Source organism: Eptesicus fuscus, chromosome 2 (genome assembly GCF_027574615.1).
Source record: "Eptesicus fuscus isolate TK198812 chromosome 2, DD_ASM_mEF_20220401, whole genome shotgun sequence".
Classification (NCBI taxonomy): Eukaryota; Metazoa; Chordata; class Mammalia; order Chiroptera; family Vespertilionidae; genus Eptesicus; species Eptesicus fuscus.
This window is the reverse complement of record NC_072474.1, coordinates 25,254,615-25,398,793: the sequence shown is the minus strand read 5'-3', so window position 1 is coordinate 25,398,793 and position 144,179 is coordinate 25,254,615. Positions and strand designations below refer to the sequence as shown.

Sequence of the window (144,179 nt, the reverse complement as noted above, 5' to 3'; positions counted from 1 at the left end):
GCCATTTCTGTTGGGGTTATAATTGAAACTTTGTTGCCTTAAGTGGGTGGGCCCGGCCAGTGTGTGCGGAAAGCTTTGCTTCCCCTGTTGCTGGCGGCAACCCTGGCCTGCTCTCTCAAGCTCCATCCTGCCGCCATTTGTTTGAATTTTTTTACTTTCTATAATTGAAACTTTGTAGCTTGAGTGGAGGCTTAGGCCTGGCAAGGGCAGGCGGAAAGTTTGGCTTCCTCTGTTACCTAGGAAACCTTGCTCTCTGTGGCTGTAGCCATCTTGGTTTGGGTTAATTTGCATACTCTCTCTGATTGGATGGTGGGTGTGGCTTGTGGGTGTGTCGGAGGTATGGTCAATTTGCATATTTGTCTATTATTAGGTAGGATACCAGAAGTGGAATTGCTGGTTCATAATTTTGAGGTATCTCCATACTGCTTTCCAAAGTGATGTACCAATGTACATTCCCACCAACAGTGCATGAGGGTTCCCTTTTCTCCACATCCTCACGAACATTTTTTGTTTGTTGATTTATTGATGGTAGCCATTCTGACAGGTGTGAGGTTGTATCGCATTGTGATTTTAATTTGCATTTCTCCGATGATTAGTGATATCAAGCATCTTTTAATATGTCTTTTGGTCATCTGTATGTCCTCTTTGGAGAAATGTCTATTCAGGCCCTTCACCCATTTTTTAATTGGATTCTTTATTTTCCTGGTGTTGAGTTGTATAAGTTCTTTATATATTTTGGTAATTAACCCCTTATCAGATATATCATTGGAGAATATATTCTCCCATTCAGTGGGTTGTATTTTCATTTTGTTGATGGTTTTGTTTGCTGTGCAAAAAGTTTTTCATTTGATGTAGTCCCATTTGTTTAGTTTTCCTTATGTTTCCCTCTCTCCAAGGAAATATATCAGAAAAAATATTGCTACAAGAAATGTACATGATTTTACTATGTTTCCTTCTAGCATTATTATGGTTTTGAGTCTAACATTTAATTCCTTCATCCATTTTGAGTTTATTCTTCTGTATGTTCTTGCCTCCTTTGTCAAACATTAATTGACCATAAAAGTGTGGAGTTTTTGTTTTTGTTTTTGTTTTTGTTTTTTAAATCCATAAGTGTGGTGGATGCTGTGGTGTCCTGTCTAGATCTTCCTTTCAGGAATGAGACCCTTATTCCCTGGCTGCAGGAAATATTGGGACTGAGTTCCCAGCTCAGTCTCTCTCCAGGAACTGTCCTTGGTCCAAGGACACATGCATTCCAGAGGGCAGCCCAGGGAGTGGTATAAAGTCTTGGCTCTGAAGACCATCTCATCTTCAGGAATTCCTGTGAAAATTACTGTTGAACCTGCACTGCACTTTGACTTCTCCATTGGTCCAATTTAGCTTCCCTTAGTCACTTACAAGTGTGGTCCCTAATAAACCTCCTGCAATCTACTCTCCAGGCGCCTGTTTACTAGGGAATGTGACCTCTGACAATAAGCATCAGATTGATCCCAAAAGTTAAAGGTTTTTCACATTCTAAGTATAAAAGAACTAATTATGAAGATATGCTTTTCAAAGATCACTTTTACCAATTTTTATTTCTCTATTTTTGGTCACATATAGTTCATCTGTATGTCCTCTTTGGAGAAATGTCTATTCAGGCCCTTCACCCATTTTTTAATTGGATTCTTTATTTTCCTGGTGTTTAACTGATTTTAGAACAAATACAGTTAATAAATTTATTTATTAACTGTATTTGTTCTAAAATCAGTTACAATCATTATTTGAGTTTAGGCTCACAGGAAATAAAATAAAACAATTGTAACAAATTGAAAGTATCAACACATTTGAGAGTATAAACATGTTTTGGGGTATTACCCATTTTAAAAAAGCATAAAAAGTGAAAGTGGTTTTCATCAGTTTTAAAATTATATAAAAAGTATAAAATGTGAATTGAATAAACATTCATTTTTAGCCGAGACCGGTTTGGCTCAGTGGATAGAGCGTCGGCCTGCGGACTCGGGGGTCCCAGGTTCGATTCCGGTCAACGGCATGTAACTTAGTTGCGGGCACATCCCCAGTGGGGGGTGTGCAAGAGGCAGCTGATCGATGTTTCTCTCTCATCGATGTTTCTAACTCTCTATCCCTCTCTCTTCCTCTCTGTAAAAAAATCAATAAAATATATTTTAAAAAAAATTTCATTTTTAAAATTTACTCAGGATACCAAAAAATAGTTTACTAGAAGTTTGGTGGAAATATAAATATATATATATAATAAAAAATCAAAATGAATTATTGAAGTGATGGTAGAAGCAGAAAATAAAAGTAGGTTTTGAAAAAAATTATGAAAAAAAAAAGAAAAAAAGAAAAAAAATATGAATGAGTTTGCAGATAACAAATCCATAAAAAAAGACTGAGAGATAATCATATAAATAAGTTCCAGAAAAGCATTTGTGAAAATTCAGTACATATTCATGACAACAAAGAAACATTTCCAAAAGTATGAATAGAAGGGACTTTTGTAACCTGATAAAGAATGTCCTCCAAAAGCCATATTCAATTGAAAAATATTGAAAGCTTTCCCAAATTGAGATAATGACAAGGATGCCTGCTTATAATTCTATTGAAAATCCTATAGGTCTAGATGGTGTAATAAGACAAGAAAAAAAAAAAAAAGCCTAAGAGTTAGAAAGCAAGCCCTAGCCAGTTTGGCTCAGTAGATTGAGCGTCAGCTTGCAGATTGAAGAGTCCTGGGTTCGATTCTGATCAAGGGCACATGCCTGGGTTGCAGGCTCGATCCCTGGCAGAGGCATGCAAGAGGCAGCCAATCAATAATTCTCTCTCATCATTGATGTTTCTATCCCCCTCTCTGAAATCAATAAAGATATTTTTTTTAAAAAGAATTAGAAAGCAAGAAATAAAAGTGTTCATTATTTGCAGTTAATATGATTTTCACACATGGAAAATAAAAAATAAAATAAAACTATTAAAATTATAAAGTAAATTTATTAAGGTTTCCAGTTCCAAAGTCAATATTTAAAAAAAGTCAATTGTGTTTCAAAAGGCAAGTAACAAAAATGGAATTTAAAAAATTCATTTACAATAGCATCAGTAAACATAAAATAAGTTGGAGATAAATCTAAGAAAGGGTATGCAAGATGTCTACTCTGAAGACTACAAGACATTATAGGGATAAATTATATAAGATTTAAATAGATAGATAAATATGTCATATTTATAAGATCAATATTATAAAGATGTCATTTAACAACGCTATATATATACTTGCCCTGTGATCCAGCAATTTCTCTCTCAGATATTTACTTAAAAGAAATAAAAACAAATACCCAAAAGAAAACACACAACAAAACAAATATCCACAAAAAAATCCAATAATGTTCATACCAGCTTTATTCATAACAGACAAAAAATGAAAATAACTTAAAAAGTTTGTTAATAACAGAATTTATAAACAAATTGTAGTATGCTTATATATTGGAATACTGCTTAGCAATAAAAGAACAGGTCACTGACAGACACAACACTGTGGGTACATCTTGTTAACTTAAAAAATCATTCAAACCCGTAAAGAATTTTTGTGAGTTTATTTAAGCCAAACTGTCGATAATTGCCAGGAAGCAATATCTCAACGGATTGGAATCATGCTCCAGAGAATGGTGGTTTCTCATCTATTTTTATACATTGCAATCAAAGGAGGGGATGTGGGTGGGTTACTTGAAATCCACTCGTGATAGATGAGAGAGACGGGAGAAAGCAAAGCTGGGAAACCTCTGGGATTGGATAAGAAGTAAAATGAGAGACACATACTTAGGTGGGTACAGGAACAATTAACATGATAATGAAGGAATTTGTGGTATCTGTCCTGGTGCCCAGGCAGATTAGGTTGTGCCTCAAGGGTCCAGAAAAAGGGAAGTTACAAGTTACCCAGACATTTCAAGGATATGTTATCGTAGTTGCAAAAAGACATATAGGCTCAGTTAATGTAAAGGTTGACCTTGTCAGTGAAGATACCGGCCTAGGCGGTGACTACCCAACATAACTGCTTTTAGTTAAAGTTTAATTTCAGACCATCCTTTGTGGTTACTTTAGGTCTTTGAGTTTGCAAGACTGCCATGCAGGCCTTCCCTGAGCTTGTCAGGTTAGCTTGTGGCCCCTTTCGTCCACAATCTCAAAAACATCATGATGAGTGAGAAAACAGACACAAGAAAGTACATACTATACATTTCCACTTATATAAAACTAGAGGTCCGGTCACGAAATTAGTGCACTCCTGGGGGTGGGAGGTGTCGCTCAGCCCCGCATGCACCCTCTCGCAGTCGGGGAGCCCTCAGAGGATGTGTGACTGACAGCTTAGGCCCGCTCCCTGGGGTGAGTGGGCCTAAGCCGGCAGTCGGACATCCTTAGAGCTGTTGCAGAAGCAGGAGAGGCTCCCCTCACTGCTGCTGCGCTGGCCAGCCATGAGCCAGCTTCTGGCTGAGCGGTGCCCCCCCTGTAGAAGCGCACTGACCACCAGGGGGCAGCTACTGCGCATGGTCAGTGCGCATCACAGCGACCTGTCATTCTGCTGTTAGGGTCAATTTGCATATTACCCTTTTATTATATAGGATTCTAGGAGAGGCAAAACTAACGCGCAATGACAGAAAGCACATCTGTTTTTGCAAGGGGTTGGGACAGAGAAGAGATAGACTGGAAACCAGAGAACCTTTTGGTATGATTGAAATGTTAAATTGATTATTGGGGTGATTGCACAGGTATAAACATTTTTCAAAACTCAAACTATACACTTAAAGGGCTGCAATACATTTTATTTCAAAAGTCAAAATTGTAAAAAATCACGAGCTACAAGCATATACAGAATGAGAACTTATCTAAATATACTCAATGTGTTCATAAGGTATAAAGCCACATAGCATCTCCAGAAATAATGAGATCCTAAAAGTTTTAGATGAATACTTTAAACTCCACATCAGGATAATAGCAAACAAACAACAAAAAAACATGACATACTCAAATTAGATAATTTAATACAGGATTTTAATTTTTAGTAAATAAAATTATTAAAGAGACATGGGCAAATTATTTTTTTTAAAAACACACATTAGAGACAGTGGAATCAGAGGATTATCACCTTAAAACCAAAGGAACAAGAAGGGAGTGGTTATCAGGACATAGAAGAGAATCACATGGACAGGTTTGCCTTGATAGGACCTTCAAGAGAGATGTCACTAGCTAGAAACAACCTGCAGAGGGGGGTGAGGGTAAGGAGAATGAAGACCCCATCTCATCCTCCTCCTTCCCTAAATCTTCTGCTAGGGTTCTCCTTTGCTGAACACAGCTGGAAGCTAGAAGACAAAGATGCTCAGTAGTATTATTTGTACAGATCAGCCTTTTGGATACAAAGCAGTGTGAAGAAGACTGAAGTATGGATGTGGACTGGCAAGTGGAAGGTATGTAGCATAACTTCCAACTCTCCCAAATCCTTCCCACTGACCCCCCAATATTTATTTGGTAGATCAACAGTAAGCCAGGGAATTAAACTTTTTAAAGCTATAGTACAAGTGACTTTGATGACCAGTAAGTGCTTAGATCACTGCACAAAACTACCTCTCTGCATTGATCACACAGATGCATAAGAGATTCCACTCCTTATTATACTTACTTCTTAATACTTATTTGTAGGTTCCATTTACCCTAGGATGTAAAAAGGCATTGAGTATTTGCACTACATGCTTTCTGGGAGTCTGGAACACCTGGAAGGTGGAATTAGGCTCCTTCCTCTCTGGGAGTTAAGGAGCTTAGGTCTTTATCCTTGAAAGTTCCTGGAGAACAGCCCTAAAGGTCACAAGGAACATGAGCAATCTTCAATGTCAAGCTACTCAACTGTTCAAGAGATAAAATCAAGTCATCAGATAGTCAGGGGCAGGGACATCTTCCCATAAAGGCAGCAACTGGTGGGTTTAAAGGATTCGTTTTGCTCAGAGTCATCCTTTATCTTTCTTTGGCAAGGGGAAGAGAGAGGACCCAGTAATAACTAAGAGGGGTCAAGTTACTTCCCAGAGCTTTTCAATGGCTCCCTTCTTCACTCTGAGCACTTCCATAGAATGAGGAAAGCAAAGGCGAAAAGGGCACTGGCTCTCGGGTGCTAGGCAGAAAAGTTCAAGACTTGTCCCTAAGGGCAAGTCACATGACCTGCCTTCAGGACTCGCCAGATTAATTTCACTGACAACCTACAGTAGTAAAATGAGGAAAATTCAGCATATTTCAACATCAGCACAGACCCAGTCACATTTTCACAAATGTATTTTTTCTGTAGTACAAAAAGCCCTGCTTTTACTTTCCAAGTACTTAAAAGGAAGAAATAGAACTGAAATTATAATACAATTTTTGTAAAAAAAAAAAAGCACTTTGAATGTATTTTTATCTTGAATTCACATAATAACATTATGATGCATACCTCATATGAGAAGACAGTTACTAAGGCATCTACAATGCTTCCTTTTTGCATTTAAATACCGCAGTAAATGCATCACATTTTTGTAGAGGAATAGTATATAAATATGTCCATTTCCAAAATGACACAAAATGTAAGCACAGTTTTAGGTAAAATGACATGTTTTAAATGTGCTGAACTTTTTCCACACTATGACATCAATTCCATTTTTTTTTTTTAGAATAGTGGGTATTAATTATACCCTCTAATTCCTTTTTGTTTTCTAGATCAGTATGTGACACAGTCTACTAGCAAAGGATCTATTTCTATAGACAAGAGCTGTAAGATTAAAGAAGGCAGCTCCAGATATTTCTGAGATCAAAGAATCTGAATATGGAACCACAATTAACTAATAGAGAGAGATACATGGGTCAGCTTCTATGAGGTCAGTATAGAGGAAGCAATTTCTGTCCTGTGGCTATAAGGAACTTTTCTATCAAGTCATCTCTAGACCTCAGGAAGGGAATGAAACTAATTGTTTTCCTGGGGATGCGTGACTCTGCTTCAGTCTAGACCTGCCCTTAACCTCTGAGATGTAAGGGGTTTAAGATGACAAATTCAGACATGAAGTATTATAACTGTCTAATCACTTACACATTAACAATCAGGCTAAAACGATGAAATATGTTCTCCCACTTTAACAAATATACCTCCACAATAACAAAGTGAAAAAATGTATGTAAAGCTATGGCTTCTGTAACACTGAAAATCAGTAAAACAGCAAATGACAAAATTTAATTATTTTTGTATATGTCAGGATATTTTGATGATGCACCAGTGAATAATAAGATAAAGACATATAATTCAAAATGAAGTAATTCCATAAAGTTAGTTTTCTTATTTTCTTTTCTACAAAGTGAATAATTATGTTGTTATAATGAAGATATGTATATAATTTGTGCTCAAATATCAGTAATCACTTAAAGATTTATTTACTGCATTGATTTTAAATGACAACACTTGAATATATTTTCATCCAAAATGTAAATTAATGTAAATGTAAAAAATCTAATACCATTTTCATTTGCTTTTTAAAAGATTTTCATCTATGATATTAACTAAAGAGAAAATACTAATTTTATTTAATGTATAGCAACATTTTTAATTTGTCCAATTTAACTAAAGTTTTTAAGCAAAATTACTTAAACATTTTTTGATAATTCAATTAAATATCATCTACCAGGTATAATAATAAAAGTGTAATATGCTAATTAGACTGGACGTCCTTCTGTCGACCTTCTGACGACCTTCCAGACAAAGCCAAGGCTGCAAGGGCCAAGGCAAGCCACCAGGGTTGTGAGAGCCGATCCCCTTGCACGAATTTCGTGCATTGGGCCTCTAGTTAAATATATTTAAAAATAAAACTATTAATAATCCAGAGTTCAATGTTTATTTAATTGCCATTGTAAAGAATTTATATCATGCCTCACACATCTAGACCTACATATATCCAAATTTAAGAGTGGGAAGAACTAGTGTTGAAAAAATATTCCTCTGCCAACACCTGCAACTATTGTGAATAGCACAACACTTTGTGAGTAGCTCTAAAACCATGGATTGGAAAAGGAAGGGAAACTGAAAACTGGAATGTAGGTTCTACTGGAAATTACACTTGTTATTCAAGAATCTATTGTACTTATAGCATTTTAGAGAAAAGATTTGGTAACTTAATTAGTCTTTTCCTCAATTAATATAGATCAATTAAGAGCTTCAACTATTCACAGCCCACCCCCACCCCAACCTTTTCTCCAGTCCAGCACTCCTAAATCAGCAAAACCACAAACTTCCAGGGCATTCAATGCCATGGCTTTTGTTTCAAGGTGAGAAAGCAGGAAATGGGCATAACATTTCCCTGGGGCATGAAGGGTGTTAGATACCATTGTAGGTGTTTAGGATTTTATGGATTCAGCCTTGTAGAGGTTGAACTCAAGCATTTATCTGTGGTAGGTATTTGCAGTAATATGGGGCACCCTAAAGTTCAGGGATCTGATTTAGACTAAAGGACCCCCCCCCACCCCGTCCCCTCTAACCCACCTGACGCCACCACCCTACAACAAAAGTTTAAATTGATGTATTTCACTAAATTCACAACTTTTTTTTTTGTATGAGTAGATCAGAGATTGGAGAAACATGAAAACTGGGGGAAGGGTAACACAGTAGGATAGTGGGACTTGTGACAAACTAGAAAGGTCATGTCTTCCTAAAGGCTTTTAAATTGAAAACTGATTTGTCAACACTTTAGGATCAACCTTAAGTGTTTTACCACACACATGTGAATGTAACTATGTGAGGTGATGGATGTGGAATGAACTTGATTGTAGTATACATTTATTAAATCAACACATTTCACACCTTTTTCAAAAGTCACATTGTACAACCTAAATATATACAATTTTATTTGTTAATCACATCTCAATTTAGCTAGAAATATAAATTTCCTGGCCAAATTGTGCTGTTGCCACTGCAAGGCCCATCTTATGAGACTATTACCAAATTATACAAAATTATTTATTCTACTATAACAAATATAAATGCTACAGATGTAATGCTTATAGAATCTACTCAACTTTGAGTCCCCAGTTCCAACTGAAAAACACTATTCAACTAAGCCCCAAAGCTTGCATTATGAGAGCAATGTTTTCTTTTCCAATTCATCAGGTCTCTTGTTTAAAAAAAAAATACACATATACTTCAATATCAATTTCTCCTTATATTGACCCTGCTTTTATTTCCAGACATGGGGAAAAATTCCTAACCTGAATTACTCTAAAATGTCTTTATTCAAGGCCAATGCAGATGGAGCTTAGGTTAAATTTTACTTAGAGTGGATGAAAATGGTGCTTCCTGTATAACTCAGTCCTGAGTAGTATCTATTACTCTTTCTTGACTCCTAATGAGCTTTCTAAACAAATCAAGAGACTTTTATCTAAACATAAACAAAGCAAAGGGTGAATAACAACCCCCCTAAAATGACATATTTTGTAATGTTATGTGCCAAGCATACTACCAAACACTCTATTCATTTATTCCTCAGAAGCACCTATAGAACTATGAAGTATTATCATCACCTCCATTGCACAAGTGAGAAGGAGAAACAGAGTGTTAGCTTACCTGCCAAGGTCACAGAGCTAGTGTCACTTAACCAAGACTCCCATGTTTGCTAGATTTCAGAGCTCATTCTCACCTTTCCCTTTTTGTCTGCTGGACTACCTGGTGCCTCCAATTTTCTACTCAAATAGCTCTCCTCCATTAACTTCATTTCTATTTCAACTCTACCCATTCAAGTTATTCTTTTTGTAAATTTTAATCTAAATACAATATTTAACCCTATTTATTAAAATTAATATGGCCTTATCTCTGATACAGATTACTTGAAAAGAAGGATGATAAACTTTTCTACATCCTAACATTTTAAGCATATTTCATTAGAAATTGTCAAGAAATTTAAACAGAGATATAAACATATTTCTCTACAGAGAGGAGCTGGAATGACTAGGAAAATTAATGAAATTAACTTTTAAAAGTTATGAAGTTTTCATAAAGTGGAGATTCTAATAAGGTATAAAACAAACCTAAGTGTTATTTAATGAATTTTTAGAAGTAAAACTTTAGGGCTATCTGAAACTACTCTTAGTCAAAACAGTCATTTGACAAAGAAAAAGAAAGGTATGTTAAAACAACAACAACAAATCCTTGCTGAGGAGCACAAAGATCCAAGACTACTTGTAAACTATTTTTCCTACATTGCTGACCCATTTTTTGATCTGCCCATGAGTTTCTGCAACTTGACTCAACCAAAGGTTTAACCCAGACCAAATGGTTGACCTTAACTTGAAATATAAATAATCATCTACAGAAGTTCGTGATTCAGAGATGACTCATTGGTGACTGCTGTCCATGAGCACAGTCTGGTATGGATGGACATCTGCTTCATGATTAACCTCTGCTATGGGCTCAGTTGACTTGGAAACTGAGCAAATGATTAATGAGTGAAGAATTGTCTGGGTGTTTTCTTTTCTTGGATATTTATAGTGTCTGCACCAAGAGAGAACACTATGGCAACCAGTATATAAAGAAGTAATAGAAGGATGTTGCTGGGTGCTGACAAAAGCATTTTGCAAGAAGTACTGAAACTATAGAAAATAAATATGAAACATAATTAAGTCTTAGGAAGGAAAAAATTAACAAAATGAAAGATTAAAAACTCAAGAAAGTTGAACCTTTAGTAGAAAGAATAAAATTTTACAGACATTAAACCAAATGAGAGAAATTTCTAGATAACACAGAATAAGTAATAGCAACAGAATCCACAATTTAAAGCATGTTAAATGTTAAGACCATCAAATAAAATTAGGTAATTTTTCAATTACATTTGAACAGGTGTGATCTGCTAACCAAATGTCATAAACCATCACCATCATCTTCTAGAAACATCTAGTAAATGTCAGTTGTACATGACTGGGGAGATCCTATTTGCTCTTTTTTTTTTGCAAGAAAAAAAATTCATATTCATAGATTTTACCTAGCACATCACTTTGGTACATTAAGTGCACAATAGCTTGCTAGTTGTTTTGTTAGGCTGACAAACATTATCATGTATAAAAATATGGCATAAGAAAAAATGATCAGACATGGTCTAGAATATGTCACTGAGTAGCCATTCAAATGAATACATCAAGATGGCATCCAGGAAAGTAGCCACTGAGAGGAGAAATGGTGAATTCTATTATCATCTCAGGGATGAGAGGAGGAGGAAATTGAAAAGCATGTCTAGTGATGGATGAGAGAGAAACAGCTCAGTGTCCAGGCGGGAGAAGAGGGCTCTAGGCAGGGTCTGAACTGCCAGCTTATGTGGGTGTAAATGCCTGACACTAGGCAAGTGCCTAGAATAAGTGGAAGTCTGGCTGAGGTGCAGGAAGATATCAGGAAAGATGGGGGGAAGATGACTACAAGTTACTGATGACATTTCCCAGGGCCTATAGATAAAGCATAGAATAGCACACACCAAATGCTAGAGAAAGTAATCAATTCATCAAGCATATGAACCCACCTTTTCTCTTTACAGCTTAAGTTTCACCCTGAAATCAGTTTGTTTGAGACTGCAGTAGGAGCGCACAGAGGACTGGGGTGCTCAAACCCACAGTGGACTTTCTGGTAGCAGAACAGGGCTGATTAGGTCATGTCTGCAAAGATGGAAGTGGGGTTCCTCAGGTCCAGAATGGTGCTCATGAATGGTGGGCTCTCCATGGCAGGAGCGCAGCCAAAACTGAGCAGGGAGGCAATGTGGTCTCCAGCCAGACTGATGTCTGGTAATTGGTCTTGAAAAAGTAACAATTTCTTTTCACATGTCCTGTCAATAAAGGCCTAAATACATGCTGTACTTGAAAAATGTCCCAACTATTTGTTATCTGCAAATCCATTACTTGCAAGTAGCCTATATTTTTTGGCCCTAAAACACTGAGATTCACCTTTTTTCTTAAAAAAGAACAATGGAGCAGAATATGACTAATCCATCAGTAAGGTCCCTTCTGTGACTATTTCCAAAGACCCTTTGTCCCTCTCAGTCAGCATTAACTATACAGTCCAATTAAATAGTGCTGGCCATCCGCAGGGATTCCTTTCATACAAAAATGCAATTCTCTCCAAGATTCTCCACATTACCTAATGGCCTGCATAGAATCAGTTTGATGGTCTCCAGCTGGTTCCCAGGGGCCAAATTGATCACCATGGCAATAATCAGAGCCTCTCACCCTATAGGTAAAACTCACAGCACCATGGAGGAAGCTTATCTGATTATCTCCAAAGGGCTGCTCCTTGGAGCAGGCTGCTATTGCCATTAGGCAGTACACACACACACACACACACACACACACACACACACACACACACACACTGAAATACAACTGGATTAAAATCAGTAAACCACTTCACTAGCAATACAATAGGAGGAAAATCCAAGAAATGTCTGTGATCTTCTGAAATTATTACAGAAAGTAAAGTGAGCCTACTATAATTATAAATTGTTATATTTTGCTATATTTTACAATACTTCTGCATAGACTATAACCATACTTATGGAAATATTTTTCTGCCCCCAAATAGATTTTTGACTTTTGTTTGAAACACCCTCAAAGAAAATAATAATTAAAATATGGATGAGGGAGAAATAAAGAAGGAAATACACACCTGTGTTGTATAACCTCTATAGTATAACTAAATTGCCCAGTGGGCCAAGAAAATACAAAAATCTAGTTTCCTAGTCTTGTGTGAATTTTGCCTGTTTGCAATGCACAAAGCTGGTATCAAGTTGTTACAGGCAGAAGTTAATGTTTGCACTCTCAGTATAACCTATTGTAAGGGACACACATATTTTTCTCTATTATTCTGAGCCTTCAAAGACCTTCTGCTTTCACAGCCATTATTCCCCGTTAGTGTTGAGAACAATGTAGAGAGAGTTCTCTACATAATCAAGGGAGAGAAATATTTCCCAAGGCCTCATGGGAAGTTCCTACCCTTGTAAAGTGGGAGGCTGACATGCAGCCCCATATGACAGCAGTCTGATAGTTTTTGGGGCTGTATGCAATGGGTTCTGGGTAGAGAGATGGTGCCTCACAAGACTTCAGTGAGCATGCTGAAAATCACGCTGAACCCAAATACAGAATGATTTCACAATTAGAAGTTGGACTGTCTGTTCTGTCACATTTTTTAAATTTTTTTTTTTTGCACTGGGTGTTAAGAGGTCCTTCAGATTCTTTTAAACTATCCCCTTAAATAGACTGTAGCTAAAGTATGTCAATGGTGTGATACCATACAGGATAAATCATATTTCATGTCTGTGAAAATAAAACACATCTTGATTTTCTTGCTCTTTCATAAAACCACTATCTTGTATTAATTTGTGTTAAAATAAATGTGGATTTGAAATGGCGTTTTGCAGAAATTCACTTTATTTTAAATTGCTGCCGTTAAAAATAAATAGCAGCCTCTCCTTTGCTGTGATACTAGTATAGATTGGTCCTATTTACTTAATCTCTGAATCTCACTTTCCTCAATCATTGAAGAAGCTGAGATTTGTGCCTCTATCCATGTGTTCACTGAGAGGATTACATGCTTGGCATGTCATAGTTTCTCAAAAAATATGAGTTACTTATCTCTTCCATTCACTAACAACCTTTTTGTGAAGATTTTGTGTTAAATATTCTTAAATATTAAGATTCTATTTTAGGCCTATTTGCCATTTAATGAAAATAAAATGCCAAAAAATAAAGTCGTTTTTAAATCCTTGGCACCATCATTTTGTGAATCTTTTTTAAATTGATTAGCAGGACGGAGGCAGAAAACAACCATCTATGAACCTCATCAGCACTATCGCTCTCTTCCAAGTCAACTAAATGTCCTTTCTCACTTTAAATTTCTTCATTATGTCTTATCCTCAATTCAGGATGTATGGGGACATCCTAAAACACAATGCCACCAAAACCAACCAAGAGCAGTGGGGAGCCATGGGTACATTTTATTTAAAGAGGTCCATTGTAAAATACCAATGGCATACTTCAAAGATCTAGAACAAACTCTCCAAAAATTCATCTGGAATAAAACAAAGACCCCGAACAGCCACAGCAATCCTGAAAAAGAAGAACAAAACTGGAGGGATCACGATACCAGATATCAAGCTATATTACCAAGCCACTGTTCTCAAAACTGCCTGGTACTGGCACAAGAACAGACATATAGTTCAATGGAACAGAACAGAGAACCCAGAAATCAACCCAAGCCATTATGCTCAATTAATGTTTGACAAAGGAGGCAAGAGCATACAATAGAGTCAAGACAGTCTCTTCAATAAATTGTGCTGGGAAATTTGGTCAGATACATGCCAAAAAAATGATACTAGATCACCAACTTACACCATATACAAAAACAAACTCAAAATGGCTAAAGGACTTAAATGTAAGATGGAAAACCATAAAAATCCTACTAGACTCCATAGGCAGCAAAATAGCAGACATATGTCGTAACAATATCTTTACCAACATAGCTCCTAGGGCAATGGAAACTAAGGAGAAAATAAACAAATGGGACTACATCAAAATAAAAAGCTTCTACACAGCAAAACAAACCATCGACAAAACAACAAGAAAGCCCACTACATGGGAGAATATATTTGCCAATGATATTTCAGAAAAGGGTTTAATCTCCAAAATTTACAGAGAACTCATACAACTTAACAAAAGGAAGATAAACGATCCAATCAAAAAATAGGCAAAGGACTTAAATAGACACTTTTCGAAAGAGGATATACAGAAGGCTGAGAGACATATGAAAACATGCTCAGAGTCACTAATCATCTAAGAAATGCAAATCAAAACAACAATAAGATACCATCTCACACCTGTCATAATGGCTATCATCAACAAATCAACAAATGATAAGTGCTGGTGAGGATGTGGAAAAAAAGGAACCCTCCTGCACTGTTGGTGGGAATGCAGACTGGTGCAGCCACTGTGGAGAACAGCATGGAGTTTCCTCAAAAAGTTAAAAAGGGAACTCCCACTTGACCCAGTAATCCCACTTCTAGGACTATATCCCAAGAAACCTGAAACACCAATCAGAAAGGATATATGCACCCCTATCTTCATAGCAGCATAATTTGCAATAGCTAAGATTTGGAAACAACCTAAGTGCCCATCCGCAGATGACTGGATTAAAACCTGTGGTACATCTACACTATGGAATACTATGCCACTATAAAAAAGAAGAAACTTTTACCATTTGCGACAGCATGGTTGGAACTGGAGAGCATTGTGCTAAGCGAAATAAGCCAGTCGGAGAAAGATAAATATCACATGATCTCACTCATACGTGGGATATAATGATCAACATAATTTGATGAACAAGAATAGATCCAGAGACAAATGGCAGGGGAGGGGGTTTAGAGAGCAACCAAAGGACTTGCATGCATGCATATTAGCATAACCAATGGACACAGACACTGGGGCGGTGCGGGCTTGCCAGGGTGGGAATGGCTTGGGGGGGGGGGGGGTCAAGCAGGGAAAAAAGAGACATATGTAAAACTTTAGACAATAAATAACTTTTTTAAAAATTTAAGAACAGTTATCATAAAAAAAAAAAGAGGGCTGTGAAGACAACACTTTTTCCTGTCTTCTGTCAGTGCACAGTGTCTTTGCAATATCAAGATTTCAGCCAATGTGAAATAACAAAATTACCCACTCAAAACTCTTGGCTAAGGTCCATTGTGAGCTGGAGTGAGGCAAATCTGGGTTCAAACTTCCACCATATTTGGCTGTGAGATCCCCAGCAAGGTGTACAAACATGCTAAGTCTCAGTCTTGGCACTTGTGCCACAGGTTATGCAAACCTATCTCTTAGCATCGTTGAAGACCCAGGTGGATTTGCACTGCAGCTAATGAAGCTTAATCTCCAGGACTGCTCACTGCCTGGGTCTCTTCGAAGCCCTCTATTTGTACTGTGTATTCCTTTTCTTAAACAGAGCTTCCCAACTTACATAAAATCTAGGCCCCACAAATTGTGGATCAACTACTGCATAACAATTAAACAAGATAATACATATCAGGTAACTGGCCATGGCAATTGTCGAAGAAATGGTATTATTGTCATAGACCAGTAGTTGGCAAACTCATTAGTCAACAGAGCCAAATATCAACAGTACAACAATTGAAATTTCTTTTGAGAGCCGAAAACCAACTTCTGCGCATGGGCCACGAAGTTTCAATCGCACTGTACGTGTGTGCCCGCACGTGGTATTTTGTGGAAGAGCCACATTCAAGGGGCCAAAGAGCCGCATGTGGCTCATGAGCCGCAGTTTGCCGACCACTATCATAGAACCCCTGCTTACAGATTGAACCCAAAATAAAGAACCGATCAGATATTTTTCAGGATTCCATACAGAGCAAGGCAAAAGTAGGTTTACAGCTGCTCGTTTGGAAAATTACATAATAATTACTAAATAATAATACAAGAATAACCTCTGTGTTTCACATACTCACAACTACAAACCTACTTCTGCCCCACCCTGTATATGTTCCTGCCTGGCTCAGAAGATGACCAATTTCCCACTGACAGTATAACCCTTCTCTTCCATATTAAGAGGAGAGTGTCTGGTTTGTACATTTTCTTCCTTGAAAGATCTACTACAATTGTAGATAAAAAGCATGCCATTCAGACACGTATCTCAATTTCAGCAAGATCAGGCATCTCTTTATATGCTGCGGGTAAGATGGTTAAGTGGTAACTGACATGGGGAGCTAGTGAACAGAGAGCTACAATTACCCTGAAGAAAGTGGATTACCAGCCACAAAAACCGGAAACAAGGTTCCTAGTGCAAAGTCAAAGTGCTCGCTCTCTGGTTCTGACACGTTCAACCTTGTTGTTAATAATCTAGACAAAGACATAGAAAGCATGCTTACAAATATGCAGATGAGGCAAAATATGAAAGGAATGTGTCCAGAAAAGAATAATGATCAAGCTACAAAGTAATCCCAACAGGCTGGGATGAGAACCAAAAATAAGTAAGATCATGGAATTGGTGGAAACATGAGTGGAAAGAAAACCAGGACTGTTTCAGGAGGGTATTACGCAGACAAGTTTTGTTTGAGGCAACAGTAAAATACTGTTAATACTGTTACTGCTACTCTTACATATGCATGCTTTTTCAATTCTTGGAAGAGAATAGTTCTACTCTATTCTGTGCTGCTCAAACTACATTTTTTAAACCGATTTATTTCTGAGCATGACATTTTAAGAGGAGACATCCTCAAATTACCATGCAGCCAAAAGGGGATTGCTAAGGTGGTGAGGAGTCTAGAAGCTAATGTAGATTCCATATGATAACAAGGGGGAAAGAAAGACTTGTCTTTCTTCAAAGAATAGATTGTCTGTAGATATACTGGTGCTAGACAAAACCATGAGAATGTGATAGTTGTAAGAAGGCATATAAAGTTAAAAGAAAAACCCACAAAAACAATGAAACCGTTCATTGTCTTCAAAAATGCAATGGAAAAATCCACAATGGAAGTGAGCTCCCCACTGTTCAGATAATCAAGCACAGACTATGATGACCCAGCCAGAACTGTTACAAAACAAATTTTCTCTCTGATATTATTTGGAGAGGGGAGTGGATAAAACTGAGATGCTTTTGAGGAAGGGTAGTGAGAAGCTAGGAAAATTCCTGGGCAAATGAAATGGAGAAACTGAGACAAGATAATTCAACAAGGTCAAACAATTTGAACAACTTACAGCCAGCCAGTGAATCACAAGCCTTATCTTCTCTAACCAAGGACACTTGAGAACAAATGGTTTATACCTACCCCCTTGCCCCACAACCAGAGAATACATAGCTTAAATCACCCTTATCGGGGAGATAGAGGACAGAGACACAATTAATGCCATTTGTGCCAACTACCACCCAAGGATAGATGAAGTCAGGGAACAAATAACTAAAGACCCCACTTAGAGTCAGACAAATCCAAGATAAAAGTAAAAAAATAAAGCAGACCAATAATACCAAACTCCCCTATACACTCATTTTGATGCATCAGTATATGAGAAAGGCACCTGGAAAACTGATGAATATTCTGCTAAAACCCTCCCCTAAGATTCTAGCCCACACAAGAGAGATAAAAACCTGCAAGATACCAGTGCAGACTCTCTCTAGAGCACACCCATGCCCCTTCTTGGGCATTAACTTTTTACTTCCTCCTAAACTCTAAGGATTTCCTTGAGACTAGCAACCAGAGGAGCAGTGGGCAACAGCAGCTCTTCCCCGGCTTATACCCTGATCCCATCTCCGAAGCCCCCTTTTTCTCTGACTTTCCAATGAGCTAAAAGCAGCCCCTCCTTGGCTCACTTCTTTCCTCCAACATTTCTAGGAAGCCAAAGCAGAGCACCACCTAGGCCCTCTCCTGCTGCCTCTCCTACCCTAAGTCCTTCCTCTGTTTCACTGTTCCAGCTCTAATAAACATGCTCTCAAAGTCACCTGGACTCCTATTGTGAAAACTTTCCTGCACAAAGTCAAGATCCCACACACACAGGCTAGCCTGAAGCAGACCTGCTTCAGACCCAGTCCTCGTCCGGTGACACTTTGAATTCCATAAAAAAGTTTCCATGATTTTTAAAAATCTTAGCTAGCTCTGTGTTTCGGCAGCAAGTTGAAGAGAGACAGTGAACAGAGAACAACTAGGAGGGGAAAGAAAAAAAAAACACAGAAGGGGAATACAGACATTCAGTAAATATTGATGGAGCATGTAGTAAGATCCCATTCTAGGCACCATAGATACAATAAGAAAGCAAATCCAAACCCAACCCCTGCCCTCATAAAACTTCTATTCTGGCCCTAACTGGTTTGGCTCAGTGGATAGAGCGTCGGCCTGTGGACTCAAGGGTCCCAGGTTCGATTCTGGTCATGGGCATGTACCTTGGTTGTGGGCACATACCCAGTAGGGAGTGTGCAAGAGGCAGCTGATTGATGTTTCTAACTCTCTATCCTTCTCCCTTCCTCTCTGTAAAAAATCAATAAAATATATTTTTATAAAAAACTTCTATTCTGTTAAGGGACAATTATGCCAGGTGTTTGGTAATTTCCTCCTGCTATGAGAATGCAGAATAAAGTAAAGAGAATGGGAAGTAAAAGGGATACATAACTATACCAAAGAGAGCTTAATTGAATGAATAGTTTTCAGTCTAAATAAATCCCAAGGTTGGATATCAATGAAATCTGGCCCACATTTAGATTTCACTTTCACCGAAGCACTGCAGTCTATCCCTTAGAGAGGGCACATTTTCTGGCCACACCCCCTTTAGAACATCTCCAAATGACACTATCAGTATTGACGTCTTTACTGGAGGTCACCAGCTATCAGATGTTACATCTATCACTGCAAACAAGTCCCCCTTGATATATAGACGATTTCATTTTTCTTGCCTTTTGGCCTGAACCTCCTCTCTAATTACCCTATTCCTTGTTCTATCAGTGTGTACATCTTTGATGTTCCTAAGACCACCATCTACCTGAATCCCATGTTCATCTGCCTGATTCTTGCAGCTGCTGTTTCCTGTCTCTGACTAAATGATCATCTTGAGCCCTGGCTCTGTTTGCCTTGCTTTAGAAGAACTTTGAAGAGCTTGCCAAATCCCAGTTCCACTATTGCTTCTGAGGTAGGCTGTCTGTTCATTGTCCACAGGCACCTTGGGCAGTGACTAGCTCTAGCTCTAAGCGTCTCACATAATCAGATAGCCCCCTTATGTTCCCTCTGCTTTTCTTTCTTATTTCTGTGCAATTCTGTTCACCTCCAGAAATCAAGTTGCTGGGCTCTGAAGGTCAACTGTGAGGGTGTCTGAGTTAATAACCCAGCAAGCAAACCACTCTATATTGATCTCTAGTCTCCTAGTGCACTCATATTTCTCTCCTGGAATTAGATGCTCAGCTATCTTCCAGAGACCTCTTCCCAGGCAGTCCCTGATTTGAACTCTCTGAGGGCTCCTCACCACACAGTTAGAGCAGACTAACCACCCACATAGCTCATGCTATGTACACCACTCTTGGTGAAGGGTGCTGCATTCTTGCCAACCAATCAAACCAATATCTCAATCATAGAAGATTAATGTCCCTTTGCTTCTATCCTTGAAAAGGAAAAATAGCTAATGTGATTCTCTCCTTCATAAAGGCTTCTATGCAGTAAGTGGCTGAGATTAAATTATACAATCATGTCATCTATCTGTTCGAAAGCCTGTCACTCTTATGCTGCATTTGCCAACTTGCCCCTTTAGCAGAGGGGCTCGATCCTGTGGGAAGTGGAAAAGGGAGCATTATGATGCAGGGTAATATAATTCTAAATACCATCAAGGCCATAAAATGGGACGTAAAGTGATAAATAATTTATATTTATCAGAATGACTGACTCTTATTACAAGTTCAGCAATATGATATCCTCCTGTGCAGCACAGACATGGATGGGGAAGGAGGTCTGAATTTCAATAGTGTGCTACGGTTGGATTGAATTCCTGCTTAAAGCGCTATGAACCTGGTGTGAACCTCATGGCATTCTTTTCAGCAGTCCCTGGAAAAGAGAGTGCTTGGATTCTAATAAGGGAGTATGCAAGTGGAAAAATAAATCCAATTCTACAAGCCAATTTGGAAAAGCTAAAATATGGAAATAAGCAACAGGGCTAAAATATTATTGTTATTTCCATTATTTTCTCCATCCCAACTCTACCAGCATAAAGCAGAAAAATCCATTCATTCCTTTATTCTTCATTCATTTGTTTACTGTCTGAAACACCTAGAGTGTGTAAGATACTGCCTTAGGAATTGTGGAAGATGCAACAATGAAGAATATATATGATTCTCACCCTCAAGTAGCTTATCCTCAAATACAGCACCCAGGACTAAACTTGAAGAAGCATAACCCCAGCTTTTTTTAAAAAAATATATATTTTATTGTTTTTTTACAGAGAGGAAGGGAGAGGGATAGAGAGTTAGAAACATTGATGAGAGAGAAACATCGATGAGAGGGAAACATCGATCAGCTGCCTCCTGCACACCCTCTACTGGGAATGTGCCCGCAATCAAGGTACATGCCCTTGACTGGAATTGAACCTGGGACCCTTCAGTCTGCAGGCCGACGCTCCATCCACTGAGCCAAACCAGTTAGGGCATAACCCAGCTTTATAAAGGAAAAGTGAGGATATATCTGAGCTAAACACAAATAATATTTTTCTTCACCCTTCTATTTTGATGGTATCTGCCTAAATCAGAGCCGGTCCCACTGAAATGTCTTCCTGGAACCAGGTTCCTGATTCGTTCAAATTCTCTTTCATTTAAGTAGCATAATCAGAGCAAAATCCTTTCTCAAATGATCAATTAGACTTTAACACACTTTTACAACAGACGCAGAAATAACCAATGGTCAGAGAGGCACATCTCTCTGAAAACAAACTTTCACTCAGCACGCATGACCAAAACTCCAGATTGCCTTTTGAGGGGGGGGGAGGGGAGGGGGAGGCGGGGGCAGGGTATATCTTACCAGGTGTACCGGTTAATAATGCAGATGTTTTTCAATAGATGGAGTTACACATATGTTGATATATATATATATATATATATATATATATATATATATATATGATTTGATATGTATGCTATTTTGTTGTATTGACAACAAGCTTCAAAACTTCTTATGTCAATTTTCTGAAGGTGTTAACATCATAAATATTTTTACACTTAAAAATGTCAAATTTCGTGCCAAAAAAAAAAAAAAAAGAGCATTTGCAGGAAGTTTTAATTCATTACTTTATTTTGAAGAAAAGTGCTGCTGAAAGTTATCATATACTTCGGGAAGCTTATGGTGAACATGCTCCATCTCAAGATACTTCTGAACACTGGTTTAAACACTTTAAAAGTGATGATTTTGATGCGAAAGACAAAGAATGTCCAGGTCAACCGAAAAAGTTTGAAGACCAACAATTACAAGCATTACTGGATGAAGATGCGTGTCAAACTAAAAAACAACTTGCAGAAAGATTAAACGTTGCTCAGCAAACAATTTCCGATTGTTTACAAGCAATGGGAAAGATTTTAGAGGAAGGAAAATGGGCACCACATTAACTGAATAAAAGACAAATAGAAAACCAAAAAGTCATCAGTAAAATGTCGCTTCAACTGCACGAAAGAAAGTATTTTTTTGCATCGAATTGTGACTGGTGATGAAAAGTGGATTTATTTTGAGAATCCCAAATGTACAAAATCATGGGTTGATCCACGTCAACCATCAACATCGACTGCAAGGCCAAATCACTTTGGAAAGAAGACAATGCTCTGCAGTTGGGGGGATCAGGAAGGTGTGGTGTATTATGAGCTTCTAAAACCAGGTGAAACCATTAATACTGATAGCTACCAACAATAAATAATCAATTTGAACCAAGCTTTGATCATAAAATGACCAGAATGGGCCAGAAGACATGGCAAAGTAATTTTGCTTCATGATAACGCACCATCACACACTTCAAAACCAGTTAAAGACACATTAAAAGATCTTGCCTGGAAAGTATTAATCCACTCGCTGTATTCACCAGACCTTGCTCCTTCAGATTACCACTTGTTCCGATCCATGGCACATGCGCTTTCTGAGCAGCACTTCAAAACATATGAAGAAGTGGAAATTGGGTCTCTGAATGGTTTGCCTCAAAACAAGAAAAGTTCTTTTGGGACGGTATCCACAAATTACCTGAAGATGGGAGAAATGTGTAGCTAGCAATGGACATTACTTTGAATAAAGAACTTTTGATGTTTCTGTTGAAATTATCGTGTTTTCTTTGATTACAAAATCCTCATTATTAACTGAAACACAGTTATTTTTAATATAGACATACCTCAAAGATATTGCTGGTTTGGTCCCAGACCTTCGCAATAAAGCCAGTTGTAATTTTTGTTGTTGTTGGGGGAAGGTCTGGCCTACAATTTGTAACACACGCAACATTTGTGAAGCGCAATAAAGCAAAGCTGAGAGGTATGCCTGTAAATGCCTGCTAATGTGCTTGCCTAACACACCAGCCCCTCTTTGCCTTTCCTGCCTAAGGGGCAGTGACCTGCTCTGAGGAAAGGCAGTGGCTCAGCTGTGTGAGCACCCTCCTGCCTCCTGACTTTCCTTTCCGCCCTGTGGGCTCCCAGAGCCTCAGGTCCCAAAGGGTTGATTCAATCAAGTCACACTAGCATCCGAATACACTTTTTGCAACATTCCCCCACCCCTGCTGCTGAAGCTGCACCTGACAGACAACCAAGATAGAAAGACTGAGGGACACAGCCACAGCCTCTAGCAACCAGATTTCAGCGAAGATGAGCAGTGGTGCTGACATGACACTGAGGGCTTTGGGGCACATGAAGCAGAAAGTAGCACTTTTCCTGCAAATGTATCCCTTTCTCCTTCATCCCCACACTACCTCCTTCTCTCTCCGTGGCCCCGGCTGGGACAAGAACCTCAATGTTAAATTAGGAAGTGAATTAGCAAATGTCTCAAAATTGCCCAAACACACCAAACTGTTCTGCACCTCGGAGTCTGTCCTCACACTTCGGAACGGCCTTTCCTGCCCCAACTCTCTCCTGCCTCCAGAACACCAACAGGTTTCAAAAAGCAGCTCAGGAGCCACTTCCCACCATCCTTCTCATCCCACTGCACCTGAGAGGAATGAACTCGCCCACAGTCAGTGTCTAGTGCAGCTGTCACAACAGGAGCTTCTCTCACAGTCCGGAGGTCAGCAGGCCTGACTGTGTTCCTCCGGAGATGGAAGAGGAGAATCCGACTCCTTGCTTTTTCTCTCTTCTTTTAGAGGAGGAGTGGGGAACCTCTTTTCCACCGAGGGCCATTTGGATATTTATAACATCATTGGCTTCATATAATCCACTTAATATAAATTTACGTTGCTATGAAAAAAGCTCCTCAATGTCTTGAATTTCGAGTCTTGCCTGCAGTTGCCTTGTCAGGGCCAGGCCAAATGGTTTCCCAGGCCTCATACCTCTGTTCTAGGGGCTGCAGGTGCTTCCTAGAGCCCGGTCCCTCCCTCAAGCCACTCCTCTCTGTGAGTCCCTTGCACCCCCTCCCCATCATAGACTCTCCTGCCTTCCTCTTTCTGGTCAGGGCCTTTCTGATTACATTGGGCCCACCTGCTATTGGAACACAGTTGTGTCCATTTGTTTACTTTTTGTGGTTTTTGTTTTGTTTTGTTTTGTTTTTTTTTTATTTCTTTATTGATTAAGGTATCACATATTTGTCCTCATCCCCCCATTCCCATCCCACACCCCTCCCCACACATGCCCCCACCCCCCTGTTGTCCTTAACCGCTGGTTAGGCTCATATGCTTGCACACAAGTCCTTTGGTTAATCTCTCCCCTTTACCCCCACTCTCCCCTACCCTCCCTGTGAGGCCTGACAGTCTGATCTGTGCCTTCTTGTTTCTGGGTCTGTTCTTGTTCATCAGTCTATGTTGTTCATTATTTCCCCTAGATGAGTGAGATCATGTGCTATTAGAAATACACTTATAAGAACCGAAAATGAGACAAGCAATAATGGTTATGGTGACAGGAAATGAATCAGTCTGTAGTGAGTTTCTTTCTGGGCCAACAGTTCTTTTGAGACCCAATTTCAATGTCCAACAGTTCCTTATGTGTACATGTCAGCACTGACATTACAGTTCTGGATGGTGGACAAATGGTGGTAATGCAGGTCCGACTCTCTCTGGTTTGGTCCTGGGCAACCTGCAGTGATGCACAGCTGCTAACTGCTAGTATGGGAAGACCACATCAGCGTCTTCCATCTCTGGACTGCTTCTCTTCTGTCTTCATGGCTGGAGTAGTCCTGTCGATTCCTCTCTGTTGCTGGAATCCACATGGTCTCAGAGTTGTTTTCTGAAAATATACAAACATATTCTCGACCAAAAGTTAATAAAGGAATATTTTCTATAAATTTGACTTGGGATCCTATTTCATTTTTTGCCCAAATGATTTTCCTCTGGCTTGTTTTGACACCTTGTGTGTTTTTCATGGGTGTCTTGCTTTTAGCCTTACAATTAATTTTCTAAAGTATTAATTTTCTAGATGTAATTTACTTACAGGTTATTTTTTCTTACATGATATTCTTCTACTATCCCCTCCTTTTTTTATTTATATGTTAGGAGGCTTTTGAAAATTTTATAATGTAGTCTTGATGGCTTTTACATTTTAATTTTTTGCACTATAATATTACTGTTTTAGGTTCATTGCATGGTGCACAATTTTATCATGAGATGAAGTACCAATAAAAATTTTAGTTAACACTTTAGGAACACCTTTTTGTCCAGTACAATTAATTTTTCTAAAATATTTGCTTGTTTCAACTAGCCAATTTAAATTTGCCTGAAAACTTGACTACTATTTTACTGTCAAATTTATTACTCTAACAACAATCTTATTTTACCCTGTAAATATTAGTGGAAGAGATTATTTGCCTTCTTGAGTAGGTCCTGAGCATTCTTGGTGGTAGGCTGGATTTAGATATTGTAAACCCACTTCCCCACACCATGGGTACAAGACAACTCAAACAATTCTTGTTGGAGTGAGAGGGCAGCTGCTGTCGGCCAAGTCTCTGTCGGTCACCTGGGTCCTGATCTGAGCTGGGCATGGGAAGCACGAAGCAGCCATGGGGGCAGGAGACCTCCCTCAGAAGGGGCTAGGGTTCAGGCCCCTGCAATGTTGGGGGGGGTGAGGGTCTGTGCCCCACCTCTGTTGATCCCCAAATTCTCTCCTGATGGCCCCTCTGCGACTGTGCCTGTCTTAGGTTGTTCCTTCCTTGAGGAATCTTACCCGTCTCTGGCTAACCAGCCTTCCTCCGGGGCCAAGCAGGGTGACGTGAGGTTCAGTTTTGTCTCCTTGGTAGCCTATGCCCCCGTGGCCTCCATGCCCAGCACCTGCCTTGGGATCCCCTCGCCTGCTGGCAGGGTCCCAGCACTGATCACATATCTTGTGGAACCCGGGTTTCTTCTCCAGGGAGGGCTCAGTTCGCCCCACTGGTTGAGAGACAGATCCATGGCACCAGTCATCACGAGACTTGAACCTCGACATGAACAGAGAGCTCATGCAACAGCTGTGAGCAATTGAATTGTGAGAAGAGGGTCTCTCTTGGCCTAAAGGGTAAGAGGGACCAATACAGAATGCTCAGGTGCCTTCCCAGGAGGCCCTCTACACAATGAAAAGGATTAAATCCTTACATGTCCTTTTTAACTTGCTGCCAGACATTCAAAGAATTAGTAAGTTTGCTTGGGATAATTGTATATTATGCTGTTGTAATTCTAAAGTATCAAGAGATGTGTTAAGTTTGTCTCTAAGCACCAAACAGATGATTTTTTTTTTTATCCCCAAGGGTGCAAGGAACTATTATAAGTACTGAGGGTGCTCCAAATCTGGGAAAAATTTTAATGACAGTGCATTTGTTTACTTTTGGGATGTCAGTGACAAAGTTGACTTGTTGCAACAGAGACACTATGCCCTGAAAGCCTAAAATATTTACTTTTATTTATTTACAAAATATTTGGTTCTTTACATAAAACGTTGGCTGATTCCTGGTCTAGAAAATGAGAAAGATCAAATCAGAATTCTGTTCCAAGCAGGCGGGATTAAATCATACTGAATACTAAATTCACATATTCAACCATCATGACAGTTGACCCCCTACCTACCTATATAGCTGGGCATTTTCAGACCTATTACATTAGTAGGCTGATATTCTAACCCAGCCATGAAATTATCAACCTGGCCAGTAGATTTATTTTGAATATCTTAATGAAACCTGAGATAAGATAGGGCTGTATCCAGTTTCTTAAGAAATGATCAAACATCGAAGTTCCTATCGCCTTCCTTATGAATGTGGACTGAATCATCTCATCAGTGCTCAAAGGTGGAGCCCTTAAAAAGTTACTCCAGCATTCAAGATACATCATCCTTACTTCCTTCTGAAGGCGTGCACAGACACTAGGGAGAATTCACTCAATTCCCCTTGATAGAAATTAACCTATTTGTAAGAGGAAATAAAATGAGGATAAAAACAAAAGTCAGGAAATAAAAAAAAAAATTATAAAATGCTACCTTTTAACAAAGATAGCTTTGTAGGTGTTTTTTTTTTTTTGTTGTTGTTTTTTTTTAAAGCCACTATTTTAGGTATATGAATGAAGTTAGAACTTTCAGTATGTTTGGTTTGAGAGAAAATACTTATTGGTCAAGTCATTTTTGCCATATCACCTTAAATACCCCTTTAATTAAAAAAAAAAGTAAGATTCAACATCAGAACCCACTATTATAAAACTACTAACATTTAGCCTAGTTTCTAATTCTCAGGAATTAAAATTAAGAGCCTTGGGTTATAATTCCAGTTTTGCCACTTAACTTGTGTGAACATAAGTCACATGAATTTCTGTGGCCTTAATTTCCCCATATGTAAAATTATAACAATTTTTGCTCACCTAATAGCACTGCTGTTATGATAAAATGAGGTAGTGTTTGTGGATTTGTGAAAATACTATACAAGTAAAAGATATTATTTAATTATTGCCTTAATGTTTTCCCAAATTGTCTATGGTATTAAAAATGTTACGGTCATACATCAATAGCAACCCTCCATAGTTGACTATGAAATTCTCCTTGTGAATTTGATAGCTTAGTTTCATTTTGATGGAATAAACGGGCATAATTAACTTTTACTGCATGTATTATTTGTGGGAATGTCTTAACACATTAAGCATAGCCATCTTTCTCAGCATTACACAAGGATTACCAAACTGAGAAGAGCTATCTTTAAAAATGGGATGATTTCATTTGGAGATTTGAATTTTTATTGCTGAGATTAACAAAATGTTCCTGCTTAAAATGAAACTGTTTTCTTTCCAACACTTCATATTTTTTGCTTGGTTAAAGAAACAGCAGTAACATGATTAGACGTCAGTAATTAAATATCTTTGTAGGACAGTATTTTAATAGCATATATTTAGAACACAGCCATACCAAAAACATTCAATTACATAGACACAGCTTTAATATTTAACAGCTTGTTTCTTAACTACCAGCCTTCTGGTGAGATGATGTTGACTATGTATAAAGAAAAGCCAGCAGCTTAGTGTCAAATTAAGAGAAGTGGAATATATTATAATGGTACATTTTATGTTTTGCTATTCTCACATTCAGACAAGTATAATTTTTTTATTTAATAAATTTAAATATCGATTCACCTCTCTTACTTTTAGCAACAGAAGCCTTCAATTTTCTCTAAGCAAATGAAGGTTTAACAGAAACAAAGAAGAAAAAAAAGTCTCACTTCGCTTAAGCATCATGGGAAAACAAACACATCTAAAAAGCAGTAGACAGTAACCCAAGACCCACCCCCACCTCCAAATTCCCAGGAAATCAAGTGTTGATACCACTGGAAAGGCATCTCAGGAAGTGGAGAAGAAAGCTGCCTTACCCCTCTCTCTTAGAGATAAGACAGCAAGGAAGCCAGGCAGCCAGGAGCCTCTGGATCTCTCACTTAAAGCTAAGCATGAGGCTGGAAATAAATAAAATGACCCCTAACTTATTCACGATACACTTTGTTTTAGAAAAAGTGAAACATTTCCCCCCAATTTTAATTTTGATTCCAGTTTCTCAACTCTTTACTATGTCAGGGCTCAGTTCTTTCTACTAAAAAATAAAGAAGTACCTATTCATATAGTAAGTAGGGTAATCTTCAATAATCATGAGGGTAGGGACGTGGCTCATATTATTTCTTGGTGCACATAGTAACAATGACCAGGTGGTTCAGAAAGCAAGGCGCCCATCAAGCACTACTTCAGTCTCTGGTTGGGTGGAATAAGCCAGTCTGTCAGATGGTGCAGACATAACTGAGTATGAAGTTACACCATGGAGGCTCAAAATTTAATGCCACCACGTACTCCCTCTGTGTAACCCTGGGAAAGCTGCTAACCACCCAAATCACGATCTCTTACCTCTGAAATGAGAGCTAATAATAGTACCTACTTCCTGGAAATGTCAGAGTGCCTAAGCCTAGTATGAAATTAATGCCCAATAAATACTAGAAGAACAAAGGTGAAACATTGCAATAGAAAAGTTGAGCAAAAGGGAAATGTTCAATGGAGAGAGAGTGCCTGTTTGCATTAGAGCATATCTTTGGGGGAAAGTGGGTAGGAGGAAAGTGCTGACAGAGGTGACTTTTATAGAAGAGCAAATGAGACAATCCCTCACCAACAGGCCCTGACTCTCTCATATAGTTTCAGCTCATGGGGTTACCTGGAAATGAGAAGATTTGACCTTCAGTGCAGCGTACTTCCGCTTGACCTTTGATCCTTAAAATACTGTTCCCCGCTTCTGGCCTTTTGCCCTTAATAAAGACAGCAACCGTGGCTGTGGGTCAGATCACATCCTCTGCCTGGGCACAGCGGATGCAGTCCTCATTGCTTTGGTTATAAGTGAGCGCTCTGTAAGTTAAGGTGACCAGACGTCCCGCTTTGGGCGGGACAGTCCCGATTTTTAACAATTTGTCCCGCGTCCCGCGACGTTTTAAAAAAGTCCCGATTTTTGGAAAGAATGCACGACAAGCTAGGGAACGGTGGGAGAACGGGAAGGGAATATACGGTTTTCGGCGGCCATGTGGCTATTTAGCCAGGATATGAGTTTTATATTATTTTTGTTAATTTTATAATGTTAAACTTTAATAATAACAAATAATTGTTGAGAACTGATTATCGAGAACTGCTTATCAAAGTTCGCATTGTTGATCAGTTGTTAGAATTCGACCACCATTGTTTGGACTTAATGAACAATGGCATTTTTTGGGATTGGCAACAACGAAAACATTTTGTAACTGTCTCTCAGACGATACACATCGTACTGTGTGCTAGTAAGCTAGTTAAACAAGTGATGTCATTACAAATCAGCTATTCAGATAATTTAGGTAAGTATTTATTTATTTATTTCATAAATACATAAATTTTCTTGAATTTAGCAGACAGTACTCGTATTATTTATATTTTATAGTGGCGGCAAAAAGTCTAGCGCCGGCCTTGAAAGTGACACTTACGACTTACATTACGGCAAATTCATGACCTTTTAAACAACGACAGCAATCTACTAAAAAAAATTCACTCACATGAGAAATATGCCAAAGAATAAAATGATACTATACATAATTTTTTATTTATTATATTTGTAAATTGTACTTATGTTGAAATTAAAAAAAATATATTATAATACTATTTTTGCGTTCTATGAAAATTTTTGTTGCTCCATATAGACCAAATTTTTAATCAAGAACCCCATCCCCCACCCACCCCCGGTCAATGGTGTCCCGCTTTACCAATGTTAAAATCTGGTCACCTTACTGTAAGTACATGTTGAACAGCAGATCTTCCTGATCATTCCCCTCCATTACCTGTGGAGCATGAAGTACCTTGTCTAGGGATGGAGAAGGCCAGAGGGGCAGCTCACGTTCCCTCTAGCAATGAGGACACTGTGAGGCCCCAGGGACGTGCCTCTGAGTGACTGCTTTGTGAAGGCAGCAGCTCGTCAGAGGAAAATGAGCGTGGCAGCCAACTGCTCCCCCCTGTCCTGCTCTATTCTCCACCCAAGATGATAATCAATATCCTTTAGCATTGAGTGGCATATCAATGGCTGAAATGGGGAAAAATACTTTCTTTCTGTCTTTCAAGATCTCCAGAGGAGGGGATTTTGATAAAGAAGACGTAAACATTCTCTCTGCTGCGGAGCCAAGAGAGGACAAACACAGTGCGTTCAGTCTGTTAGGAGGGAGGCGAAAGCTGTGCTGGAGAAGCAGCATTTCTGTGAAATCCTCCCTGATCCTTTCCACCAGGGGCTGCCCAGCTGAAAAGCCACACTATTGAAAAGGGAGACGTGCGGCTTTGCTGTGAATAATGTGGACATGCACAGGGAAAAGCAGGGAGAGTCAGGCAGAGAGATAGCATTAAAATGCCTTTTCATATCACCACAGAAGAAACCTTATCTTTAAAAAGGTGTCTGATGAATATATGAGCTGCTAATACGCTCCTCTATCTTAAGATTCCATCTTGGAGGGAAAAGGGCTGATTTCATTATGTCGTTTTGAAAAGAAACCTACGGAGAATGAAGAGGAAGTGTCTCCACTTAAAGACTGGAGATCTGATACCGACCGCATCCTGAGAAGTTGTTTTCTGTCACCAGCCATAATAGCAATCCAGATAGCTATAGGATTTGACGCAAACAGAAGAGGGGGGTGCAGAACAAGCACTTTTTTTAAACCTCTGGTTTAAAAACAATGGAAAGAATGAGGATGTTCCCTTCATTGCAGACAAAGCGGAGTGCTATTTTTAAGTTAGTAGTAACTTCAAAGTCATTAGGGTCAAAGAACATTCAGAGAAGATAGATTACTAAAGACTTTGCATCCATAGTGTAACAGGGAATCAGCTATCAACCTGTCAGAAATGAACAGCTGAAAATTGCTTCATTCATTTTAAAATAATTTAAATCCAATTCATTGGAAATAATTAAGTGAAAATAGTTGGCCCCACAAAGGAAAATCAGTGGAGTGAAATGGACCATATTGAGCAATCTTCTCCCACTCTGATACCTTCAAATCATCCCAGCCCAGGGTTTCTCAATATTGACATTATGGGTCAGACAATTGTGATGGGGGCCGTCCTGTGCATTGTAGGATGTTTAGCAGCATCCTGGCCTCTAATCAGTAGATGCTAGTAGCACAACCTCCACCCCCACCCCCCCCGACAACACCCCAAGTTGTGACAGCCAAATATTTTACCAGGGAGGGAGAAGGGGGAAGCAAAATCACCCCCAGTTGAGAACCACTGCCCTAAACCCAGTCTTGCTTTTCATTGATCTGTAGCCTGCTGTACACTCAGATACCCAGTAAGACTCAGTTGACACATCACCAACTTCTCAAATATCTTAGGCCTCACCTCCAAATGTGCTAATCCATCCTATCCTTATAGACTCACCTTTATTTCTCTTTGATGATCCTTGCACAGCCCATTTTGCTTTCTTAGGTTTGACAACTCCACCCAATTGCTTTAAGGCCTCTAAAGAATATCTGTTGCAAATTTGCTGAGCCCTGGGTTCAAATCCTACCTCTGACATTTAGAAGCTGTGTGACACTTAGGGAAGTCTTTTTTTTTTTTTTTTTTTTTTTTTCTGGGTGTTGACTTTTTATATGAAAAAAAAAAAGAGAGAGAACAATTATATCTACCCTATATCAATGTTGCTAATTAAATGATATTATTATATGTAAAACCCCTACCAGAATCTAGAGGTACTTATTTCACAATCTATACTAATAATAGCCTAGGGCCATCATGACCAGAAAGACAACCAGTCACCAGGAAGTGCATGGAGCACCCCTGGGTCCCGCCCCCGTGGCCCACAGGCTCCTATCACAGCAAGGCTGGCAGCCAGGTGGGCAGGGCGAGGCAGGCACAGAGAGCAGGGCCTGCCAGCCACAGTGCACCAGCAGTCCCGCCTCTGCACATGAGCTGCAGAGGAAACACCTTTTCTGACCATTCATTGGCTAAGCTCCCCATACGCTACTCGCAGTGTTCTTAGTAATCTAGGGTTTTCCCACCTCACTCCTGGAGGAAAAAACGAAGGTCCGCTGCTGGAGGGGCTAAGAAATGTCATATCCTGCCCTAACTGGTTTGGCTCAGTGGATAGAGCCTCGGCTGGGTCCAGGTTCAATTCTGGTCAGGGGCATGTACCTAGGTTGCAGGCTCCCCCCTGGCTGGGGCCCAGGTCAGGGCTCATGCAGGAGGCAACCAATCAAAGTGCCCCTCTCACACTGATGTTTCTCTCTGTCTTTCCCTCTCTCTTCCAAGCTCTCTAAAAATCAATGGAAAAATATCCTCAGGTGAGGAAAAGAAAGAAAGAAAGAGGAAGAAAGAAAAAAAAAGAAAGAAAGAAAGAAAGAAAGAAAGAAAGAAAAGGAAGGAAGGAAGGAAGAGAAGAAGGGAGGGAAGGGAGAGGGAGGGAGAAAGAAAGGAAGGAAGGAAGGAAGGAAGGAAGGAAGGAAGGAAGGAAGGAAGGAAGGAAGGAAGGAAGAAATGTCATATCCTATGAAAGACACATCTTGAAAATGCCTAAAGAAAGTTGTCATTTTTTTATGGTGAAGGGACTAGAGTCTGTGTTGATGAAAACACCTTGGTGGCTGTGGCGGCCAGCAGTGGCAGCAGCAGCGGGGTGATGGGGGCGGTGCCTTCCCTTGATCAGCCCAGCCACCTCCTGCAGAGGGAGGCCAGACTGCAGCTTAGGCCCGCTCAGCTCCCTGATTGGACATCCCCTGAGGGCTCCCGGATTGGAGAGGGTGCAGGTTTGGCTGAGGGACCCCCCCCTCCCATGCACAAATTTCATGCTCTGGGCCTCTAGTCCTATATAATAAAAGGCTAATATGCAAATCAATTGAACAGTGGAACGACCAGTCGCTATGACATGCACTGACAACCAGGGGGCAGACACTCAACACAGAAGCTACCCCATGGTGGTCAGTGCACTCCCACAAGGGGAACGCCGCTCAGCCAGAAGCCAGGCTCACGGCTGGTGAGCACAGTGGTGGTGGCGGAAGCCTCTCCTGCCTCTGCAGCAGCGCTAAGCCATCAGTTGGACATCCCTGAGGACTCCCGGACCATGAGAAGGCACAGGTCAGGCTAAGGGAACCCGCCCACCCCCCCGTCCCAGTGCACGAATTTCATGCACCAGGCCTATAGTAGCTTATAAAATTGGAAACATATTACTTAGATATAAAGAAATAATTTGAAGGTAATAACAGGAGACCAGTGGAGCTGAAGTAATATTTGATCAGCTAGGATAAGAATCAAAATCAGCAGTGCTGGGAATGAAGGCATGGTCAGGAAAGATAGCCAAGAGCATAGGTGGGTACAGATCACCTGGGCTTTTGCAGGCAGCATAATGTTTATGATGATCAGGGCCAGGAAATGTCAAATATGTTGAACAAAAATGGAAATAAAAATAACTAGTGTTGAGCGAAAACATTATGTGTGACTAAAATAGACACAAATGAATCAAGGGGTAGAATTGTAATCAATCCTTTTTTTGTTTGTTTGTTTTCTTGTGTTTCACTAGCCAACTATTTTCTCTCATTGATTTTTCTAGCTAATTTGGAAGTGGTTACCTCCTTTTAAAAGAGCTCTCTATTCCCTAAGATTACTTTTTACCTGCCCAGTGTTTCTCTGATTGGCTCATCACTTCAATAACAAAAGAAAATCTTAATGAAATGTACCATTTCTATAGCACCTATTTTTGTAACCATGAAAAAAAGGTTGCCTGAAAATGTCTTAGTCACATATAAATTTATTCTAGTATATATATATATATATATATATATATATATATATATATATATAGTTATATAGTTATATAGTTATATAGTTATATAGTTATATAGTTATATAGTTATATAGTTATTCTAGTATATTTATATATATGTATATACTAGAGGTCCGGTGCACGAAATTTGTGCACGGGGGGTGGGGGGGGATTTGGGGTTGGTGTCCCTCAGCCCAGCCTGCACCCTCTCCAATATGGGACCCCTCGAGAAATGTCCGACTGCCCTCTCACAATCCAGGACTGCTGGCTCCCAACTGCTCGCCTGCCTGCCTTCCTGATTGCCCCTAACCGCTTCTGCCTGCCAGCCTGATCACCCCCTAACCACTCCCATGCCAGCCTGATTGATGTCTAACTGCTCCGCTGCCAGCCTGTTTGCCCCCAACTTCCCTCCTCTGCCAGCCTGGTCACCCCTAACTGCCCTCCCCTGCAGGGTTGATCGCCCCCAACTGCCCTCCCTTGCAGGCCTGGTCCCTCCCAACTGCCCTCCCCTGCTGGCCATCTTGTGGTGGCCATCTTGTGTCCACATGGGGGCAGGATCTTTGACCACATGGGGACAGCCATCTTGTGTGTTGGAATGATGGTCAATCTGTATGTAACTCTTTTATTAGATAGGATAGAGGTCTGGTGCATGGGTGGGGGCCAGCTGGTTTGCCCTGAAGGGTGTCCCGGATCAGGGTGGGGGTTCCCTTGGGGCATGGGGCAGCCTGGGCGAGGGGCCTGTGGTGGTTTGCAGGCCAGCCATGCCCCTGGGCGACCCAAGCGGAGGCCCTGGTATCTGGAATTTATTTATCTTCTACAATTGAAACTTTGCAGCCTGGAGCGGAGCCAAGACTCCTGCTCGCTCCGTGGCGGCAGCCATTTCTGTTGGAATGTATGTATCTTCTATAATTGAAACTTTGTAGCCTGGAGTGAAGGCCTGAGCCGGCCAGGGCTGCAGAAGCTTGGCTTCCTCCATCGCCCGGGGAAACCCTAGCCTCCTGCTCTTCCAGTTCCATGGCTGCTGCCATTTCTGTTGGAATTTATTTACCTTCTATAATTGAAACTTTGTACCCTTGAATGGAGGCCTGGGCCCACCAGGGTGTGTGGAAAGCTTGGCTTCCTCCATTGCGGGGGAAACCCAAGCCTCCCTCCTGCTCTCTGTGGCCGCAGCCATCTTGGTTGGGGTTAATTTGCATACTTTCTCTGATTGGCTGGTGGGTGTGGCTCGTGGGTGTAGTGGAGTGGTGGTTAATTTGCATATTACTCTTTTATTAGATAAGATATATACACACTGAGTGGCCAGATTATTATGATCTCTGAATGCATAATAATCTGGCCACTCAGTGTAATATATAGCATGTTTATGCTAGGTTTATATATGTATTATATATGTCACATATATATTACCTCTAATACTATTTGCATTAAGGTCTACTTTATTGGCTGATATATTGATATACTAACATACAAGCTTTATCAGTTTTTTTGTCCAGTGTTTGTATTATATATGTACACTGAGTGGCCAGATTATTATGTGTTTAGAGATCATAATAATCTGGCCACTCAGTGTATATTCTTATTGATTTTAGAGAGAGAGGAAGGGAAAGGGATAGAAGGATAGAAACATCAATGAGAGTGACACATTGATTGGGTACCTCCTTCACACTCTGCACTGAGGATCTAGCTGGAAACCTGGGCATCTGCCCTGACTGGGAATTGAACTGGGGAATCTCTTGGTTCATAGGTGGACACTCAACCGTTGAGCCACACTAGCCAGGCTCTAGTTTATATCCTATATAATAAAAGCCCAGCAACCAAACAGCTGAACGACTAGTTGACCAGTTGCTATGACACACACTGTCCACCAGGGGGCAGACGCTCAATGCAGGAGCTTCCCCTTGGTGGTCAGTGTGCTTCCTCAATGGGAGCACCACTTGGCTGACTGGGATGAGTGGCGCTCCCACAGCGGGCCTGTCCCTGCAGGCCATGCTCCCCACCAGTGCACGAATCCCGTGCACCAGGCCTCTAATATATTTTTTTTTTTATTTAAAAATTTTTATTGAATTTATTGGGGTGACATTGGTTAATAAAATTATACAGGTTTCAAGTGTACAACTCTATAATACATAATCTGTATATTGTATTGTGCATTCACCACCCCAAGTCAAGTCTGTTTCCATCACCATTTATCCTCCCTTTACCCTCTTTTTCCTCCTCCTCCCCACTTTCCCTCTGGCAATCACCATACTGTTGTCTGTATCTGTTGTTGTTGTTTTGTGTGTGTGTTTTTTTAATTCTTTATTGTTTAAATTATTACATATAGTATTACATATGTCTTCTTTTTCCCCCATTGACCTCTCTCTGCCCCCCACCCCCTCTAGTTTATATTTTTAAAGGGAAGGTAAATATTAAAAACCCAGCAAGTTTAGAGGATTAGGATTTCCAAAAAATACAAAATGCATTGCATTGTTAAAATCCATTTGTAAAGTAGATTTATGTCTAGACTAGTACACGAACAACAATTAGGTAAGGTTTAAACATAAATGTATCTACAATCTTCCCCTTTAATCCAATATTAGTATAAAACTTCACTGTTGCTTAATTAGGGACTTGAGCTGGTAAGACAATATATTCTTTGTTACAACAGTCATGAGAGAAGTTATTGTATAGCATCAAAATAATAGAGCAGTAGCAGGCAATTGCATTTTCCGATCAGATGCAGTTCTAATAGCTCTATACAATCACTATTAGACCAAGTCTCAGTGAGGAGTGTCCGGAAAATTAAAACAGACAGGTACCTCTTTAAAGCACTTGGTGCAATTTAAGTTTGACTTAATAGGGTCTTTCTCTGGGACTCTGAATAGAAGTATAAGCAGTTCCACCAAAATTTGCAGATCTTATTTCTGCTAGAAATGCCAGCTGCTCTTGATCATGTTGATCGTGGGGGCCTTTAATTTAACTTGTACAGAAGGTTGGGCTCCTACAAGACATCTTGTTTCTTGACACACTTAATTGTTTCTCCACTTTCATTTCAGTTGAAACAAATGTGCATCTGGTAATAACCCGCCAAATTGTGAGGTGCCTCAAGTCAGTATTCTGTGCACATCTTTTCAGCCATGTCTCTTTGCTGCTATGTATGGCTCTCTCCGTATCCATTTTTTAGGTGTCATGTATGTTATCTCTGTTATATCCTGTTTTATCTCTCTATTTTCAAACAACCAAAGAAATCTTGCCTCTGTAAAAATTACAAATAGAGACAACTTATTTCCCCTCATAATAGAAAAGAAATCCTATAAATTTTATGATCAAATGCTACCTCTGTTTTAAATGTTAAAACAACAATGAATTTCACTTTTATTGCCTTGTCTGTTTCATTTTTGAAAACAGTTTAGGGTGCATATCCAGACTGTGAAACTTTCCATAGCAACAAGATATAAGAAAGGATATGGGTTTCTTTTGCATTTTCTAGGATAAACAGCTGTGGACTACTTTGATTTTTGCCTTTTAAATGCATTCCTGAAACATTCACAGACAGGACTGGCCCCTAAATCTATTGTGCGTGCCTCAAAACCAACTGAGTAAATTATTTCTATTTTCTAGCTATATTTTTAATTATGACCAGCATTCTATACTCAATTTTAGGGAAGTAAAATTCCTATATTAGGTTTTCACATAAGATACGAAATTATTTTCTTTTTATAGACTCTGGAATCTGGGGGAGAGAGAAGTTAGGTATATGCTAAGGAAGTTGATCTCTCTCCCTCTCTCTCTCTCTCTCTCTCTACACACACACACACACACACACACACACACAGCTATATGACCTCCAGGATCTCAACTATGGCTGGAATTTGTGAAGGAGGGAATGGAGCAGGGAGTTGTTCATATGTTGTGGAACTCAGTGGCTATTGTTGATGGTTATTAGACTTGGGGTAAATTGCACAAGTTCTAGAATCTCAGACCTCACTGTTGCTTTCCCTACCTCACTAGACATTTTATCTCCTACTAGAGGCCCGGTGCACGAAATTCGTGCATGGAGGGGGGGGTGTCTCTCAGCCCAGCCTGTACCCTCTCCAATCTGGGACCCCTCGAGTGATGTCCGACTGCCCGTTTAAACAATCCAGGACTGCTGGCTCCCAACTGCTTGCCTGCCTGCCTTCCTGATTGCCCCTAACCGCTTCTTCCTGCCAGCCTGATCACCCCCTAACCACTCCGCTGCCAGCCTGTTTGCCCCCAACTTCCCTCCTCTGCTGGCCTGGTCACCCCTAACTGCCCTCTCCTGCAGGGTTGATCACCTCCAACTGCTCTCCCTTGCAGGCTTGGTCCCTCTCAACTGCCCTCCCTTGCAGGCCGAGTGCCTCCCAACTGCCCTCTCCTGCTGGCCATCTTGTGGTGGCCATCTTGTGTCCACACGGGGGCAGGATCTTTGACCACATGGGGGCAGCTATATTGTGTGTTGCAGTGATGATCAATCTGCATATTACTCTTTTATTAGATAGGATAGAGGCCTGGTACAAGGGTGGGGGCCAGCTGGTTTGCCCTGAAGGGCATCCCGGATTAGGCAGGGGTTCCCTTGGGGTGTGGGGCGGCCTGAGCGAGGGGCCTGTGGTGGTTTGCAGGCTGGCCACGTCCCCTGGCAACCCAAGCAGAGGCCCTGGTATCTGGAATTGATTTTCCTTCTACAATTGAAACTTTGTAGCCTAGAGTGGAGCCAAGCCTGGGGCTCCCTCTGAGGCTGAGGCCGGCAGCCATTTGTGTTGGGGTTATATTTGAAACTTTGTTGCCTTAAGCGGGTGGGCCCGGCCAGGGTGTGCGGAAAGCTTTGTTTCCCCTGTTGCCGGTGGCAACCCTGGCCTGCTCTCTCAAGCTCCATTCTGCCGCCATTTGTTTGGATTTGTTTACCTTCTATAATTAAAACTTTGTAGCTTGAGTGGAGGCTTAGGCAAGGGCAGGCAGAAAGCTTGGCTTCCTCTGTTACCTAGGAAACCTTGCTCTCTGTGGCTGTAGCCATCTTGGTTTGGGTTAATTTGCATGCTCGCTCTGATTGGATGGTGGGCGTGGCTTGTGGGCGTGGCTTGTGGGTGTGTTGGAGGTATGGTCAATTTGCATATTTGTCTACCTACCTAATAATAGACAAATATGCAAATTGACCATACCTTCGACACACCCACAAGCCATGCCCACAAGCCACACCCACCATCCAATCAGAGCAAGTATGCAAATTAACCCAACCAAGCTGGCTACAGCCACAGAGAGTAGGGTTTCCTAGGTAACAGAGGAAGCCAAGCTTTCCGCCTGCTCTTGCCAGGCCTAAGCCTCCACTCAAGCTACAAAGTTTCAATTATAGAAGGTAAACAAATTCAAACAGAAATGGCGGCAGAACGGAGCTTGAGAGAGCAGGCAACAGGGGAAGCAAAGCTTTCTGCACAACCTGGCCAGGCCCACCTGCTTAAGCTACAAAGTTTCAATTATAACCCCAACAGAAATGGCTGCCAGCCACGGAGGGAGCCCCAGGCTTGGCTCCACTCCAGGCTACAAAGTTTCAATTATAGAATGAAAATAAATTCCAGATACCAGGGCCTCAGCTTGGGTTGCCAGGGGGCATGGCTGGCCTGCAAACCACCACAGGCCCCTCCCTCAGGCCGCCCCATGCCCCAAGGGAACCCCACCCTGATCCGGGACGCCCTTCAGGGTAAACCATCTGGCCCCCACCCCTGTACCAGGCTTCTATCCTATCTAATAAAAGAGTAATATGCAGATTGATCATCACTGCAACACACAATATAGCTGCCCCCATGTGGTCAAAGATCCTGCCCCAATGTGGACACAGGATGGCCACCACAAGATGGCCAGCAGGAGAGGGCAGTTGGGAGGCACCCGGCTTGCAAGGGAGGGCAGTTGAGAAGGACCAGGCCTGCAAGGGAGGGCAGTTGGAGGTGATCAACCCTGCAGGAGAGGGCAGTTAGGGGTGACCAGGCCGGCAGAGGAGGGAAGTTGGGGGCAAACAGGCTGGCAGCGGAGTGGTTAGGGGGTGATCAGGCTGGCAGGCAGAAGTGGTTAGGGGCAATCAGGAAGGCAGGCAGGCAAGCAGTTGGGAGCCAGTAGTCCTGGATTGTGAGAGGGATGTCCAACTGCCTGTTTAGTCAGATAGTCGGACATCCCTCAAGGGGTCCTAGATTGGAGAGGGTACAGGCTGGGCTGAGGAACAACCCCCCTCCATGCACGAATTTCGTGCACCGGGCCTCTAGTTATTAAATAGGATGAGCGGAGAAGCGTGGCCAACTTCAGTAAGGGGGCACAATGACTTACTTAACATTTTCTAAAGCCTCAGAATCTTGGGTTCAAGAGTGTGGCCAAGAATAGCGGTGCCTGGATAATGATATTTAAAATTGCACTGTGATCCAGGAGATGGGGGAGAGCAAGCCCTCATTATTAATAGTTGTGAATAAAGGAATTTGTGTTATTCAAAGGTAAGGAGCTCATAATGGCTCTCGAGGAAGCTTTGGCAACCTGGCACCGTGCTTCTCTGTTTGCAGAGACGCGTGCCTCAGTCTGTGTTTACGCAGTCCGGGTTTACTTTAGCAAAGGTACCTGTTACATATTTGTTGATGTTCTCTTACCTTGTGTTGTTGATGCTGTTTTGTTTTAGATGAAAAACTACCAAAGTACAAGGTTCTGTTTCATGTTTCTCATAAAACGTCTATTTATGTAAACATGGAAATCTGCAGAGAAATAGAGAAAGAGTGGGAAACACACACAGTACAGGAGAAAATTTACTATATATCAAGATATGTATGCTCTCGGCTTAGTTTTTTATTACAAACTGAACGGATACAAAAAGGTAAGCATAACACATATAAGGTATGATGAATTACAATAAAATTGACAACCATGTGCTCACCACCAGGATAAGAAATGGAGTGGAGTGGCACCTCTGAGGTGCCTGTGTGCCACTCCATGATGCCATACCGCTACTTCCTGGGGGTCATACTACCCTGAATTTTGGGATATAATTTTCAAGCTTTTCCTTGTAGTTTGGTGCATATGCTGATATCTTCAATCTGTAGTTTAGTTTTTAATGTTTTTTTTTAAATTTCTTTATTGATTAAGGTGTCACATATTTGTCCTCACCCCCCATTCCCATCCCACACCCCTCCCCACACATGCCCCCACCCCCCTGTTGTCCTTAACCGCTGGTTAGGCTCATATGCTTGCACACAAGTCCTTTGGTTGATCTCTCCCCTTTAACCCCACCCTCCCCTACCCTCCCTCTGAGGCCCGACAGTCTGATCTGTGCCTCCTTGTTTCTGGGTCTGTTCTTGTTCATCTGTCTATGTTGCTCATTATTTCCCCTAGATGAGTGAGATCATGTGCTATTAGAAATACACTTATAAGAACCGAAAATGAGACAAGCAATAATGGTTATGGTGACAGGAAATGAATCAGTTTGTAGTGAGTTTCTTTCTGGGCCAACAATTCTTTTGAGACCCAATTTCAATGTCCAACAGTTCCTTATGTGTACATGTCAGCACTGACATTACAGTTCTGGATGGTGGACAAATGGTGGTAATGCAGGTCTGACTCTCTCTGGTTTGGTCCTGGGCAACCTGCAGTGATGCACAGCTGCTAACTGCTAGTATGGGAAGGCCACATTAGCGTCTTCCGTCTCTGGACTGCTTCTCTTCTGTCTTCATGGCTGGAGTAGTCCTGTCGATTCCTCTCTGTTTCTGGAATCCACATGGTCTCAGAGTTGTTTTCTGAAAATATACAAACATATTCTCGACCAAAAGTTAATAAAGGAATATTTTCTATAAATTTGACTTGGGATCCTATTTCATTTTTTGCCCAAATGATTTTCCTCTGGCTTGTTTTGACACCTTGTGTGTTTTTCATGGGTGTCTTGCTTTTAGCCTTTCAATTAATTTTTTAAAGTATAATTTTTCTAGATGTAATTTACTACAGGATATTTTTCCTTACATGATATTCTTCTACTATCCCCTCCTTTTTTGATTTAAATGTTAGGAGGCTTTTGAAAATTTTATAATGTAGTCTTGATGGCTTTTACATTTTAATTTTTTGCACTATAATGTTTTAGGTTCATTACATGGTGCACAATTTTATCATGAGATGAAGTACCAATAAAAATTTTAGTTAACACTTTAGGAACACCTTTTTGTCCAGTACAATTAATTTTTCTAGAATATTCGCTTGTTTCAACTAGCCAATTTAAATTTGCCTGAAAACTTGACTACTATTTTACTGTCAAATTTATTACTCTAACAACAATCTTATTTTACCCTGTAAATATTAGTGGAAGGGATTATTTGCCTTCTTGAGTAGGTCCTGAGCATTCCTGGTGGTAGGCTGGATTTAGATATCATAAACCCACTTCCCCACACCATGGGTACAAGACAACTCAAACAATTCTTGTTGGAGTGAGAGGGCAGCTGCTGTCGGCCAAGTCTCTGTCGGTCACCTGGGTCCTGATCTGAGCTGGGCATGGGAAGCACGAAGCAGCCATGGGGGCAGGAGACCTCCCTCAGAAGGGGCTAGGATTCAGACCCCTGCAATGTTGGGAGGGGTTGAGGGTCTGTGCCCCACCTCTGTTGATCCCCAAATTCTCTCCTGATGGCCCCTCTGCGACTGTGCCTGTCTTAGGTTGTTCCTTCCTTGAGGAATCTTACCCGTCTCTGGCTAACCAGCCATCCTCCGGGGCCAAGCAGGGTGACGTGAGGTTCAGTTTTGTCTCCTTGGTAGCCTATGCCCCCGTGGCCTCCATGCCCAGCACTTGCCTTGGGATCCCCTCGCCTGCTGGCGGGGCCCCAGCACTGATCACATATCTTGTGGAACCCGGGTTTCTTCTCCAGGGAGGGCTCAGTTCGCCCCACTGGGTGAGAGACAGATCCATGGCACCAGTCATCACGAGACTTCAACCTCGACATGAACAGAGAGCTCATGCAACAGCTGTGAGCAATTGAGTTGTGAGAAGAGGGTCTTTCTTGGCCTAAAGGGTAAGAGGGACCAATATAGAATGGTCAGTTTTTAATGTTTTGAGTTGATATAAACAAAATTACTGTCTTCTTCTGTATCTTGATTTTTTTTTTTTCTGCTCAATATTATTTTCTGAGATGCATCCAAGTTAATGTTTGTAGCTATATTTTTTCCACTGCTGTTTATATTGTTTTATTATTTTAAAAAACAGGTAAAAAGGAAACGTGCTGTAAAATGGCATACATCTTCAGTATTTGTTGTTTAAGGGAACTTCTATCTTCATTTTCATTTTAGCCTCTGACTCAACTTTATGCTTCCCTGAAGAACAATTACATATTAGTTATTAGTGCTCAAAGGGAATTTAGAGATTATTTTGCTCTGTTATCTTACTTTATGTATGAGGTACCTAAAACCCAGCTAAATGAAGGGATAAGGTTACAAAATAATCAGTTCTTGAGGCATCTAGCTATCTAGCCCTTACTTTTTATACCTCCTCAAAACAAAACAAACAATCAAACAAAAAAACAAAAAGGTACCTTTTGCCATTCTCTTGTTTCTTCTATTTTATTCAGGAATATGCAAGATACTAAAAGAGAGGCTGTGTTTAAATTCACTTGGAAGCGACCAGATGTCCTGGTTTTTAGGAAAAATGCAAGGACTTAATTGTGTAATGCATATTACACTTCTTAAAAAAAAAAAAGGTTTATTTTGTTATTTCAAAACTATTACAGTAAGCCCTTACTTAATATTGTCCACAGGTTCTTGGAAACTGTGACTTTTAACGGCACGATATATATATATAACGAAACCAATTTTACCTGGGGCTAATTGATAAACAAAAGAGTTAAGTTCCTTGGGCATATTTCTGGTCATGAAAACAACAGCAAACTTCTCAGTAAAGACCCCAAAACACTTCTAATATTAAACACTGAAATAAATGTAAGCTATTCATACATTTAAGGAAGATTAATAAAAACAAGTAGGAATGATTTTCTAACTCCCATATTCCATTTCAGGGTCATGGGTGGCTGGAGTCTGTCCCAGCAGCTCAGGGCAAAAGGCAGAACCCACCCAGGATGGGTGGCCTTTCCATTGCACACCCACCCCTCACCCAGACTGGGCAATGCAGGCTCACCACCGAGCCTCATGTGCACACCTTTGGGATGAGAGAAGAAGCCAGAGTCCCCGAGCAGGCACAGGGTGTGTGTGCCAACTCCGCACAAACAGTGGTTCAGCCAGGAATCAAATTTTTTTTCTAATTAAAGTTATAACAGAACAACTTGGAAGAAAACAACATTAGTCAGGTACTCAAAACCACACAAATTTTATTTCTGTACTTTGAGTTTATTCTTTTTTTATTTAAATTCTTTATCGTTTAAAGTATTACGTGAGTCTCCTTTTTCCCCCCATTAACCTCTCCCTGGCCGCCCCCACCTCCCCCCTCCAGCACATGCCCTCACCCCCCTACTGTCTGTGTCCATTGGTTATGCTCATATGCATGCATACAAGTCCTTTGGTTGATCCCTTATGCCCTCATCCCCCACCTTCCCTCATAAGTTGGACAGTCTGTTCAATGCTTCTCTGTCTCTGGTTCTGTTTTTGTTCATCAGTTTATGTTGTTCATTATATTGCACAAATGAGTGAGATCATGTGATATTTATCTTTCTCAGACTGGCTTATTTCACTTAGCATAATGCTCTCCTTATTAGATGGTCTTACAGTAGAAAGTAATATATCATGTGAAACGTTCCCTAGGGGGTGAATCTTGAACCCTCATCCTATCTAATAAAGAGGTAATATGCAAATTGTCACTCCAACACACAAGATAGCCACCCCCATGTGGCCAAACATGGCTGCCCCCATGTGGACACAAGATGGCCACTACAAGATGGCCAGCAGGGGAGGTCAGTTGTGGGTGATCAGGCCAGCAGGGGAGGGAAGTTAAGGGTGACCAGGCTGGCAGAGGAGGGCAGTTGGGGGGAACCAGGCCTGAAAGGGAGGGCAGTTGGGGGTGACCAGGCCAGCAGAGGAGGGCAGTTGGAGTGGACCAGGCCTGCAGGGGAGGACAGTTGGGGGGTAACAAGGCCTGCAGGGGAGGGCAGTTGGGGAGGCCTGCAGGGGAGGGCAGTTGAGAGTGACCAGGCTGGCAGGGGAGGGCAGTTGGGGGCAACCAGCCCTTCAGGGGAGGGAAGTTGGGGGTGACCAGGCTGGCAGGGGAGGGCAGTTAGGGGTGACTGGGCTGGCAGGGGAGGGCAGTTAGGGGCAATTGGGCTGGCAGGGGAGCAGTTAGGCATAGATTAGGCTGGCAGGGGAGTGGTTAGGAGGTGATCAGTCTGGCAGGCAGAAGCAATTAGGGGCAATCAGGCAGAATTGGTTAGGGGCAATCAGGCAGGCAGGCAGGCGAGCAGTTAGGAGCCAGCACATCCTGGATTGTGAGAGGGCAGTTGGACATCACAGATTGGAGAGGTTGCAGGTTGGGCTGAGGGTCACACCCCCATGCACGAATTTCATGCACCGGGCCTCTAGTCATAAGAATAAAAAGAAAGATCTCTTACCATTTGCAACAGCATGGATGGGCCTGGCTATCTTGTGTGTTGGAGTGAGTCAATTTGCATATTACCTCTTTATTAGATAGGATGAGGGTTCAAGATTCACCCCCTAGGGAACGTTTCACATGATATATTACTTTCTACTGTAAAGTGAAATTTTAGTCAAGAATCTGAACTAACATGTAAACACCATTCTAATTTTAAAGTCAAAGTTCTCAAATATTTTTAATGGTTAGGGATTCACTTGAACTTAAAGGCAACGTTTGTGCATTGCCTCTCATTGTAACTGAATACAGTGCAAAAGAAAGTGGTGCCAGAGGTTTTATTTTGGGAGAGGTCAGCACCATCATTCAAGGAAGACACGATCCTTGTGTGGACTGTCACTTTGAACTGAGTCTTTTTCCGACTGAAGGGAAAATGTGTCTTGTTGTAGTGAGGTATTTTTTCTTCTTCTTCCCACCTAAAATCATGTTTTCCACCTTAATGCTCATGTTCGATGAGCTATTTTCATGTGAAGTTTCTATGGCCTGTCAAAAAGGTGCAATCTGCCTCATATATGATGTGCTAAGATATTTGTATCCTGACTGTTAACTAGCATGACAGCCTACAACATTTTTTTATTTTTCAATCGAGAGCAGCTCTTAGTGTCTGGGCTTAGGTTAAAAGTGCAGGCTGGCAAAATCACTGTCTTTTAACACCTCCTCCACGTTCTTTGGATGCTGACAAGATTATTTCTCTGCCGATAAAACAGACTATCCTGTTACCTAAAAGAGGGAAGAAGGCAAGTGAAGACGTTTTTCCTAAATAAACATGTCCGTGACTTCTCCCAGGCCAGGAGGAAAGTAAGGATCCCATCGCTGAGAGGTCTTAAGTGATACCTTATTTCTGTGTGGTGTATTTTAAAATACTGAATTTGCCAAAAGTTTAAAAACTTATCTTGTTTTCTATTACTCTATCCATGATGTGAGTCAGAGTAGCTTTCCTTTTAAAAAGGTCCCTGATTAACTGCAAATTCTGTCTATTCCGCCTTTGTAGAAAGTCATCTTCAAATCGTGAATCTGAGCAGAACCACAGGAATCGCTCAGGTCAGGGGCATCTGCGAGATCAGGTGTGAGCAATGAGCAACAAGGCTAGGTTTTCATGCAATTGATGGGCAAGACATCATTTCCAACCAAGGCAAAGGGACTTCTCTCCAATCTCTGGGTCAGGAAGAGGAATTTTATGGCACATTCTCCATGGCACATGGCTCCTTGGAAACAAAGCGCAAAACCAACAACTGTCTCAGAACAGGCACATGTTAACCACCAGCATCTGTGTTCTGAAAGCTTTGCCTGTGTCGCCACTGAAACATCGTTTCCAGAGCACAGACCGCAGGCACACAGAGGTGTACCGGAGCTTGCTGCAAATTTAGACACAACCAACATGGCTTTTCAGACCACTGATGCCAAAACGCTGCTCCAACCAAAATAACGAAACAGGTCCTTTAACACCTTCGCCTCTTGGAAGCTGACCTCCAGGAGGTGGTGGCGGTGGAGGTGCCTGAAAGCTGGGGTGCCTCTTAGAACGGTGGCAATGAAAAAACTAATGTAAGGTTCAGGAGAGTGGCTTCCCTGCACAGGGCTGGGAGGGTTGGGTGAGTGGAGAGGTAATGAGACTGAAGGAGAGTGTGCAAGGGGCCTCTGTAATAGTGGGGATGTTGGGTGGTGGGTTCACAGAAGTTTGCTTTATTGCTAGGCTTTATATCGTCCATAATATTTATTGAATACGTTCAGCGGTGTCAATTAAAATACTGTGTGCCTCCTGCTCAAATAAAACTGTCAAAGCTTCCACACATTTATGCTCCTTTTGTTAAAAAAAAAAAAAAAAAGGATAGTTCTCTATTAAAATGGCCCCACCATCCTCACATCTTATTACCATCTAAATATCAGAATAATGAAATGGGCTATTTTAAGAAACCTTAACAAGAAGAATGCCAAAGCCTAATATAGAAGTTTACCGGTTACTGTGAACACATATTCAAGCTCACACACGTGCATGACGGTGCAGTGCTTTCTGACTCACTCTGCTTCTCTAAAGTTCAGTCCTTTCTCTGGGACTTCAGATTCTTTGCGTTAAAAGCTCTTTTGAGTTTGCTCATTTCTCAGCAGTGGGTTTGATTTAAAAAAAAAAAAAATTCCCTGTGAATATCCTTTACCTAAGAGGAGAGTGTTAGATACTACATTGTTTATCAGATCTTCTTTTGGCTGTAAAAGTCTCTGCTTCTGTGACAATCAAGGCACGTGTTAGCTTGTCTTTTCCCAGCTCCTCCATTCTCAAACCACCCAGTTTCTTCCTCAAATAATTGAAGAAAAAAAAGAAGGTGTGGAATTGGGACTTTGCTCCCTGACTCCTCCCTTCTTTACCTTACAATGCAAGTCAACTCTCCTTACCCACTAGCAGAACACCCCTCAGTCCTTCCTCCTCCCTAATGCTCTACACACACACACACACACACACACACACACACACACACACAACATATAGAAGCCTGGCCTCACTGCATCACTAGTTTAGCTATAATCTTGCTTCTGCTGATCTGTGCCAGGCACTCATTGCCTTATCCTATATAATAAAGAGGTAATATGCAAATTGACCATCATGCCCTCACTCTGTTGGAGAGTGGGAATTGTTGAGCATGCTTCCAGAGAGGCCGTGGACTATGCCCCAGATAGAGATGTCAGTGCTGACACCAGGCCAGGCCTTGAGATAGGGTCTCATGGACCCTTCCCAGCATGTAGCCTTCTTTCATAGAACACTGTCAGCTTTCTGAAGAACAGGATGACCCTGTGAATAACATGGTCGTCATTGGCATGATCCTGACGTTGCTTGGGAAAAACTGTTTTGTCTTGGGTTACTTGTTCTGCAAAAACCGGATGTGGTTAATGTGCTTAAAAGCGGTCCTACACAAAGGGTCACTGCTGCTCTCTGGTCTCCCTGTGTGGAGAATGGCAGAGCAGTCGCCGGGTCGCCCGGCCGCCCGGCTAATAAAGGCTCCCTAAATTTTAATTTGGTCTGGGCTCCAGTGGTCATTCACTTGCATCTGCTCCACAACAACTCAAGATGGCCACCCCCATATGGTCACAAGATGGCCGCCACAAGATGGCCGGCAGGGGAGGGCAGGTGTGGGTGATCAGGCCAGCAGGGGAGGGCAGTTGGGGGCAACTAGGCTGAGGGGGGGGGAGTTAGGGGACCAGGCCTGCACAGGAGGGCAGTTGGGGTGACCAGGTCTGCAGGGGTGGGCAGTTGGGGGGGACCAGGCCTGCACAGGAGGGCAGTTGGGGGCAACTGGGCCTGCAGGGGAGGGAGGGGAGTTAGGGGGACCAGGTCTGCAGGGGAGGGAAGTTGGGGGGGACCAGGTCTGCAGGGGAGGGCAGTTGGGGGCAATTGGGCTGGCAGGGGAGCAGTTAGGCATCGATCAGGCTGGCAGGGGAGTGGTTAAGGAGTGATCAGGCTGGCAGGCAGAAGTGGTTAGGGGCAATCAGGCAGGCAGGCGGGTGAGCGGTTGGGAGCCAGCAGTCCCAGATTGTGAGAGGGATATCTGATGCTGGCACATCCCCTGCAGGGTCCCAGATTGGAGAGGGTGCAGGCTGGGCTGAGGGACACCCCCCCCCCCCCCCAGTGCATGGATTTCATGCATCGGGCCTCTAGTCTAATCTAATAATAGACAAATATGCAAATTGACCATACCTCCGACACACCCACAAGCCACGCCCACAAGCCACGCCCACCATCCAATCAGAGTGAGTATGCAAATTAACCCAAACCAAGATGGCTACAGCCACAGAGAGCAAGGTTTCCTAGGTAACAGAGGAGGCCAAGCTTTCCGCCTGCCATTTCCAGGCCTAAGCCTCCACTCAAGCTACAAAGTTTCAATTATAGAAGGTAAACAAATTCAAACAAATGGCGGCAGAATGGAGCTTGAGAGAGCAGGCCAGGGTTGCTGCCAGCAGCAGGGGAAGCAAAGCTTTCCACACACCCTGGCCGGGCTCACCTGCTTAAGGCAACAAAGTTTCAATTATAACCCCAACACAATGGCTGCGGCCTCGGAGGGAGCCCCAGGCTTGGCTTGGCTCCGCTCCAGGCTACAAAGTTTCAATTGTAGAAGGAAAATACATTCCAGATACCAGGGCCTCTGCTTGGGTTACCAGGGGGCATGGCCAGCCTGCAAACCACCACAGGCCCCTCGCTCAGGCCGCCCCACACCCCAAGGGAAACCCCACCTGATCTGGGACGCCCTTCAGGGCAAACCAGCTGGCCCCCACCCCTGTACCAGGCCTCTATCCTATCTAATAAAAGAGTAATATGCAGATTGATCATCACTGCAACACACAATATAGCTGCCCCCATGTGGTCAAAGATCCTGCCCCCATGTGGACACAAGATGGCCACCACAAGATGGCCAGCAGGAGAGGGCAGTTGGGAGGCACCGGCCTGCAAGGGAGGGCAGTTGTGAGGGATCAGCCCTGAAAGGGAGGGCAGTTGAGAGGGACCAGGCCTGCAAGAAAGGGCAGTTGGAGGTGATCAACCCTCCAGGAGAGGGCAGTTAGGAGTGACCAGGCCGGCAGAGGAGGGAAGTTGGGGGCAAACAGGCTGGCAGGGGAGCTGTTAGGCATCAATCAGGCTGGCAGCGGAGTGGTTAGGGGGTGATCAGGCTGGCAGGCAGAAGTGGTTAGGGCCAATCAGGAAGGCAGACAGGCAAGCAGTTGGGAGCCAGCAGTCCTGGATTGTGAGAGGGATGTCCGACTTCCCGTTTAGGCCCGATCCCACTGGGATCGGGCCTAAACGGGCAGTCGGACATCCCTCAAGGGGTCTCATATTGGAGAAGGTACAGGCTGGGCTGAGGGACACCCCCCCCCTCCGTGCACGAATTTCATGCATCGGGCCTCTAGTCTTATATAATAAAAGGATAATATGCAAAATGACTCTAATGGCAGAACAACTGGTCACTATGACATGCACTGACCACAGGGGGCAGAAGCTTAACACAGGAGCTGCCCCCTGGTGGTCAGTGTGCTCCCACAGGGGGAGCTCTGCTCAGCCACAAGCCAGGCTGATGGCTGAGCGGCAGCGGTGGTGGCAGGAGCCTCTCTCGCCTCCGCGGCTGTGCTAAGGATGTCCGACTGCCAGCTTAGGCCTGAGGGTGCAGGCCAGGCTGAGGGTCCTTCCCCCCTTGGCTACATGAATTTTCATGCACCAGGCCTCTAGTCCATATAATAAGAGCTAACATTTATTGATCCCTTTGCTATGTACTGTGCTACATACTTGAATTGGTAGGTAGTTAGCAGTTCTCAGCATTTGGAGTCAGCTTGTAGAGGGCCCCCTGGAAAGGCACATGGGCATTTCTTTTAATTATTGTCAGCTGAACTCAGGGCGACAGGCAGAGCCACGCCCTGGGAACATGCTTCCCCAAAAAGGCTGGACATGTTATCAGTACTGACTTTTACCTTGCCCAGGTGTCGGGGATTGTGGCTTTGATATGTAAATCCAGTCAAGCACCAGGAATGCTCGGGCCTACTCAAGAATGCAAATAAGCTCCTTTGATCCTAAGTTTTGGTGATACTTCCTGGTATTTGGGGATATATAAATAAATGCGCTGCATGGGCTCAGGGTCCCTGTCTTTCCATCAGAGAGGATGGTGTCCCACCTGGCTCCCAGCTTTGCTTCTATCTTTCTATCTGGTCTCTTTCTTTCTTTTATTTCTTAATCCCCAGCTCCTCTACTCAGGAACCGGACCCATTCCTTTTCCGTGATGGACGCAGAAGAGAGAGAAAAACCCCACACAGCTAATTCAGCTTACCCCTTTATTAGTTATGAGACCTTGAGCAAAAACACTTCACATCTCTGAGCCTCAGTTTCCACATCTGTAAAGTGGGGATTATGTAAGTATAAAAATCTTTAAAATGTTTGTAAGGGGCTATTAGAATAGAGAGAGGCACACAGACTGTCACTAAATGATAGTTACTTTTGTTACTATTATTTTCATTATTGCCAGAGTGGCACTACACTGGACAATATTCCCATATCCTTACTCCAACGCTCCTCCCTGAGACTCTTATACCTCATTTCACTGTCCCAGCCTGGGTGTCAAATCCCTTTTCCTGACCCCTGGGTCCTGGGCTTTTCTGTCTGATGGTCCTCACAGGGGAGGTTTTTTAGAGTGTTGCACCCTGAGGCCCACCTACCCTCTCATCTAAAAGCACACTATTTACTCCATTCTATTTGCTGTTTCAGAATTCTTTATACTTAAACCCTAGTTACCCCTCCTGTCTAGCCAACCTCCCAGTATTGCTCTGAAGACTCCAGAAAAGACACTTTCACATAGTATATCACTCAGTCCCATACAAACACTACGAAGGTTCCGGGTCTCTACCATCTTCAACACAGGAGGTGTTTTCCGTTTTCACCATCTCCCAGAGGATGGCACATGTATCAAGTCTGCTAAGTCACATGGCCATGCCTAGCTGCAAGAGGGGTTGTGTAGGGTCATCTTTAACTGGGTGACCACAAACCCTGCTAAATTATGAGAGTGAAAGAAAAGGAGAATGATTTGAAGGACAGCCAGCAAGCTGCCAGAGGGAGATGAGAGTAGTGTCATTTTCTGTGAGGACACTGTGACTGGGAGAAGTTAAGCGGTCCCACAGAAAGACAGCAGAGGAGCCAGGAATTGCGTCAGGTCTGCCAGACCCTGGAGCTGCTTCTGAAGGTCCTGGTGGGCATGGCCTGAGTGCCCGTGTTCACTGAGCATGCAGCTGCTGCTCTCAGGAGGTTTGTCATAAGAGAAGGCCCTGGTTCTCCCCCTAATCTACCTAGAAGATCAAAGCAAACTCCTCTTTTCAGTTATTTTAGCTACAACATGATTTTTATAGACCCTAATATATTTTTATACACCCTGGTATAGTGTTACAATATTTACTAAGTGACCCGGTTTTGCCAACGACTCACACAGAAGAGTTCTTTAGCAACTGTGGTTGCAAAGGACGTACCGTATTTTGCGGCGTATAAGATGACTTTTTAACCCAGGAAAATCTTCTATACGCCCAGTCGTCTTATACGCTGGAAAATACGGTATTCTTTACCCAGAACAAAATATTTTTGGCCACCATCGTGAACAGCACAGTAACTATCCAGACCAGGAGGTTCATGACCGACAGAGGTTCATACTTCAGCGGAAACAAACGGTCATGGACGTCCTTTTCCCTGGGAAGGCAAAGGTAACCCAAGACAAAAATTTGGGGAAATCTAGCCAAAATGTACAAGACCACACCAGATGTCATCTTTGTGTTTGGATTCAGAACCCATTTTGGTGGTGGCAAGACAGCTGGCTTTGGCACAATTTATGATTCCTTGGATTAGGTAAAGAAAAATGAACCTAAACATAGATTTGTAAGACAGGGCCTACCTGAGAAAATGACGTCCAGGAAACAGAGAAAGGAACACAAGAGGAGAATGCGGAGAGTCAGGGGAACTGCAGAGGCCAATGTTGGTGCGGCCAAAAGTGAGCTGGGGACTGGACAGCAGAAAAAGTAAAGGTTCTTCAGGAACTTTATCTGTGGTGACTGTGTAGATTTCTCATGAGAGGATTAATACACTGAGAACTTAAATACACTGAGTACAGTTCAGTGGCACTAAGTACATTCACATTGTTGGGCTAATGTCACTACCATCCACCTTCACACTTTTTTTCATATTTCCAAATTGAAACTCTGTACGCATTAAACACTAACTCCCCATTCTCCCTCCCTCAAGCCCCTGGTAACCACTACTCTGTTTTCTGTATCTATGAATTGGACCACTCTAGGCTCTTCTACAAGTGAAATAATGCAATATTTGTCCTTTTGTGTCTGGCTTATTTCACTTAGCATAGTGTCCTCAAGATTCACTTAAGTTGTAGCATTATCCGAATTTCATTCCTTTTTAAGGCTAAATAATCTTCCATTTTATGGACCTACCACATTTGTTTATCCATTCATCCATTAATGGACACTTGGGTTGTTTCCACCTTTTGGCTGTTGCGAATAATGCTGTTATGAACAGGGTGTACAAATACATGAGTCTCTGCTTTCACTTCTTTTGGATATATAACCAGAAGTAGAGTTGCTGGTTCAATTGGTAAGTCCGTGTCTAATTTTTGTAGGAACTGCTCTACTGTTTTCCACAGCAGCTATAAAGTCAGAATAGTTTTAAAGACAAACTTGTAATTCGGTTTCTACAAAAGAAATCTGTAACACTATAGTCCCCATAAAAGGTTCCTTGTATTGGGGGATTATGTGATTCCAATGTTGTTCTTCAAAACCTGGGATAGTTTTTAATTTTATTTTTCCTTTGCCTCTAAGTGCAGTAATAAAATATATTGAGTAGTTAGTTTTATTCTCTGGGTGGTTTAATGAATAGGAATTTGATAGAAAAATGTGCCCTAGCCCTCTTGTGACATTGGTATCTATTCAATTTCCTAGAAGTGATGGGAATGGTTTACCACGCCATGGCTAAAAATTAAAGCAGGAAACTTTGCAGCACTGTCATTTTAACTTCCAGTTAACAATTAAAACCTGACAGTAAGATGATATTGTAGTGCTTTTTTCTGTTTCTCATCTGACAAATTATCTGGATTACTTTATGTTTTGCCCTCTCCAGATTTTTTTGTAGAGACTCTTTCTGTTATATTTAAAACAACTAACTCGGTGATAAAAACCTGAGTGCTTTCCATAAGTTTAACCCAAACAGTGAGGGGGTTTGGATGTTTGGTTTTGATTTCATTCTCTCCGCCAACTTTATGTTTCTGAGGACAGGTACTGTGAAAAGTCAAGCACACGATGAAAATGAAGGGCGGTACTGTGGAAAAGAGAGTGCATTTGAACTGAACCCTAAACTGAGAGATTTGTTTGGAAACCTTTGGTTCCTTAATGATGTGCTTTTTAAATTAGCTATTTCATCACAGACATTGATATTCCATGGTTCAAAACATACGTCCAAGTTAAGCTTTCCCAGGAAGGAAGGTGGAATAATGAAGTTGGGCACAAGGCTTGATGCCAGATTACCAGTTTTGACAGCAGCACATAATAAAAGAACCCTCTTATCTGTTCTTGCCTGCCCAACCTCAGGGCTAGTAGATTTGGGGGCCAGTACTATAGAATGTTTATTTTTTAATTATTTTTAAATAGGATAGCATGTGATGCTTACCTAATAGTAGTGTTTAAATCACTTATGGTATGAAATAGAGTTACAGTATGTACTCAAATGCTATATGCTACCAAATATTTTCACTGTTGTACATTGGATTTGCATGAATTTCTCTCCCCTCGTTTGAAAACATGTGTTCACAATAGTTTGATACAGCTCCTGAAATAAAACTCCTGCATGTTAATTTGAGGTTTCTTTGAAGCTACTTCTGTCAAAGAGAAATGAAATCTAGACTAGTTCCTCTTTAACGCTGTGTTTTTAAGGAGGAAAGCCATAGAAATAAGAGCCTGAAAGGCAAAAGCCATCACAAATCTTGCACAACGGGCGCAAAGTGGGCGGTGGAGAACTCAGTAACTTCCCCAAAGAAAAACCAAAGTCATTTTTTTAACACAAATCTTGTGTATAATTTCACGTGTGGCAGCAAGGGCTAGTAAAATACATAACATTATAAATAATGGACGTTTAGGCCTCTCTTTAACAACCATTGTCAGGCAGACATGTATCCGGCTTTGTGGCTGCAGTGCTGATAATTTAAGCGGTAGCCAACACTGAAATTGCTCTAGAAGGCTCCCTCGATCCATCTATTCACCACACAATCTCAGTATAAGCCCAGCCATTCCTTGTAATATTCAACTGTCTCAATACTCATCCCTCTGGAGTTCTCAACCACTACATTTGTTCTTGCCTCTCCCACCTTGGGCCCTGTTTTTATCCCCTTCCCTATCTAGGATGTAAGCAGCCACCATTCTTTAGGACAATTGCTCTCACTCAATATTTTCTCCCTGCCTAGCCCTTACCAGCCAACGTCTTTATAACTACTCATACTTTCACCTTTCTTAAAAAACAAACAGAAAAAAAAACACACACACCACAAAGAACCCACACAAAATAAAACATTTATATCTTTTTTTTCTGACTTAAATATATTAATTTTTTCCTAGGCTCCTATCAAAGTGCCTGCTCTCTACTAAAACGGTATGATAGAGGGACATCCACCAAACCTGGGTCTAGTCCTGGCCTTGCACCGGCAGCTCTAAGACTGTTTCTGTGTCTGTAATTGGAGGAAAGAGAGATCCTACACACACAGGGTGTCTAAAAATTAAACATGGCCGAAACCGGTTTGGCTCAGTGGATAGAGCGTCGGCCTGCGGACTGAAAGGTCCCAGGTTCGATTCCGGTCAAGGGCATGTACCTTGGTTGCGGGCACATCCCCAGTAGGGGGTGTGCAGGAGGCAGCTGATCGATGTTTCTCTATCATCGATGTTTCTAACTCTCTATCCCTCTCTCTTCCTCTCTGTAATAAAATCAATAAAATATATTTTTTTAAAAATAAAATAAAATAAAAATTAAACAGGATACCATACACAAAGACCCTGTTATAAACCCTAGCAGAGTTGGCCTCAGGAAATACCCGCCCATTATTATTATTATTAAATGCCCACCTTCCTTTCAAATGACAACTGAAGGTCCATCCTCTTTTCCTCAGATTCAGGATAAAATGAATTGAATCCACGGCAACGCGTAAAGGCATTACTCTATATTTTGGCAACTGATCCTAGCACGTGTTTTGTAGACAGACTCACCCGTAGTCACTAAACCTACTTCAGCTGCATGGCATGCTGGGCCAGTTCACATGCCCTGCTACTCTACTTTAAACACGAGAAACCTCAAGCCCAAGGACAAGAGACCGTGGATAAATAAGCCCAAACCCTGTTCATGACACCCAATTGCCAGGGCAGCCCCTCTGATTTGTTATCCTTGGAGAAGACTGGGAGGGTTTTGGAGCTACTGAAGCCTCTGTGTCCCAGGCTTTTCTACAGAGAACTGGGATCTGGGGGAGTGTAGCTGCTTCCTTTCCCCTTGGGGATCTAGCCCCTTACCCATTCAGCTCAGGGGCACGAGACGGAGGTGAGAAACCTCTTCCTCCAGAATATTTGGGGACTATCTACGACAGACTCTTGCGCAGAGAAAGTGGGTTCACAGCACAGCCCCTTAGAAAATCTTGCAGCTACAGCCTGCTGTCCCCTTCTGGGGTAGGATGGGGTCGCCAGCAAGCTGGAGCCCAGACTTGGCCTCCAGGAGGGTGAGGTGGGGCAGTCAGCGGCTCCCTGGGCGTGGCTTACGGTCAGGGTGGGGCGTGGCCGGGACCTCGGGGCGTGGCCTGGGGCCCGTAGGGGCGTGGCTGGGCCCGGGACACAACCCTGGGACCTGGGGGCGGGGAGAAGATCACCGGGAGGGTGAAGTAGGAGGGAAGCGGGGACAAGCTCCAGGTCCGGGAAGCTGGGGCCTTGCTGAGGGGTCCCCGTGGAGAAAGCTGCGCTCCTGGAGAAGAGGGAAGGTCCTGGGAGCCTGAGCGGCCGCGGGAGCCGTGGGCCTGGTAGGAAGGGTGGGGTCCCAGGCCGGGAGCCCCCGCGGCGGGATCGCGGCTCAGCTCTGCGCCTTCAGGCTTGCAGGGAGCCCCCGAGGTCTTAAAGCGGGCCGCGCCTTGGCCCGGTGCTGCTGCCTCTCCCCCAAAGCTCGCGGAACTGCAGAGCCTTGGGTCCTAGGCTGAGCGAGGTCTTGGAGGCGTCTGGGTGCCCCGAAGTGTTAAGGTCTCCCCCCAAGCCCTGGCCTGAACCTGAGGCCGGGAGTCCGGCGGGGAGGGAGGCCCGAGGGCCCGCACTGCTCCATCGTTTCGTCACCGAAAAGCTCCTGCTCCTCTTGGGGCAGCTGGGCTGGGTGAGGGGCGCCTCTTCCTGGCTCGGCCTCCTTTCAGAATCACAGCCTTGGGCCCTGCTTCACCTTGTATTTTACCATCTCATGGTTCTGGTATCACAGAGTATTCCAAACCCTAGGTGCGCCCTCCCCACGGGTGCGAGTGTGGCTTTTCCTGCTGCTGTGCTGGGATACAGCGGGGCAGTGACACCTCTGAGCACATTTACAGATAAAAAACTTCTGCCTTGGGTAGAACCGGGAGTCCGTTTGTCCTCAAATCACCGCTCCAGTGGAGGAAACTGGCAAGCATTTACTCCTAGCCTAAAGGATAATGGGATTCATTGTCTACAGAAGGAATGTCAGTAAGAAAAGAGCCCTAAGACTTAGGAAACCCACTTACCCTGTTACATTTTATTTTACACAGACAGGACGGGTGTACTCAGCTATCCCATAGAAATAAGCAGCCCCTTCAAAAAGAAATCTCTCTGCATCCTGCAAAGATGAGACAACTTGCTGACTGTTGATAGCAAGGTAGCACCTTCATTTTTAAGAAGATAATTCAAACACAAAATTTACAAGGTGCTACTTTGTGAAAATTTGTCCTCATTTGGGGAGGCTAGAGGTTGCTTTGCTGTTATAAAACTTACTAAGATATGTGTAATATAGGTATTTGGAATAAAATAGCAAAATGCATCTGGTTGCTATTCCCTGATCTTAGAAGCGTAATAGAAAGGCCCAAGCCTGTATTTGTTGACAGTTGGTAAAACCTAATCACCAGGGTTCTCTGAGCTCCGTGTGCTCTGATTGAATCCTCTCCACAGCCTCTGCCTCTTGCTGAAGGAAGGTAAGGCACAGAGAGGTGAGGCCACACTGCTGGAAAGTTTAGAGAAAAATTTATGTATTTCTAACTCCAGAGCCTGTGCTCTCCCCCCTTAGCCACCTGTACTTTATTTTTCACAAGTAGATAAGCAGTCAGAGAGGTGGCTGGTTTCAAGAACTCTGGACCCATGTGTACAGCCTAACCTTTGTTCTGGTTCCAGCTCCTGACTATGTACAAGTTACTTATCTTTCCTAGGAACATAATTGATCTCTAGTATCCCCTAGATCTAAAAAAAAAAAATCTCTAGATGAGTGAAAATAAGATTCTGCTTTTACCAATTAATGCTATTGTTGGCCACACTTGGTGCAGAAATGACAGGGTGGTCTGGAAGCGTCAGCTGATCCATTCAATAAATATGCCGTGTGTGCCAGGACCGCACAGGGGCTCCAATGGAGAACAGGCCAGGTGAGGGTTCCCCTTGGACTTCAAATTCTGGTTGGAGGCAGAGGAAACAAAGAAGGAACCAACAAACAAGTTCATTAACAAACAGCTGCAAATGGTTAACAGAGGGTATGATGAGGAAAATGGGGTGGAGGGAGGCGCATTGTTGAAGGTGGTAAAAAGAGGCCTCACCAAGACCTGATTTAGAAGAATGAGATGGACCCAGCGATGTTTATTCCTGCACTGGGCCCTGGAAGGGTAAAGGAGGCATGAAAGATTGGGGCATGGTCTAGAAATGGCCAGAAGGTCTTTGTGGGTAGAGCGTGATTCGTTCCGGATGAAGTTGGAGACCCAGTGTAGTACCATGTTGTGCAGGGCTATTTGTGTCTAGTAAAGACCCTAGATTTTCATCTGATAGCTATGGGAAGCCACTGAAGTGTGGTCGACAGGGGAGTGACATGAAGGTGGCTAGGATGAATCCACAGGGAGGGGAGGGTGATGGCTCAGGCTAGGGTAGGGGCAGCGGACACAGAATATGGAGTTTTTAAGGGTCACTTCACTGGTGGGACCTTCCTGACAGCTCTATTTGTAATAACATTCTAACACCCTGAAACATCCTGGCATTCCTCATCTGCCTAGTCACTTAGCTTTCCTCCGTACTACTTATTTCCATACTAGAGGCCCAGTGCATGATTAAATCATGCACATGTAGGGTCCCCTACATGCTTTCGCTTTCGATCACGGGGGAGCTGGGTGCCTATCCGCTGGTGCACCAGGCCTTTCAGAAGCCTCCAGCACCCAGCTCCCCCGCTTTTGATGGTCCGCGGCGGGTCGTGAGCTCGCTGCCCCAGAGGCCCCTTCTGTGCCGCAGCACAGCCATGGAGCAGATGCTGAGCTCGCGCCGCCACTGGCGACGAGAGCTCAGTGTCCCGCCGGCCCAATCAGCCACCCCGAGTCCCGCCCCCCCGCGCCTCCTGGCCAATCGTGGGCATAGCGAAGGTACGGTCAATTAGCATATTTGTCTATTATTAGGTAGGGTGACATAATGCATATTTTGTTTATAAATTGTTATTTATCCCCTCCTATGAGAATGTCAGCTACAGGAGAGCAGGGTTTGCCTATTTTGTGTACTGTTGTTTCTCCAGCACCTGATGTGGGCTCTTAATACATTATGCTGTGTGAATGGATTTAATAAATGGTTTGGGTTTGGATTCATAGATTTTGCTGATGAATTGGATCTGGTAGTGAAAGAAAAGGAGAAATCAAGGATGACTCTCAATATGCTGGCTTAGAAACGATAGATATTGATATCAATTAAGAAGAGGAAGGCTAGGAAAGAATAAAGTGGGAATTGGGATAGGAGAGACTGAAAGTTCTATTTGGTAAATATTAAGTCATGGTGTGTAGATTAGCTGTCTATTACTGCATTAAAGCAATTACCCTACAATTTAGCAGATTAAAACAAACGTGTATTATCTCCCAGGTTCTGTGGGTGGTTCGGGCTCAGGGTCTCTCATGAGGTTACAGTCAAGCTGTCAGCCAAGCTGTAAGATCTGCTTTTGGCTTTTTCACATGGTTATTGACAGACCAGCTGGCTGTTGGCCAGAGACTTTAGTTCCTTGCTGTATGGCCCTCTCCATAGGTCTGCTTCCCCCCAGAGTGAATGACCCAAGAGAGAAAGAAAACCCAAGGTAGAAGCTACCATGTTTTAACCTAATCTCCACGTGGCACACCATCACGTCTGCTGTAACCTGTTGGTCACACAGACCATCCCTGATGAGGTGTGGGAGGATGTGAGTTCTGGGAAGGGCAGGAGTTGTTTGGGGCCACTGCAGAGGCTGCCTACCAGAAGGTATGGAGATATCCAAGGGGGAAGCTGTTAGGTATAGTCTACTGTAGCTCCCAGAGATCTGATCTGCAGATAATTATTTGGAAGTCATCATGATCTATGAAGCTGTTGGAAATGTACAAGAGGACCCAGGGAGAGAAATAGGGAAGGGAAGAGGGCCCTGGACCAATCCTGAAGACCCCGACATTTAGAGGTCCATTGAAGAGGGGCCATCAAAGGAAGAAGGCCAGTGAGGAGGGAGGGGAACCAGGGCAGTGTGTATTCTGGGAGTGACTTAACTGAAAGACAGGTTTCACTGGACAAGTTTTTTTTTCCCATGAAGGGTAGGAAATACCTTGAATATGGCTGAAGTAAAAATATTTTCTGGAAAAAAAATGCAATTTAACATAACTTAAATAAAGTATGAATAGTTAAATGTTGACCCAGATAGGAGTAAAGAACAAGAGAACACATATGCAGATAGAACATTTAAAGTCTTGAAAGGTCTATGCTTATGTACTTAGTGCCCCCTTGGGCTGATGTTTGGCCATAGCTTCCTGGGGTAGCAGTAGAAGGTAGAAAATCCCTATGTAAGGCTTTCAGAGGTTGCTATTGGAAATTAAGCTTGAAGACAAAATAATGAACTATATAGCATGGGAGAAGCTACTGACCTTGGAAAATGTCCGTCTTTGCTTCCATATGCCTTGTGTTACTATATGAGGAGTCTTCCTCTTCAAACATCTTAAATATACCAGTAACCATATACTAACAATACTGAGGATTCCTGATTAAGCTGTGTCCTGTTCAGAGGTCCTATGAACTTCACTGTTAATAAGAGGACCCGAGATGGTTGTTGAATATGTTTTCCATACACCAGATAAGGCCTCCTTCCTTTGTTTTTTTTAGCTGCTCGTTAGAATGTATTTTCAATGGTCCAGGGTTTTCTAAAGAATTTCATTAAAAATAAAAAGCCTTCTCATTCATAGACATCCCTCGCTCACTTAGAATAAAAAAGGAAGAAGAAAAATAAAATACTTGTTCTTACCTGGCCACCTGGCACAAACTGGCTCTGTGGTTCTGACTACCTGTTTTATGAGAACGATATTAACCTGTGTATAAATACCTCTGCCTGCTCATAATGGGAGTCATGAGTGTTAACCATTTCTCTGTCCCCTCCCAATTAGACAATGCCATGGGACTTGCTTTGATCAATAAGATATAGGAGGAGTGACATGTGTTACCGCAGGTAGGAGCTGTAAAAGCCAGTGAGAGATCCTTGGCCGGTTTGGCTCAGTGGATAGAGCATCAGCCTGTGTACTGAAGGGTCCCAGGTTCAATTCCAGTCAAGGGCACGTACCTCAGTTGCAGGCTCATCCCCAGCCGGAAGGTAACCAATTGATGTGTCTCTCTCACATCGATGTTTCTCTGTTTTTCCACTCTCTCTAAAAATCAATGGAAAACATCCTCAGGTGAGGATTAACAACAACAACAAAAAGCCAGTGTGAGATTTGCCCCACATTCTTTCCCTCTTCTAGAGTGACCACCAATTTTCTGGATTGTAGCTTTTCTATCAGCTTGGTTCATGGGATAAAGACAGTGAACAGAATCCTCCTGTCACTCTGTGTAATATACATAGTGTGAGCTAGAAATAAGCTTTTACTGTGTTTAATCCCTCTGATTTAGGGATTTGCTTGTTAATGCAGCAGACTCTAGCTTATCCTGACTAATATACTAAGATAAGGTCTGAGCCACATGACTGCAAAGATTACTGGTCTCCCGTTTACCAGACACCTTGGGTACCTAAGAGGGAAGGTGTTATACAAGGCTTGCTCTTATGACTAATGCTCCTCTTACTGTTGGTAAACAAGCAAGTTCACTTGTTTCCATGATGCTCAAGTCAGCTTCATGATTTTAATTAAAGGTTACAAAAATGACATTTAGATGTATAATTACATTCTGTAAGGGCAGCTAGTAAGAAAGTGAAAAATATATATATAATATATATATATTCTTTAATTTTCAGCATCCTTCTAAGTTTTCCAATATAGAGGAATATTCACAGGCTCATTGTTAAGACACAATTCTTCCCAGATGTAGTTATCAATTAGTGCATTTCAGAAATTATTTTGTCACCAAAGGACATTTGAAATAAATCATTCATAGTTACCACTGACTAATTTTTTTTTAAAGCAGATTCAAAGAGTATTTTAAATGTGATTTCCTGGCTATTTGATTTTGAATCTAAGAGTATCAGACCTAGGTTTTGCTCTCAACGTCCTGGAGGAAATGCATTCACTCTTTTAGTTTGACTTAAACAGAAGTGAAGCCGGAGCATTTAGCTGTGGGCAGTGCCATCCTGCCTTCTTAGGAATGTTGGCTATAAATCCACTCTCCCTCGAGGTTAACAATCAAAGTTCTCCCCTTCTCTTATTCACACAAGTGATACGATGATGATAAATTCCTTGGACGTGACTGCCCCAAGCGCTGGTGTGATGAATTATGTTGTTCAGGGCATGGCCAAAGATCCTCCGTTGTCAGTGTGCAGCACTGAATACAGGCATGTTCATAAATAGCCCCCTGTCAATTGTGGTCTCTGCAGTGCATATTAAAATCTCTGTTTTCACTCACTGGTCATGGTTTTTGGTTCTTAATCATGTTCTGTCTTCCCTGGAGTTCACTTAGCTAAACAACCTTTGTTTTTTTCTATACCCTACAGGTAGGGTGTTATCACAGTTGTGATCAGTAAATGCTGAGTCTTTCTTCACAGAAACTGTTAAAAATAGTCCTGGTTAGTCCTTTTCACTAAATCCAGAGTAATAACAGCTTATCTTACAGTAGCTTAATTGGGTAATTATTTAGTGTTTGAAAGGCATTTCAAAGAGAACATTGGTAAATATTGTTAATTTAATGCTACTTTGTGTAATTGGAAGTCCACTGCAGCCAGAAAATCCTCACTATTATTGTGTTCCAACAGCGATTTCTTTCTTAATACAGCTTATTATTTCCAAAATTATATATGTATTGATTTCTGAAAATTTAAAATATTTTCATAAACTCTCAAGGTCATCATGTTTATACCTTATACATTGAAAAGTTAAATGTTATCAGTCTTGGTCTCCAAAAGTTTGGAGGAAATATAAAGTGGGACCCCCCAAATCTGAAGTATCTCACATTACACAGCTTCTACATATGTCCTGTGTGGAATGTGCCTAACTTTTCAGCAAGCTTTCCTATTAGGCCCTGACAAATAACAGCAATAATGATTTATTTACTCTGAGTCCATGTAATGAGCTATCACCTCATTATCATCAAAATCTGTCAAAAAGGGTTACATTATATTGCATATGCCTGGCCAGCCCTTTTGACAAATTTGCTACTCACTTTATGAACCCAGAGCCTCCAGGTGTAGTTAAAGGCCACTCTGTAGCTTGAATTAGACAACTTCCCTTACTGAGGGTTAATTTGCATATGCAGGCACTGAGCAGCCAGGGACAGAGCGGGACACTTGCATCATAGCCATGGTGACAAAGCAGGCGTTCCACACCATCCCAGCCATTGTGGGCCTCTGGGCAGCGTGGGAAGGCGGAAACGTGGCTCCAGCCAGAGCGAAGGTAGTGCCGGCAGCCAGGGGAAGGAAGGCCCATTCTTGCATGAATCTTTGTGTATTGGGCCTCTAGTATTTTACATAATAAATAAAATGTCTGTTCTTATGATTAGTACACTTGGAGTCAAACATCCCACATTTTCTATTTTTAACCTGTGAGTGTGTATAATAACAGAGCAAATACTAATATGAACTAATATTCAAACGTAATAAAACTAAGTTTTCATATGAATTCGTAATGAAAAATATATGAAATGAGTTACCGTGAAGAATAGGCCAGGAAGAGAGTGTAAGTTCATGGGCTGTTCAAACAAGAATTCAAGGAAGAGGAGGGTGGCATGTGCTGCAGACTTTACCTGTGAAATTAAAAATAACTTCGAAAGGAAGGACAGCTCATTTCGTTTATGTAATAAGTTTATATTGCTCCACAGCTTGTTGGTAAAGTACGTTTGAGCACTTAGAGAGCATATCTTTCTCCTCATTGTGTTCCAATTTAAAGGGAACTGAATCACAGAGCAGTTCTGAGATCCCCAGGCACACACAAGCCCAGGAAGGGAAAGTTAGCAGCCATCACCCCTCAGAGTGCTGATTTGCTGTAACCAAGAAGGCAAGCAAGTCTTTAATAATTCCAGAGACTGTCAGTTGTTAACTCCCCTGCTTTTAGTGCCTTGAGAGTTAGGATAAGCCCTTTGCAGTTCTCTTGTGGTGTTTCCAGAGAGAACTGGAGGATTAAAGGCTCCTCAAATAACCACAATTCCCTGTCAGTCTGCACTGTGTGCCCTGTGCCATGGACACAACAATCGTTTTACGTGATAGCGCCAAATCAGAGAGTACTGGGGGCTGGGCAGTGCTTTTCGGAGCCAAGGTTTCCCTTTTTCCGGCCCCAGGACGGGGGGCCTCCACTCTGCACTGAAAACAGTGCCGGTCCCTGCCGAGGGGGTCCTGCCCCTGGCCTGTTGTCTTGCTTCCTCCCGGGGTGGGGCTGGGCGGTGCCCACTCCCAGTGTCTTTGGTGGTCTCCTTCTTCCCAGGTTGGTGAACGAACCCTGATGTGAGCCCTGATAACACACTCTTTCTGCCGCTCGGTCTTTATGTTTCATATCTTTAACCATTTAGTCATTTATCAAACATCCTGTCTTTGGGCAAAGCTTGTTGGGCTGCTCTTACATCTGTGTACCATTACTTCACAGGACTCCGTCTATCCTGTGAGTCTTCATTGCCCTTACGTACATGCTGCATGTCATTTGCTGTAAACCTGATTAAACTGTAAACTTCTTGAAGACACGGGCCATGTCTGCTTTTTGTTTCAATACCACAGAGAGGGCCTGACCTAATTTATTCTACTAGTGTGAGTCCTAAACCAACAAACAAAAAGGAACATCAACCAAAACAAAAACTGTGCATCTTGTGAAAGGACATCTATTCAATGCAGGCTTGTGTGGCGAGCATGCCTGTAAAACGCACTGACCTTTTGAGAAGTGAAATGCTTTATTGCTGAGTACGACTTTTTTTTTTTTTTTAAAGCTTTCATATCACAGCAACATGGCTCCATCACAATTAATCTTCTATGGAAAGGCAGTGACAATGGGATGATTTCTCTGGAGAATCTATGCTAATACTATTAAGATGCTCTTACAATGTCAAAATGATTGCAGTGGAAGCACGAGGGGGCTGTGCTATGCGATTATGATATTATAGCGATGGGCGATTACCAGAGGAAGCTACTAATTCAACTCTGCAGGGACTTGCATTATGAAACCATTATAACATGATATTATAATGACATAATAACTTGGATGCACTGTCGTGATGTGAAAACTAAAAGCTAATTGGAATGCAAGTAGCGTTAACATTAAATTGTAATTAAACACGGAAAGCAATACTTGTTTAAATTTAAGACGGAGACATGCAATCCAGAAATGAAAACTGCGGGGAGAGAATGCATGCCAAATGTAAACTTAGGCATGGGTAGGAACCATTTACAGCTCTGCCCCCCAGGACTGGGTGTGAAAGCCCAGTCCCATGGCCTCCCCAGGCTCTGTCCCTCTAAGTCAGTAAACCAGGAGCAGGACACAACCCCCATCTCTAGCACTACCACCACTTCCATTCAAGTCTCCTTGTTTCATTTCCCAAGTGGGCATGATTGTATCTTACCTCCCACAGCCCTAGAGCATATTATTATTTTCCATGAAAAGTAACCTTTTCAAAAATATAACAAAATTAATCCATGTCCAAAATCAGACAAAACATAAGCTCAAAGGAGAAAAAAAAAAAAAATTCCCCCCCTAGAAATAACCTGTATGAGCCAGCACCTCTGGGTATTTTCTTTAGACTATTCTCTATGTATAGCATATATTATTTTTTCTTCAAACATTTTTAGGATACAATACTTTTAAAATGTACTTATTAATTCTTCCCATCCCTCCTAGTTGCAAGATCTATCTCTTCTTCAGGAGAATCCCGTTGATAGGTTTTTGTTTGTTTTCTAAAGGTCAGCTCAGACTGGAAGATTTCACCTGTCACCCAGGACACTATATTTTACTGCTAGGGAACAGTGTCTGGCCGGGTTGATGCTCTGCATACATCAGCTATAGGATGTTCTATATTATACTTTTCAGATCCTGGTGGCAACGCCATAGGTAGTTCATTAGCACCTCTCTCAGTCTTGGAATGAATGTGGCTTTGTGAAGTCATAGAGTTCCAATTTGTTCTCAACTGATAATTACTGTATGGCTTAGGTCGGCGTAAAGACAAGTTGCGAAAAACGAGGAAAATTTAAGAGTGACGAAACTTGTTAGATGTACCCCTGCAGTTCCTTGTTCAGATGTTATGAGGACACACAGTAGTTAATATATACTCCCTCCTAATTATGACTCAAAGTGGTTATTACTCCTTGTTTTAAATATAGTGAAGAGCAGTTTTGGTTAAGTATTTAGCTCTCGCTTAGATACGCTGTGTGCTTTAGAGTTATTTTTATTACCTCTTCATATAACAACCAATTGAAGCAGGAAGTCTAAATTACCCAAGCCCTCCTTTCTGTGATTAGGAAAAGCCAAGCCCAGTGCACTTAAATGGCTCGCTTCGTGTTGCCCAGTCAACAGTGGAGTTGGCACTAGCTTTTCTGGTCCTAGAAAATCACAGCTTCTTCCTTCGGCCAATGAGGGATGCCACCTCTGAGCAGTCCCTCCACCTCAGTGGGCAGCAGGATAACTTATGTGATATTTGTAGTAAGTGTCTTCATGGTGACATGAAAGAAACATTTGCCTGACAAGTTGGGAGACTGGGTTCTAGTCTGGCTCTCTGGACTTCAAAGGATCAAGGAAGGCTCAGAGTTTGCATCTGAAAATGAAGTCATGGAATTAAATAATCTATCTGCATATTTCCTTTCAGCTCAAAAATTCTGGAATCAAGTAGCATTTAACATTAATTGAAACTTACATATTTTAACAAACTTACAGTATTGTTCACTTTAACATTTAATAAATATACTTATTTCACCTATTTAAAACAACTCATCTAAATTAAAAACCATACCTTATGGACTTTTTTAAATTTACTTATTGATTTTAGAGAGAGAGGAAGGGAGGGAGAGAGAAGAAAATATCAATTTGTCGTTCCACTTATTTGTGCATTCATTGGTTGATCCTTGTACACGCCCTTACTAGGAATTGAACCCACAGCCTTGGTGTATGGGGACGATGGTCTGACCAACTGAGCTACCCAGCCAGGGCCAAAATCATACCTTATTTAGATGCATTTAATAATTTGATGTGTTTTAGCTGGTTTGTAATTTGATTTTAAAATGCTCTTTTATTAGTTAGGCAATTTATTAAAATTATTAAAGTTGCAAATGTAAAGCCAATCCAAAGAAGAGATTACAATTATAGTCCTGCCCTGGCTGCTGTGCTAGTAGTTAGAGCATCTGCCAGCACACTGAAGGGTGGTGGGTTCAATTTCCTGTCAAGGGCATGTACTTGAACTGCAGGTTCGATCCCGGGCCTCTGTCAGGGAGCATGTAAGAGACAACCAATCCATGTGTCTCTCTCATCTCTCTCTCTCTTTCCCACTATTTCTGAAAATCAATGTTTAAAATATCCTAGGATGAGGATTAACAACAACAACAAAATATTATAGTCCTTGGTATACCTGCAATATTGTTAAAATACAGTTAGAACTATAATGAAAGGAAACTTTCACATAATTGTACAAGTATACAGATCAATAGTTATGTTGAATAATATTTAAAATACTAGAGGCCCAGTGCATGAAAATTCATACACTGGAGGGGGGCGTGTCTTCAGCCCGACCTGCCCCCTCTCATAGTCCTGGGGCCCTCAGGGGCAGAGGCAACCCAGCAATCAGGGGAAGACGACGCCCCCATCACACCTCTGCTGCAGCCACTGCTGGCAGCTCAAGCCTTGGCCGGCCCTGGTTACCCAAGCCTCGGGCAGCCCTGGGGGGCTGGGCAGCCACCATCTGAGGCATACCTGCGCCTTGGGCATTGGCTGGGCAAGACTGGTGCCCACTCATGCTCTTGAATTGATGGAAGCATGGGGATTTAGGGAAGGAAGCTGTGGTGAGAGGTCAGCCATGCCCTGAGGATCCAGTCAATCAAAAAGAGATTGTGCATTATGAGAAATTGGGGTTCTTATGCCATCGTGTTCTTTTGCAAGAAAGGGGTGATGTATATTTTCTTTGTTGCACGTTTTAGGTGTTCATTAATAAGTGTTGGTAGACTCTCAATGGAGAAACCTCAGAGATTATGAGTTTTATACTGTTTTTAGGTCTCCCAGAGAATGTTTATATAGCTTACAGCAGTGTATTCTGCCTTCAGTGAAAATGGAAGGTAGCCCATCATCCCGTCTGACTAATAACATCATTTCCTCATTGGTGAAATGGGAGTGATAATAATAAAAGTGGATTTCATCCTATGTCCTATGGTCCAGTCTTCTACTGGGGTACTTTTTGGTGACTCACCTTCTGTTGATCCCTTGCTTACTTCACAGGGACATTAGGAGATTTAATTAAAGTGTGTAGAATGCCTTAAGAACGATGAAAGGTGCTTTAGTTTCCTAACTCATCTCCTGGCCTGCTGTCTCCAGCATTCAGCTTGTACTCATATTGCCCGTGTAACTACTGTCATCCTAATGGAGATCTTATCCTCTGGGGCCAGCCAGTGTGTCAGTATTTTCCACTATGGACGTACAGAACAACCTGTGTACGAGCTTCTATACATTGCTTACAAAATCTGAAACATGCCCTTCATTGTTCATGCCCCCAGAATGCCTCCTTGTAAAAAATCCTCTAATTTTCTGTGGCCACGCCTATAGCCCATCTCCTCTAGGGAGCCTTCCCAGTCGCTCCAGTATTGGTGCATGCTGGACAGATGCAGTCCTCCAGAGCACGTGCTTTATGCCTCTTTTCTAACATTTGCTGCCCTCTGCTTTATACCACGGGCGTCCCACTGACATATAAAAAATACCAGTCCTGCACTGAATGCTCGCCCTGTGCCAAGCACTGTGTTGGGGGCTGTTCTCTTTCCTAGGGCAAGATGTTCTTTTGCATCTTTGTTTCCCATAGTACCTTTCTTTGGACGTAATAGATCCTCAGCAAACATTTGCCACATTGAATTGAAATATATTCATGTGAAATCTGAGGGCTATCCTCTCAAACCTATAATCAAAGCCGCTTTCAAGGAGAATAATAGGCCATGATGCTCGTGAAAACATCAGATTGCTTCTGGCTGGACGTATGTTTCGTGAGTGTGGACTTGAGGGTGGTAGAAGGGAAACTGTTCCTTGGTTGAACAGACACCTCCTGACCACGTGCTTCCTTGCCGATTGCTAACATGGCTCAGAGTTGGTACCTATTTCTCCGTGTGTGGAATAGAATGAAAGTGGTTATCAGAACAAGAGGCAGTTACACATGCGGCTCTCCTTTTCATCAAGCATGGGTGGCATTTCTCATCCAGGTGTCCCGGTAGGCAGCAGTCATCCTCGGAAGTCACTAGAACAAGACAAGGAGGGCTAGAACCAGGCTGGAAGAGATCGCAGCCTTTTTTCTGTGATCACCCTTTTTTACACCAAACAGGGTAGGTGTGGGCCTGACAATTGAAAGCAGGTACGTAGCACTGATTCTTTTCACCTGAATTAGTTAAGCAGGTAGCGAAAGTCAAGACTTTTCAGTCTACAGCAAGCATGTCAAACTTGCGGCCCATGGGCCACATGCAGCCAACAACAAATACTAATTAACGATGACTCATTTTTTTCAGCCCTTTGTATTCAGCATGTCTCTATCGAAATAAACCTACGTTTCTATGAAAAGTGAAGCTTTTTGTGTGTGTGTGGCCCACATAAACTTAAACCTTGTTTATTTGGCCCGTGTTAGCCTTTGAGTTTGACATGCTTGATCTGCAGTGTGGTCTTCCAAATAAGGAACCTGAGATGTTTTTGTGGGAAGTATTTGTTAGATATATAGTTATCCATGAGACTGAAATGCTCTCTGCCATTCAACGAGATGGTTTAAAAATGAAACTGCCTTAAAAAGACACTCAAGTGCATGGCCTCCACATTCAAAAAGTTAACCTAAGCCATCATTCATAGTTACTCTATAAAAGAATCACCTGCAGTAATTTTCTTATGTATTTTTAGTTTTCTGACTTACAATTGGCTTCTACCAGTTCAGATAGGACGTGTCCTTGAAGACAGTCATGTGCTGTTGCTGTTGTTTTTATATGCTCAGGAGTCTTGCTCTTATGTAAGGGAAAGTTAAAAAATTAAAAGTCGTGTGTATTCCTTTGTGGCGTTGTGTTGGATGCAGAAGAATGACGTAAGATGATGGCGTGTTCACTATCATCTGAGTGCTGGGAGTGCAAAGATACAGGACAGCTGTAAAAACAAACATGGCTTCAAAATCCATAGCCCAAAAACTTTTGGGGAAACCTTGTCCATGGTTTTTAATAATTTTCAGCTGTGTTGACTTTGGGACATAATGTGATATGCCATAAAAGAGGTGTGCCATGATTTCAGAATTATGTATTGGCAGAAATATATTGAATAAATATTCCAGGACAATTGTTAGCCCTTTGCTAACAACGGCTAACCTCTTCTTCCTTTCTGGTCCTGATTCTACTTCCATGTATCATTTCCTTGCTCCTGCTTTAATATTTGTTTTCTTCACTGTATGTATCAGTTGTGCCAGATCCCTCAACTCCTTTGTAGAAGAGGCTGGATTAAAACAAGCAAGCATATAAATGTTAATTAAGTACTGATTAAGTGCCGGGCACTGTAGGGGCAGAGGACTGAGGGAGGAGACAGGCTCTGCCCTCAAGGACCTTAAGATCTGGTGCAGAGAGACATTAGCATAAGAGGTGAGTTTCAAGGTTAAAGTTGGAGTTCTCTAGGGAGAGAACCTAGAGTCAGCATCTTACCCAGATTGCTGGAATAATAAGGATGAGCATCAGGAAAATATTCTAATTAGAAATGGCGCCAGAGCCCCACCCGCAGGTCCAGGAGAAGTCAGCCAGGAGAGGAAAGGGGTGGAGAGGCAGAGTGGAGTGGGTTGGGTTGGTAAAACTCAGAATAAAAGAGGCAAAAACACACTCAAAGACATGAGACCAGTGCAGACGTGTTGAGTCCAGAGAAGGACAGGCAGGCAGTTCAACACGCCAGAACCCAGAGTGGGTCCCGGGAGCACACCAAGCTCCAGGCTCAGAGGTACTTCTCAGTGTTGGCAGGGCCACAGAAGAGACACATCCAGCTCTGGGTTTTAGAGAGTCCTCGGTAGGCGTGGTCAAGACACATTGGAAATGCACAGGGCAAGTCTGGAGGCTCTTATTGTGATCCCTGTGAGAGATGGTTGTTCCAACTAAGGCGGTGGCTATGAGGAGGAAGAGGAAACGATGGATTAAAGAGCTGTGGAAGTGGTGGGATGTAGGCCACTTAGAAATCAAGTACTTGTGAGTGAGGCAGGAGTCTTTGATGAAATTTGGGTTCTTTTTTTATATGGGCAATTGGGTGAGGTAGTGATAGAAAGTAGAGAATTCAGACGTCCAAACTCTACCTGAGGACAAGTACATTGCCAGGTGCTGTGCTTGGCACAAATTAATTATCCAATCAGTATGATTCGATTGTCGTAATCATAGGCTAGACTGACTGATCCTAACAGAACTCTCGGTGAAGTGCTAATCATAATCAATATTTGGCATTCCCTGAGCAGACCCAGGTTCAAATTGCAGCTCTTCAGCTCTCTGACTCTAGACAAGTTTCTTCCCTTTTCTTGGCCTCAATTTCTTCACATAATATCAACCCAGCAGCATTTTAGTGAGAATTTGAGATAAGAAAGATAAAGTGCTTTCATAGCACTTGATACAGAGTAGGAGCTCAGTAAATGGTAACTTAGTAAATGAATAAAAGGCATTGTTGTTGGTTCCTACCCTTGAAATGAGGATGGGAGTTCTCTCTTATTTATCTTTGCATCTTCCATAGGCTCTATCTGCCTAGTACGGGGCCCAATGAATATTTATTGAATCTATGATAACTGTTTTTATTTCATTTATTTTATTGTTTTCTGCTAACCTGTCAAAGATTGTTAACCCTCCTTTAAAAAAAGATTATTTTTATGTTTTGTCTTGATATAGTTTATCTTTACGTGAAATTTATTTTGTTTTGTCCCTCTTTTTTCACTTATGAATAAATTATGACTCATCTATAATAATAAAGGCATAATATGCTAATTAGACCAGATGTCCTTCTGGACAAAGCCTGGGTCCTTGGTCCCGGGTGCCTGACGGCGGCCTTAGGGAACAACCGGAGGGAAGCCCAGGTCCCAGGTACCAGAGGGAAGCTGGTGCCTGCAGCCAGGGGAAGGAAGGCCTACTCTTGCATGAATTTCGTGCATCAGGCCTCTAGTACTTTATAATTTCTGACACTTTCCTATGAAACATCTTCTTGTCAATCCCCATCTGCCTGCCTACCCCACACAGGACTGTGTTCAACAGGGAGATTTTGATCCTTGTGTGGCTTGACTGTGATAAAAACTACTCCGCTGCTCAACCTTTGCCAGAATCCTCCCTGGGCTCCAGGATCTCCACTGGAGTCTAGAGCAGTCCATGAAGGACTCGGTCAAACAGCTTGGATTTAATCCAAGTGAACCACAGCCACTGTAAAGGCATGCAATTTGATCAGAAATATTTGTACACAAACAATGTAAAATTTTGGGCATGACTGGCAAATTAGCAATTCTGTGATAATAAAGAAGAATTTAAAATAGCTCTCACCTGCCTGTGTGTTTTAGTTGGAGGATTCACAATCCGTATTATATTATTTTACATGTGACCTTAGTATAAGCATCAGTTAGGTTTACATTGGTAACATTTATCTTTTCCCATTTTATCCCCTTTTACTAATAGATTAAATAGATAAACATAAAAAAACTGGGAAATACATTAAATTGAAATGAAGAAAAAAAGTATTTATTTGGTCCCTCTACCACCCAAAGATACAAGTAATAGTTTAGTATTTCTACTTAAGCTCTACATATATGTAGATACATACACTCTCAATAAATTTATAATGCTTTAAGTAGTTTTGTATTTTGATTTTTCACATGTTATAATAAGGCATTTTCCTCTATCATTAAATAGTCTTTGAGAATATAACTTGAGTGTTTGCATAATGTTCCATTATTTACATAAACAGTCCCATATTATAGAATATTTTGGTCTCTATGCTAAATAATGCCATAATGAAATCTTTGTGCATAAATAATTTTTACATGTCTCTAAATGTTTCCTTAAGACAGATTCCCAGTGGCACAGTAACATTAAAGGACTTTAGATGCATATTGTTAAACAGCTTTTCAGAAAAGTTGGGCAAATTTGCATTTTTTGCCAGTACTGTGTGTAGAAGGACCATCATATCACCACACTCTGTGGTCTTGCTTATCCTTCACAAACCAATCAATGGACCAGCTGGGTTTTTTAAAACTATAATTGACACTATTGTATTAGTTTAAAGTGTCTCCCAAGTGACGCTTTCTGTTGGATACCAACAGTGTGACCACATCTGTTAGCTTTTAGGACTAAATGGACAGCTTTTTCCTGAAGTGTGAAGCTGGATCTGTATTCATGAAAAATTCCAAATGGTTAGTTGATAGTTTCTGTGTTGAAAGTGTAACCTTAAATATGTTATACATTTTAAAGGTTATTACTTAGCACTATTACACAAAACTGAAACCATGCATCCCTCTCCCCCATGTTTGGGGTTTATTTGACAGCAGTAATTCCAAATAAGTATCTTAGTTATTTAATTTTGGGGCATTTGGACAGTATTCCATTGTGTTGTATCCTCTGAAAATTACTTTTAAAAATACATCATGCTTCAGGTTTAGTTTGTAGGCATAATAATTTTATGTATGAAGCCACTGCTTCCTTCATTTATTACTAAACACTTGTAATTTTAACTAGACTGTGATATTTCTTTGTATATAAAATAAAAAGTAATTATTTGCAGGATAGTTTAATCCAATGGGAAATGGAGTCTGGTTCTACATATTATGTGCTCATTTCACTTGTAAACTTCAACAACAAAAAAAGAAAAATTTTAATCTTATTGGAATTTCAGATTTATAGTAAATTTTACTTATTCATTTTAGAACAAAACTTTTGGCTCTTTTACTCATTCTGAATTAAGGCATAAACTAATTATAGTTGACCCTTGAACAACACAGGTTTGAAATATGTGAATACACTTACACTCGGATTTGTTTTCAATAAATATACAGTTGGCCCTCTGTACCCACAGTTTGCATCCTTGGGTTCCCTACTGTGGATCCAAAATACTGGTTTTATTCCTGGTCAGTTGAATCCGAGGGTCAGAGAGCTGACTGTATATGTTGTTCTATGTCATTTTATATGAGGGACCTGAGAATTTTTGTATCTGTAGGGGTCATGGACCAATGGGAGAACTGTAGTTAAGTTTTTGGGGAGTCAAAAATTATATGTGGCTATTCAACTCTGTGAGAGTCTGCACCCCCACATAGTTCAGGGGTCAACTATACTTCCTCTCAGTTTAGTTCAGTTTTACAGATGCAAATCAAATACTAGATACTATATAAGTATAGGAGATAAAAGAGAGACCCCCATTCCTCCCTCTCTCTCATTAATATCTCTCTCTCTCTCTGTGTCTCTCTCTCTCTCACACACACACACGCACGCACGCACGCACGCACACACACACACACACACACACACGCACGCACACACACACTCACCACATAGTCAAACAGAGAAAAACCCCGTAATAGATCAATTAGGTCCTGTATGGCATGTGCTGTGATATACTGTTAAACCTCGTTATATGATATCTTCAGTATGAGAGCTCCCAGCCCCAGTTAACAGGTTGCTTAGATAAAACAAATCTATGAGCTAATAAACTGACCACTCAAAAGTGAATTCCCATGCAAGCATTCCTATTTCCTAAATGCTCATTTCTGTTCCTGCTTAGCATCTCAGCATCCTTTCCTTCAGCTCTGGCCGAATACTGTAGATATTCATAAATATGAAGTAATATGATGCAAATAGATTGCAAAGTAAAATTGGAGACTTTTTAAAAAGATGCAGTTTGTCATGAAGTTGATGGAAGTGATATTTGAGAAATGCTGAAGCACATAGAAAGCCCCATGAGGCTGTGACAGGAAGAGAGACACTGGCATGGAAAGTATCAGGATATGTGCCTCCAAAGAGAATACGTTGCTTAACAACTGGTTAATAAAGGACCTTGATAAAAAACAATAAAGTCTTCAGAAATATTTTTTCAATAACATTTTCCATCACTGAGGTGTAAAAGTCAAGTGAAGGATGTCATATCTTATAATTTTGTCCCCCCAAAATCCAACATTTAATTAATTTTTTGTTCTCACAATCAGGACATATTTATAATTATTACTTATTTTTATTATATTTATCTTATTTTTCTAATTTGAAATATTAATCAAGATTTCACAAATTATTTAATGTTTGTCTCTTACTGTCTAACAGACCATTCCCAAAACATTAGTTTCAAACAATAACTATTTTATTATTGTCTTCCATAATTTTGTGGGTTAGCCAGACTCTGCTGGGTTGCCTGCAGCTGAGCCTGCAGTCATGTGAAATGTTGGCTGGGTTAGAATGTTGAAGATAATTCACTTACTTTTCTGATACCTTCACAGGTATCAGAGCCGGCCACAGGCTGAGCTCAGTGGGGTGACTGGGATCTCTCTATCTCTACCTCTACCTCTAGCTCTAGCTCTACCTCTAGCTCTACCTCTACCTCTACCTCTACCTCTAGCTCTACCTCTAGCTCTACCTCTAGCTCTAGCTCTAGCTCTACCTCTGTGTGTTATTTTGGGTCTCTCCTTTTCCATATGGGAGGGTAGATAGACTTCCTACATTGCAGCTCAAGGTTCCCCAAAGCACAAAAGCAAAAACTACTTGCAAAGATTTGGGTCCCAAACTGACATAGAGCATCACTTCTGTCACAGGCCAGCTCAGGTTCAGTGTGGAAGGGAGCTGCATGAGGACTTGAATACTGGAAGGTAGGGTTCACTGAAAGCCGTCCATGGAGACCAGCTAACACACTGTATTAAGTGCATCCATTTAAAAAGGCATTTCCAGTATCAATCATCATGGATACTGAGGGCCTCCCATAGCTTTAATCACTTTGGTGGGTCATGTCCAAAAGCCTAACGGGTTCTGAGGTCAATCTCAACAGTCAATCTGCTTTTAACAATCACAGGCCTCCAGTGAAGGCCTTCATTTATAAGCAAAATTAGGACCTCAGTTTGATTAAGAAACTTCACCCCCTTATTGGTAGTGTTTTTTAAGAACCAGTTTAGGTTCATTTGCCTAAGGATACTCAGCAAATATTGGGAAAATAATTCAAAGTTTGGAGTGTAGTTATTCTGAACATTTATAATTTAGGTTGTACTTTTACATGTAATCGTATTTGTTTTTCATTCCAAATCTCATGCAGTAGATATTATTCTAGTTTTCAAGTAATGAAACTAATTCATCCTAAGCTTTTAAGTTTCCTACAGTCACACAGCTAGGAAACTTTGGAGCCAGGACTCCAAGTTCAGGGTTACATATCTCTTAGAGTTTTCTTAAAAACTTACAAGGATCTAAAACTTAAGTTCATTCATATAATCTCTCTGTCTCACTGTCTGTCTCTCTCTCCATGTACATGTTTGTATGCATCTACATGCTTATAAAATATACATTTTAAAAAAACATTCTTAAAGTGCAGCCTTCATTAATAATGAATGTGACTGATAGTGAATAAAATTCACTCATTCGCTCTCATTACATGGATATGTACATAGGCACATGTATATAAAACAAACATTTTAAAAAATGAGTTAAAGTACAGCCTTCCTTGATAGTAAATGATCTATAGAAGGTCAATACTATCCCTTTCAGGTTAAAGGATATCACAGAAGCATGGATGTCGTCGGGTCTAATCCCTTCATTTCACAAAATGGGAAAACAGACTCAGAGTGGTTAAATAACTTGCCCAAGTCACACAGCTATTCAGTGGAAGAGCCAAGAGCTCTGGCTCTGAATCTGCTGTTCTTTCAACTACACAAGCCACATTAAGAATAGCCTTTCAAACGAAACTGTGTGAGGAAGACAGATAATTTATATGTTTAAAACAGTAATTTGTGACTTGCCAGGAATTAAAACACAAATTTTAAGCATTTAATTGCTAAATACAGTTAAGGACCAGCTGTGCAGTTTGCTCAAAATAGGAGACAGCCCATTGCTAGGAACCCATGGAAGAGAAAATTTCTTCTATAAAAAGCTGAAAACTAACTTCTATGTGAAGGGTTCTTTATGGACAAAAAGAAGTTGTAACTGTTGTATTGAATCACTTGGTATGATGCTTCACTCCCAGGATCCTATGTGAGTAGCAAAATCAAGAAATTTACAAGAAATGTTCTCACAGCACTGAGTGCGGAAGCTCTGAGAATGAGGAAGGCTGGGACGTGCTGTTTTCTAAATGGAGGCGAACATAAAGGTCAGCTCTGTGGGCAGGGCTCTGGCAGCGCTGCTCTCCTCCCAGCCCCGGGCGTTACTGTGATGGGCAATGGGCAGTGCTCCCCTTGTCCACTCCCCTTCCCCTTCCCTCCTCCTCCCTCACACCGTTCCTTTTATTAAGGAGAAAATATTTTCAGTTTGTTGACTAAACAGATAAGAAATTCAAGAAGCCAGGACAGTCATGTACCACTTAACAACAAAGATATATTCTGAGAAATGTGTCTCTAGGTGATTTGTGTGTGTGTGGGGGGGGACATTATTGAGTGCACTTACAGAAACCTAGATAGTATAGCCTACTACACACCCAGGCCTATGGTCAAGCCTGTTGCTCCTAGCCTACAAGCCTGTATAGCATGTTACTGTACAAAACATTTTGAAATAAAATCAAGCACAAGAGAAAATGATGCAATCAAGAAACACGGTAAACACAAGATATATGAGGCTGCTGCCAGCTAACACAACGTGTTTTGTTATAGCAAACTTTTTTGGGATCAATAGAAATTCTAAACTAATGGTTAAAAGTAGAGTATGGCAAATACATAAAGCCATTTATTATCATTATCAAGTATTATGTACTGAAGATAATTGTATGTGCTGTACTTTTATACAACTGGCAGTGTGGTGGGCTTGTTTACAATAGCATCACCACAAACACGTGAATAACGTGTTGTGCTGCTATGTTAGGATAGCTATGCCGTCACTAGGCAATAGGAATTGTTCACCTCCATTATAACCTTGTGGCACCACCGTGGAATATGTGGTCCATTGTTGACCGAAACGTTGTTATGTGTCACATGACTATAGTACTTTTACTAAAGTCAAAGTGTGTGTGACTCACAGGGCTGGCCAGTTGACATGCTTTTGACTAAAGAGTCAATTAAGCCACAAGACTGATGCCTTCTGTTGAGTAGCTCGATGGGATTTCTGGATTTAATAATCGCCACTGACTGTTCACATCAAGGAGTGCAGGGCAGGGGTCCTGTGAATGCCCTTGTCCAGGAGTGTCACTTCCCAGGTATATCTCCGCCACCATCTTCATGTTTGTTATCTGGAATTTGGAAATATGCCTAGGTTTCCTCTTCTACTTCCTTAGTCAAATAGAAAAGAAAAAAGGAAAAAGAAAAAAAAAAGCTTGGGAATGAACCCACCCCTTTCCTCTGCATATAAGACACAAGCTGCTCATTTGTATCCGTCAATGGCTTTGTTTTGTTTGAGGAACTTGCTGGGTCCCATCATTGTTCTCTGTACTAAAGCGGTTGGATTTATTTCTCTTTGTTCAGGCATGGTTATTGATTTTTTGACAATGTTTAATATGAAAAGTTGTAGATCTCCATGCAGTAGAGCCATTTGCCATAAATACCTGGGCAAGTGGCCGTGTGGTGATGTATGTGAGGAAGAAATCCTTGTGTCACCATTGTTCAGCCACCAGACCAATGCTGTTTGAGAGAAGATATGTCACGTTGAACCTGCACATCATGTACTCAAAAAAGCTTTAAAAAATATTGTGTGGTTTTAAAAATATTTTGGTTATAAATCAAATGTCAGCTTTAAGTGTGGTGTTCATAGAGTAGCCATTCTGTGTGATGTAACCCATAAAAAAAAAAAAAAAAAAAAAACACAGAAGTGCCCACAGATTTGCACCAGCCGGCACTTTTTTCATAGGAGTCCATTTATTTGGGAGAACTTTTGTAGCACCAGCAAGTCCAGTTAGAAACTTCCATCTGCTGTGCCTCTTGCTGCTTCTGCTTTCTCACCGTCTGCACTGATGTCATCTCAGACCAAGCCACCACCTAATTCCTTCCCATCCTAGCAACACCCACTGAACCACCTTCCGCCCATCCGCCCATTCTCTACCTGGCTGCCAGATTATTCATTTCATGCCTTCTCCTGCAGAAAACTCTGGAATGCCTTCCATTTTTAAAAATCAGTTAGGGTCTGACCAGGCAAGGAAAGCAAGGATAAGTGAAATGGATTGAGGGATTTATTATGGGGTTTCGAGCTTGCACAGTTGTTAGGGAAGTGAACTGAAAACTGTAACCACATAGAACCTTCATTTCTTTAATATGACCTTTGCTCGTTTCTTTCCTTTTGTTCAAACTGGCCCCATCCAGCACCCTGACTCACCCACCTTCTTCTCTCTTGCAGGAATACTGCCTAAAGCATTAAGCCCTCAGGACAATGAGGTTCTGATCAGCATTAAATAATTTTAGTAACAAAATCTCAGGTCTGTTGACCACAGAGTCAGAGTTTTGGTCAAAGTAGAGATAACATCTAGTCCTCAGTTGGTTTCAGCTTCAGGCCCAGAAAAGCTGTGAAACCAGACAAACAATGCCGTGGCTGACCACAGCACCAGATGCACTGATCCTAGGGCCAACCAATCGGTAGAGACCACCACCCTGATTGCGACCCTAACTCCCTAGCCACCATGACTAATGATTTTCCTCTGTATAACCCAGCCCCTGCAAGCCATTGGGGAGCCAGGTGGTGAGCATGAGCTCACCTGAGTCTCCACGTGTGGGCCACTTCCTAAAAACAACCCTCTACTTTCTCTGCTGCAGCCTCCTGTTCCTGTCTTACTGGGCTTTGATTCACTCAGGTAACTGGACCCCTTCAGTCTGGCAACAAGACCAAGTCACCAGACATCAACTTGCCAATTTGACCATCGCATTTAAAACTGTAAAGCAGGGTCCTTTAACCAGGTCTGGGACTGGATGCAGCAGAGGCAGGGGCAGGAAAAGAGCAGATGTCCATGAATTCCACTCATTCATATGAAGGATATTCAGGAAGTCCTACACTCTGAAATGTGAAATGTAATTGACATGGATATTCAACCCAAGTAGAAATAAAAATTGTAAGCATAATTACCAGGATGAAATCTCAGGGAAACAAAGTCGCCTCCAAACTATCCACCCACCAACAAATCTCCAACAATTTGGCAAATTTGCGTATTTTATAAAAGTTAATTCATGCACGTATTTTCAAAAATGACAAAGCCTACATATTGTCTCTGGTTTTCAGTTCAGGGCTGTTTTCTGATTCTCTTCTTTTTTTGCTTTTTTTTTAAATTTTCTTTAATGATCTATGTTGTTGTTTTTTTTATTCTTTTACTGTTGTAATTAGCGATTTATTTACAGTAGGGAGGAGCAAAGGGAGGCTGACATTGTAACCATGGTCATCTGGGCAGCTTCACCAGGAAGCTGCAACTTCACACTCCCCAGGGAACCGGCAGTCCATTCCCCACAGGTCACTGCGGGTAGGGGTCCAACAAAGGGGGAAATGGGTGCCGGAGCAGTGATGTAGGGAAGGTGATTGCCAGTTAGTCTAACCTGGGAACAAAAATCATTGGCTAGAGGGGTGGAGCGAATGCCAGCCCACGAAAATTTGGGATACATAATCCCCAGACAAAGGAATTCTCTCTCTCTTGTTCCTCTGGCTTTGCTCCTGCTTTCTTGCACTCAGCTCTGCTCCCTCCATAGCCATGTGGCCCTAGAAGCCGCCTCCAGACCCCACCCGCAATGGACTGCAGCTGGGAACACAAGCTGATCTAGCCACATGCCGGACTGGAATGTGCCAATATTGAATGGAGACTCAGGGCAGTAACTTTAATCTTAGCTCTGCTGAAGACATAGCTGGACTTCTTCCATGCTAGGACAGAGGGAGGGGGGCCTTGGAAATGCAGGGGTTTAATTCCATGCAAATAAATATCACTCATTCTCCCATGCGAGTCTTAGAAAATTACTTGTGACATCACAAGAAGCCCCTCCCACCAGCAACAGGTGGGGACACAGAGAGTGCCCCACCAATAACAAGTCCACACCCACTAGCAGCAGAGGGCTCTTCCCTTTAACCAGGCCGTAAGAATAATTGCAGCCTATCCTCCGTCTGTCTGTCTGCTCAGATTTCACATTTGAAGTACAACGAAACTGTGACAAACGTGTTTATAGCTCCACTTATCCCTTGTCCCACTACCTTCTGTGTGCGCTAATTCTGAACAAAGCAGCTTCCCATGGATTTTCCACAGAACGCCCGAAGCCTGCTTTTTTGGGGGGTGGGGATGGCGGGGGGCGGGGAATTCACTCCTGTCTGCGAGGCTGTGTTCTGCAGCTCTGGTTACCCAGTACTGCCCTCCATGTCTGTGAACTCTCACCTCTATGGAGGAAGGCCACTAACAGCCTGGCCTGCGCACTAGGACCTCCACTTCCAGGCTGGCTGTGGTGGAAGTCAGCTCCCTCGCTGCACAGTGACCGTGAGTTCTATTTTATCCAACTAAAAGACGCAGTCTCCCTCAGAGCCTGGTGGCTACGGCTTGTTCTGTATACATTGTGTCTTATCATAGAGCAGCAGCTCATCCTGCCCGAGAGTGTTTGGAGGAAATTCCCAGAAGAGATGACCTTTCTTAAGGTGTGTTTTTTTTGGTGTGTTTTTTTTTTTCTTCCCATGAAGACTCACAGCTTTTGAACTTGAAACTTACCAACCTTGCTCTTTCAAATTTATATCAATTGAATATGCAGTTTGGTACTCTTCTAGGAAAAGTAATGGTGTGTTATCAATTTTTTCAAGTTTCAGCCCCCCAGTGACCCTCTAGGAGCACATGTCAGCCAAAAGGAAGGAACGAGCAAATGAACTCTCATAGAAGATTGAATTGATTATTAATTGTACTGTGGTTTCCATCAACTGAAGGAACTAGCTATGCAGACTTTGCTCTCAGTAACAGGGAATGGGCAGTATTGAACAGTGAGTTCCTAGATATCATCAGTGAAAACTATGCACTTTAAAGTGACTGGCAGCTGCATAGTAGTTCTCTGAACAGATACCATCCTCTTTCATCCTGATCACTGATATGGAATTTTTGGACTGGAACCCAGATTCTTTGTCTGCCGGAGTCGAATGAATCCACGGACAGAAAGTGGTATAGCAAAGGTGGAAATTTATTAAAGAAAAGAACAGACTTTCATGTGAGGAGGAGGAAAGAGTCCCACAGAACAGACTCCCAAGTAGGGAGGGGGGAAAGGGTCCCACCAACTTCCTGTTTCCATGGTTTATAAAGGCTGCAGTTCCTGTGCCCTGATATCCCCTCTGATTGGTCAATTTTCCCTTTCTAATTGGTTACTATAGTAACTCCTGAGGCCCTCCTCCTTTGTTGTCCTCCTATTCCTTCTGGGCTTTCTTCCTTCTTTATTTTGTAAACTAGAAGCCTGATGCATGAAGATTTGTGCCAGAATGGGCCTTCCTTTCCCTGGCTGCCGGCACTGCCTTCCTTCTGGCCGGAGCCGCCTTTCCGCCTTCCCACACTGCCCAGAGGCCCGGAGGGCTGGGGGTGGTGCGGAATGCCTGCATTGTTGCCATGACCCCCAGCCACTCGGGGCCTGCATATGCAAATTAACCCGCCATCTTTGTTGGGTTAATTTGCATACTTACTCCTGATTGGCTGGTGGGCACCACGAAGGTACAGTCACTTAGCATGTTACTCTTTTATTAGGTAGATATAGACCTTTTTTGGCTACTTCCAGTTCCCTTGTCTTATGGAGATGTACCCGTTGCTGCTCCCTTGTCTTTTGGAAATGTAACCGCACCTGGCTTCCTTGTGTTATGGAGATGTACCTTCTCCTCTTCTGTAGCCCTATGTGTTTTTCCATGGACCCCAATTCTAAAAATTTCCTAAACCTGCCTATGTTACCCTAAAATTTCTGTTTCATCACCATGAAAATTATTTAGATACTAGAGGCCTGGTGCACGAAATTCGTGCATGGGGGAGGGGGGTGTCCCTCAGCCCAGCCTGCACCCTCTCTAATATGGGACCCCTTAAGGGATGTCCAACCGCCCGTTTAGGCCGTAACTGCCCTCCCCTGCTGGCCTCGTCACCCCTAACTTCCCTCCCCTGCAGGCCTCCCCCCCCCCAACTTCCCTCCCCTGCAGGCCTGGGTCCCCCACAACTGCCCTCCCCTGTAGACCTGGGTCCTCCCCAACTTCCCTCCCTTGCTGGCCTGGTCTCCCCCAACAGCCCTCCTCTGCTGGCCTGGTCACCCTAACTGCCCACAACTGCCCTCCCCTTCTGGCCATCTTGTGGTGGCCATCTTGTGTCCACATGGGGGCAGTCATCTTATGTCTTGGAGTGACGGTCAATTTGCATATTACTCTTTTATTAGATAGGATTTGAAGCTTGTCTTGCTGAAGACCATTATCAACCAAAAACAAATGCCCATGCTAGCCCTAAGCTCTAAAGTTCTCTGTTAAATGGTCTCAATCAATAATTTACAAATTGTGGGCCAGTATGTATCAAACACCTGGGATCCAGATAATTGCAGTGGCTTGATGTAATTGGACTTTATCTCAGTACTCTCTCTTCTCCAACCCTCACTTGTTTTCATCTTGCCTTATGTATGCACTCTGCCCATTACAAATTTGTCTTGTACCCATTGCTCCCCCAAATGATCTCCTCTCTAATCAAACACTCCCTCTGAAAAGAAATAACCTAGACATACATAATTGTTCTTTGAACTAGCAAAACAAAGGTACTATTTATCCAATGCATGCTATGTGCTTTTACATGTCTTTCTGTCTATGGTATCTAATTTAATTCTTATGAAAGCCTATGAAATGTGCATTGTTATTCTGATTCACAGATGAGAAAACTGATGCTCAGAAAGTCAGAGAAGGTCCTCAGAAGGATGTGGGGGAAGTGATTTCAGAATGTCTTCTAAAGAACCGTTTGAGAGCTTCCAAAGGCACTGTCCGCAGTTCCCAGTCAGCTTTCTCACTGTCCTCTGTTGTGTCCGGTTGGTGCCGTGTGGGAGGGAACACTGGGTTTGCTCTTGGCCACCACTTTCAGTAGCGCCTGCTTCTTTCCGAGTGAAATCCCTTCATTTCGGAAAGGTGCTTTCAAATGGCAGTTCTGCGGTCGGGGTTCTTGCTATTAGTGATAGAAACTTGGTGAAAACTTAACTTGTGTTACAAACTGAAGTAAATAGAGGATAAATGAAGAGGTATTTACTCTTTCTAGAGAGAGCAGATTTCAGTTTTAATAAATCATAGGTGCTTTCATTATGAATAGGATTTTTAGGTTTATTTTCAAAGTGTGTTTCTATGTGCCATAGATAAAATAAAACATCAAGAGCGAAGAGGTTTGTTTGTTTTTGTTTTTCCATTGTTAAACCTAGGTGTCCCATTCCCTCTCCCCGCCCCCCACCCCCACCCCCTGAGTTGTCTTTTGGGGAATAATCTGTAAAATCATTAAGATCAGATATTTTGTCTTATTCCTCTTTCTAGCTTCAATTTCTGGCACATGGTGGACCTTCAACAAAAGTTTGTTCTTTTGGACAATAAATGAATAATGGAATCACCAGTAGCCCCAGTATATTTAATTTAGCTGGAAAATGACAAATGAAACAGTTCTGATGCATGATGGCTGGGTTTGATATGTTATTGATTATAAAGGTTTTTAAATGGAGATTATTGTTGCATTATCCAGGGAAGCATAGCTATGACTAATGAGATAAAATTAAGCAAAAGAAAAATATGAATTGAATATCAAGAAATGTTTCCAGTAGATGAGGCTGGGATTTAATCAGGCAGAGGAGTCCCAGTGGAAGTGGTCGGGACATTTACCACCATGCGTGTCACTGAGCGCGGCAGTGAGCTCCCGCAATTTACAGGGACAGACCCGGACTGCGGCAGGATGATAAGTGAGATCGTATTTCTAGTTTCACTGATTCTTTCTTACACGAGTTATACATTCACAGCCTCCCATCCCCTATGGAAAGAATTTATGTATGTGTTAAATTTTCTGATTATAGTTTCCTTTTTTTTCCAGAAAATACTCATTTTAGAGCATCTCCGGGTACCCTCAGAAATGTCTTCTTTAAGTGGCAAAGTCCAAACTGTTTTGGGACTCCTGGAGCCAAGCAAACTGGGCCGCACCCTGACCCATGAGCATTTGACAATGACCTTTGACTGCTGTTACTACCCTCCTCCTCCACCTCACGAAGCTATCTCTAAGGAACCTATTGTGATGAAAAACTTGTTTTGGATTCGGAAAAACCCTTATTCCCATAAAGAGAATCTTCAGTTGAATCAGGAGACAGAAGCCATCAAAGAAGAATTGTTGTATTTTAAAGCCAGCGGCGGAGGGGCCCTGGTGGAGAACACGACCACAGGGATTTGCCGGGACGTGCAGACGTTGAAGTGGCTCGCAGAGGAGACTGGTGTCCACATCGTAGCAGGCGCTGGGTTTTATGTGGATGCGACTCACTCTTCAGAGACCAGAGCCATGTCCGTGGAGCAGGTAGGAAGCCCTAAGTTCTTCGACAATATTTGCATAGATATTCCGAATAGCCAGAATTCAGATGTTGGATTATCTCCACATGCAATCTACATTTGGAAATGTCATTGGCTCACAGGTAGCTGAGCATTCTACAGAAATTTGCTAGATAGCAAGGACATCTTCCAAGTGAGACCCAAATGAGAAACATTTCATTCCATAAAGAAAAGGCATCGAGGAAGGAGATCTTAATGCACTGGTCACTGCGAAACCCAACGTGTTAATACTTAGATCCGTGTACACTGCACCACTGCTCAGTGGTGGCGTCCCGGTCTGTTTGTAAACCTCAGTTTTTCATGATAAGCTTCAGTTATGAAACCTCAATTTTGTTGCTGGGTTTTATAATAACCAGCCATAAAAATTCACTGTAGGGTGAAAGTTGGCAGGAGAGACTTGGCACATTTGTGAATATGTTTCCTTCTCCTTTTATACAACAGGAGGGGCGGAAGAAAATCCATTCCCCTGTTGTTGTCATAAGCTCTTAAGCAAGAATGGGTGGAAGAAACTAAATCTTTCAGGGACAAAAAGAACAAATAATCAGCAAAACTTTGGGGCATGTGTGTGTGCTGTCTTTCTAGACATCCATGTATGTGTTTATACATATATGTATATATTTATCTGTATCTCCCATTGCCTGCTTGACAGGCTTAGCATGTCAGTTGCAGTTTTTACAAAGCCTCAGTTAATCTTTAAAATACTTTGTATTTCAAATCTTTATCTGCATTACTTTCCAATCAAGCCTTTCCCTTTTTATATATTTACATTATTTGAGGACTATCTTGAAGTCAACTATTACACAGTCTTCCAACTAGTCTTAGCAGTAACTGTAGATCTGACCCCCAAAAAATGTAATATTAGTATTGTGTGCTGTGAATTTTCTATGGTGTATAGGGTAAAAGAATGCACAAATAAGGGGAATTAAAGAATTACTTGACACAGTTGATGTAGATCCAAGGGTAGTCTTTTTATGTCTAATGTTTCTCTGGTTAAATTATTGATTTTTTTCTCATCTGAATATACTTTCATTAAGTCATATTTTCCCCCTATAGCTCCTAAAGCTATACATTTCTTGCTAAACAGTCACAGTAAGATATTACTGAATCTTTGATTTAGAATTACTTGTTGAATTTGGCCAGCAAAATGCCTACTATTAATTGAATGAATGATGGATACATTTTTGAAGAATGAATAACTAAATGAATAAATTTAACATAGTGTGGCAATACTCTGTTGAGAAGTTTCACAATCTATAAAGTATTTTCTTTCCCACCCTTCCTTAGCTTACTGATGTCCTCATTAATGAAATTCTCCACGGAGCAGATGGCACCAGCATCAAGTGCGGTGTTATTGGAGAAATTGGTTGCTCCTGGCCTCTGACTGAGAGCGAAAGGAAGGTACTTCACGCAACTGCTCATGCCCAGTCTCAGCTTGGCTGTCCTGTTATCATTCATCCTGGAAAGAATCCAAGCGCACCCTTTCAGATTATCCGAATATTACAAGAAGTAGGTATGGACATCTCCAAAACAGTTATGTCGCATCTTGATAGGTAAGCAAATTATGTACAAACTAGAGGTCCAATGCACGAAATTCATGCAAAGGGGCTCAGCCCTCACAGCCCTGGCTGCCTCGGCCGGCCCTCATAGCCCCTCGCAGCCCCGGCCGGCCCTCACAGCCCCAGCTTCATCCGGAAGGTCGTCTGGAATGTTGTCCAGACAGTCATTCGGCTGTTCAGTCTAATTAGCATATTAGCTCTTTATTATATAGGATTAGTGCAAACCTCCAGATGATTATGGATGATTAGATGTGTAGGGGACAGCAAAGTAGCTGACTATATAAGCAGATGTTGGCTGGAGTTAATCTTATGAATAAGCCTAACAATGTTGCAAAGGCTACACATTAGCCTTTAGATTGAATTGATTAAGGAATTAACACTGTATAAGTGTATTAATACATTACAGTTACCTGTAAATTGGGTACATCTTGGTTATGAGGATGTGTTTTTCATTATTTCTGGAAAGCCTCAGCCTTTGTCTCTTCAAATATTGCTTCATCCACATTTTCTTTATATTTGCATCATAAACTCCAACTTGATATATAGGATCTAATTACCTGTCCTCCATGTCTCTTAACATCTTCTCCATATTTCCACTTATTTTCATCTTTGAACTATAATTTCTTCAATTCTATCTTTCTATTTATACTTCTCTCTCCAGTGAAAGTGATCTGTTGTTTAGACTATCAATTTGCTTTATAATACTAAGAACTATAGTTTTTCTTTTCAAATCTGCTTGGTTAATTTTGACACCTGTTTTCAACTCAAGTGTTAAAAAATATGCATACAATGCTTACCTTATAATTAATAAACCTAATTTCTATTTTCTTTTTTACTCTAACTTTTCAGTTTGTTAATTTTTCTGGTTCTTGTTCATGTGAGGTTATTTCTTTGTATTTAAAAAATGTTTTGTGGTCTTTAGATTCCTTGAAAATTATTATGAGTCTTGGGTTGAGTAGTGCCCCCTGTTTTTTGTTTTGTTTTGTTTGTTTCTTATAGGTAGTTAGGGGGCACTACTAACCTAGTATACTTTACTTATTTTTTTTTCATTATTGTTTAAAGTATTACATATAGTACTACATATGTCTCCTTTTTCTCCATTGACCTCTCCCCTGCTACCCCTACCCCCCAGCATATGCCTTCACCCCCATAGTGTCTGTGTCCATTGGTTATGCTTATATGCATGCATACACGTCCTTTGATTGATCTCTTACCTCCCCCTTCCCTGCCTTCCCTCTGAAGTTTGAGGTCTGTTCAATGCTTCTCTGCCTCTGGATTTATTTTTGTTCATAAGTTTATGTTGTTCATTATATTCCACAAATGAGTGAGATCATGTGATAAGTATCTTTCTTTGACTTATTTCACTTAGCATAATGCTCTCCAGGTCCATCCATGCTGTTGCAAATGGTTAGAGTTCTTTCTTTTTTATAGCAGTGTAGTATTCCATTGTGTAGATGTACCACTGTCTTTTAATCCACTCATCTGATGGGCATTTAGGCTGTTTCCAAATCTTAGCTACGGTGAATTGTGCTGCTATGAACATAGGGGTGCATATGTCCTTTCTGATTGGTGTTTCTGGTTTCTTGGGAGATATTCCTAGAAGTGGGATTACTGGGTCAAACTTTAAACTAAATTTAAAAAAAAATTGTATAACTTGTGGTAAAATACACATAACATAAAGTTTAGCATCTTAAACATTTTAAAATATGTTTTTGTTGATTTTAGAGAGAGAGATAGGGAAAGGGAGAGATAGAAACCTCAATGAGAGAGAAACATCAACATGGATCCACTGCCTCTGGCACGCCCTCTGCTGGGGATAGAGCCCGCAACCTGGGCATGTGCCCTGACCAGAAATGGAACCAGTGACCTCTTCAAGCATGGGGCAACGCTCAACCACTGAGCCACACCAGCCAGGCGCCATCTTAAACATTTTGAAGCATGAAGTTCAGTAGTGTTAAGTACATTCACATTATTATGCAACCAATCTCCAGAATTCTTTTTATCTTGCAAACTGAAACTCTATACTCATTAAACAACAAGTCCCCATTCCCTCTACCCCAGGTCCATGGCAACCACCTGTCTCTCTCTATGAATTTGACTGCTATAGTACCTTATTCCAGTACAGTAGAATAATACGGTATTTGTCTTTTTGTGACTTTTAAAACTAAACTTCTGATTTGAAGGGTTTAGAACCACACAGGTGCTATGAAATTCTGGCCCCTAGATTCCGTGAGTGCAGGCTTGTGGTTATAGATTCTCAGAGGAGACTTTTTCTCAACCTGCCTCCCTTTCACCAGAAGACAAGGCTAAAATGACATACTCTCCAAAGACTCCCTCTGTGGGCCAGTTTTTAACTCGTCCATCCACATGGGTGTTGTTTTTGGATGAGAGGAATGCTGCCTGTATGTGCTGGCTGAGGCTGTCTCCAGTTTATCTCCTGCCCCTTCCAGCCCTGGCTGTCTATCATGGGCCCATTAGGATCCCCCAGGATGATGATAGTTTTGGGTTTTCCCTTACTGTTCATTTTTCCTGCTCTCTTGTTTCTGCATCCTGAGCAAGTCCTTTATTTTCCCACCATCTGAACCAAGCCTTTAAAAATATGTTTTTCCTCCCTTTCATTGTATTCAGTATTTTACTTGTACTATCCTGGAAGGTTTTCTGTGAATGTTTAGTCTGCCAGACTGCCTGAAACTGCTTCACAATGATTATTATGGAAGAAGCTTTCTAGCGCTGTTTATAGTTAGACTTATAGGTAAGTTAGAAAATTATGCTTGACACTAATAGAAAATAAGGTTCCATTGGAAATTGTGAAACAATCTTAACTCCTAGCATAGTAGAACTTCCTTGTTCATAGAATCAAACCATATACCTACAGCTGCTCTGTGTCACTGAGCCCCAATCCACACTGGTTTTTACAGCCCGTAGTTCTTACTGCCCCTACGAGCTCATAAAAATCAATATAAAAACATTGTATATGTATACTCCTTGTTCATTAAATCAAAACGTATATATACATATACATATATGTATATGCACATTTATATGTATTTTCTTTTAAACAATAAAGCTACACTGGCTGCCATTTCAATGCCTCCCTCCAGAATGGCTCAGGATGGGATGGAGAAATTGATCTGAAATCAGACAAATTCTGAGCATCCTAGAAAATCCTGAGGCCATGTCTAGAATAGCCACTGCTTCTGTGTCTATATAAGGGAATTTTCAGGTTCCAGTTCCTGTCAAAAAATAAATAAATAAATAAATAAAAATATATATATATATATGGATGAACATTTCAGTGGAGAGGCAACAAGGGGAAATGGCTTTAGAAAAAGTAGTGCATTTGGAAGAACAAATTGAATAAAGTAACAGAAAAAAAAATAATCAGGGAGGCAGATGCAGGCACCTTTAGCTCTTTGATGTGACTATTCCCAGCAAGACCGTGGCCAAGCTGAGGTCTGACTAGGTCAGCCTTTCACAGACTCTCTGAGGTCTGCTGGGCAGCACACACAATCTGATCTTCACTGAAAGGGCAAGGGCGTGTATAATGGGGACAAACCACAAAAGGGCATGTATTGCATGCAACAAAATGCACAGACAACACACAAAAAGAAAAGCATCCTGAAAACAAGGCCTCCAGGGGGAAAAAGAAACAAAACACACACCCAGAAAACCGTTTTGTTTCTCCCACCATGTTTTCTCAGGCATAAAGGAGAGGGTTCCGAACCCACAGGCTGTTGTGATTGCGCCGTAACAGGTCCAGGCGCTGGCTAGCCCCGTGTCCCCTTTAGAACACTGGGCTTTCCGGCGGGACTTTCAGCTTTGACTGCCTGTAAAATCGTTCATTTATCCCCTTTCAGGTAGGATTTCTGACATTTAAAAATACGCAATAAAATATTCCAGGACGTCCACATCGCATTGAAGCAATGAAATGTTTTTGAAAATATATAGATCTTCACTAGCATTCATGCATAAGGCATTTCACCTTAAAATACATGCGAGCCTGCACACATGCGCACACCCGCGCGCGCGCGCGCACGCACACACACACACACACACACACACACACACACACACCAGCGGCAACAACAGACTGCTGTATGCCTGGCCAAAAGGAGCTTTTGGGACCTTGAGCGGGAAGAGTTAATGAATGGCCATCACTTCAGGACACCTCTGAACCACACTGTAGTCATGTGACTGTTTGTGACCTGCTTAAGGTCATTTACCTGGAGATAACAGCCTGACAAGATAAATCTGCTTCTGGGTCTGGGCCCTCCCCGAGCCATCTGTTCTCTTTAAGAAATACGGGCCTCTGGAAGTGCCCGTGGACGGCTGTGAATGTAACCCTAGGGAAACTCAGAGGGGGCTGCCCTTGACAGTCACAGCCACCCAAAGTCAACATTTATCGGAAAATAACACCAGCATTTCTACTCCTGTTTGGGCTTTTCGTCCACAAAGACTTTATGCCTTTTAATCATTTATTATAATTCTACTACCTGTTAAAACTGGAGTCACATTTCCAGGTGGCATGTAATCACAGCACTGCCTCTGTCCCTGGTCTAACAGGCTATATGTGACCAAGGAAGACACCCCACAGAGAGTCTTTTTGTGATTCATCTCCAAGGAAGTTTTATCCTTAATGTGCTAGAGAGTAGTTGTAGGTATTTTTATCTCAGCATAGTTCTTTCATCACCCAGGAAAGTTGGGTAAAGCAACATGACTAGAAGGTATTTGGGTACTATTTACCAATTACATTTTTTCTTTCTTTTTTTTTTCTTTTTTGATTAAGGTATTACATATGTGTCCTTATCCCCCCATTACCCCCTCACCCTCCCACTCATGCCCTCACCCCCCTGGTGTCTATGTCCATTGGTTAGGCTTATATGCATGCATACAAGTCCTTTGGTTGATCTCTCCCCCTTACCCCCACCCTCCCCTACCTTCCCTCTGAGGTTTGACGGTCTGATCGACTCTTCTCTGTCTCTGGATCTGTTTTTGTTCATCAGTTTATGTTGATCATTATATTCCACAAATGAGTGAGATCATGTGATATTTATCTTTCTCTGACTGGCTTATTTCACTTAGCATAATGCTCTCCAGTTCCATCCATGCTATAGCAAATGGTAAGAATTCCTTCTTTTTTATAGCAGCATGGTATTCCATTGTGTAGGTGTACCACAGTTTTTTAATCCACTCATCTGCTGATGGGCACTTAGGCTGTTTCCAAATCTCAGCTATTGTGAATTGTACTGCTATGAACATAGGGGTGCATGTATCATTTTGAGCTCTGGGGAAGGCACCAAATAGGTGGTATGCCTCACTCTTTTTTCTACTTGGTTCCCTACTTAACAAACCAAAGGGTCCTGATGGAAATCCAGGGTCTAGACTTTGAGGAGGAACACAATGATAATTAAGTTCAGGAAAATACCACATCTTCTGTCTTTGACAATTACTCCCTGTGGAAGGTTGAAGAATTTGACCCAAAGGTTTCTGACAGAGGCGCAGGGAAGACACAGACCATGTGCTAACAACACATTTTATTCTCTTTAACCCTAATCATCTATGCAAATCTACCCAGCACTTTAACAAATAAAACTTTGAAACATTTTTTCATGCTTTTAATTAGATGGAGTAGAATATTCCTTCCTTCCTTCCTTCCTTCCTTCCTTCCTTCCTTCCTTCCTTCCTTCCTTCCTTCCTTTCCTTCCTTCCCTTCCTTCCTTCCTTCCTTCCTTCCTTCCTTCCTTCTTCCTTCCTTCCTTCCTTCCTTCCTTCCTTCCTTCCTTCCTTCCTTCCTTCCTTCCTTCCTTCCTTCCCTCCTTCCCTCCTCTCTCCTTCCTTCTTTCTTTCCTTCTTCTCACAAATATTCATTGAATTCCTAATTACCATAAAGTAGACACTGGGAGGTAGCAGGGAGCAAGACCCATTCTCTGCCTTCAACATTTTTTATTTAATTATGGTGATGGTGACTCTTAACCTCAAGGTTATCTTTGAAAAGCCACAAAAAAAATGACTATCTGGTATCCTTGGAACTGTATACTTTAAATTTTTATGAATACTAGTGAAATAATATTATTCAAAAACAAATATTTGACAAACTTGAGCAAAACATCTTTATACTGTATATCTAAATAGTATGGTAGCACTTAAAAAACACACTATAAGAATGTTATGCACGTGAAATGGTATAAAGATTTAGAATCCTGTGTGTACAGTGCTGTATTTCTTAACAGTTTATTATTAGGATTGTGTATATGTACACATTATGTGCACAATGTATAGTATGCAGTGAAGGAAGTGAGTGTGCATTGTATAGTATGTACATTGTACATATTAAGTACAGTAAAGACAACTTATCTACTCATATTGGCTCAGATCTAACCATAGAATGAGAAATTAACTCAGGCAATAATGCAGAGAGAGAGGGACCTGAAAAGCAAGTGAATTTTTTTCAAAGAAAATATTTACTAATACCACTTCTCCTTTCCCATTTACCAATGTCCACTGGCGTTTCATCTGCTATTACTATGGCAGACGATAGGAAAATATAAAAAATAGAGGTCTTACATGGCATGGCTACTTGTATATGTACTTGGGTATGATATGACTAAATTTCACATAAAAACCTACACTGGTTTGTAGAGTACTCACTGACATAGAAACACACACCTTGAATACATTTCAGGTTGAAATCACGTGATGACATCAGCAGCAGCTATGCTTTCGTTAATACAATGTCTAATCTATGCCTGCATGGGACAATGAGAAATAGGGGTGCTGGGTCACGATGCACATTTCTATTTCTGACACCAGAACTTATTTGCTGTGTAACCTTGAGGTCACTTAATCCTCCCAATCTCTTGCTCATGTGTCAAAAGGGGTTAAGAAAAATTATCTTTAACCTTTTAAGTATGCAAATTTCCCCCATTATTGTTTATCTTGGACTTCCTTTCAAGATGACCTATTTAAAAAGAAAATCCAGAGAAATGTTTGAGAAACGTAAATGTAGCAACACTTTGCAATGTACATAAAAGTGCCGAATAAAATGCAATGAACTTATGATTGTCATTGATATTTGTTGAATATTCCAAATTGCACTCTTTAACAGAGACATTTGGGCAGAGCAGTCCACTGTCAGGGCCAGCGCATGCACTGGTCATGCATTCTCTCTAGTACATTACACCCATCAAACCCTTCCCTAGTCATTTTGTTTTCTTCTAAAGCAGTTTTTTACAACTCTGACACCATTCCCATGAAATGTGACATTTTAACAAATAGGATTGCCATGTCTATGAGATTTATCTTCACTCTCCTCAATAGCATCATTCCTTGAACTGTGTATCGTCTTATATGAAAAACGCAGCCTTTTTTGTGCTATGTGGCAGCTGGAAAGTTCATATGGTTAAAAGCTCTTCCTAGGGTGTATAACCCACAAAATGTATTTTAAAATAAAGTTTTAATTACATTTCACAATTCAGAGCCAACTTGTAGTTTTAGTCTAATCCAGACATGGGTTTCTCTCCCATCTGTCCCTTTTGCTTAAGCCTGCACTTAAGTCATAATATTGAAAGTGTGACATCATTCCTTCCTATGATGTCATTAAACATCACTGTTTGGTATGGACCCAAGCAGTCAGAGAAATGAATAGTGTGGGGGAAACACGCTTGTTCAAATATAGGTAAAGGGAAATAAATACATGGCAATCTGAATTATTTTCCATTGTTTTTCATTCTCAATTATTCTCTAATATTGAAAAGACTGTTCCATGAAAGTAATGCCTTGACACAAAAAGAATCTTATGGAAAAGAAGAAGGAATCTTTAAAATACCAAGGTTCTGTTAATTTTTCATTGAAGTAACACATTTTACTTTCTAACCATAAATGATATTTAGGCCACCATTAAAAATGTATATCATTCTATTAGTAGTTTCTATTTGGACAGTAAAATAAGTTAATTAAAATTTATCAATTAAGAATTTTTTCATATTTTATAATCAAGATGGAACTGCCATTAGCAGTATAAGAATATACATAAGTAGAGTTTTAGAATTCAATTAACATTTAATTTATTAGATTATAGTAATTTATATATTAATTTATTTTAGGCATGATGTAAATATTTTAAAATTAATTTTAGTTTATTACATGAATAGTTCTAGGTGCTTTTGAGTAGTTGTTGAAAAACTCATAAAATAACAAAGAACCCTACATAACACTATCTATACAAACATCCATTGGTTTTAAATTGAGGAATTCAGTGGGGAGAGGTGGTAAATAATTTTTATAATAAGTGATTCAACATTGTTTTTAAGAAATCAGTTATATATAAGCATCCATTTATTATTACATTTGTATGCCAGTTTAAAAGTTATTTGGTCAAGTTCATAAATTTTAGCATTGAATGTATTCTGTGCTTCTACCTGTGTCAGGCCCTGAAGTAGTCTGGTCTCAAATAGAGCTGCCCTCCTGCTGGCCTTCTAGGCCCAGGAATTCACAGATTGGCATGGCTGATGAATTACAAGGTCACAGGGCAGTCTAGTGAAGTGCACTTGATAGGAGTAGGAATACCTGGGTTCTTGATCACTTAAAAGATTCTAGCTTTATTCTTGGTACCATTTAAGGACATCAATATCTAATCAACTCCCAAGACAGGCCCTTGATTCTTCTCCAGCGCTGTCACAATGGCGACAGTGCCTCATCCCTTACTCTTTCTCTTGCTTGTCCTCGTCTGATTAATGACATTATTCACTCAGATGTCAGCTTAGATTCCTCCCTCCCTCCCCTGGATCCACATGTGATCAGACCTCTCTACCTCACTAAGATCTCAGAGTATCGTCCCTCCTATCCATCCTCTGTTGTTAATTCATGTCCTTGTTTGTCACCTAAACTGTTGTAATAGTCTCCAAATAGGAATCATTTCCTTAGCCTTGCTCTCTGATGTAGCCTCCAAGCTGCCACCACCATTTTGATGTGTTCAAATGCAAATCTGATGCTTTTCTCAGCCCTAACTTACAACTCTTTAATGGTTCTCCTTCACCTGCAGCACAATAGCCGAAGTCTTGGTCATCTGGTCCCCACCCATCCCTCCACGTCATTTCCCATTATCTCTAGAACAGATATGGAATTTGGGCTAAAGCTACACTGACCATGACCTTGAGTGTGCCCTACTGATTGTCCTTATATGCTTCTCACACAAGCTAGTCCCTGATCTGGGTATATCCCATTCTTCCTATCGACTTGGTAGAATCCTTCTTCAAAATGAAGCTCAAGAGAGGTTTTCTTCTCTGCAAAGCTTTTCCTGAACAAACCAAGCAGTGTTAGCTATCTCCTTTTTTGTGCCAGCCCAGTTCCTAGTAGTACTTTTGCTCTTACACTCAGTATGGTCTGCAAAGCTATTATTTGTTTCCATGTCTCTTTTCCCTAGTAGACTCTGAACTTTTTGAAGGATGGGACTGTGTGTTATTTGTCTTTGTTTTCCTAGCTCATGTCTCATAGTAAGTAGATGATCAACAGTTTCTTACTAGATGGATAAATGGATGGATGCTTCTTTTCTTATGTACTTTAACTCTGATAATTACATCCTTATCTTCAAGAATAACAAGTTTGTGTTTTTTGTTTGTTTTGCCTCTCAACAGTTTTCTTCTGTTATTGTCCATCCCTCACCCAACACCTCAACCCCACCAACTTTTATCTGAATAGTCTTCTTTAAAACTCAACTCAAATGAGTTACTCCTTTAATTATTCTTTTATAATACTTTGTATTTATTTGCATAATAAAAAGCTTTCAACACATTTAATTGTAATTAGTTTAAATATCTATCTCTTTCCTCAGACTTTAAGTTCCTTAAGACAGTGGCACACATTTCTTATTCATATCTGTAGTTCAGAGGCTAACACAGGTAGGCGATAGTACAATCAGATATTTGGTGAATTAATTCATGAAGGTGTGCCTGAATGTATGAAATAAAGTAATATATTTGAAAGTTCTTTGAAACTGTAAAGCCCAAGGCAAATATTAGGCATTGCTATCATCTTGCTCACATTCATGAATCACATCCTTTCCTCTGCTCCTTAGTTCTTTGTGTCTAGATAGACCACAGGCCCTGGTCTAGATTATCACTTCACACAGACTTCCTGGCTTCCACTCAGAGTGCATTTGACATTAAACTAAACCCCTCAGCACTTGGATAAGATCTAGACTCTAAAGAGGTAATAAAAAGAGAATCAACTGTCCTGCCTTTTAGTCAACTTTATTATTTAAAGTATATTTTTACCGATTTCAGTGAAGAGAGAGGGAGAGAGAGATAGAAACATCAACCATGAGAGAGAATCATTGATTAGCTGCCTCCTGCAACCCTCCTCACACACACACACCACTCAACCACTGAGCCACAACTGGCCGGGCAACTTTAAAACTCTAATAAATGATAACCATATTCTGAAAACAAAGATAGGCAAATCACTTTAGATACCATTTTCTTAGTTAATGGCCATATATTTATCATAACTTAAACTTATGCCTGTTCCTTATATAAACAGAATTTGTTTATTAGTTGAAGAGCAAAAGTATAAAACATTCAACAGAAGAAATAATATAACATGAATGACAACAAAGATTTGATACAAAAATCTCATCTTCCTCCTGGAAAATCCCAGGATATTGTACAAATGACATTGCAATCACATCATGCACCTTGGAGAAGGGACTTTGTCTAGTGTGAAATTAAGGAGCTCTTCTGCATCTTACTATCACCTCACTGACTGATTAGGGCAAGAGGTGAAAAATACTTACCTTAAAGACTGGGGAAGATTGAAATAAGAAAGAATATAATTATTCATGGGTAGAGAATAGGGAATGAGAAGAAACTGGCTGAGGTTGATACCTACACTTACGTAAGAAGAGCTTGGAGATCCTTTATGTCTGGGAGGGGCAAGACCTCTGTTTAATCCTTATCTGAAAGACGTCAAGTAGAGTACATTTTCCCATGATACCATACTGACATCTGGGGTCAATCCTTTCTCCAAATGAAAAAAAAAAAAAAAAAAACTCACTTGCATAAATGCAACTTCAGTAGCACCTTGACAGTCCTGGGAAGTCATCCAACTGAGTGTCAATTTAATGTGGTTAAGTCACATTGTTAGACATTCATGATGTGGGATGCTCCCAGATGTCTCTGTGATGGCGTGGATTTCTCAATAGGTGAGAAGGAAGGGAGCTGCTGTGGATGGATGCTCTCATCACAGAAAGGGAAGCATGATCTAACAGCATGGCTTATGAAGACAAACGCAATCTGGATTCATTCACAACTCCTCAGCTTTTCTGAGACTTAGTTTCCTTATCTATAAGGTGGGGATAACCATACCTTCCTCATACAGTGTTTGTAAAAATTAAATGAGATAGGGCTGCTAAATAACTGATCATGATTAAGTGTTTATTATTCTTGCTTCACCAAATTTTCCCATCCTACTCATCATTAACATCTAATACCAAATTCTATTTATTTTCAGGACTTTCCTATGAAAAATATGCATAAGCACTAACACTATTTCCCCCCATGGGTTTTACACTTCAGTAAGGAGAATTTCAATGAATTCATTTCTTAATTTCTACACACTAATGTTCAGTTATCCAGAGGGTGTCATATCATTACATGTCAATAAAAAAAAAAAACATATATTTATGTATATGTACTTATATATTCTAGATTTAAAAAAATGCTTTTACTGATTTTTAGAGAGAAGGGAAGAGAGAGAGAGAGAGAGAGAGAGAGAGAGAGAGAGAGAGAGAGAAACATCAATGTGAAAGCGGAATATGGATCAGCTGCCTCATGTATGCCCTCTACTGGGGATCAAGCCCACAACCCAGGCATGTGCCTTGACTGGGAATAGAACTGGCAACCTTTTAGAGCATGGGATTACGCCCAACAAAATGAGCCACACCAGCCAAGGCTATCCTGCATTTTTTCATGACAGCAAATTTTCTGCCTCCTTTTTAACTACATTTTCCTAATATCCAAAATACCAGCTTAAATGCTTCTCTTCTGAGGAAATCTTCTCCCCTACACATGACTATAAAAATTTTAAATGTTTTACCAAGGGACCATTTCCCTCAAAATCACACTCCTTTCTATATGCTGTTCTACAGGATAAGAATTCCCAGGGGTTACTCTTAAAACTTAACATGTGTAGATGAATTTTATTGAACATGTTTGTCTTCCTCTAGAAAACTATCTCTACCTGTGGTGATATTCTTCATAATATCTATAATATAAATAGCAATTATCTATAATAATAAAAGCATAATATGCAAATCAATCAAATGACCGAACAGCAGAATGACCGTCTGGATGACCTTCCGGATGACCATGCTATGACATGCACTGGCACCAGGCCAGCCAAGGCAGGTGCGATGCGATTGGTCAGGGGGGCCCCACCATTGCCCCATGATTGCCCTGCAGAGGGAGGCCCAGGCCACCCAGCTGGTGGTGCTGTGGCAGGTGGGTGGAGCCTCCCTCTGAGGGGCGATCAATCTGGGGGCCCTGTGATCAATCACCCCACAGAGGGAGTCCCAGTCCACTGGCCAGTGATACTGTGGCGGGTGTGCTGGGCTGGCCAGCGAGGGAGCCCCAGGCCAGCCAAGTGATCGCACCCCATGCCTGTCACCCACAGAGGAAGGCGACGAGTGTTGGGGGGAGGGGGCAGTGCCACACAGATGGTAAGCAGTGGCAGCAGCAGGGGCGGGGCCAGCTGCTGGCAGCTGAGGGAAGGAAATCCCGGATAGGCCCTGATCACTTGCCAGGCCTAGGGACCCTACCCAAGGGGTCCCAGATTGCAAGAGGGTACAGGCTGGGCTGAGGGACAACCCCCCCCCCAATGCCTGAATTTTGTGCACTGGGCCTCTAGTCTATAAAAGCATAATATGCTAATTAGACCAGATGTCCTGCCAGATGTCCTTCTGGACGTCCTTCTGGAAGAAGCTATCGTGGGCGGGGGCCGAGGAAGAGGCCCCCGGCTGCTGCACTGAGGCAGAGGCAGCCACTGCAGCGGCAGGTGGGGGCTGCGGCACAGGCAGCCGTGGCAGCAGTGGGGGCCGAGCCCCTTGCACGAATTTTGTGCATCAGGCCTCTAGTATATGTACAATTGGCATCTGAAGATGTGGATACCTATATTCCCCACTCCTCTCTTAAATGAGGCTGTTGTAAGACCACATCTGAAGAGATCAGGTGGGGCCTCACAGGCCATCCCAGTTTTTTCTCTGATGGACATGGCAAGCCATTGGTGGGTTCTGAGCAGAGGAGAGACCTGATCTGACTTAGGTGTAGAGACAAACTTTGGTTGCTGTATCTGAATAGACTGCAGTAGAAATAATAGAGGTAGAAATAAGGAGAGCAGTGATATTCTACTGTAGAGATCCTGCAAGAGATGATGGTGATTCAGACCAGAAAGTAGCAGGGACATGGTGACCTGTCTGGATTCTGGTCATATTTTGAAAGTAGTTGAGCCAAAAGTCTACCCTAATGGATTAGATGTAGAGTATTAAAAAAAAAACAAAAAAAAACAAGCAGCCCTAACGGGTTTGGCTCAGTGGATAGAGCATCGGCCTGCGAACTGAAGGGTCCCGGGTTCAATTCCGGTCAAGGGCATGTACCTTGGTTGCAGGCACATCCCCAGAGGGGGTTGTGCAGTAGGCAGCTGATCGATGTTTCTCTCTCATCGATGTTTCTAACTCTCTATCCCTCTCCCTTCCTCTCTGTAAAAAACCAATAAAATATATTTTTTTAAAAAAACAACACAAAAACAAGCAGTCAGGGTAATCATAAGATTTTTTGGCCTGAGCAACTGGATGGATGGAGTTACCAACCACTGAGATAGAAAAGGGTGTTAGAGCAGCTAGTTTAGGGTGGTAGACAAGGCATTTAGTTAGAGACATGTTAAACTTGTCTATTGGACATCCACATGGACATAATAAGCAGGCAATTAGACATGCAATTCTGGACTTTAGGAGAAAGATGGACCCTTAATATATGCCCCTTCATATTTGTAAAAGGCTGAGAGCAATATCAGACTCCTAGTAAGAAAGTAAACTGTGGTCATGATTAATATAGTTCCTTCTCCTTTTTTGACCATGTCATTTGAATTGCCTGAAGTAACTGCAATGGTCAAATCCTGTTATAAGTAGTTACTCTCTGAACTTGCAATTAAGTATTGCCATAAAGCAATATTTTCTTACTTTTGGGGGTTATCACCCTCTTTAAAGTTAAATTCCCCATTTTTCAAGTGCAAATGAGGTTACTGTGGGGAGGGAATTAAATTTAAAAATAAAAATTAAAACATATGATGTACACAGACAATCAATGCAATTTTGGAAAATGTCCTTTGAGTACAGAATATTTAGCCATAGGAGAAGTAATATCGTAAGTATGATAGTTAAGAGAGTAGATTCTAGCTTTGAAATTAATTCATACTTCAGCATATCACCTTGAATATATAATATGTTAAGTCCCAGTTTCCTCATCTGTAAAATTGAGACGTTAAAAAAATTGTGAAGGATATTGAATGAGATAATAAATACAAAGCACTTAGCACAATGCTAGACTCAGTACTTTCTTATAATTCCCAGCTATGATGATGATGATGATGATGATCATGATCATGATCAGCAACTTTACTTTTTATTTACAATTGAATCTAAGACTAAAATTTTTTCTATGGCTTTTCATTTACTATGGACTTTTCATTGAATATATTCCTCAATATACTACTTAAAATTTAGAAAACTTACTCTCAAGACATTATTCCAGTAGAAGGAAAAAGGTATTAGGAATAGAAGTCAGAGTCTGATCCAACCTGTTATTGGCACTTCCATTCTCTTCTTGACTCCAGCCTGCCCTCCCTGCCCTCACCCCAGTACCTTGCCCATATTGCTAATGAACAAACCGAATGAATTGACTCAAAAGGAAAAATACTAAACTTATCTCTTCCCCATTATGTTATTTTAATTGTGTATATTTTTGTGTGTAAGCATGGTTCTTTGGCAGGGGGTGGGGGGGGGAGAACAAAATGTTTACTATAGAAAAACACATATCCTTTTAGCCTGGTAATTTTGGAAGCAAAAGATGGTTTCCATAGTAAGAAGATGGAAAAGGAGTAGAATTAATAGAAGAAAGCACAGAACTAATGCCTGAAACAACACTGTGAACTCTAAGTTATACTAAATTGGTGAATAGGATAAATAGAAGCCAGCTCCAATGTGATTGCTCAGAATGAAAGTCAATAGTGAACTCCCAGAAAGCATCTCAGCACAGCAGAAACTCCTGCACTCGTGACACACTGAGGCTTAATTGGTCTTCCTATGGTTTAGACAAAAGTTTTGAAAATACTTCTGACCTCTTAGAAGAGATTTATAGACATATAATAGTGCTTTAATCCTTGCATCCTGGAGTTGCCAAAGCAAAAGTATATTAGGGTACATCCAATCCTAATGAGACAATGATTGTCTGATATCCCAACTCTTCTCCAGGCCAACCCTGGATCCCAGTCATTCTTTTTCTAGGCCCTTAATTACCTTTACACAATGTCTAATGGGGCATATCCCCCCCTCACATTAGTTCTATATTCGTTGTATTTTGCTGGAATTTCTTTTTATTTCCTTCTTATTTCTCTGTGTGTTTGAATTTCTACCATGTTTTTGGAGGCCTAACTTAATGCATGCCTTTTTACTTGTTATAATATAAATTTCTTAAGATAATTTACTCTTGCTCCAGACTACTCCTCTGATGGTTTATTGTACTTATCTTGCATTTTTCTCCTTTTCCATTCATTTCATAGTCTTGCAACAGAAACTAGTGATATTATTACTAAGTTCTCTATTGAATTAGAAGATACCCACAAAAATCACCATAAAGTAATAAGTTGTATTTTAAAAGTAATCACACAGAGCTTAAATATATATATAGGAGTATTAATGGCCTGGTGCACACAATTCGTGCATGGAGTGGGAGTTCCCTCAGCCTAGCCTGCACCCTCTCCAATCAGGGACCCCTTTGGGGGATGTCCCTGTGGGATCAGGTCTAAACCAGCATTTGGACATCCCTCTCGCAATCTGGGACCGCTGACTCCTAATCGCTCACCTGCCTGCCTGCCTGATCACCCCTAACTGCCTCTGCCTGCCTGCCTGATCGTCCCTAACTGCCCTCCCCTGCCAGCCTGATCCCACTCCCAACTGCCCTCCCCTGCCAGCCTGGTTGCCCCCAACTGTCCTCCCCTGCTGGCCTGATCTAGCCCCCAATGGCCCTCCCCTGCCAGCCTGATCTCGCCCCCAATTGCTCTCCCCAGCCAGCCTGATCTCTCCCCCAACTGCTCTTCCCTGCAGGCCTGATCTCGCCCCAACTGCCCTCCTCTGCTGGCCAATTTGGTTCTGATTGGTCAGTTTCTATGCCAGTCAACGTCAAAAGCTCCGCCTCCTAGGCAGCCATTGGCTCCTTACAGTTCACCCAGATTTGGTTCTGATTGGTCGGTTTCTATGCCAGTCAGTGTCTCTGGGCCTATCAATGGGGCCTGATCAGAAAGGCAGGGCTGATTATTAGCCCTGGTGGAGGCTGGCCCGGCCCGGAGAGAAAGAGAGGCAAGTGCTGATCAACAGCTGCCACACAGGCTATGGATCAGACCCTGCTTCTCTCTTCAGGCCTCTCTTTGGGCCTGATTTGCAGCCCCCTCAGCAGTCAGTGCTGGGTCACCTCACCTGCAGCCACAGCAGTCAGTGCTGGGTCACCACGGCAACCCAGCACTGACTGCAGGACTGACTTCCGGTTGGTTGAGCCTCTGGTTGTGACAGACCCAGGGTTTTTAGATATTAGGATTGCACCTTTTATGGATGTTTTAATGATATTCACGTAAGCTTTGAAATTAATTTTAGAACCAGGTAATGATCTTAACAAGAAGCTTATCCTCTTATTGTACCTTAGCTTCAGGTTTTCCCCAGATTAGTATCACTCACCTAATGCATGGCGCCTGGTGCCAAATTTCTTGCAATAGATTCCACAATTCACAGCAGTCACTAAGGATTTTCAAACATATATGGATCATATCCTGAAGACAATTCTATAGGAGAATTGCAAAATTGGTTTTGAGTAGCCCTGGCCACGTGGCTCAGTTTGTTGGAGCATCGCTCCATACACCAAAAAAAATTACGGATTTGATCCCAGGTCAGCGAACATACAGGAGACAACCAATTGATGTTTCTCTCTCATGTCGATGTTTGTTTGTTTTTTCTCTCCCCCAACCCCCTTCATCTCTCTCTAGAATCAATAAAAACACATCCTCAGGTGAGGATTAAAAAATAATAAAATAAAATAAATTTTTAAAAAAACAAAATTACGATTTTGAGTATTGGCAACATAATTAAAATGTCCACAGTTCCCCAGTACTTTATAAGGGAAAAGTCCCTTTTGAATGGGCAAATTCTCTTATTTCTGCTAATAAACTGAACTTACTATTTTATAGTCACTTCATAGAAGCCAATTCAAAAGTTCAGTTACTTAAACTATGTTCCAGTACATAATGCGCTTAAAAGTTTTAATCTGTATATGTGGAAAATAGGCTCTTGATAATAACAATATGTTTGTCTTATTGTCTCTAGGACTATACTTGATAAGAAGGAACTACTGGAGTTTGCTCAACTTGGCTGTTACTTGGAATATGATCTCTTTGGTAATGAACTCCTCAATTACCAGTTGAACCCAGATATTGACATGCCCGATGATAATAAAAGAATTAGGAGGTAAATATGATTAAATCTCTCATAGCATTCCTTTTTTATTTTCATATCTGGGTGGGTATTAGCAAAGATTCCAAAATCAGGAAGCAGGAAGAACCAGAGACTTGCAGAGAAAAATATCCCAATGCTGTTTCAGGGAGAAAAATCTCTATATATTATTGCAGAAGAAGATGAGTCATCTTAAGTAGGCAAAAAGCTTAACAGAGCCTTAGACAGTCATTCCAGATGGGCAGCTGACAAGAAACACAGATAACACTCAACCCCTGCCATGACAATAAGAGAATAAAACATGTTTTCCTATTTTTATCTCTCCTGAAGTAAGATATTTCTTTCCCAAGTTGAACACACTCAAGTCATAACCTCATACAATATATATTTTTAAATGCTTTATTAAAAGTAGTCACTAAAGAGTTGGCTGCAACTTAAATGTTATAAGTATGATGTCTAAAGAATAAACATCATATAAACTTTCAAAATGGTCTAACATGCAGTGAAAGCAAAGAATGGTACAAGTGGAAAATTTTGAGTCAAGGATGAATGGCTACCTGGTTTATCTTAGTTATATAGTGATGTGAACAGTGAACACAGCAAGTTAGGGAACCTGAAAGAAGAGATAGATTTGAGATTGAAAAGGATGACTTTTGTTTGGGAATATCTAAGTGTTGCTATCCAGAGGGGCCCTTGGATAAAAGTGTGAAGCTCAGGCTAGAAATTTGAACTGAGACATAACTATAGACATCATTGGATTGTTTGCAATAGTTGGAAGTGTGGGGATGAATAAGATCACTCAGAGAAGAGAATGAGGACAGAGCCCTGGGGAACACACACGTTTAAGGGATGGACTCAGGAACAGACACTCAAGGACAGTTGAGAAGTTTTCAAAGTGATGAGAATATCAGGAAAATATGTTATTACGGAAGTTGGTGGAGAGGAATGCTGAAAGCAGAAGGGCTTGAGCACGTGTAATAGGTGGCAGATACCAAGTGAGATAAAGACTAAAACGTATCCACTGGATTTCAGTGAGGAGGGTCTCATTTCACAAATAATAAGTGCAGTCTTGTTAGAAAAGGCTTGAGGAATAAGCAGGGGGTGAGGAAGAGAGAGAATGTAGGGGTTACTTTTTCAAGAAGCTTGGTACTAAAGGGAAGCAGATGTGTAGGGCTAAAGCTTGAAGACAAGACAGATCAAGGAAAGGTTTTGTTAGGAGTTGAACAATGTTGATGTAGCTGAGAGTGAGAGCAGAGACAGACAGAGAGAATGAATCCAGGGAAGTAAGTAGTGCCCATTCTACAGGGTTGTGATAGAATGCATATGAAATAAAGTATACAACATTTTTAGCTGAGTGTCTGGAGCAGAATATGGAACTGTCAATTCATGTTCCTTTAAAAATCTGGAGAGAGAAGAGATACAGAGAAAGGCTCCTGAGGAGACAAATAGATGGGATCTGAGAGGCAAATAAAAAGTTGGTTAAAATGAGATATATTTTCTCCACTGAGATGAGGGGATGCAAGTAATGAGGTGAATACAAATAAATCTTGGCGGGAGGAACAGGAAACTGAGAACATATGGCCCCATATGGTCTCTAGTGTGCCCATGACAGTCATCTCCTGAGAAAGAAGGAGTGGATTCTGGGCAGAACCTTGGAAAAGAGGATGTAGGCTGGGGGTGAGAGGGATGTGGCTAGGGACAAGATGTGTGCGAGACCCAGGTGAGACTAGCAATCATGACTGCATGACCGTATATTGGCACCAATGCACACATGATTTGGTGATTATTTTCCCAAAAAACACACAATGTTTTGTAGTTTGGTAGTGGAACCAAAGAAGCTTTGTGAGTAGAAGCAAGACGAACCAAAAAAAGTGAACAGTTAGAAAGATTGAGGGTTGGGATTCTATCTAAAAAATGGGAACAGGGAGGGGTTGAGATGAGGGTCATAAGGTCCAACTTGAAGGAAAGGGAGAAACAGTGTGTGTGTGTGTATATATATATATATATATATATATATATACACACACACACACATATATATATATATATATACACATATATATATATATATATATATATATATGTATATATATATATATATATATATATATATATATATATATATATCAGGGGCAAATAACCTGGAGCTTTAATGAAGTGGGTGAATACATTTAGTAGGAAAGGGTGAGTGAAAAACTAGAAAGATGTAACTGGTGGTCAGAGTGGGAAACTGAAGATTCAGATTTCAGAGAGGAAGTAGTTCTCCATGATGACAAGGACCAGAATATGGTTCCAAGTGTAGAAAACTGGTTAGAATGGAAGTAAGCAAAACTGGAGTAGAGATGTGATGTCCAGAAACTGTGAGGTTCAAAGAACAATTGGGACAGGCTTAGCTTCTTTCCCCTGGGCAGGCAACCTTTCTATCTATACACCTTTCTGCTGTCCCCATGTATCAGCACTCTTCCTTGATGACCTCATTCAGAGTAAAATATGCTTCAAGTTTAGCATCACTAGAGAGAGTAGTTGATCAAGGTTATACTAGTTACATAGAGGCTCAGCTCTGCAGAAGTGGACTGCTTGGATTGTCCTGACCAGTAAAGCTAGGTCTTTTTGTCTTTTTTAAATACTCAAGCTAGTTCTTTGATAAACAGATTTTTTTGTTTCATTTTTGTTTATATTGTTTTAATGTTTTTAATTTACTGGCCCAGGAACATTATTCAATACTGGCAAACAGGTTTCCCTATGCCCTACTAGTTATGCCATACTCAGGTGAGTATCCTCTGACATTTAAAATGGGGTGGCATGGTAGGTCTTTATCATCTTTCATGATTTCAAAACCATGATTTCCTGATGAATACCCTCAACACACATTTTACAAATCATCTGGGAAATAGGAAGTTAGCTCCTAGGACCTGCTTCCTTTTTGGCAGCGAGGTATATCTTTTGCACCCCTATGTCTTCCTTGAGGCTCCTAGACCTTCTGGAATAAGACAGGAGATCTGCAGAGGGGGATCTATGAAGGAGATGTGGGGAAGGATGACCAACAGCTCCCCCACTATGCCTTCTTAGCATATTTAATATCCTTTCAAGCTATTAAATAAAAACAAGGACTTAATTTTGTCAACTTTTATTGTGTCAAATGTAAATATTCTCAATGTATAAAATACATCAAAAATTATCTATGTGTGTATTGTGTTTATGTATCCCTATGTATATATGTATGTATGTGTAGTTAATCTCCCTTAAATCAAAACCATGCATTCAGTCACTGACTCAAGCAGAGCCCCAAGTAATGACTAAATGAACTGTTGGACTGTGTGTGCCCAAGTATCCTCGTCCCCCACCTCTTGGGCACTTGTTTTTCATCATTCATTGGCAATATTTTATGAGCTCTGGTAGTTGTAAAGCGCTGAAATGCAAGAACAGAGAAGTATGCTTTTGCCTACCTCTGGTTTTCAGCACCAGAAATTCTGTGTCTAACACCTGTTTTCAATCTTCTGCTCCATTTCTCAAATCTTATTATATCTCTGCCTTTTCACACTTTGTAGTCTCTCTCTAATATTTGTTTTCAAAACACTAACTCATTTGTATTTCTATAATTACTGTGGTTTTTTTTTGTTTTTTTTTTTTGTCTTCTCATCTGTAGTGGTTCATTCCTCCTAGCGGCATCGCTAGAACTACTGTTCTTCCATACAGTGGCACCGCGTGAGAGATGATCTCATTTTAGGAATGACCAGGCAGTGTTCTTGATGGGATATAATTATGTTTCTAGAGCCATAACATTATCTCCCTCATGAGATAGCTGGTCACCAGATCCTTGACTTAATGAGCTCTAAGGGTTCCCATTTTCAAATGAGTATCTTATCCATTGTGTTCTTTCCTTACTGCCACACAATTCATTAAGTTTGTGTTGTTGACACAAGAGTATGACACAAGGCCTCTGACGGAATTCTGCTTATCCATATGATATGCCTCTGTAGTAATGAGATACTACTTTTTTTCCCTCAAAGAAGACAGATGAAAAGTTGGGGAAAGCATGCCCTAAAATTTCCTGTAGTGTGATCCTCCTTTTCAATTGTGGATGGAGAATTGTCACACTAAGTTTCAGCATTACATATTGTTACTGTCAAATCTTTCTTTTTCATAAATGATTGATAACTCTTTTATATACTTCCCTCAAAGGGAGTTTTTCCAGAAGTAACTTCAGAACTTTTGGACATTACACAAATCTTAAAGAGGCAAAGAACTGTGGTGGCACAATTAGCATTCTGTATACTTTAGGACACACTTGGGGTACACATGATGACATGGGGTACATGTTACGTGAATACAGAGCCCTAGACAAAATATCCAAGTTGGCTCCTCTTCTCCGGCACTTGTATCCCTTTGACCTGCAAACACAAGACCTAATTTTCCATTGTAATTTATTTTTAAATGTATGTTTTCAGAGGGCAGGGTTTTGTGCTTGAGTTTTTGTGCAGTGCCCCACGTTTTGCTTCCTGTAGTAGTTGTTAAATATGACCCGTGCACTGGAATGCCAAGAAGTGCTTTTGAAATAAAAAGAATACCTAGATCCACTTGGGAATCTAGAGACTGACGATACTGTATAGCAAACGCCAGAGAAGAGACACTGTCTCCAAGTTACATCTGTCATCAGGGACCCACGCAAGTCACGACAGACACTGCCCAGAGTCCAGACACGTACAGATGGTGGCTGTCAGGAGGTGACTCATGCTATGGATTACAGCAGGAGATGTTCAGACAATAGCCAGGAAGCCCTTCGTTAGTCAATTGACTATAAATTTAAAGGAATGGCTCGTTATTTGTAGCAATTTTGGTGAAATAGAAGGAAGGAAGAGTAAATTTTTATTGGTCAATTTAGTACTCCAAGACTAAGTCAAAATTCTCATAGACTTCAAAGGGACAAATGCTCCAAATATAGACGTACCATTGCTGACCTTTAAAAAAGGACTGAATCGCATGGCCGTCATGGCTCAGTGGTTGAGCATGGACCTATGAACCAGGAGGTCATGGTTTGATTCCAAGTCAGGGCACATGCCTGGGTTTCAGGCTCCATCCCCAGTAGGGGGTGTGCAGGAGGCAGCCAATCAATGAGTCTCTGTCATCACTGACGTTTTGCTCACTCCCTCTCCCTTCCTCTCTTAAATCAATAATTTTTTTTTTTTTTTAAAAAGGACTGTCTAGCCATCATATATGATCTTCACTTCCAAACCAGTTGATTTTACTCTCAGAATGTTTTACTTGTATGAAGATTCCTTTTGTTTCCTTATTTAATCACAAATGGTCATTGATGTTATTTGCTAGAAAAAAAAGAAAAGAGACTGAGATCTGAAAAACAGGCCCACTGAGAGAGGCATTTTTAGAGTGGAGAACCAGCCACAGATGCAGAGCAAAGTTATTTAGTGAAATGCTAAAGTGGCCATTCATTCAAACTCGCACCTCCTGTTAGAAGCTATCTTTAATGCAGTATTGCCAGACATTGTCCTAAATATCAAAGGCTGGAAATTTCTGTGTTCGTGGAATAGGGACTGTGTTCCTACCAAAATGCAGCAGTATCTTTATCATCATCATGCAGGTCTCCCAGTACAGATGCCACAGTGGAAGGTGGGATTTCTATAAGCACAGTAGGTTTTTAAGTAAAAGTTTAAAGCACCCTGAAAATTGTAAATGTGAGACAAATGATGTAATGAGTTACCATTTTTCACAGGGTGCGTCTTCTGGTGGATGAGGGCTATGAAGACCGAATTCTGATGGCACATGACATACACACAAAGCATCGGCTGATGAAATATGGAGGCCACGGCTATTCTCATATACTCACCAACATTGTGCCTAAAATGTTGCTTAGAGGTATCACCGAGAATGCACTTGATAAGATATTAATAGAGAACCCTCAGCAATGGCTAACTTTCCAATAAGATGGTTATAAATTCACACCTCGAATATAAAGCTTACAGAGAACATTCAGTGATTTCAAACCGACTCTGAGATATTAATCAGAGCTACATAGAACTAATGATAGGTCATTTCCTTTTTGTGAGAATTAGAAGCATGTTACCTTCTCAGAAACTGGCCATTACATCTGCACCTTTAGGGAGTCCTTGAGCCTCATGGAGCCCTAGTACTTTGCCTTAACAAATAATCACAGAAGCACCTGCTTCTAAACCATGAGTTAGAGTCTAAATCCCTTTAGTGAAGCCTTGTTTTGTTTTCTTAATCTATCAGCTGCCCTACTTGAGAATTTAAAGTGTTTTGAGTTAAATTACCCCCTTCTGGAGCAATCCAATGTTTCTTGTAATATTGATGATCCTACTAATTATCCTGCTGTTCTTTAATTAATGCTTAATGAGTAATGTGGCACTTTAAAATAGCTTCTTCAGCAAGAGAAGTGAAATTTTGAGTTTTTTTCAATAGATACTATAAAACAATTACCATTTTACAATGGTAAAAATATTGTGGAAGGATAATTATATGCTGTCTACCTATCTATATATACTTATCATAAATCAATTGTGTTGCCTATGCTTTTCTGGCACCCATTTTTGCTATAAATTTTTGTTGTGCTTTGAAAAATTTGTATAAGGAGGCATGAACACATAACATAATACTGAATTATAAAAATTCAATCATAAAAGTCAGAATATATTACATAATATACTTTAATGAATCATAACATTTATAATAACAAAGGCCACAATTTAATCAATTAATCATGTATAATGCAAAAAAAGAGAAATGTTTGCCATATATATATAGTTCCTTTATTTTCTTTACCTTTTCTTTGTTTTTCCTTGGGCCTAACTAAAGAAAATAATGCTTATTTTTCTGAAGAAAAGGTCAGGTATATTAGAAATGACAATATGACTCTACAGCCAACTCTCTAAAAGGTATCAGCCTCGGCACCCTCCTTGGAGCATGCCCATGACCTTCTCTCAGGCACGTACTATTTTTTAAAACTTTAAAGGTCCCCATGAGACTTGCACCAGGGGAGCAGTGAACAGCGGCAACTCGTCCCCAGCTCACCCCCTGAACCTGTCTCCAAGTCTCCCTTTTTTCTGACTTTCTAGTGGGCTAAAGCAGCCCTACCCAGGTTCTCCTATTGCTTTTTCCACCCGAAGCCCTTCCTTTGTTTCCTTTATTTCAGCTTTAATATGTACTCTCAAGATAAATAAATAAATAAATACATATATACATAAATAAATAAAATAAAAATAAAAGGTATCCAGCCCTGATGGTTTGTGTAAATAAAGCCTTTAAAAAACTCAGTTAAAACTCTTAGTTGATGTGCACTGCTTTTTGTAAGTTAATCTTGTGGTTGAATTCTCGGTGTGCTGTTACCTAAAAATAAAATAAAAATTCTACAAACCCTGTTGCCAATTCTTTGCTAAGTATATGTTGTTAAATAGAAATAAAATTCATTGCAACTCCTTTCTGAGTTATCTTATATATTAGGAAGGTCAAATGGAACTAATCATTATTCTTAGTGAATGGGCTAAGTGTTTTTAATCATATAATCATGACAGCTACTCAGGCTAAGGCATTTAAACCAAGCAAACAGTACCTTCAGATGCATAGCTCTTTTGGAAAGGTGAGGTTTGCTAAATAAAAGATATTTCTTCAGATCAAAGATGATCAAGCTTTCTGTGTGTTAGAACCGAAAGTACCCAAGAGGAAAGAGCCAGGGGAACGAACTAATTCCTTTAAGTGAAAAGAAAATGCAAATATCCTTCACCGGTAAAACAAGCAGATTTTTAAATATCTGTTTTTGAAATCTACTTGTCAAAGAGTCTTCAAAAGGCAGCGGAGAGGGGAACAGATTTTTCATTGTAATCGTGGAAGTTGTCTGATAGTTCAGATCCATCAGCATGCATTTTTAATTTTTTCCTTAGTTTTAAAGAGATGGCTTTCAGTGGTGTATTTTAAACAGAGAGAAAGGATTTCCACTACTCACAAAATCTACTTTACTGTTAGCTTCAATCCACCTGAGAAAAAAAGAAAAATTGGTCATTTGAATGCGTATAATTCACAAACATTACAAAGGAGAGCCACTTTGTTTCAGTAGTCCTAATGTTAACAGTCGGCCACAGAATGCAGTAAGACGTATCGATTGGCAGAGGGTAACAGAGAAGTCACAGGCTTAATTTATAGACATGTGAGAGGGCATTTTAAACTAATACAGTTTAATTTTCTAGATAACGCTTAAAAGAGAAGCCATTTCAATTATTCTGCTATTCCATATATTTTTGTCATCCAAACTATATTTCAATCCAAAATAATTCAAATAATGTATGTGTTTGTATGTGTGCACGCATACACATATATTTTTTTCAATTAAAATTTTGAGGCTATAGCAGTCACTGTGCCTATGGTCTAAAGCCACACACACACACACACACACACACACACACACACACACACATGTATATATACATATATATATATAGCTTATATATATGTGTATAAACACACATATGTAACAGGTATTTCTATAAAATATATACACTTTGTTGTAATACTCATTATATGTGAAATTGTTCATTTTGAAATAACCTCAGGCCACAACTTTAGTCAGTTACTATTTGAAAGCCTTACTTAGCGATCCCTTGGTGATGCATGCAGTAGCTCAAATTAAACCTTTGTGCATTGGGTTATGAATAATCTTTTGTTCCAAAGAAGGCAAAAGCCTCAGTCTGACTTAACTTCAAAGAATAAATTTCTCTGACTTTCCAAGTAAATCTAAACACATTCTAGTGACAAAATGGGCACATAGGGGATTTCCTAAATACCATACATATTACACATTTTCACACTTACAGGGTAATCCTATGATACAATTGCAATCTCTACTTTAAAAGACTATCACCATTAAAGAGAAAAAAGAAAATGCGTAAGAAAAAGAAAATGGGAAAATAACCATAGGCTTGGGAATTCCGTCAGATCCAGAAAATTCCAGGTTAAGGCTTGAAGTTGAATCATTCCCAGGTCTAGCTCTAAAGTTCACAAGAGTACAAAGGCAAACAATTTCTTTGGGGACAAGCAGCATTATTTTGATTAGACCTCCTCCTGCAGGGTAAAATCATTCCTTCCTACGCTATGAATGGAATCCAAGTATCATAATAAGCAGGTACACTCACAAGAACCAAAGCTGACATGGATAAGAGCAGCAGGATCACAGTACACCAAAGTATCATATATATTGAAGAAATAATTCAGTGTCTTAGATTTTTCTATAAAAATTTGTGATCTATATAGGACTTCATTCACATGGACACTAATAACAAGGAGTATTTGCTTTGGCGGTAGTGGATCACACATCTGCTTATCTTGCTTTTAATATTTTTTTTACATAATGTTTCTGAGAATGCAGATGTGAGTCAGGTAGCATTTGAATTCCCCACATATACACAACTGAGGCGCCCCACAACGGGCACTCCCCTGGGATCCTTGATTCACTGATGTTAGCCATACGAATCCAGCGTCCAAACTCAGATCAATGAGCTGAATTCCTGCATTGTCAGTCAGCGTAAATGATAAATCCAGAAAACGTGCTGTATTTGTTGTTGTTTCCTCCGTGGGCTTTCCCGCCATCGAGTTTGATGTAGACTTCGTCTCCTGGCTCCAAGTGAAGAACCACACTGTTGCTGGCATAGTCGTAATTCTGATCAGCATCCTGGGCAATTGCACTGGCCCGCACCTACGTGGGACAGGTAAGAATTAGAATTCGTCCAAGAGAATCTTCGAGTGTTCTTTTAGGCCGTTCACAGAGCAACGGAAGCTGACATGCTGCCACAGCAGTCAGAGGACTGACACAGAAATGCCCACCGTAGCCTTGGACTTTCATACGGGTATCTTTGCAATCCTTTCAACTGTGTTATTGGAAAGGAGGATTGGGAAGGAGGAAAGGGTGCTTTTGTGAGGGTGATTCCGGTACTACGGGCTGTCAGAAGTGCATACCAACTTATTCTCTTTCTAAATCACTACTTTTTCTAATTCTTATATCTCTAGGCCCAGTCACTTCTTGAAGTGGAAATAACAGTAATTTCTAGCATTTTAATTTACCCAAATAGCAATGTTATAACCAGCTGTTGATGAGAACATGAGTTCAATCCAAACTTCAGCTCTAGTCCTCACAATTACTGGAACATGAGGTAAAGAGTCTGAGAAATACCACTACTCGAACTCCACTGCATAGGAAGGAAACAGGAAGAAACCAATTGATTTGGGGCTTTCAAATTTTAATGCAGGTAAAGACCCTTTTACCAGAAGCTTAACTCTTTTAAACATCTTTGGCTATTTCACTCAACTTTTCAGGCTTTTTTTTTTTTTTTCTTTTTGTGCCTTTTTATCGCTTAATTGTGATGTGTGAAATTAAACAAATTATTTCATTTCAACATATCTAAAATTATAGAAGAAACTAAAAGTCCATGATTTGAAGTCTCTCAAATTGCTAGAATTTTTGAATGGTCTCATTTCGGTGAATCTAACTGTACGCTTTGCTTGCTTATAAACAAACCCACTCATGTTGAGCCTGTGATCTCAGTGAGATGATAGACATCTGCAAACAAATTGCCTATCATATCAAGTAACATGGACGTTCTGTCACATCCTCAACTCACATTAGGCTTCATGTCCATTTAGCTAGATTTTGATTCTGCCTTGAAAAATTTTTTTCAATAGGCAGACTTGTATTTTATTTATTTTAATAAAACATCTACTCTGTGGCTTGTTCCTATTCGAGTAGAATGATATTTCCCGGAATAACACAGCAAGTGATTTAGAGGTTTGTAAAACTGCACTATGTAATAATGCATGACTTGGGGTACAATATGCCAGAATTTATCACTTGACAAAATGAAGAAAGTGAGACATAAGTCAAGAATTTCCATGCATTTCTTTCAAAATGTAAATGATAGATTTTCAAATTAAATTTTCATGGGGTATGTTCTCACATTAATGCTGAAATGTTAAAAAAAGGAGAAGGCTCTTTGACACTGCTGAACTTATAAAGTAATTTGAGTAGTATTTTAAATTTTCTTCCTGGCTCTCATATAGCAAAAGGAGAAAAGGGCTTACAGGACTTAGAATTCCTTAACACTGTGCTGACACTAATATAATAGCAATATACCACTCAATTATGCTCACAAGCACTGACAGGAATGTATACACCAATTTAGTGAGGTGATCTGTTTTGACCATTAAATAATAATACAACTTAATGTAATAATATTTCCTAGGAATTAATAATAAGTTTGTAGGAATTGAGTGCTTTGATTTATTAATTTCATCTAGTCATTAATTCCCAGGGGAAAAAATCTACAAGGAGGATAGCATGATTATGACCTGATCTTTTTTATGTGTGGATTTTTAATGGATGAAAAAAATTAAATAGAAAATAGTAATTAACCATATTAGGAATATATGAATTATCAATCCCTAATATACTTCTCAGCTATTATTAATAACCAAACACAATTGATTTACTGCGTTAGGCATTTACTACATGTTCCATGGGTATTGTGCTTTACCACTGTTTTCTATATGAAGGCATTTGGGAACCAGGACTCATTAAAATCACTTACTCAGAGTCAATAATCTTAAAAAATCTATATAATGCAGTTTGTATTATACATTATTATTCTGCAGGGTACAACCACAAACCCATGTCATTATTACCATTTTTATTCAGTAGGGGTAACCACAAAAACCTGTAAATATATTAGTGTGACCCCCCAGACTGGAAGTTACCCTTACAGTTTTCACTTCCTTTGTGGAAAAAAAAAAAAAAAAAAGCCAGCGTGCTAGCTTTTTAATGAAAGTGATTCTCTGAGATTTTAACCTATACTGCACTATAAGACCTTCCCAGGTAGGTAACTGCCACACGCTCGCGCACTTGCGTGGCTTTGGTATTCCTGCTCACCTGCTTGTACTCTCAAGGTATAATGGCACTTGAAATCTCGAGCTCTAGTCTCTAGCTCAGTGACTTCCAACAGTTCTTCATTTAAGCCATCAAACTATTGAGGAAGGTAATGCATCCACCTTGGAGCCTATTTTCAGGTTCCTAAATCTGCACTGATTTTAGCATTTTCTCCAGGAATATGATGCATCCTTTCCCTTAGCTTAATAGACCAATTTCTATCTAAATGTACTCTAATATCTTTTCACACTGTAAGGTAAATATTTAGATTCTGCTTGATCTTTAGTGCATGTTTCGTGGCCCCTAAAAAGGTAATTAATCTGACATTTCTTAATCTCACTAATAAATGAATATCAACCCACACACTATTCACTGTTCCCAATATACCTCTTATTCACTGGTGCCATAACAAATAAATTCTTAGAGTAGAAATTGGTCTTTAATTATTTTATAATTCTAATTTTGAGCCTGTTTAAGTTTTCATTATAGTGGCTTATTATAGTAGCATTATAGTGATTGTATTCAAATAGCAATATTTTTATTCAGGTTTTCTGCTAAAAGCATTGAAACATTAAAATATTTCCTGTCTCTATGTAAAGCTATTTGAGTCCAATTTTTACCTTTAATATGCACTGTCATGGGCTCTCAACAAATGGCAAGATTAAGTTTAGGCTGATGGTTTCATTGCAAATATGAGAACCATGGTGCTTTTAGTGGCATGTTTGTAAGAATGTAATAGGTTGTGTAGCTTTAGCATTATCATATTAGTGAGGGTTTATCATTAGAGACAATATTTATGGTAACATTTGCTAATTTAATTAATTGCTACTGATGTTCTCATAATTTCATTTTCATTGTACTTCTGTGGAATCATAAACAAAAGGTTAAGTGGCGCATCAGGTTAATTTACTGGCCTTTGATGTTTCCATCTGTGATCGTGCATTAACACAAAGCATAAATAAAATGTTTCTCATATGGCGACGGCCCAGAGGCATTCTCCTAGCCTAGAGTGAACTGAATTTTTAGTTCAATTTTTGTGTTTCTCTAATCCACTTAATCCACAGAACATTACACTGACATGGATCTCTGAGTTTCTGTTTTATGAAAACAAATTAGGTCAGCTCAGCTTAGAATGGGGAACTGCCATTCTAAGAAGTGATTAGACAAGAACATAATTGAAAACAAGGACAAACTATTTATTCAATATTGATAAAGATGTTATAAGATTTTTCATCTACAACTGTGTGCAGACTAGACTTTGCAAACGAGTTCTATTCTAGAGATAAAATTCCTTAACACTAACATTGTAATAACCATTTTCCAAAATAGCCCATACTGACTTCAAAAATATATTGTTTGCTATGATATTTATTTTCTGAATTACTTGTTGCACACCTTTGCAGAGTAGCAACTTAATAATGTCAATTGAAAGCATTATACCTTTAAGGTCAGCCGTCTTGCCTTGTTCTTTTTTCCTGACCCTCAAAAAATGTACCCGCTAGGGTGATACAAAGGGGCATTCTACATTCTGAACAATGAAATAATTTAAAAACGAAATGCACATAGCATACATATGTGGAATGGTTTTCTTGGAATCAGTGTGACATTCCTGGGCTCAGCAGTCTAGATAGCTACATGTAAAGTAATTTAAATATATTGTTCCCTAATTTTTCATGCAATTGCAATTTCCAGATATTTAAAGATGTGAGCACTTTCATACATTGGCTGATTAAACTTGAATCTTATTCCATTTTAATGAATACCTAAAGACAATCTCTTCTGCATGGTAGTATTTCCCAGACTTAACCTTTGAGTCTGAAGACAGCCAATTTGTAAATGGGTGCATCCTCCCCGCCTGCTGAGGGCTGTTTGTGCTCCCTTCGGTAAGGGTGAGACAATAGGTCTCTCTCGGTACAGTGAGTCATGCCCTTTTTAGCCATTTACCTACACCTATCCCGTGGCTCTGCAAATAATTTTTATTTATCTTAATATTATTTGCATGCATAATCACTATAATAAACAACCCTGTCAGTGCCTCCTGGTGGCCATTACTTCTTTTTTTGTTGTTGTTGTTCTACAGAGTTCTGAATCCTGAGGGTCCTTCAAGCGATTTTCTTCTAAATTCCTTTAGAAGTGAGAGATGGTAGGAAGGGGGAGGGATGGGATTTTTTTTTTTTTTTTTTTTGGTCCTTTTTATCTCTTATACAGTTAGGATATTTGTCTTTTGTTTTTGAAACAATTCTGACAATGACTTGGTTTTTTGGAAGTACTCCAGCTTCAATGCTGCTTGATAGAAGCCTGGGTTATAGTTTAAAAGGTCTGAATAGCCAAGCCCCACAGACCTTGTTAGATCAAAGTTGGCCATGGCAGGGGCAGGGGTCATGCACCGTGCCACCCAGTAAACATAGCTACAGCCCATGAACTCTGTCCAGACTGCAGGCTGCAAGGCCTCACCCCCGTGGCCACTGATTCAACACGTGCAGAGGGTCTGACTCCACTTTCAGGCAGTTACAAATATTATTTTCCTCTTCTGACTAAGAGAGAAGACACATTTCGGTTTTGCAGTGACTGCGAATTTCTCAAGCAAACGGAAAAGTTGCCCCATTATAAAACTGCAAGCATGTGCCCCAACCCCAGCCAACCAGCTCAGGAGAGCAAGCCCTCCTGGCCCGGGGCTAATTGGGGGCTATTTCACAGTCGAGGTCAAGGCCACTGCCCCTGTGAGCTGGAAGGCTGGGGTTGGAAAGATCTTCACGCAGGTGCCCTGGGGCTTGCTGGCCAAGGCCCCTAGTCTCTGGCTGGGCTCCGCTCCTGCCCTTTTCCCACCCGCCTGTGCGTCCTAGGACCCACTTCAGGAAGTGGAGTTTGGGCTGTGCGTTTGGGATCCTATTTTACGCTGTTAAACCAGGAGTCTCAACTTTTTCTTCTGTTATCAGCACGCATTACCTCTCCCCCTTCTTCTCCCTGGCTGAAAAGTAAAATGGATTTGTCTTGGATTTGACTACCTGTGTTTCCCGGTCTGGGACGCTGCAGGTCTCAGGGTCTCGCTTCAAACTGGCTCATGGCGAGACCCTTCTTTCTCCCTCGGGCCCTTTGTCTTGCTCCCCCGGGTGCGGGTTTATCGCCCTGACACGCCCGTTCTGGACTCCCCCAGTCCTCCCGTTCCCGCCAAAGCTTGTGAGCAAGGACCCCACCGCCCGCCGGGGGGTCGCTTCCTGCCGCTCCGGACGCCCCGCTCCCGGCTCACCGCCCCTCGAGGGTCGCGCTGGGTGTAAGCGCCGAGTGCGGGTCCCAAACTAACCCGCCCTCTCGGGGCCGCTGGGAGTCAGTCCCCTTGGGCTTCCGACGCCGAATCCCCGCGTCCCCAGAGCGGAGCAGCGCGCGCCTCCACCGGGCTCCCGGGAGCCCCGAGCCGCAGCGCCCTTTCTCCGCGGGCTCCCCACCCATTTCCGGGGTCTCCTCCCTCGCGCCCGCGCCTTCCCGCGCTCCTTCCCGCCCGCCCCGCCGCCTGCCCGCACTCACCTGGTTGTTTTTGCAGAGATCAGCCCACATGCTGGTGCCGTCCCCGCCGCGCATCAGGACGTGGTAGGTGAAGAAGTAGATGCCCGGGATGGAGCAGGTGAACTTGCCCGTGGTGGGGTCGTAGTGGTTGCCGAGGTTGGTGACCACGTCGTCGAACTTGAGCACCTCGTAGCCTTCGTGCTGCCGCTTGAGGCCGGCGTAGAAGGCGATCTTGGGCACCGTGCTGTAGGTGGCGGCGCTGATGGCCCCGGCCGCGTTCAGGCCGGGCGCCCCGGGTGGGCCCGGCAGGCCTTGGCGGCCCGGCTCGCCCTTCTCGCCCGGCGGGCCCACGGGGCCCGGGGGCCCGGGCTCGCCGGGGGGCCCACGCGGGCCCGCCTTCCCGGGCCTGCCGGCCTCGCCTTTGGGGCCCTGGATGAAGGTGGGCAGGGACTGCATGAGGCCGCGGTCGGGCGTGGCGGCCGTGCTGGGCGCCTTGGTGCCGCCGTAGGGGTCGCAGACCATGCGGCAGGTGCCCAGCATCTCGTAGTGCGCCGACGTGCCGGCCGAGCTCACCAGCACCGGGATGAGGATGACCAGCAGCAGCACCATCACCACCCCCAGCGCCCCGGCGGCGATCAGGCGCCTCCTGCTGCCCACCAGCCGGCTCAGCGCGGGGCGATCCTCTTGTCTGCTTTTGGACAAAATTTTGATGGTTGGGCGGGGACCTCTTCAGAGCCGAAAACAACCCCCTGCGAACCCCAACTCCCCTGGGCGGGCGGGCGCGGGCCGCTCCGAGGCTGCTCCCGCTCCCCCCCGCGAGGCTGCGGCTGGGGAGGGAGCTCGGACGCCTATGGACTTGAGCTTGAAGTCCCGAGCTGGGGGGTGGAGGCTGGGGGAGGGGTGCGCCGTGCGCCCTCCCGTCTCTGTCCTTCCAGCCCCTTCGCACCTGTGGCTGCCGACGCTCGGAGCGGCCACCCGCCCCTAGGAGGGCAGAGCCAGCCGCCGCCTCCGGCGCCCGCCGGGCCGCTCACACTTTTATGCCACTGCCTGCGATCGACTTTTCCGTTTTTGCAGACTGCGCCAGTTCGCACCAACTTTCCCTCCGAAGTTGCCTTTTCCTGCCTCTTCTCTTCTCTCGCTCGCTCTTCCCCTGCTTTTTTTTTTCTTTTTTTTTTTTCTTCTTCCTCCTTTGCAACCACCACTACTCTAATAGATGCGCACCCTCCAAGACCCGCGCAGGGCGCGCGAGCCGGGCCAGCCGCTCCCGGGTGCTCCGAGGGGCAGGCGCGGTCGCTCGGCGAGGCTGGGGCTGGAGCGCAGGAGCTGAAGAGAAGCTAAGGAGCAGCAGCAGCAGCGAGTGCCTCGCGGCCGGGAGCCGAGGGAGAGAGAGAGACTGCACGTAGACTTCTGCCTGGGTACCACCTGCCAGCAGAAGAGGAGGCTGAAAACGCGCGCCGGAGCAATTTATAGGCACCCAAGGCGCAGAGGAAGGGGAGCCGTTTTGGCATCTCGTTGCAGCATCTGCTCTGCTCATCCCACTCAGGCAGAGTTTGGCATTACTCTGACAATGTGGGAATTTTTTTTTTTCGGCCTTCCCCCCCTCCCCCCCGCACAAGACTGAACAGTGAGCTCCTGAATACTCCCTTGCTGAACCCAGAGGATGGCAGTGCTCTCACTGGACGTCAGTGGGAGAGGGAGACAGACCTGTAATAGCCTTCAGAACTCAAGGGTCACACCTCAGCCCCCTGTGTCACTACGCCAGCAGCCCCAATGGGAAGATGGGGGAGACGGTTGAAAGGAGGGCGGCTTGGTTGACAATATTTCTCTAAAGGCTCACCCACAGTCAGTGCTTCAGGTGTTTTTAAAAATGCCACTTTTCACACAAGGAGGGCCTTTTAGAATTGTCCAGATGGTAGATGTGTGTGTGTGTGTGTGTGTGTGTGTGTGTGTGTGTGTGTGTGTTTAACCTTATGGTTTCCCTCACCAGCCTTCTAAAATGGATTATAAGATGTTACTCAGAGAACAGTAAGGTGTGTTGAAAAGCCAAAGGACATTTCTCAATTATTTTAAATGAACGTGCCCACCACTCAAACGGGGAGGGACCGGTTCTTTTTAAAAGTGTTGCAAATGCTGAGTGTATGCATATATGCTCTACTTACAACCCCAGCAGTCTTTCAGGAGATACAGCCATTGGGCCTGAAGGTGTCACATGCATGAGAAATGATCACTGGTCAAAATGACTTCAAAAGTCTCAGTAGCATTTACCAACGTACCGGGCAAGATTTTTTCCAAAGATATGGAAAAAGCCCTATACACTCCATAGCACATTTCCTGCCTGTACATGGGAGATGAGGAAAATAGAAAAAAATATGGGAAGGAAGAGCCCTATACCGTGAGAGAGCAGGGGAAGGAACAGCCTGGGTTTATAATATTAATGGAAAGCCCAGGAGTAGATATTAGGCAAGTTATCCCATCAACACATACATAAGACACACAACAACGGCTTGAAATAAACAAGTAGAATTGATTCGTAAATCATACTTTTGCATTCAGGAGCAATGGATGTCAATCAAACACGGATGACATTTGCTTGTCAATATGGGGATGATGGCTGGGAAGATGGAGATTTATTACATCAGGGAGAGAATGTGAAATGAGAAGCAGGAACAAATAAGACTACAGCAACCAAACAAAACACTAACACCCTGGGTGACGATCTTGTCTGTGGGCTCCACAGCGTGGACACCTCCTTCCCTGGTTCTTCTGCCTACCCTGACCCCACCCGACTGGTTTCATTCTTTCTTTCCTGCCTTTCAAACTAAATAAGGTCAAATGAGCAGGCAGAAGGAAACAAAGATTCATTGATTCTTTTAAAAGAAATGTCAGCGGTTCCTGAAGGTCTTTCCTGGGAGAAACAACTGTGAGTGCCGGGCAGTGGGGCTAAGCCAGGCCCAGGTCTCCACAGCACCTCAGCCTGGCTGATGAGACACTCCTGCTGCCGGGAAATACTCCTTCCCACTTCTCCAACCTTCCACTTTTATTATTTATGAATGTGTGTCTATATCTTGGGTATAATTATACATGTATTTCAGAATATTTCAATTCACGTGAGCTACCTTATTTTCAGATGTTCAAGCAGCAGACACAGTTAAGTTCTGTCCTGGACACAATACCTATTTTCCTAACACATCTTCTGGGTTGCTTCTCAAAAGTCTAATGGTGGCTGGACCAGGTGGTAAAAAGTATGGTGTCAGCAGTGGAGAGCAGTGAGTTAATGACATGAACTGTTCTCTGATACCACCAAATTATCAAACTTCATGAGACCTCTTTGTTGCTAAAGAGGGTTCAGTGGGGGGTAAAGTCGAGAGTTTTCTAAAGGTAGGATTGTATAAATAAATTCTCATCAAAAAAATCTCAAGACACATGGAGTTTCCTCTTTGAAGAATGCTCATCTCATAGAGAAACCATGCACTTTGGAAAGTAACTTTCTCCCCGACCCTAAGATAACATAAACTAGTACAGTTGGAAAGGACCCTCGCAAGCCAGTCTCCACCTGCTCCCTCTGCAAATGGCGAGACTGAGACAGAGCTCAGAGCAGAGTCAGGCCACCCAGCGCCAGGATGGCTCACCTCGTTTTATTGAGCTTCACAGATACTGCGTTTTGTACACATTGAAGGTTTGTGGCAACCACCAGGGAAAAGATTATGACTCAGTGAAGGCTCAGATAATGGTTAGCATGCTTTAGCAATACAGTATTTTTAATTAAGGTATGTATATTGGTGTTTTTTTTTTTAGATTAATGCACACTTAATGGACTACAGCATGGTGTAAACATAACTTTGGTATGCACTGGGAAATCAAGGAATTCGTGTGACTCGCCTTGTTATGATATCCACTTCACTGTGGTCTTGGAACCAAACCCGCAGTATTTCTGAGGCAGTCTGTGCACTTCCTGTGCACCGTGGTATGGGCACATCCCCACCCAGCCCGAGACCTAGGGCACCAGTGAGCCTTTCCTCTTTCCATTTTCTCTGATGCCAAAGCAAAGCTTGATTTTGCAAGTGAGGGCTCTAACATCTCCCAGTTCTGCCGAGGTTTGGAAAGGTGCTCAGTAGTCACCGCTCAGTGAAGACCTCATTCCCCAGGTCACACGGCTGACCCAGTCTCTCAGCTGAATGCACAAACCCAGGCAGTGCATGGACATTGGTTTTTTTTTAGCGAGGTTTAAATGATTGGTCTCCTTCTTTTTCTCTGGAAATGTCCCACCATCTACTTTGGAAGTAACTTGTTCCCCCACCTAAGATTGTCAGGGATGACTGAGTAGCATGGCTGGGTACTGCCACTTTCCACCGCTTGAATTTCTCAGAAGGTTCTCTGGAAAGTTACTCACACTTTAGCCCTGATTCTGACAGTTTGGATAAACCATCTGATATGGCATATTACTCATCATCTTTGCATGTATATAATAATAGAAAATGTGTCAATTTAAAAAAATATTTGATTTTCTTCAGTCCTCAGCAGGGAACCAAGCTCTCTCTCATATTTGATAGTATTAATTTTGGAAGTAGACCTTAGTATCTAATTTTTCTTCACTGCACTTCCCAATCATTTATCAAGAAAACACCAGGCCCCACATTCCCTGGGCCTTTGGGACCCTTAAATGATAAAGTCCAGTACAAAAATCCAGGATCTGGGTTGGGTGACGATCCTGTGATTTCATCTTCCTACACCATTTCTGTCTCTTTCGGAGAACTGAGCAGATTCTAAGCAGCCGACTCCCACACAGACGTGCACGGCCATCCATTAATCTTCACTGAGCACCCACTGGCAGCATAGCTCTACACTGGCTCTTCCCAGGCAAACAAATATTTAGTCATGAGAATTATTCCCAAATCCAGGAGCACTTAAACAGAAATAGCATTTCTTATAATAGGGAAAACATTAACAAGTTCAAGGGCTATCTAGAGCAGTGGTCGGCAAACTCGTCAACAGAGCCAAATATCAACAGTACAACGATTGAAATTTCTTTTGAGAGCCGAAAACCGACTTCTGCGCACGGGCCACGAAGTTTCGATCGCACTGTATGTGCACACCCGCACGTGGTATTTTGTGGAAGAGCCACACTCAAGGGGCCAAAGAGCCGCATGTGGCTTGCGAGCCGCAGTTTGCCGACCACTGATCTAGAGAAACAGACAAAAAATATAAAAAATGGGACTGGATTAGCTCTTTCTCTTTAATTTCTGGGTCTCCAAATTGTATTTCAGAACAAACACTCTCTTTGACTAGAGAATTGTAGATTTCCAGCCAGAAAGGGTCAGTCTGTCTGGCATATGGAATCATCACATGAAGCTTTGGAACCCGATGGGTCTTAATTTGAATCCTACTTTCCTCCTTTAGTAGCTATGAAAGTTACTTAATTTCCCTGACACTTGATTTCCTTTTCCATAAAATGGGAATAACACTAAAACCTAAATCATAGGGTTGTTGTGGCAGCTGAGTTAGGGCATATCATTACAATGACATTCAATGTATAATGAGAGGCCAAGAAATGTCAATGTTCATCTTAGCACATTGTAGGAGTACCGTGTAGAGTGTATGTTCATAATTTGGATGATAGAAACAAGGCTTATTAATGGAAGCTAAAGCTAAAGGGTCAGACTTAATACAAAGGTAATCAAATGGATAATAAGTATTACAGACTTAGACAAAACTGGAAGGAAAACCAAAGTTCTTCAGGAGAGTTGCCGATAATATAAAACAAAGGCAGACAAAACTAAAAACAAGGACCACTTTGCCATTCTCTAAAATAGTAATACACATTTTCAAAGCAAGGTTGTTTCAATTTGCTGCAATTTTCAGATTTACAACCAAGTAGGAAGCATTAGAACTTGCTTTCTGTCTTCGGGAAAGTTCCCCAAGTCAACAAGTTGCAAGTGCCTTTAAAAATCACTGAAGTGGTCATTCAGAAACACTCCTGTGGATGATGACTTTCAACAAAGCAAACACACCAGAGAGGACTCTTGGCGTAGTCAGCCAGAAGAGCAAGGGCTCTGAAGGAGACCTAAGTCACAACCACACTCCGCAGGGAATTTTCAACACAGCCCTCACCACAGAAGACAGTGAGTTAGAAGGCTAACATGGCTGGTCTGTTGTCAGAAAATTATCAAATTAGCCAGATGGAGATGGTAATTAGTACATTACATAAGACTCGGTTACAATATGTGGATTTAACTTGGTCTCAAATTCTTACTAGTATGGATATGATATTAGATATTTGCTTGAATGTTTGGTCCTTTGACCCTGCAAGTCCTCCAAGCTACAGTAGTCCCCCTTCACCCAAGGTTTCCCTTTCTGCAGATGCACTTACCTGAAAATATTATAGAGGAAATTCTATAATAAGAATGAACACATGAAGTTTTAAATTGCACACCATTCTGGGTAGCACCATGGCATCTCACACCAACCTGCTCTGACCCACCAGGACATGAATCATCCCTTTGTCCAGAATATCCACGCTGTACACACGCCCCGCTCATTAATCACTCAGCAGCGTCTGTCTCAGTTATCAGATTGGCTGTCCTGGTATCCCAGTGCTGCTGTTCAAGTAACTCTGAAAGTAGCCTAACACTACTACGTCACAATGCCTACATCATTCACCTCATTTCATCTCATCATCTAGGCATTGCATTGTCTCACATCATCACAAGGAGAAGAACGATGAGAACAGTACAATAAGATATTTTGAGAGCGAGAGAGAGACCACATTCCCATAACTTTTATTACAGTTCTAGAGGCCCAGGTGTACAAAATTCGTGCACGGGGGCGGGGGGGGGGCGGGTCTCAGCCCGGCTTGCGCCCTCTCGCAGTCTGGGACCCCTCAGGGGATGTCTGCCTGCTGGCTTAGGCCCGCTCCCAGTGGGGATCAGGCCTAAGACGGCAGTCGGACATCCCTCTCATAGTCCGGGACCCCTCACTCCTTACCGCTCACCTGCTCACTGCTCCTTACTGCTCGGCTCGTGGCTCCTTAGCACTGTTGCAGAGTTGGGAGAGGCTCCTGCCACCGCCACTGCTCTCACCAGCTATGAGCCCGGCTTCTGGCTGAGTGGCCCTCCCACTGTGGGAGCGCACTGACCACCAGGGGACAGCTCCTGCATTGAGCGTCTGCCCCCCTGGTGGTCAGTGAGCATCATAGCAACTGGTCGTTCTGGTTGTTCCACCACAATGGTTGCTTAGGCTTTTATTATATAGACTAGAGGCCCAGTGCACAACATTCATGCACTGGGAGGTGCCCCTCAGCCCAGCCTGCACCATCTCCAATCGGGGACCCCTTGGTGGATGTCTGACTGCCAGTTTAGGCCCGATCCCTATGGGCCTAAGCCAGCAGGCAGACATCCCCTGAGGGGTCCCAGACTGCGAGAGGGCGCAAGCCGGGCTGAGACCCGCCCCCCGCCCCCGTGCACGAATTTTGTACACCTGGGCCTCTAGAACTGTAATAAAAGTTATGGAAATGTGGTCTCTCTCTCGCTCTCAAAATATCTTATTGTACAGCAGTCGGACATCCCTCTCACAATCCGGGACTGCTGGCTCCAAACTGCACACCTGCCTGCCTGCCTGATTGCCCCTAACCACTTCTGCCTGTCAGCCTTGTCACCCCCTAACTACTCCCCTGCTGGCCTGATTGATGCCTAACTGCTCCCCTGCCATCCCGATCACCCCCAACTGTCCTCCCCTACCAGCCTGATCACCCCCACTGCCCTCCCCTGCTGGCCTGATGGCCCCCAACTGCCCTCCCCTGCCAGCCTGATGGCCCCCAACTGCCCTCTCCTGCTGGCCTGGTCACCCCGGGGGAAGTCGCTCAGAGCAGCAGCTGGGACCCACCCCCCGGCAGGGCTGAGGGAACTCCGGGGAAGCTGCTGGGCCCTGCACCCTGGTGCGGCTGAGGGAACCCCGGCAGCAGACAAGTGGAGCAGCCGCCAGGCCTCCAACCCTCCCCGCCACCGCGGGGCTACGGGAACTGCAGCAGCAGGCGCATGGACCAGCCAGCCCCGCCCCCACTGTGCACGCCGCCATCTTGTGACGGCGTAACAGCATGAGGGTTAATTTGCATATTACCTCTTTATTATATAGGATATTGTTATAATTATTGTTTTGTTATGAGTTATTATGGTTAATCTCTTACTGTGCTTAATATATAAACATTATCATAGGTGTGTATGTATAGGAAAAAACATAGTATATATAGGGTTTGCTACTATCTGTGGTTTCAGACATCCACTGGGGGTCTTGGAATGTATTCCCTGCAGACTACTGGATGGACTATGGTGTGGTCATGATAACTCAGTAATACAAAGTAGATCGGGGGTTCCTAAAAACTAAAAGCAGCCACCATTAGACTATTGGGAACTTTCAAGCAGAAATATATGATGGGAACACAGCTGAGAAGCTGTGCAACAGACTGATCTGCTGGGTAGGCAGTGGTAAGGACTGTGGTAGTCTTAATGTTTTGTCTGATTTGTTTTGTATTAAATATTTAAATCATCATGTGTCTAAGAGGAGATGTTACAGAAAGCCACCAACAGAGCCAGACCCTGGCAAGAGCAGCCGATATTTCAGAATCTGGCTCTAGGAATAATTTAGCTGGAGTAGCCGTGAACAAACATCAAATGAAAGTGCACTCAGCCCCACTCCTATGTGAGTGTAACCCCAGCGCAACTCACCTTCAAATATGAGGAACATGTCCTGTGAATAAATATTGTGTCCCTTGGGGTTTTGAATGTGAACAGGCATATCAGCTTCTCCATAATACATGCAATCTCTCAGGAATAGTCTTAAACTATGTAAAATTAGATAGATTTTGAAGCCATAATTCTAAAAATAAGTTGTGTGGATAGTTTAGATTTGTAATAGGGTGGCGGTGGGGGGGGAAACAATTAACCAGGTGTAGGTAGTTGTAATGTTCAATATAAGTAATTTGTATACGTTAATGTTTCCCATTGAACATAGTTGTAACAATATATGTTAATTAATTATTCTATTTTTGGCTCGGGGAAGTGGAAAAAGTAAACTTGGTCCCACTTAGATCAGGGTTTGTTTGTTTGTTTTCTTTTTAATTTCCTTTTCCCAATATAGATCCAGATACGAGTGGTCCTCCTTTCACTCGTCAGTACCACCAAGGTTCTGTGTTTTCACTCAGGCACTTCTAACACTCGCAGCAGACAAGAAGACTCTGAGTGTGAGCCACTCCACAGACGGCAATCATTCTGGGGGTTTTCGCCTTTTATCGCCTGCTGCTACCTTGTTTGGACTCTTCTAGCAAGCCAGCAACTTCACAGGGGCCGGCAAAGCAGCCAAATTGTTTATTTTATTAGCAATGGCTATGAATTTTTGGTAAGTTTTCATGAAAGAAATGGCTAAGTTAGAGGGTTACCTTTCTATTATCCAATAGCTGCCATCATGTATTTATATTTATATTTATATTTATATTTATATTATTTATAATCTATCTATCTATCTATCTTTCTCTGAGATATCATTTACATTTCCTCTTAAGGATTTGTTTGTTTCTGTGGATGGGCAGAAGGTCTTAATAGCCAGATAATGAGAGCCAGATATGGACAATCCATGATCGTTTTTCTTTGTTGAAAGCCACAGAACATGATGTCGGCATTCCAGGGCATATGAACATTTGTTCTAGAATTACACAGACCAACCTACCCACTTCCTCTCTTCTCTCCTAATCTCCATACATATCCCTCTTTCAAGGACCTACTCCGAAGCCACCTTCTTCATCCCTCCTCCCCAGGGCTCCCTGCCACCTGCGTCCCCTCCCCGCTCCTGCTGCATCTTCTTCTCAAACACGACGTGTTCCTCTTCTCTGACAGCCCTCACCTTCCTCTGCTTTGTCAGAGGCCCTTGTCCCTCCTCCCATTATTGAGAGGAATACCTGCTCCTTTCATCTGTGGTATTCCACCTCCCTCTCTCCCACCCAGAGGCACTAAAGACATGTTTACTAGGAGCTAAACACAAGTTTCTTGATTGAATTGTTGAATTGGGAATAAACAGCATCATTAAAAAAAAAAAAAAAACTCTTAAAGATATAAGACATCTAGATGTAGTGAACAAGCCTGGGTTGGAAGATAGACATTTCTAAGGACTGAACACTCTTTACGCTGCCTAAAATGTTAGGTTAAGACCAGATTAGCATAGATTCCTCATAAAAGAAGTAAAGATGAGAACAGAGGAAGAGCCTGTATAAAAGACGGAGTTTGAAATTATTAGGGACTTAGATGTCATGCCTAGTATGTGCTTACTATGCAGGAAGGGATGCCTGGAGACTCGATATTTAGGACCAGTTCCAATGGTTTGAAAACACTATTAGATCTGTCTAACCTCTGCCCTTTCCAAATGCCTTACACCATGTGTATGGTGGGGAGCAGAAATTCGCCTGTGATTACTGAAGGGGAAGGTGAGTTCTTCAGAGACTGTGCCCAAGAAGATGGCCATGTGAATCGCCCTACACCATATGCCACAATGGACCTCAGAGGGCATTGTTCCTCCATTTCTTTAAGGTTTGAGGAAAAGTATTCTGTCTATATCTATTTACTCTCAAGAAATAGAGACATATTTTTTTCTAAAACACAGAATGATTATATTAATTCTTTTAAAATTCCCCTATTCCCAAAGAAGTGGTTGAAGTTTTTTACAAGAAAAAAAGAGACATACAAAATAGTTCCCTTTAAAATAAAAATAAGAGAACTAGATATGTGACTGAAAGAAAGCCTGGAGACAAGGGTAAAAGAACTGCAGCAGAAATGTTCCATCAAGGATGGGAGCTGCCATATAGAAAATAAAGTGCTTTTTTGTTCCCCAACAGCCAAGGATACTTTATCTCATATCAGCAGCTAGGTATCTGGCACAGAGCTCCTAAACCCTTGGAATTTCCTAAGTGATGGGAGCAATAGAGACAGGAAAGGAAGGAAGGAAGGAAGGAAGGAAGGAAGGAAGGAAGGAAGGAAGGAAGGAAGGAAGGAAGGAAGGAAGGAAGGGAGAGAGGAGAGAGAGAGAGAAAAAGAGAGAGAGAGAGAGAGAGAGAGAGAGAGAGAGAGAGAGAGAGAGGAAGGAAGGAAGGAAGGAAGGAAGGAAGGAAGGAAGGAAGGAAGGAAGGAAGGAAGGAAGGAAGGAAGGAAGGAAGAAAGAAAAGAAAAGAAAAGGAAAGGAAAGGAAAGGAAAGGAAAAGAAAGAAAGAAAGAGAGAGAGACACATGTCACCCTGGCTGATTTGGCTCAGCTGGTTGAGCAAAGTCCCATGCACTGAGAGGTGGCAGGTTGGATTTCTGGTCAGGGCACATGCTTGAGTTGGAGGCTTGATCCCCAGTAGGGGGCATGCAAGGAGGCAGCCAATAGATCTATGTTGCTCTCTCACATCAATGTCTCTCTCTCCCTCTCCATTCCTCTCTCTATCTAAAATCAATGAAAATATATAAAAAATACAAACACATACTTTAAAAAAAAAAAGGAAGAAAGAAACATGTCAGTCTTTCAGGAGAAAGAATTTCCCCTATCACAGAATTCTAAGAGCTTATCATGTGAGGGGTATTAAACAATGCCATGGCTAACAGTCAAAGGCGACTTTAAGAAAATGAAGGAAATTTCCCCAATGAGGAGCTAAAGTAGCCCAAATCTAATTCAGCTTACCAACACGAGTACACCTTGAAATTCATTCAAAGAAAGTAGATGTATTGGATAAGAGGCAAGCACTACTCCTAGAAAATACACAATGAACAAGAACAAAATGAATGAGATAAAAAACAAACAAAACAAAACAACAACAGAGAGTAGAGTTTAAACCAGAAGAGGTGACAACTGACTTTCAAATCAAAATCAGAAAGTTCAGTAAATGGTATCACCAGAGGGACCAAGCTCAGCGAAAACAGATGCAAATAAATTCCATATTTATGCTGCTTTTTAGTATGTAATTTTCAGTCCAATGTGACTAGCTACAGACAAAGAAAGTAAAACCATTTGGTAGATTTGTTCCCAAGTCATGCCTACTACATTTTGACCAGTGAATTACTGTAGATATAGAAGTATTACTGCTCGTATTATAAAAACATAATCTTGAACAACTAGGAAGTTAACTAAGTCACACCTAAATCTCCAGTTTTGAAAATAGAAAATGATTGTATATACTAGTTAATAACAATATTCACAAATACCAGAAACTACTCATAAAAAAATTAACAACTATCTGTGCCCCTGTGAATTGCAAGCACTGATTTACTTACTGTAAATATAAAAATCACTTTTCTCCTTTCACATTTAATTGGTTACTTGAAATAAGAGTACTTATTTCAACTCCAGTAACTCCTTCATTTAGCATATAGTAGGTCATTGGATATTTACTCACAATCTCTAAAATATAGACAGGTATATGCATGGTGAAAGAATCCAGTACTCCTAGACAATCAATAAATTTTCTGAAGATCTTAAGCATTCAGTAGAGAATAAATTTTAATGATTTTCAACTCATTTTAGATCTGCACACCAATATAGCAAGAAGTATTGTGCAGTGCAAATGAACTTGAAGTGGGTTCAGTGGATGGTAATACATCCCTGTGATGGGTACGTTAACACTGGGGATCAGAAACCATTCAAAAGCTAACACTCTCCCACCAGCAAAAAATAAAAGGCAAACTGCTTTTACAAAGTGACCAACAGGACATAATACAAAAGTGGAAAAAATGAATACTCCTTCAGGACACAAGAGGGAATGGAGCCAGGGAGATAAAAATGCAAGAATAAATATAGGGGGTTTTAACTAGGGAAGGAGAGTCTGAAGGAGAGAAAAATGACTTGCTGATAGTCTTTCTCTGAGGGCTTCTCCATACCAGCTTTCTTAGAGTAACTCAAGTTTTGAGTAGGGCAGCACATTGGAGCTTGTAGTTTAAATTTCATCACGGTTGCGGAAAGACTTTGAAGCAATGTGAGCATATCAAAGAATTGGAATCCCTTTGATAAAACAATTACAGTATTTACCGGGTGCTATTGAAAGTAAGCAATAGGGAGGAATGTGAGGATGCCAGAAAATTCACCATACAGGTGCCGGGCCAAGTCAGACTCTATTGGTACCCTAGGCCAGTGCTCTGGTGGCATGATAAACCGTGGTCCTTCACAGTCGTCAGAGCTTGAGGGATGTGCGTGTGAATGGATAGCTGGGAGTGGGGCAATTCCAAATTAAAATCTCCACTGTTTTGCTGACCTGAAGATTCATTTTTGCTGCCATGCATTCATTTTTGCTGCCATGCATTTTGCTGCCATGCATTCATTTTTGCTGCCATGCATTTTTGCTGCCACTGTTTTGCTGACCTGAAGATTCATGTTTTGCTGCCAAACATACTCCCCCTTGTATTGTTTCCTGATTATTAATTGTGGAATCATTAGTGATTTAATTTTTAACCACAAATGAAATTATTTTAATGATCCATTTGTGTACCATTTTCTTAATTTATAGCAGGAGAGAGTACTGCTGCACCGAGTTCTCTGCAATGAAGTGGCCCCTTTATGGCAGAGAGCATACCTTAAAGGGCCCTGAAGCCTGTGTGGCAGTGAGCTGCAATCACGAGCCCGGTGTTGTGGGATGGCTGGGCTCTCTGCACACTGACTTAAATAAGATGCACAAGATTGCATTTGGAAAACTCTTTTGGGGGGAACTATTCATGGAAGTGGAAATTTATAGCATTTTTCTCACTGACATAAATTGTGGGCTTCGGCAAGATGTCATTATAGCTGACCTTGGCAATAAGAACTACTTAAAGCAAATGAGACCGGAACTTAGGTTTAAGGGCTATTTATTCCTTTGTTTTGTGTAGTTATTTCATAGTGATCATGCAGCAAAAGAATAAACATATTTATTAACGTTGTGAGGTTAAGGGGCAAAGAATCCAATGAAACCAGCCTCCTGTCCATTCTGAAATTATTCCATTCTGCATAGACAAGTTTCTATTAAGGGGCTAGATATATTTTTAACAAAGCATACCTTATCCTTCTTTAACATCTCCCATAGCATCTGTACCAGCACCTGGGCACCAAACAAGTCCTCAATGTTTGTCAAAATATGTAAAAGGAACAATCAAATTTGCTGCTTCCGCACTACTGAACATAAAGATCAAAGTATATGCAATGCTTAATGTGCAGTGGCAGGTTCTGATAACAGATACAATGTAATCCAGAGCGGTGGACTCTGACTGAGGTGGCAACCCCACCCACAATGACTCCTTTCTCTCTGGATCTTTGGGAAGACACCGGGGAGACATCCCGTGGCCATTTTATCCTCTTGGACCCTAATGCCATCTCTGTACCTTTGTCTCAAATGGGCCACTCAGATTCTTTTTGAACATTCTATCTAAAATACTGTTCCATTTGCCATTGAAATCCTATAACCCTGCTTTTTGTTGTTTGTTTTATGGTGCTTTGTGATGCTGTTAAGGGTTGACTTTTCTCCTATTTGATGGTTGGGTCTTTGGAGCTATAAGCTCAAATGAGGTCATGAGGGTGGGTCCTAATCCATTGTGACTGGTGACCTCATAGGAGGAGATGAGGACACAGGCACACAGAGGGAAGACCGAGTGAGGACAGAGAGAAGATGGCCATCTACAAGCCAAGAAGAGAGGCCGGAACAAACTCTCCCCTCGGGGCTCCCAGAAGAAAACAACTCTCCTCACACCTTGATCTCAGACTTGCAGCCTCCGGAACTGTGAGAAAATCTGTTTCTGTTATTGAAGCCACCCAGCCCATGGTACCGTAATGGCAGCCCTAGCAAACTAACACCAGCGTATTCATTACTACTAGCTTTGTTTGGTCTCTTCCCCGCACTGAACAGTCAAGTAAATAAGGGCAGAAACTTAATTTTGCCCCCCTCTATCTCCATATCTAGAGTAGTGCTTGGCATATAGTTGCTGTTCAATATATGGAGTTTGGAATACCATTCCACAGGCCTGGCCCCAGCCACCGCTGCCTTAATTTTGAGGTTTAGCAAAGGATGTCCATTTGCCTGCAGATAAAAACTACATCCCCAACCAAGCCTTTGTTGGTAACAAATGTCGTACTTCGGTTTCTGTTTGCTTTATATTGTTTCTCAATTGGTTTAGAACTTGGGCCAGGAGGAATGCCAGTTATCAGTGCCCTCGCTCCCTAACATTCTGCAGCATCTTGCAAATGGCAGGTACCCAATGAATAATTTATCCAAAACTACCCTGTTTGCATATTTCCTGACAATTTCCACACATGTGTATTTTGACTCCCAGCTTCTAGAGGGTAGAGATTGTCCTCAGTGCCCACCTTTCTGCCCTCTTGTAGTAGCAGCTAATTAAATCCTTAATAATTGAAAGACCAGTATATGCATTCACGGGAGCCCTGGGGGAATATTAGCTCGGCTCCCAAAGAGTCCCCTTCTCTGAGAGTTTTCTCACTTCCCTACCCCTCATCTCTCCTCCACAGTACACAGAGCACAGGGGTGAAATAGGTGAGTTTTAACTTTGAGTCTCTCTCTGTCCCATTCCCCTTGGCCACAGACACTGGACCAGAGATGGGCACTGTGCCAGGAAGATGACTTTTCCCAGGAACTTGGATTGAGACCAAGAGGTTCATGATGGCCTCTTCTGGCTGCATGACTTAATTTTTATATTCTCAGACAATGGAAGGAGGGCAGTGGATGCCCACTGTATGTACAGAGAAGGGAAGGCAATTCACAGAGAAAGCGAAGGAGCACGTAGTCAGGCAGAGAGCAGCAGTGACAGGAGCCCTGAGAGCTTGCAGGGCGTTTCCTGGAGCCTCTTCTATTTCTGCCCATCATTTCCACCAGCCACCCCTCTGCTTCTGTCATCAATCCCCCCATCTTTGCTTCAGTTGGTGTGAGTTTGTTTCTGTTGTTTATAAAAACAAAACAAAATACACACACAAAGATAAACCAAAAAAGGACAAAAAAATAAAAATAAAACCATTAACTCACTCACCCTGTGATACATATTTTTGAAAAATATGGGTCATTCCCTTCTGAAAATGAGGCATGAAAATCCCTGCCCCCCTCCCCTACCTCTTAAACCACACATTATAGCCATGTCCTTTGAGGTAACCGAGGAGCATTGGCAAGCATCGGCCCATGTCAGGGTTGGACGGCATCTCTTTGCAATTCTTTCCAAATAGAAGGAAGTACACCTGCGCTCCCAGATCTACCAGGAGCACTCAATGTTTTTAAGTCTATCTTTTCCTAAATTGCCTCATAAGTTCTCACCATTCTCAGGCTCACCTTTCTCAACGACACCAGCTGAGATCAACTCAGGTGGTTGCCCTGACAGTTCCAAGATGTTAAATCTGAAATGCTAAACAAAGATCTTTGTGGGAAGAAAGGCGTTCGTCTTCCCTCCCTTGTGTTTACAGTTACACTGTTCAAGAGAAAATGGCGGGGCCCGGGGGCGGGAGGGGATCCTTGTGTATAAAATTAAATCCAGGTGGACTGAAAGAACCAATTGTGGGAATCGTCTTCAAGGATTCCCACCCATCTTCATTTGTATCCTATTGATAACCAATTAGGAGGTTGTTGCAATAGATCAGGGCAGATGGCAGCCTAGACCAGGTCTCAGAGGAAATGGTGATAAGTGGTCAGTGAGGGCTCAGTGAGCAAAGAAACAGGGGCCCGGGAAGGAAGTCGATCTTAGGCGCAGAAACAAAACATACCCAGCAACGAGGAGTTCTAGGAAGAAAATAAAAGCAGGTGATGGGACAGGGCCCTGGGTGCTTCCATAGGTTAAGGGAGCAGGGAGGACAGGACCTCTCTGAGGAAGTAAAATGTAAGCTGAGACCTGGAAACTCTTGGGAGGAAAAAAGAATATAGGCTGAGAAAACATCTAGCAAAAGACCCCACGATATGAACAAGCCTTACATGCTGGTGAGCCAGAAGGGTGGCTGGGACAGAGTGAAGCGAGGGGAGAAGAGGTCAGGGAGGCGAGAAGGGGACCACTTCTCCAGGTCCCTGGTAATGAAACATCTCTGGTGATTCAAGGGGTCCTTTTTCTTCCTGTTTATATAGGATTTGTCCTTTTTTGAAAGAAAATCAATAGACTTTATTTTTTAGAGCCAGGTTTAGGTGTCCAGAAAACAGAGTGGAAAGTACCGAGTTCCTATATAGCCTCTTTGCCCTCCACACAGTTTTCCCTATTATCAATGTCTTTGCTTTAGTGTGGGGTATTTGTTACAAAAGATGGATCAATATTGATCTATGATTATTAATGTCCATAGTTTATATTAGGGTTCACTCTTTCATTAAAGGGGCCTTAGCATAGGCAGGGGAATGGAATGGGCGTGGTCTGATGTACAATTTTGGAAGACTCGGGTTCACAAGCTACTGTTATTGAATTGTTTCTCCCCCCGAAATTGATATGTCAAAGTCCTAACCCCAAGTACCTCAGAATGTGACTGAGTTTGGATATAGGAATTTCACAGAAGTAAGTAAGGTAAAATGAAGTCTTTGGGCTTGGGCTCCCATCCAATATAACTAGTGTCCTTCTCAGAAGTCATTAGGACACAGACACACATAGATGGAAGACCCTGTAAGGACACAGGAAGGCTGGTCATCTACAAGCCAAGGAGAGAGGCCTCAGAAGAACCAGCCCTGCCAACACCTTGATCTTGGACTTCTAGCTTCCAGACAATAAATGTCTATTGCTTAAGCCTCCAAGTCTGCGGTACTTTGTTACGGCAGACATAGCAAACTAATATGGCTACGAAGATCTGCTATTTAAAAACCTGTTTAATTTCGCTCAAAATTCAAAATTAGAGGGCTCCCTTGTTGGCTATGACTGACCCTGCACAGGGTAGCACCGTAGGTCACACTGTAGGACACCCTGAGTTAGAATGGAAGCTTTGGGAAGGAGGGGACTTCGTTCTTGGCGCTGCTATAACCTCAGCCCCTGAAGTTGTGTGCTTGGAATTCAATATTTGATAAGTAAATGAAATAGGCATGTGGCTTTATGCCGTTCCATGTACACAAATCTATCCTAGGTTCTTACTCCATGTTCCTTTTACAAAATTTGGTGCCACTTGACCTCGGTTAAAGGTAAGCATGACCTCATAGCTTTCCCTTATCTATAGTAATAAAAGTGTAATATGTAAATCGACCAAACTACTGAACAGCAGAATGACTGTCCGGACAACCACGCTATGACACCCACTGGCGCCAGGCCAGCCAAGGTGGGTGCAATGTGATTGATTGGCCGGGGGCCTGGCCATCGCCCCATGATTGCCCTGTAGAGGGAGGCCCAGGCCACTGGCTGGTGGGGGAATAGATCAACAGGGGGCTCCACAATTGCCCCAAAGAGGGAGGCCCAGGCCACCGACCAGCGGGCTGCGGTGGGTGGACGGGGCCTCCCTCTGCAGGGGCGATCCATTGAGGAGCCCCAGCTGGCTGGGTGGGGCCTACCTCTTTGGGGCAGTCAATCACAGGGCTCCCTGACTGTGAGAGGGCACAGGCCGGGCTGAGGGACCCTCCTCCCTGAGTGCACGAATTTCATGCACCAGGCCTCTAGCCTTCTATAAACAAGTCACAGGGAATGGGCATCAACACCATCCCAAATCTGTCCTACGTTCATGCCCGCATCTTCCATGGGATTGAAAAATGCCACATGCTTCCCGGTGTTTCCTTTTCACCTAACCTTTAACAGTCTCTCCATTTATAGTTTCTGCAAGGTTACATATATATAAACACCTATATTCTTTTTTGTGGGGATCGTCTTCAAGGATTCCCACTCATCTTCATTTGTACCTGTATTCTTTTTTCCTCTCTCAGCTTTTTCTCATCACTCTGTCCAGGGAAGTCTCCCGGGCACTGGTTCCCTAGGTGGTGTGCACCAGGTCTGGCCTTCCCTGGAGAACTCTTTCATCGCTTCAGAGTGCTAGTGTGGCAGAAATCCTCTAGTCCTAGAGACCGAATGTACAAAGCACCGAGTGAGAAAGAAAAGTGGCCATCTTTGTTTTCCATAGGTGTAAGAGGACATTTGTGAGCTATTCAAGAATGACAAGAATGGATAGTTAGGTATAACAATAATTTCCATGGATTAAATGAGGCGTTTATCGTAGTCATATCTAAAGGCTCCAGCGTTATTCTTAAAGAAGAAACAAAGGCTCACTTCACAACTAAAGCAAAGGGTATGTATCCTAATCATATACCGGGGCTGAAGCAACATCAGGGAGTAAGGTGTCTTTAAGGATGGGCTTGATTTTCTCGCGTCTGTATTCCCTGTGAAGTATTCCTTCTTGTTTTCCTGACTTTCTGTGTTTCTCCTCTCGGTCCTTTTGGTCATTCCTTTATGTAATCTCAGATTCTGGAGGAACCTTGTCTTCTTTGCTTAGTTCATTGGTATAGTAACTCTGGGAGGAGTCCTTTGTATGAGGCCATGTCAGGTCATTGCACAGACTAAAGGCCTGGCTGCCCAGGGCCATGTCACAAGGCTCGACAGGCTGTGCACAGTGACTCCAGGGCTACTGTGGGCCACGTGCACATGCTGGTCCCGTCTGAGCCCACTCTCTCGGAAGGAATAGTTGGAGTGTCTGGGATATGACAGGCTTGTCTGGGACACCTTGCTTTTGCAGCCCATTCATTTGAATCTCAGTTGCACTTAAGTTCACAGTCTGAAATGGTACATATGGGTTGGAAATAAGCTTTAGATAACAGTGAAGACCTCTATTGGTTATTTTCCTATCTATTAACTTGATTTAACTTACTTTGCAAATTATACTTCATTTGCACATACTAGTAAGCTAGTATATGCAAAACCCAGTCTTGTGTAAAAACTTCAAATATATCTTAAGTTGAATGCAACATCTTGATAGTAATTTTTAAATATATATCGTCACTGGTAAACAAAAGCCTGAAAACAGTGTCAGGCAAATGGTGTTTAAGAAACTGACGAGGAAGAGTGAGGTGTGTAGTTCTCTTGCCACATAAGCAAGAGCACGGTGTTGGCTTGAGGGACTTGGAGAAAATGGAAAGTTCCCAGCAACAGCCAGTGTAACTGCCCGCCACAGCCTCTGGACTGAAGAAGGACACACCGTCATTACAGCTCAGACAAACGCCCTTCACTACACCTGCCCCGGTCCCTGGGCCTCACCTGAAGGGAGGCAAGGAGGAAAGAGTCTGTCTCCTGAGAAACAAGTTCTGAAGGTCCCAAAGGTCCTCTCAAAGAACCCAATTCATTTTCCAGCGGCCACTCAAACACCCAAGGGCTACATGGATCCCAATTTAAAAGGACAGTTATTGTACAAGCCAAAGCATTGGGATTAGAAAAACCATAGGAACATTTAGTCATTAGAAACACATTGAGCTGGTACATTATAGATTATGTATATCTTATATAAAATTTGTTTGATAATGAGAAAGAAAAGAGGTGCCAAATCTGAGAAATGGCCACTTCCACCAAATGTGTGAACAGGGAGAAAAGTCGATTTGTTCCCACTGTCTGTAGAATTCCCGCTTTAGCGGGGATACGGCTGTCCTGTTTCCTTTCCACTTACACCTGGCAGCTCCGCAGCCGGCCTTCTTTCCGAGGAATGAGGAGATGGTGAGAGGCAAAGTGGGAGGTTTCCAGCCATTTGGTTGACACCCTGCTTTTGAAAATCAGTTATATCACTTCACAGTCCCCGAGAGAAAGAGAAAGACAGAAATCAAGTGTTTTATTTTTTCAAAATGGATAACAATAACAAGCAGTTGTTTTACATTTTATCTTGATCTTTGATAGCTAAATTTTGATCTTTGATGTCGAGTTTTGTTTTTTTTTAAACATCCGATATAAACTAAGAGTCATGTTTCTGCCGCCTCCTTTCTTTCCTGTTCAGCCTGGATCCCTCTGCAAGCATTTTTCTATTCCCCTTGGCTTGGGCGACAACGTGTGCGAGCTAGGGTGCTTTGTCCACACTTCCTGGTTCTCAAGAGCTTTGTTGGTAGACTGCATCTTCCAGCATCAGAGTTGTGCCAAGGAAAAGGGTTGATGACTGCAAAAATTAAGCTCCCTCTGCCGGCTGTGGGCTCCCTCTGCAGAAACAAATGCCTGAATATTCATTTAGAGGCTGGATTCTCCCATCCTCCTGCCCAGCCAAGAAAGCGTTTTTCACAATGGCGGTGAGGAGGGTCAATGAACCTGAGACCTCAGACAGCCCGACAGGCAAATGCTGGAGTGGATCCCGCTGGGGATGCTCTGTGAGGTTTTACGTGCACAACCTGGGATTCTGGACAGAGTTAATTGATAAGGTTTATAATTCTGAAAGGGACAGATGGCAGACCTACCCTGAAATAGCTTCTCTGGAAGAGCAACACATGGTAGATTGCATTAATTGTAATAATCGCTTTTCATGCTTTGATAGAAACTGGCAAAGACCTTCAAAGATCTTCTAATCATGGCAAATTAGCACGGGTCCCCTTAGCAGTGACAGAGCTGCAGTGCCGTGGCTCTGGCTTCTGCTAAGAGGCTGAGGGATCATAGAGCCTGGGAAGCACTCGCTTGGGAAGAGGTGGCCGGGAAGCCCTGGGTATTCACAAGCTAGAGGAGTACCTTGCCACATCTGAGGCCAGGGGGAGGTAAGATATAGATAGATATAGATAGATATAGATATAGATATAGATATAGATATAGATATAGATATAGATATAGACATTGATTTCAGAGAGGAAGTGAGAAGGAGTAGAAACATCAATGAGAGAGAATCATGGATCCGCTGCCTCACACGCCCTCTACTGGGGATGGAGCCCACAACCAGGGTATGTGTCCTGACTGGAATTGAACCGTGACTTCCTGGTTCATAGGTCAATGGTGATGTTATGAGTTGAATTTTCTCCTATTTGATAGTTGGGTCTTTGGAGCTATAAGCTCAAATGAGGTCATGAGGGTGGGTGTGACTGGTGACCTCATAGGAGGAGATGAGGACACAGGCACACAGAGGGAAGACCGAGTGAGGACAGAGAGAAGATGGCCATCTACAAGCCAAGGAGAGAGGCCTGGAACAACCTCTCCCCTCAGGGCTCCCAGAAGAAAACAACCCTCTCACACCTTGATCTCAATCACTGAGCCGGTGGAGCGGGTGAAGGTATTTCTTGTAGGTACGTATTCGGTTCATTAAATAGCCATGGTAATAAGGATTTCCAGGGGCTCCTCTCTTAGCATACACTGCAGGCGAAGGTTACATTGGTGTCAGGGATTCCTTCCTTTCAACTCAAAGGAATATGGGAGGGTGCCTTCCTATAACATTGCTCTCTTTTTCTTCTGTGTGTTTTTGTTTAATTAACCATGTAACTGGAGGACAATTTCTACTAATTCACAAAAGCTTTCCAATCTCTCCTTTTTTTCTTTCTTCTATGAAGACTTCCTTGTCCTGTATTTATTGTCCCTCCTTTAAGTGTATTGAGTCAAACCTCTGCTTTGGGCATGTAATTCTTCTAC

The 144,179-nt window shown here is 41.9% G+C and overlaps 2 protein-coding genes and 1 long non-coding RNA gene across 4 annotated transcripts; 2 read left to right on the top strand and 1 right to left on the bottom strand.

Moving 5' to 3' along the window:
• The first annotated feature begins 57,391 nt into the window (after nucleotides 1-57,391).
• On the top strand, nucleotides 57,392-113,610 carry PTER (phosphotriesterase related). The gene is made up of 5 exons (XM_008148823.3): nucleotides 57,392-57,547; nucleotides 86,444-86,914; nucleotides 88,231-88,496; nucleotides 106,138-106,278; nucleotides 111,992-113,610. The coding sequence occupies exons 2-5, from the start codon at nucleotides 86,483-86,485 to the stop codon at nucleotides 112,200-112,202; spliced, it is 1,050 nt and encodes a 349-aa protein (XP_008147045.2). The 5' UTR covers nucleotides 57,392-57,547; nucleotides 86,444-86,482; the 3' UTR covers nucleotides 112,203-113,610.
• A 2,063-nt stretch (nucleotides 113,611-115,673) lies between these two features.
• On the bottom strand, nucleotides 115,674-122,308 carry C1QL3 (complement C1q like 3). The gene is made up of 2 exons (XM_054722738.1): nucleotides 121,721-122,308; nucleotides 115,674-115,978 (listed from the first exon to the last, which is right to left on the bottom strand). Exons 1-2 carry the CDS (start codon nucleotides 122,306-122,308, stop codon nucleotides 115,799-115,801), a joined length of 768 nt encoding a protein of 255 aa, XP_054578713.1. The 3' UTR covers nucleotides 115,674-115,798.
• A 14,051-nt stretch (nucleotides 122,309-136,359) lies between these two features.
• Nucleotides 136,360-137,665, top strand: LOC129150666 (uncharacterized). Of its 2 annotated transcripts, none has more exons than XR_008557383.1 (3): nucleotides 136,360-136,450; nucleotides 136,845-136,918; nucleotides 137,268-137,665. It is a non-coding gene; the product is annotated as an uncharacterized LOC129150666 (long non-coding RNA). The 2 variants fall into 2 exon arrangements; XR_008557382.1 differs by having other exon boundaries at nucleotides 136,360-136,492.
• Nucleotides 137,666-144,179: the final 6,514 nt, after the last annotated feature.

Bases quoted from the DNA above. Each gene is read 5' to 3' on its own strand.
- PTER (XM_008148823.3), top strand. From the start codon at position 86,483: ATGTCTTCTTTAAGTGGCAAAGTCCAAACTGTTTTGGGACTCCTGGAG. The intron at 86,915-88,230 runs GTAGGAAGCCCT...ACCCTTCCTTAG, and splicing joins GAGCCATGTCCGTGGAGCAG to CTTACTGATGTCCTCATTAA. The intron at 88,497-106,137 runs GTAAGCAAATTA...TATTGTCTCTAG, and splicing joins GTTATGTCGCATCTTGATAG to GACTATACTTGATAAGAAGG.
- C1QL3 (XM_054722738.1), bottom strand. From the start codon at position 122,308: ATGGTGCTGCTGCTGGTCATCCTCATCCCGGTGCTGGTGAGCTCGGCC. The intron at 115,979-121,720 runs GTGAGTGCGGGC...TGTCCCACGTAG, and splicing joins ATCTCTGCAAAAACAACCAG to GTGCGGGCCAGTGCAATTGC.